General features: G+C 39.8%; 3 pseudogenes; 1 reads left to right on the top strand and 2 right to left on the bottom strand.

Annotated features, from left to right (window-relative positions):
- LOC127669236 (serine/arginine repetitive matrix protein 4-like) overlaps positions 1-10,377 on the bottom strand; it is a 13,283-nt pseudogene extending 2,906 nt beyond the window's left edge.
- A 30,346-nt stretch (positions 10,378-40,723) lies between these two features.
- LOC127669234 (vomeronasal type-1 receptor 4-like) lies at positions 40,724-86,307 on the bottom strand (annotated as a pseudogene).
- A 25,767-nt stretch (positions 86,308-112,074) lies between these two features.
- On the top strand, positions 112,075-112,985 carry LOC127669150 (vomeronasal type-1 receptor 4-like; annotated as a pseudogene).
- Positions 112,986-144,179: the final 31,194 nt, after the last annotated feature.

Genomic DNA, 144,179 nt, shown 5'->3' with positions numbered 1-144,179 from the left:
AAAGGAGAAGGCTCAGGAAGGGGAGGGGCGGGATCCGCCCTGGGGGTGGGGTGGGGTGATACCTGCTGGGGCTGTATCGGGAGTAGCTGGGACTTCGACTAGACCTGGAGCTTCTGCCAGGTGGGCTCCGCTTGCCAGACTTGGACGAATAGCTGGGGGAGCGGGAGTAGGACCTGGGGAAGACAGAAGAGCCCCTGAGGAGCCTGCAGCCTGTTAGGGCTGGGACAGCGGCTAAGGCTCTGTGTACCCGGTCCCCAGGTGGCGCTCTTTGTCTTTGCGCAAGTCTCATAAAGGAATCTGTCCCTTTACCAGAAGATGAAATCTCCTCCTTTTTGAGTGATTGATAATAATATGGACAATACCCTGTTATTTAGTGAACCCTTATTGTCCTGGCCACTTTTTGTCTGTATAATCTTGGGTAGGTAATTCCACTACTCTAGGCTTCTGTTTTCTCATCTGCAAAATGGAGTAATAGTATCAACCTTACAAAGTTGGTTGTAAATCTAAATTAGAATAAATCAGTTCTCTGTCTGTCTGTCTGTCTGTCTGTCTCTATCTATCTATCTATCTATCTATCTATCTATCTATCTATCTACCTACCTATCTAATTAGCCAATACATTGGAAATATTATGACTGTTATACATTTTATTATGTGCATGCCAGGCATTGAACTCACTTATTATTAATGAACTCATGCATGCATCTCACTTATTATTAACTTCATATTATGGATGGAGAAACAAAGGCAGGGAGAGGTGATGTAATTTGATCAGGGTCACACAGCTAGTCGACACATGAATCCAAGAGTTTCTGGCTGCAAAATGATTTGCCTTGGGCAAATTACAGTAGCCCCTCCTCTCTTGTCCACAGCCTTGCTTCTTCTGTGGCTTCATGAATGGTTTGGAAAAAAATAAAGAAGTGGAAAATTCTAGAAACATGTAATTCACAAGTTTTACATTTCAGATCATTCTGAGGTATATGGTTAGGAAATAGATTGTTTCCTTGTGCAGAGTATCCACAGTGTGTGGACTACTTGCCTGTTACTAAGTAGCCTTCTTGTGGTCAGATCTACCATCACTGCATTATTTGTGTGCCAGCAATAGCTACTTACTAATGGTTCACAAAAGTGAGCAGAGATGCTAATTACTCCTACATGTCAGAAAGATGCAGGGACATGCTTGCCCTAAGAAGAGAGGATAAGCATCCCCCATTCAGGAAAACAATTGGATGCAGAGGGTATTGAGACCGTGGTAAGAACTGAGGTCTCCAGGCAACTGAATAAGAGCAGAACTCAGGTTAATTTGGCTATGATAACCTTGAATTGAACACATTCCCATCATAGTGCAAGATAGGTACTTAGTTACAAAAGGAGATGGGTAATGCCATTATGGGGGTTGGCACTGATGCAGGAGTTGGCTATAGGCATCTGTCGGTCCATTGAGAATAAGGACTATATCTCCTGCGGACAGGAGAGAAAGAGCAATTCTTCATGATGCATCTCAGCTACTCATTCTGTGGTCCAAGCTCTACCTCTCTCACAACTGACGTCCCACTCTTAGGAAATATTACGGAGGAAGGAACGACTCATTCCTATCAAGTATGGTGGTGCCTCCACCTCCTGGAAAAGTGTCCTGCAGGTTTGCTCTTTGCACACACACATTGAGGAATCTTACAGAAAAAAAAAATGCAAGTGCTGGTTTTGAAATAACCAAGGAAGCAACTGCATTGTGATTATATAGTTGTCGAAGAGGAACAGCCAGCTTGCTGTCTGGGGGTTTCTGTTTAAAGAGGGAAGTTGGGACCAAGGAGGCATGGGGGTTGTATTTGATGGGGTGTTCCAGTTCCTGAGATCTTGTGTCTGACTGTTCCATGACATAGTTATTCCATATAAGGTAACCAAGCAATACCAATGACTGTTGAAATTGGGGGGTGAGAATATAAAACCAGCTGTAGTTCTCTCTCTCTCTCTCTCTCTCTCTCTCTCTCTCTCTCTCTCTCTCTCTCTCTCTCTCTTCCCTTGTCACTACCATGTGTACAAGCAGATAGACTTGCTGGTTGATAAGAGACAACAGAGTGCAGAGACAACTAATCACTGGATGACTTTCAATCCCCAGCCCCCCAGCCAACCCACCATCTGGTCAAAAAACACACGAGGGGAGGGGGCTGACAACTGAGCCAGCCTGCTGAGCCCAGCACAAATCGCTAATCCACAGAGTTACAGCAACTAAGTAAACTCATTTTTATTTGAAGGATGGTGTTGGTTACTTTTTCACACAGCATGAGTTAATTGATGCTTAACTCCTCCTCATGCCAAGGGAAACAATAACAAGGAAAGTTCCTTGTGTTCTAAGGGCTTCTGCCCCTGGGAGGAGCCATGGGGCTGAGCCAAGCATTCTTATTCTTTTTATTGCCACAGAAGGAAGCAGGATCTCAGAGACCTTGGCTTAACCAAGGCTGTCAGTAGTAATGGCTGGAGCAGCTATTCAAAGTCAAGTCCATGGTGTATGTGTGTGTGTGTGTGTGTGTGTGTGTGTGTGTGTGTCAGGGTTGGGCATCTCTAGTTACCAAAACTCCCTGCTGAAGAAGAAGATACAGTGGATCAAATGTCAAAGACACACCCACCTTTTTTCGGAGGAGGTGGACCCGCTCCGCACTCAGAGTGTAACTGGGGGGGAGGCTCTGGGGTTTGGGGACCTGGATGAGGGACTGGAGGATCGAGTGCTGGTGTAGGAGGAGTTATGAGAGCACTCTTTGATAGGGGAGCTCTGGGCTGTGGATGGGACCAAACTAGACTTCACCTCTGCACACTGGAGACATGGAGACTGAAGTCCTCTGCAGGAAGAAACACAGCTGTCATCACCCTGCTTACTCTGCCTTACTCCGACCTAATGCTCCCTCCCCCACATCTGCCCAGGCCACAGTTTCCTCTGTTCCTCTTTCCACCTTCCCTCCTTTCAGTGACTGATGGCCTGCCAGGTGTCTGAATTTAGAAGAGCAGAGGTAGAGAATCCCTCACAAGTAGATGGATGTTTAGTACAGTTCTGTCTCCCCCAGGTAAGGGAGACATATCATGACCTGGGGCTGATTCAGAGCATCCCAGGCAGCCTTCCTGGGCACAGTGTTAATTAAGTGACATCAAATGTGCGGTGAGAGATCCCCCACTCCCTTGCCCTTGTCCAGTCCTTCTGCTTGCATGAATGAGAAAGCCCTGGCTGGGTGCTCCTGGGTTTTTAGCACCTCTCTAACACTTTGTAATCTCCCCAAGATAAAGGAACAGGCCTTGGGGTCAGGGCCTCGAGAAGGGAACTGTAACTGACCAGAGTTAAAGACAGAGTTAGTGAGTTAATCATATCATCAGAGGTGCTTTCTATTTAGGAGCTTTTGTGTTTCAGAAAGGGATACACATTTCAATACAGAAAAGACATGATATGATTACAATAAATGAACCAGTGTGAATATAGTTGTTTTTTTTTTAATCAAGAAAGTGACCCGTGATTAGCTTAAGTTTGGGCAGCTTTGATGTAGCCCGTTTTGCAAATGGAGAGATTGAGAGCCCCGCCCCCCCAAACAGATAGAAGCTTGTTCATAATCAGACAAGGGGTAGGGGGCTTTGCCTTACAGTCTCTCTTGTCTCGGGATTTACTGGACTCCTTCCAAGGTCCTTACTCGGGCATGTTCATTTCAAGATGCACAAGAGTCAACTTCAGATTGCATTGATAGAGCTTTCTAGATTTGTGACGACCTCTGTTCACCTCTTGTCTTGGCTCTTGACCCTAACAGACTGTTCCCTCCTAAGCAAAATGTCCTCTTCTGTCCTTTATCTCCAGACCTTAGGACAGTGTTGTCACTGTCTTTGTCACCTAGCCATTCCTCTACACATGATTCTGGTTTGACCTGACCGTGTCTTCTCTGAAAAGCCTTTTAGGACATTCTCTCTACTGCCAGTCTGGGTTGAGGGTGCCCTTTGTGTTGCCATGGTTACTCCTGCCTAGACCTCGTCCCATTTCTATACGACTCCTCTGGTCAGTCATATAATTCCACGTGCCTTTTGCTCTGGATATTGAGCTCTTTGGAGAAGGACGTGTGCCCCTCTGTGATACCCTCCACACACAGCTTGTCAAGTGTCACCTTAAAGTCATCCTCTATGTCTTGGATTCGTCACAATCATCATTTTGTTTAATCCTCCCAAGAGCTGCAGAGCTGGCCCTCCTTTTATGTCTGATTTACTGAGGTGGCTCCGAAGGACTGGTGACTTGCTCAAGGTCACTCACAGTTCCAAACTTGGATCTGTCTGGCGGCACAGCCACACGCCCCTCACCACTACAATCCCTTTGCCTCTGTGTCTGTGCTGCCCTTGGTTTCCGCTCTTATCTCTTCCACTTAGCCCATATTTATTGAGCCCTTTGTCCAGAGCTGGCAGGGCATAAATACCCATAATTTCACCATCATTTACATTCCGCCGTGAAAGGCTGCTTCTAAATTATTTAATTGGGCTGTCCATGTATATCAAAATTAAGCAGGTAACGGCTATATATCTCTTGGACTTGGAATCTAGTTTTAAAGAGAGGGGTCTGCATTTGAATGCCGCTACTGTTGCTTATTAACTAAATTTAAGTCTGCGGGTCTGTGCCTCAATTTCACTACCACTTCACAGAAAGATTTTAATAGTGATATAGACATAAAGTTGTGGAGACACTAACAGGACCTGAGGAAGGCTGTTCATGGGAAGCATTTTTAACAGTGTCTAGCATGTTATCCAGCTCAATAAATGTTAATGGCTGTACTGGCTGGTTTTGTGTGCCAACTTGACACAGGCTAGAGTTATCACAGAGAAAGGAACTTCAGTTGGGGAAGCGCCTCCATGAGATCTAGCTGTAAGGCATTTTCTCAATTAGTGATCAAGGGGGGGAGGGCCCCTTGTGGGTGGTGCCATCCCTGGGCTGGTAGTCTTGGGTTCTGTAACAAACTAAGCTGAGCAAGCCAGGGGAAGCAAGCCAGTAAGGAACATCCCTCCATGGTCTCTGCACCAGCTCCTGTTGCCTGACCTGCTTGAGTTCTAGTCCTGACTTCCTTTGGTGATGAACAGCAATGTGGAAGTGTAAGTTGAATAAACCCTTTGCTCCCCTACTTGTTTCATGGTCATGATGTTTGTACAGGAATAGAAACCCAGACTAATCAATGGCTTTTAAATTAATCAATACTAATATCATTGTTATTGCTATTACCGCTTAAGTAGCATGTGGCCAACATTTAGAAGACTTGAATCACTTAGAACAAAGGTGGACTTGGAGCCCCAGCTGAAGGAGAGCCCCAGTGCTTCTCTGGGTAGAGTATGCTAGCAGACTTTCCCCACATGGGTATCTGCCTAGTAAATTATAAACCCGGGACAGGGGCCTGCCATTTTTACCAAGCCCAGTGCTGCCGTAAGGGTGTGCCTGGTAAGAAGTTGAGGCGTTGGCAACTGAACGGATGGTGCGGACTACACAATTACTCCTGTGAGAGCACATGGAGTCCTTAACGCTATGATTCACTTATTTTTTCCAGACTCTCTTCATGTGCCTGGGCATGTGTGCAACATGTGCACACGTGTATAATATGTGCACACGTGTGCATGGATATGGGTGTGTGTGCGTGCGTGCACACACGTGTATGCTAACTGATGCCAGGGATCATTCTCCATACTCCCCTCTTCTCTGAGGCAGGGTCTCTCGGTTAACTCCAGAGCTGGCTGACAGGACTCTGCTCACTAGGCTGCTTGCCCCAGGGAACCCTGGGCTCTGCCCCCTGAGGATACAAGACAGGCCTTCGAGCCCACCTGGCATTTACATCTGCTTGCTTGGCGAGCATTTTAATCATCGAACTATTGCCCCAGGTGCCATTTGCTGTGATTGCTTGGGCGACAGAGCAGTTGGTGAAGAAGGGATGGCCCTGCCGTTGGCTTCTGAACAAACACGAAGCTGCCTTTTCTGAAGGAAAAACACAGGCAGCAAGCACAGCACCCAACAAAAAGGCCCGAACTTCACAGTGGCAGGAGGTGTGTTGTCGTGAATAAACTATGTTGGAGCATGTTAAAATTCAGCCTTGCTTCCAGGGGCTCATCCCCTGTACCCAACATCCCTCCCCAAATGGGTCCACGTGTTAGGACTGAGGAGCCAGCATCTTACATCAGCATCCAAAGCCCACCCTGGCCCTTGGAGTTATACATCCTATGACTTAGGGTGAATCCCTGAACGGTAACTCATCATGACTATGTCATGTGTTATAGTTTCATGGCCCTAAAAATGTCATGTTCTAACAGTCATCTCCCACCCCCCAACCATGCACAACAATATTTCATATGAAAATTCAATATTTTCCACAATTTCTCATAACTGGAGTTGCATGCCTGTGTGCGTGTGTGCGTGCGTGTGTGCGTGTGTGCATGCACGTGCACCCATGTTTAAATGTTTCTTTTGTATACAATGTTAACATGTTCTTCTTCTTCTTCTTTTTTTTTTAGAGCCAAATAATATTCCAGAGTCCGAGGGGTTGGAGAGATGGTTTAGTATTTGAGGGCACTGACTGCTCTTCTGGAGGACTGGAGTTCAATTCTCAGCACTCACAGAACAGTTCACAACTGTCTGTGACTCCAGTTCCAGGGGATTTGATACCCTCTCCCAGATACATGTAGGCAAAAAACACTGATGCATATAAAATAAAAATAAATCAATTATTAAAAAAGAATTAAAACATATTCTAGAGCCTGGATATACCACAGCTTATTCACAAAGGACTTGGTTGCCTCTAACTTTTAGAAATATGAATATAACTATTATAATCATATATATATATATGCAAGGGCTTTTTGGTGTGAATATGTTTTTAATTTATTCTGGTCAGTATTATGGTATGTTTTTAACTGACAGTGTCTCAAATTTCACATAACTGGAGTGGCACGCCTGTGTGAGTGTGTGTGTGTGTGTATACAGGTGCACGTTTGTGCTATATACATATCACATACATGAATAGAATGTCCTGTCTCCTGCAAATAAAGGAAAGAAAAGGGCACCATACTAAGACAGCGAAATGTTGCCGCTAAGACCCGCCCACCCCAAATACACTGACCTTGACTCACTGCTTCTGCAGGTAGGAGAGCCTCCTTGTTCTGTGGGGAGGAGGTGGTGAAGGAGTTCCCTGAATCGGAGGTGTTGCCACTGTTGAGGTCCCGACTCTTGCTCAGATCCCCACCGGGACTCCCTTTCTCCTGGCCCGAGAGCCGAGCTGGTTTTCATGGAGGGCGGCGAGGACGTGTCCTTTCCCGAGTCGTACTCCTATGAGCGCCCTCGGGAGGCGGCGAGCGGGCTGGCCTATTTGCTAAAGAAGTCAGCAGTGGACCCCGACCCAGAGATCTGAAAGCAAAAAGACCCGTCGGACACTCCTGAGCTCCCGGGCTGTGTGTCAGTAGCCTAGAATGTTAACCATCATGAGTCATGAGTCACTGTATCGAAAGCAAAGAGAGAGGGGAGAGGAGAGACGCCAAAAAACAAAAGCACAAATTCCTGAAAGAATTCCACAGAAATAGGAGATCTCTAGATCTTTTTGTTTTGTTTTGATTTTTTTTTAAACCCCCTGCTAGAAGAACTGGAAGATTTAGGAATCATGCAGGGAAACGGCATGCGATTCAGAGTAAATGAAAGAAAAAAAGGAAATTATACAAAAATGTAGTCTTCATTAAACTCAAACAAAAGAGACAAATTAATAGAAAGGGGAGGGCTGTAGACACCCTTAACCTCAAACAATAAAGAAAGGGGAACGGGGAAGAAAAAGAAGGGGCTACAGGCCTCAAAAATTATAGCTTGGAAATTAAAAAATGCAAAAGGCCAAGGTTTATATTTTAACCAGAACCCTCAGCTAACACTCTCTCTCTCTCTCTCTCTCTCTCTCTCTCTCTCTCTCTCTCTCTCTCTCTCTCTCTCTCTCTCTGTCTCTTAAAAGTTGGCTGAATAAAATCCTGAAGAAATGTCACATGGGTCAAAGAAATAAAGATGAGGTCTCTTTCTTTCTTTCTTTCTTTCTTTCTTTCTTTCTTTCTTTCTTTCTTTCTTTCTTTCTTTCTTTCTTTCTTTCTTTCTTTCTTTCTTTCTTTCTTCTTTCTTTCTCTTTCTTTCCCTCGTTCTTTCTTTAAAAAAAAAGTCACGGTCACAAGCTGACAGTTCGGCAGTTTCCAACTAAAGGAGTCAAGAGGGAGGGGCAAAATAAATGTAAAGTCCTTATGGTCTGACAAAAAAAACAAACAAACCAAAAATAATAACAATAATAACCATTAAAAAAAAGAAAAGTCTCTACAGGCATTTGTGCGCGTCCTTCTCCCTCGTAGGAGGCAGCTAAGCACCCTCAGTGGCTTCTAATGAAGTCTCTCCTGTCTTCTTCGCGGATTACATCCACTCACCAAGCAAGGACTCCTCCTTTAGTAGGAAAGGTGTAAGAGAAAGGAAAGAGCGGGCAACGTGAGTCCATCCTCAGAGTCATAAATGACAAGAAAAAACACACACCTTCCTGCACAACGTCAACCTTCACCCTCACCTCCAGCTTTGGGGCACTCAGTGCTTTGAGCGAGTGGATAGCTGTACCTTGCCACTCCCTTCCTGCCCAGGTTAGATGGGGAAACTTTCGCTGCTTGGGTTCCGGAAGCTACTATAGAGACCTGCCCGTTATTTCTAGAGGACACCGGAAGGGAACTCAATCGTGATGGGGGATTTAGGGGTCGCTCGCTCCGAAGAGAGGCCTCGGAGTCCTGCTTGGGGCCTGGCCTAGGAAGACCGAGGCTTTAGGAGGCTGTGAGCAGTGAGCCCTTGGGAAGGGGATTCTATGCCGAGAATTTGTTTTTCTTCAACATTCAGGTTAGGCTGTGGCTGAGAGGACACGGTGGGTTTGCTTCTGGCTCCTGGCCGTTTAGTTGCTATGGGCAAGATGTATCCTTGGACTTGACTTTGCTAGTAATATATCTCTATGAGGAGAGAAATGTGTGGGCACTCCCTGGAAACCTCTCTCGGGCTCCTGGGATTCCAGAATTCTCTGTTTAAATGGCTCCCGAGCCTCCTTCTGAGGTTATGTCTCCTCCACAGTTCTGTCTTCCCAGAAGTTACTGTGCCTCAGGTGGATCAATCTGGGGCCAGAATCTGCATGATAATGCTAAGGTGTCCAAGTGCCCTTCTGGGGCCAGTCACACGGTTAGATAGTGACAAGATGGGAAGCCTGTGACCTTGGGATCAGATTCTCTCTCACTGCCATTCTAGTGCAGAGAGACCCTGAGACTCTGCATCCAAAGGTGACTTTCGTATCACCTTGAAGACATATTTGCTAACATACTTATTAGGGCATTGTTACTTTATTTATGAGCATTTAGACATCTTGACTAGTATAGATGTCCTATTGTCTGGCCCTGGTCCTTATGTAGTATTTTCCTATTTTAAAAATAGAAATTTACTTTCCCCCAACTTTATCCCTTGTTTCGAAGACCTGCTAGAGAAGGGCCACCTGAGCTTTCCTAAGAAACCATTTCTGCCTTCAGGGGAGATGTGCATACCTGGAACTGATAATCAAAGCGAGAACCCCAACAGTTTGAAATACTAGGTCCTGGGGCTAGGAGGTAGGACTTTCTTTACTGTTCCTCCCAGAAGGCTTTGCGGATGAGCAAGGTAATAGTCTAGCCTTAGTAAATCCTATAGGTACAGTGCAGCCCTGCCTTAAACACATCATATTCACCTGGCTAGTTTTGCCTTGAAGGTGAGACCTCAAAATCAGGTGGCCAGGTAGAATTTTCTGAAGCGAGACCTCTTTTTAATAGAATATACAGGCTCTGTTCCCATTCAGCTCCTGGTAGACTGGATGTCACTTCTTTCCCACCTCTGATGTCCAATGGTTCCACGACCTCTATCACCTCTACCGGGAATGGAAAACCACCATGACGGGGAGCCGGATCTGAGCTTTCTGGCTGGGGTTTGATTCAGGGAAAGGATCAAGGCATTTTTTTAACCTGAAGTGAATGGTGTGGTTACTAGCATATCAGAAAGGAAGTCAATCTTGGAGGGAACCAGGCTGGCAGAGTTCAACGGCGGTACCTGGGAGTTCAGTGCTGTCTGGTATCTTTTGGCTTGCTCCCTGGGCGCATCTAGACCATTTTTTCCCTCTTTCAGGAACTTTCTCATGGTATCAACTACAATCTAGAAGTGTTTTATTTTCCTGATGTGCTATGGTTCTCTGTGAGGTAAGATGTTGAGCACGTAAGTCTCTCTAGGCTGGTGCATGGATGGAGAAGGGACCTTACCTTCTGCGCATGCTCAGCCCCACAACCCGAGCCCACAGGGATGTTTGTAGAGTCTCTCTCCCTGACCATAACGTAATGCACATATGGCTTTTGTGTTTGACCTGACAGCATTACATAGATTAATGCTTTTCATCACCAGGAAGCAGAGATGAGTGCTTTCATTGGGCAAGAGCGCCAGGGTACACAGGCCCCTCCCACTTGTCGAACAGTCCCATTCCTTTGGTTGACATGAATTACAGCATTCTTTACAGATCTCCTTCACCTACTTCATAAACCAACCCAAAAAAAGTAAATTAAAGATCCTTTAAATCTTTGGTTAATAACTTCTGCATTCCTTACTGCATGTATATCACAGACCTTGTTGTATACACTCTCAAGGCATTGCATAGTTTCTTTGAGATCACAACTGCAAAGCATTAGTAGGAGCTGTCATCTGAGTTGAGGTATGATAGACATGTTTCTACCAATTATTATTTCCCTGAGGATGGGGGAATCAGAGGCCTGTATATACAAACAAAAGAAATGTGTATGGTGTTGGCTATCGCTTAAAGTTCAGTAACAAAAATTATCTTCTAGACAGGAATTTCTTCTCTCTCTCTCTCTCTCTCTCTCTCTCTCTCTCTCTCTCTCTCTCTCTCAACGAATGTGCTCCCTTCTAATGGTATACTTGAGAGAGGGTCTTCCATCTGCCATTGTTAGTGAGAATGTTTTCTCATCCAGGTTACAATTTCCATTGAAATCGTTGCATACAAGTATTCAGAAGTTAGTTTATTGACTCTTATTGCACTTCTGGGTATCTAATAAATAATTTATTAGCCTGATGGATATGTGGCTACCTAACTATGGAGCATGAAATATGCACTGTTTCTCTAATACACTGTAGGGAGACCTGTTTATAAAATATTTAGTATTGGTTTTATAATGCACTGTTGACAACAGGAGACCACGAAGCTCAAAGATCAATCTCATTTTGGCCCACAGTATTAATGCTACTTTATAAAGCTATATGACAGGTCACTTAGACAGCGGTCCTTACAGAAAGGACTCTGTTAGAAAGGCTGGTTGTAGTGGCTGCCAGCACAGCAGATAAATGTCTTTCTCCATGTCCCTGAGGTGTTTGTTCAGTGGTTGTTGATACTGGCCATGTGATGGAACTCATCATTTCCCTGGTCTCTAGAGGGATTCTGGACTAAAAGTGCTGAGTTCTCCTAATGCAATCCTCACTAATTGGGTAGAGAGTTGATGTGACTTTGGATCACATGGGCCTGGAGGTAGGAGTTAGCAGTAAGGGGTGGGGGGGGGGCTTACCTCCTCAGCTTTGTCTCATGTCTGCTAATGAAGCAATATTCTTAGACATCTCCTCTCTCCTTCATTCAAATCATATATGTGATATTGTTCAAAATATTTCCAGTTTTTATTTGCTTTGGGGAATTTCGTTAGCCAGGAGTAAACTTGCAGCCATTTTTTTTAAACGCTCTGTATATATTTAGAATTGGGTTTATGAATAAATAAAGATCACATAATTTGGTCTAAAATGTATTCTTGGCATTTTAATTCTTTTACATGAACTCCTCAGTGTGGGAATGTATGTGATCACTATAGTTCCCAAAGTTCTGTTTCTTTCCTGTGCTATATGTTCTGGAGCAAGGCATTACTCTCTGCATTCAGAACCCTTTATTGGTTTTCAGTATTTCAGATTTCAGTGTCAGTATTTCCAACTTATAACTATACTGCCTTTAAAAAAAACATTCTTTAAATTTTAAAAGATAAATAAATCTTAGAGAGAGAGAGAGAAAACGAATGCACCTATGTACATATGTATGTATGTATGTATGTATGTATGTATGTATGCATGCACCTGATTATCAAATCCCCTGGAGCTATAGTTACAGCAGGTGTGAGCCATCTCATGTAGGTACTGGGAACTGAACTTGGATCCCATGCAAAAAAAAAAAAATTGTGCATGTTCTTAACTACTAAGCCCAGTGCATGTCTTAAAGCCAACATTGTCTTGACTGGGAGGAGACTTCCTAAGTACTTTCAGGGGCAGCCCTCTCTGCAGTTGACCTGTCTTCTGGTCACCGCTCATGGATTCTGACCTTCATTGCCTTTTTAAGTAGACTGTTCCTTTTCTCTTCTCCAGTTGTTCTCTAGTTTGTGCTCTTAACTGGAGTCGTAATATCTGTGTTTCTTTTTAAAAACATTAAGTGTATTTATTATTGTTTTAAGTAAAATATAATTACATCATTTCTCTCCATTCCCTTTCCTTCCTCTAACAACTTCCATGGCCCCACCCTTGCTCCTTCTCAAGTTTCTGGCTTCATCTTCTTTAATTGTTACAATATGGCAGGGCCTGAACAACGACAATGAGGGGGAAAAAGTGGAAGAGGGAAATCCCGTGGGACCCCAACCTCAGACAAGAACTACAGGAAACTAAGGGATGCTGAGAGAGGTTGTCTTCCCTATGGAAGATGCCCTCTAATTGGTTATTCAGTGCCAAGTGTCTGGTCCTCAAAGCATGTATATGCAAGCAACTGAGTAGACTAAGTAGGTCCTATTTATACACACACACACACACACACACACACACACACACACACACCAATTCGTGAATTCTTTGTTTTTGTTGGGATGAGATAGGGTTTCTCTGGTAGCCGTAGCTGTCTAGAACTCACTCTGTAGACCAGACTAGCTTCAAATTCAGAGATCTACTTGCCTCTGCCTCCTGAGTGCTGGGGTTAAAGGGGTATTCATCACTGCCTGGCCTTAATGCCTGAATTTCTTACCAGGGAAAAATTTCTATATCATTCTTTTGTGTCTGAGGGATTTTTTTCCCCTCTCTTCAGAGAACCTTTTCATTTGTGTTCTTACCACATTCTCTCCTAGGACCCTTTATATCATTTTCCCTCTGGCTTAGATCTTCAATATCCTTCTCTCACCTGTCTTGGTGCCCTTTGCTCACTCTAGATTTTTCTTTTTAAACCTCCCATAGTGGAAAACAAGCTGTCTGTTCCTAGGGACACTTCTTTAAACCCTGCTAGCTTTTCAAGCCCCATTTCTTCTACTTTGTTTTCTTCCATTCATCCAAAGGTTATTTTACTGTTCCTGCCCAAATTACACATTCCTTTGCTCCTCAGACTGAGCGCAACTGTATTCTCCTTTCTCTAGAAGGTGCTGCCAGCCAGATCCCTAGTGTCACACTGGCTCTTGTGATCCACATGTTTAATCGTGTGTATGTATCTGCATCTTGGGAGGGGGACTTGTGTGTGCACATGCATGCAAGTGCCTACAGAGGCTGGAAGAAGACATTGGATCCCCTGGAGTTGGAATTACAAGATTACAGGCAGTTGTGAGCCACCCAACATGAATTAACGTGGGCTCTCCACAAGAGCAGCGTACTCTTAACCAGTGAGCTATCTGTCCCATGTGCTTACAAATGTCCTGTCTGTCATTCTTAGGGCTTTAATTTCATTCCCACAGTGTCTTTTGTGTTTTGCTTTTTTTTTTTTCATCAGCCTTATCTGCTTATTTTGCCTGTTTATTATAATAGTTCCCGGATTGATCTCTTAGCTTCCTTTTAGTTACATTTTAATGTGTTGTCATAGATGTACTTTCTTTAAAAATATTAATATTTACCCTGTGTTGAGGTTGTCTTTTTGTAGAGTTTGCTGATCGCTTGGTGGATAACAGAATAGCAACTGAGTGAACTGTGGGACTCTTACCCATAGTTGCATTACCCACGCATCTTCCCATTTATTACTGCTTTTTCCATCATCCTCCCTGCGCCCTAGTGAAACTAGATCACTTCTCTAGAGGAATATTGGTGGTCTCTCAGGGCCTAGAACAAAGGCAGCCTTTGCTTAGATGCTTCTTTCACATATCAGTGGGAAGGCATCCTTCCCTAAATCATAAGGATCTACTGTGCTTGCCTTAAAACTATCTCTATTTATGTAAGGTCGTTTTCGCGCATTGCTTTTATTCTGTAGTAGATTATAAACCTGTGAGCAGGGATCATGTCTTATTTTGGTGTTCCCCACAGCTTCTTGTACTTGGTATGTGAAGCTTGATAAATAATTCTTCAACAGTGAGTAAAAAGGTTTATAATGATTTTCTTGATGATTAGTAGAAGAAAATGGAGTAAGTTGGGGTATTGACTGGAGTGTGGCTCAGTGGTAGAACTTGTGTTTGGCAGCCCCGGTGTCAGATACCCACATGACTGTCCAGTTCCTCCTTAAAGAAAGAATCTTAAGTGCAATGCTGGTTTGGCTTCTTAGCACACAGGCTTGCACTCAAGAAGCCCTGAGTGGCTCCCCTGTCCTGTCACCCCTCAGTGAGCTATTCTGTTATTCCTCATTGTTGTTTTCTTATGCTTCATATATTTAACTGTTGGTTGTTATACACCTTAGTAATTAACTCTTTTTACAAGTGTTTGAGTGGTCAGAAGAGTATATTATATCTGTAGTTTTTAAGATAAAGTATCTTGATGCAACCATGATTTCTGTAAAATACTGCCTGCAGACTATATAAAATTTCCTCTTCTAATCTCTCAACAGGCACATTTTGTGCCCTCCCCGCCTCCAAATTGCCTCAGTTACAAATCAGAAGGCAGGCTTGGTGACCAGGAGGACTGGCAAGCACATTTTAAAGTCCCATGCTGTGGAGTTGATCCATCTCAACTTGAGGTATGTTGTTCTTTCTTATTTAAGTCACTTAAATATGCTCACATCCTCTGACTGTCCTATTGAGGTTTGTTCCCACATAATTATTCTTTGTTCCACCCTCTTACTGTCTTTCACACTCATGTGCACACTAGGAAATGAATGTGTTTACTTGCTTCTCAACAGTTTTTAACCTCTGAAGATACTGCATGAAGTAGTATTTTGTGGCAATAATTCGAATGATTTTGATTGTGGTAAAGTGTTTTCTTTTATTTCATCCCCTTTTTCCCCTTTTCATTTCTTACACATAGTTCTAGGGAAGATTTATTCTAATTGTCACTGTTTTTAAAATGGATGTGTTAGGGTAGTAATCTTTGAGAATTGAAATGTAACACATATGTAACACACACACAGACACACACACACACACACACACACACACACACACACGTGCAGACTAATGAGTTTCCCTAAGATGAGCATAACCAGGACATCAGCTGATGGACAGACAGTGCAGTTGTGTGTGAAAAGCTTCCTGCCTGCTTGCGTCCAGCCAAGGTCCTACACCAAAGGCCCCCACTCTGCCATTTAAATTTTTTTAATTTGAAAAAAAATCCAGAAATCATACAAATTTTCTTTGCATCAATGTTTTTCACTTAAATGTATGTTTGTGTGGGTGTATGCATGATTTTGTGTGTAAGCATGTTTTTGTGTCTAAGTAGTTTAGAAATCAATTTATGAAAATATAATGGCCATGAGATGAATCAAAAAGAAAACATCAGTGTTTAGGCCTAAATTAAAAATGTAATATCAAACTTGCTTTTAGGTATGATTTACAAAAATCTTATTTTTCAAGAGATGTGCTCAACAATAGGACATTCACGGAGTATCCAAACTACTCTTAAGGGCAAACCTTTTGCCCAGCATTAGATGGGAAACACCAAAAAAACTCAAAGACAATGTTGGCAGTTCTTTGTCTCACAATGCTTTTCCAGGAATTTTATATTTGTTTTATTTTTGTGTTTAATTGTTTTGCTGTGTATTGTTTTTGTTTTTACCTCAAAGTTTCTATTTAAGTATAGTGTGGTTTATACTTTTGTGGTTTTGCGTAAATGTTTTTTGTCAATTTGAGTTGGTGTATGTTGAGGTTTCTTAGAGGTTTTCTTTGTCTTTTTATCTGTTTATTTTTCATTTTTCCCTATTACAAGATTTGATTTTAATAATAATTAATAATAATAATAATAATTATGTTTAGGTGTTTGCTCTATCACCTGAAAAAGAAAGAAAGGTTATGGATTTGATAAAGTTGCATGGGGCAGGAAAATCTGGAAACAGTTGAGTAAGGAGAGAGTTAATCAGAATATAATATATGAAATAAATGATCAAAATAAATGAGAGATTAAAGAGAAGACCATCAATGTACATTGTACCATTCCATTCCTGTGATGAATCAAACAAAATGCTCTGTGACATTAAGGATGACATCCTACCTTGGCATCAGTCCCTTCAGGAAGTTCTCCAGGATGGCGTCCTGTATGTAGAAATCATTTACTAGAAACATAATGGCCACTAGATAAACGTAAAAAATAAAATGAGACATTAAGTTTCATGTCTAAATAATCAATGACTAAACAGACTTGCTTTCAGGTATGGTTCACAAGAATTTCTTTGTGATTGTAAATGTGTGTTTATGAACTACAAAAACAAAACAAAACAAAACAACAACAAAAAAAAGAACTAGCTCACAAGTTTGCTCAGGGTATCCACTCAGATTCACTCACTGATAAGGGGATTTTAGCCTAAAATCTCTGAATATCCAAGATACAATTCACAAACAACATGAAGCTGAAGAAGAAGGAAGACCAAAATGTGGGTGTATTGATCCGTTTTAGAAGGGGTAACAAAATACAGAGACAAAGGGTGGAGCAGACTTAAGCAAAGGCCATCCAGAGACTGCCCCACCTGGGGATGCATCTCATAAGCAGTCAACAAACTCAGGCCCTATTGTCAATGCCAAGAAGTGCACACTGACAGGAGCCTGGTATAGCTCTCTCCTGAGAGCCTCTTCCAGAGCCTGACATATGCAGAGGTGGATGCTGGCAGCCAATCATTGAACTGATCACAGCGTCCCCAGTGGAGGACTTAGAGAAAGGAGTGAAGGAGCAAATGGTGTTTGTAACCCCATAGGAAGAACAATATCAACCAACCAGAGCTCGCAGGGTTTAAATCACCAACCAAGAAGCACACATAGAGGGACCCAAGTCTCCAGCATTATATGTAGCAGAGGATGACCTTGGGCATCAATGGGAGGAGAGGCCCTTGTTTCCATCAAAGCTCAATGTCCCAGTGTAGGAGGATGCCAGGGCAAGGAGGCAGGAGGGCGGGGACACACCTCATAGAAGCAGGAGAAGGTGTGGGATACAGATTTTCTGTGGGGGATCAGGAAGGGGGATAACATTTGAAATGTAAATGCATAAAATATCCAATTAAAAAAAAAAGATACCACAAGGATTCTGGCATTTCTCTAAAAAGCCAATCAACTATCACAGATAATGAACCAAAATGGACACTGCATCCTTTTGGCAACCTCTGTGTTGTTTACTTTATTCAGTGGTGTGCATTGATTTGTCCATAGGCCATGTTCTTACTCTGCATGACTTTTCCTCTTTTCCTTTATTTTAGCCTCCCTACCTCTCAAACACCTCCTGCAGATGCAGTCACAATGAAGCATGAACTTAACCCTATTCATCTCAAAGCTCCCAGCAGTGTCTTCCATCATTTAAGATCCAATTGTTCTTGAGAAAGGGGTGTGACTCACTCATAAGTGGAAAATGTGGCTTTGACCTTTTGCACAGGCCTGCTCAGAAAACCACATCCTTGTTGCACAACAAATAGGGAGAGCAGGACTCATGTTGATGTTGTCGATGCTAAAATCAGTCAGAGTTATTAGAAGTCATTCAGCTTCTCTATATAAAAGGCAGTTCCTAACGATTAATTCATGACATATTTTTATATTCTGGGCCTTTCTATTTCACTGAAATATTAGGACAAAACCAAACAAAAACTTAAAGCCATCTATGTGTAACATAGAATGCAAGCTCTGAGCAGTCTGCAGATCAATAGAGCTGATGAAAACGAAACATAAGATTGGAATGAGGCAGTATGATTGCATTGTCCGAGCAGACAGAAACTTTCAAACGAGTGTCACATTAACAGCAATTAAATTGACCCAGCATATGTGGCTACTTAAGAATTGCACTGTTGCAATGACATTACATTAAAGTCACCTTGCAGACAGAGAGCAGCTGAGTGGAGGGTTTCTGAGTCCTGTAGTACCTTGGTGACATTTTCATCTTTTCAAACAATGTCTGCTGAGCTTATAGCTCAAGCCAGTGCTAAGCTAAAAAAAGGCTTCTGGGTAAACAACATGGGACTTGCCCTCACTTTTTTCTTTCTTTTTTTTCTTTTTTTTCTTTTTTTAATATTTGCTTTATTTACATCTCAAATATTTACATGTCCTCTTTCTGAATAAGTTATCCCTCTGAAAATCCCCCTATTACATCCTCCTCCCCCTGATGAAGCCCCTCTCTCAATTAGCTGACTTGCATTCCCCTATTCTGGGGAATTGAGCTTTCGCAGGACCACAGGCCTCTCTCACTAATGTGTAAAATGGTCATCTTCCGCTACATAGGTAGCTGGAGCCATGGGTCCCTCCATGTGTACTCTTTGACTGGTGATTCAGCCCCTGGGATGTTACAGACGGTGGGTCTGCTGTGGGATAACCAGGATTTTTAGGTCGAGGAAGACACAGGTCCCACAGGAGTTACAAACTGACATGACTACAGAGGTGGTTTGAACTCTGAATGTATTTTCAGGTATCTCCCAAAGTCCAGTCAAGTTAACATCTCAAATTAAGCATCATATACATCTGTAAAAGGCTAGCTTGGCTTTCTTGGGCAATACAGGGTGTTTACCCAAAGTCCAGGGCCCATGTGGCTAAAGTGCTTCTTCATCTGGGTCTCAATGCCTCACTGACCCAGGAGTTGAAGAAGGATGATTCTTGTGCCCAGCCTCCTGGCAAAAAATGGTGACATTGTAGAGCTTGGGAAGCTGTCTGTCTCACGCTGTCTTTCAAGAGTACTTCTGCCTAGTCTGCTGGTTTCATTCTTCTCTGTGTCATGCCTGGGGCCCTCGTAGGCCCAGGGCGATCAGCTCTAATGATTAGCTCTGGTAGCAGCCTCTAGCCTCTAGCCTGGTAAAACCAATTGGCTACAGCTTTTTGGGCCAGCCTGGTAAATTAATTGGCTGTTACCCATTAGGCCTAGCCTGAATGAACTAACTAATTCGTCCTCTGAGAGTTTCTCTGAGTAGAAAAAAGTATCTACTGTCTTTCTCCCAGACTCTAAAGTGAGCCTTTTTGAGTAATAAGTATAAACTGTTCCTGAATCACACTTGGATAAGCTAAGGTTGCCTTGTTCAAGGACTCCTTGGGTGGGGTCTGTAATAAACTCATCAACTTCCCTTGCTATTCAGGTGGGCCTGAGATAGCCTGTCTGCAAGCAAAATCAATAGTTAAAGGAGGAATTGGATTAACCTGTGGGGGAAGGTCCCTAGGAAACCAACTCAAATGTAAATTCTTTTTACCTTGCCCAATATTCATTTGTATGGCAGGGACCTCATAAGATTTTTCAGATGTAAATATCCTTAGTCTGGGCCCATTGTTGAGAATACACCTGCCCTGAAAGGCAGTGACTAGAAAACCAAAAAAAGAACTAGTGACTGGAGTTTCTGGAATACCTTTTCTACCATAATAACATAAATGGTTGGAGCAAAGCAAAGCAGACGTTTTTGCTTTAAGATGGAATCTTACATATCTATGTTTGCTTGGTTAGACCATGTCCTGGCCATCAGAATTGCCAAGTGAGATTTTTAGCTTCTAAATATATAGAGAGGCCTGCTATCCCCAGGAGACATTTTTTTTTCTTTCACCTCTGTCTGTAAAATATCATGTTTACAGACTTCACTGGACCACCTCGGCACTGGGAGTTCTGTGGGTACTGTTCCCACAGAACAAAATTATTGTTCCTCCTGCAGGACTCCAAATCTCTTCAGCTCCTTGGGTCCTTTCTCCAGCTGCTCCATTGGGACACCTATGCTCATTCTATTGGTTGGCTGTAAGCCATGGGTATTTTGATCCACTTTTCAGTAAGGATCAAAGTATTCACACTTTGTTCTTCCTTCTTCTTGAGCTTCTTGTGGTCTGTGAATTGTATCTTAGGTATTCAGAGCTTTTGGGCTAATACCCACTTATCAGTAATTGCATACCATGTGTGTTCTTTTGGGATTGGGTTATTTCACACAGGATGATAGTTTCTAGCTATTTCCATTTGCCTAAGAATTTAAGGAATTCATTGTTTTTAATAGCTGATTAGTAATCCATTGTGTAAATGTACCACATTTTCTGTATCCATTCCTCTGTTGAAGGAGATCTTTCTTTCCAGCTTCTAGATATTATAAATAAGGCCCCTGAACATAGTGGAGCATGTGTCCTTATTACATGTTGGAGCATCTTCTGGGTATATGCCCAGGAGTGGTAAAGCTGGTTCCTCAGGTAGTACTATGTCCAGTTTTCTGAGGAACCACCAGACTGATTTCCAGAGTGGTTTTTCCAGTTTTCAATCACACAAAAAATGGAGGAGTGTCCTTCTTTTTTCCACATCCTCTCCAGCATTTGCTGTCCTCTGAGTTTTTGATCTTCACCATTCTGACTGGTGTGAGGTGGAATCTCAGGGTTGTTTTGATTTAAATTTCCTGATGATTAAGGATACTGGACATTTCTTTAGGTGTTTCTCAACCATCCAGTATTCCTCAGTTGAGAATTCTTTATTTAGCTCTGTACCCCATTTTAATAGGGCTATTTGGATCTCAGGAGTTCCTCTAGAGCTGCTCTTTATGGAAGAAATTATGAAAGGCTGTCATTCTCTCAGTGAATCCAAGATGTATTACCTGAGTCCTCCAGTCTCTGTTGAATGTTCCAGGTGATGTGAATTAAAGAAAATTCAAAGGAAAACATGCTGGTCAGTATTTCTCTGTAGTGCATATATCTTTCCTATATACATTTTCTGAAAAATGAAGTTCAGAGAACAGAGTGTTAGCAATGATGCTCAAGTGTCTTCTTCACAATGACAGTTTTGTGCCTACTCTCTAGGCTGAAACAGATTATGTATTAATAGGGAAAATATCTCTTAAAATTTCAGGGCATACTGAAAGGAAAAAATGCAACCAATAGTCCAACCAAGTACAAAAATAGTATCTTAGAATCACACTGGATATAAACCATGCTTAAGTACTAGTACCCAGATCCTTGGCAGGCTGGACAGAACTCAGTTGGCCCTGGAGGGAAAGGGTGGGCTGCAGAGTGAGAGCTACTAACTTTCCAGGCATTGTCTTGTACAGGTGAAGTCTCATGAGAAAGGTCAGTGTTGACTCTCTGAGTTCCTGAACACTGTTTTACACAGCTGTTTACTTTTATTCTCCAAAAGTGCAGCAAGGCCTGTCAATCAGACCCATCCATCACTCAGTCTTCTAACACTCCCTTTCTCCTTCCTTCCTTCTTTCCTTCCTTCCTTCCTTCCTTCCTTTCTTGCTTCCTTCATTTGCTCCTCTCTCTATATATAAACCTATCTGTGCTAGAATTCTCTGTGTAAATCAGGCCAGACTGGGACTTGCAGGGATCCACCTGCCTGAGTGAACATGCCTACCTCAGATCCATTTCGTACTGAGAGATTAAACAGTGTGGAAGAGCAAGAGCTAAATGAAAGCTTTAAAAATGAGAAGTTCTTCCAAGACTGGAAGAACATGAAGGACACCATCTCAAGGCTGGATGGCTAGTTTTTCTGTGTCAAGACCAACACTGCCCTGATCTGCATACTTAGCCAGTCCTGCTTCTGCAAGTGCATTCCCTTGTGATGCAGATATTTGCTTTGGAAATCGCTAAAATTAGTAAAATTCTCCTGTACACAAATAGTAGCACAGACCACTCACCCCATAATAGAGAAGCAAGGCAAAGTGAATCTCTAATGCCAGCGAAGTAAAAAGATTTGCTAGCTAGAAGAGAGCAAGCAGGTAATGTGAAAACTTCTTCCTCTGTGTTCTTATATAGGCCCAAATTAAAGGCGTGTGTTCCAGATTCAATCTCTGGATTAAAGACTGTATTAAAGCCTCTGGATGAGTGTTTTCTGCTGAGGGTGGCAACCCATGCCTTTAATCCAAGCACTATGGGAGTGAATTATGCAAGTGGATCTCTGTGTGTAGTCTGGTCTACAAAGTAAGTTTCCATACAGCCAGTGGTATTGCAGAAAAACCCAGGCCCATAGCAACAACAACAATCACAATAACACAGTTCTATGGCTTTCTTGTTCCATAGCCAGATTAAAGGTCTGTGTCTTTCAAGATCAAATAGATCTGCATTTAATTGGAGCACTCCTACTTCAAAGACCCTGATTAACTTATACAAATACAACAACAAATCCCTTGAAGGTGTGTCCTTAAGTTTTGGATTTTGCATAATTTGAGATGTAATCAAATTGACAACACAGAATAGAGACCACAGATAGTATTTCTCTGTGTAACTGTGGCTGTTTTGAAAATGGATTTATAGACCAAAGTGGCTACTATTCAAAGATCTTCCTGTCTCTGCCTCCCTGGTTCTGAGATTAAAGGAACATGGCAACATGTCCAGCTTAGAAATCCTGTTAAGAGTTCTTGCTTTTAGCTGGCATCCTAAGCAGATGCTAATCCTGTGTTCCCAGCAGAATGATGGTTAGGGGGGAAGAGCTAAGTGTAGAAAAGAAGCTTCAGGACACAGAATCTCCTCTTCACCTGCCCACTCTCCAGCCCCTGTTTCTGTCTCATATTCTATGCCCTGTCTTTGAGATGAATACACCTAACATTTCCATCCTGTAGTCTCTGTGTCTGCACAGAAGGCAGTCAGGGATCTGCTGGGATAGTTTGGTTCCAGGCTTCCCAGGACTACAGTCATATGTACAAGGAAACAGACGGCAAGTCTCAAAAGCAGTTTCTTGAAGACCTGTCAAACCAGAGGTCTTCTAAGTCAGGGATATCATGGGGAGAAGGCCATGGCTCATGGAAGGACTGGAGGAGGCCAGGAGCCCCTGGTGCAGAATCCTTTGACAGGTTATTCACACACAAGAACCAAAAAGCCAGCTCTCCTTACCTAAGTCCAGGCACACAAGGACATCAGCAGTGTGTTTCCTGGGATGGAAGACACTGAGCCTTCTGCATTCCATCTGTGGGTGGTATCCACAATCATGAAAGAGGTGGGTGAGGCAAGCAAAGGACCACAACACCTGGTGCTTACAAATCCACAAAATAAACAAAGATGCGAAAAAGGCACAAGTAATTTTTAGATTACATAAAACAGAAAAAAACACACTCAAAGGAACTCAGGGACAAGAAGAGAAGTGTAGTCCTAGGGAAATGTTAGTGATCTCCAAAATAACAGAGAGGAAACAATCTGATGTAACTCAAGGTAGGGCCTTTATTTTATTTGAATTATCTTGATCAGCTCCAAGGAACCACTGTTACTCAGGATGGTTGTGGTGGTTGAGGGCAATGCAGGAGCCAGAGCCAAGTCCTGGCAAGAAGGCAAAAGTCTCCGTTTGCAGATCCACAGTTCAGTCAAGTTCTGCTATGCAGTCAGTAGGCTTGAACTGCAATCTGAAGATGATTTCAAAACACATATAGGATTTTGTTTCTATGTATTCTCATTATGCTGATGGGCTGTGGTCAGATTTCATTAGAAACCAAGAAGTGCTCCTAAATGCCGACAGAAATGCCAGGTGCCCAGGTGGGAGAATAAATGAGATGAGCTGCACAATCTGCGGTTTGAGGTTGTTTCATGTTCTCTATGCACCCTGTTGTTTCTAGATGCTGAAAATTCATCCACATTCTTTCCATTGTTGAATGCATGGTGAGGCAGTCTTGACAAAGCACCCTTTAGGCCCTGCATGTGTACAAAGTCAGCTGCCTTCCCCCATCGCCACCCACCTCTGGAGGTCTATAAACTGCTCTTTGCCAGAATCTCAAATGAAGCTGCATTTCTCTCTTTGTGAAGAGGCTTTTCCAGGATAGCATGGTCCAGAACACCAAAACTCTGCTCTCTGAGCTTTCTCGAGCTTGGCTTCCTTTTTGTAGTTGTTCCATGGCTATAGTCCTGTGTACACTTGTCCAGTGCCAAAAGATGCTAACTGATGGCTTCTCACTCACACATGCATGGTTTGGGGCCAGCTTTGCAATCCTGGTTAAGTCCATAATTAATCTGCCCACTCCTTTTTCTATAGTGCCAGGGAGACATTAGTGATCTCCAAAACACAGACAGGAACTGATTGATGCAACTCACAGCAGGGTATTTACTCAAGCTAGTTTGCAGTCATCCCTGCTTCGCACAACCTTCACTCACGAAAGTTTTTTGTGTGTTGGGAGGAGAACCCCAAATGTCTATCAGGACAAGGCCTTATAGAAAGTGTAAGCAGGGAGTCCATGTGTATGCTATTAATTGGAAAGCCTTTGTGGCCTTTACCATAGTTGTCTGGTGCTTAGAGTCATATCATAAACTTAATTTCTGTTCTCCTCTACATTGGTGGAGGTTAGGCAAGGGGTTGGTTTGTAACCTGTTGTGGGTTTGTTGGGGGAATGACCTGGAGTTGCAGGTCTTGTTGAAAGTCTAACCTGGAAATGCTGGTCTTGTTGGGGATTAGCCTGGAGACAGGGTTTTATTGGGGGGAGGGGCAATGTGGAAACTAATGCTAGGTACCAGCCTGTTACTTTACCTGTGTTTAAGCACAGGTCAGGTTCTCTAAATTGGATCTGAACTTAAATGATTTGGCATCTCATGGCCACACTGGTGGTAGTTAGAAAAAGAGCCTGGCCAATGAATAATTCTGGCCAGAAGCATGAATATGTTTTGGCCCCAAGCTCCAAGCCTGTGACTGCTTCCAGAAGGGGGCATGCAGGCGCTAGTACTGTGCACTGTCACAGTTCCCCCTGGTCATCTTTATCCATGAGTATTTGAGACTTGCTGACTATGAAATTTCTACTAGGTTGTCAATAACCTGAGTTAATAACCTGAAATCTGTTAGCTTTCAACTCTGAAGTTTTCAAACTTTATACATGATTTTGTTTCTAGGTGCTTTCGTTTTAATGACAGGATCAGACACTGCCAGGCAGGCCACAGTGGGATTGTGTGCGAACCCAAGATCTACACCCCATGTGCCTAGACACCAACCAAAATGCTTGGCATTAGAGTGTGAGTGTGCAGGAGATGTGATGCTGTGCTGTCAGCAGGCTGAGGCTAAATCATACCTTTGTTGCAAACACCATATTTGATTTTGTTTCTAGGTGCTTTAATTTTCAAAAGGAACCACACTTTTCCAGGCTGTAGTAGGATCCTTTGCAAAAGCCTAGAGTCCAGAAAGAGTGGAGCAAACACTGGACAGAACTCCTGGTGCCTATGTGCCAGTATATGAGAAATGAGATCCAGACCCAATTTCATTTTGTTTTCAGGTCCTCCCTGCTCACCATTGTTTCTAAGGGGTATGTTGAATCTCTACACTCTCAGTACAGTTGTCGTCCACATTGATTCAGCTCAGGGGTTTTTTAAAGTTCTCAAGGTTACTCCCTGTTTTCAGGTTATCTTATGGCCCAGCACACATGAGAACCAGGTATCTTAAGAAAGCCTGAGTACTTATTTAAAAAAACACCATTTATAGCTGTGACCTAGGCTCAAAAAACAAAACAAGAAAACAAAACAAAAGACTGAAAATTCTCAAAGTAAAATCCTCTGAGTCTGGATGCAGTTGTCTAGTGTTAAACATAATAGGAAACTGATTAGACAGGCAAAGGAAAATGGATAATGTGCCAACAAATCTATTTGGGGTGCCTGGTTGAGAGATCAGTGTATCCTGATCTGTATCCACACCACAGTTCATTTTTTCCCTAGGTCCGTATAAAGAAGAACACAAATTTCCAGCATTTCAACACTTTTATTAAAATAACAAACATGAAATATCTGGCTGCAAAGACATAGTTGCCTTGTGAGGGCCTTTGCTGTAATACAGGAGCTGACAGACGATCCCCTGATTGCAAGTCTTAGCAGGCATCAGGGTTCCTGGGCCCCAAACAGAGTTCTGAGTTAATTTTTTTCACTTCTTCTTCTTCTGGTCGAAAGCCCTTTGAAGCCATGCCCAGTAGCCTAGATTCCTGGAAATGTCAGAAGCAGGATCCTGGTCAGTGCAGCCTCCACCATCACAGGTCTCAAGTTCCAGGCATTTCTCCCTGAGCAAACTTGTCGAGGGTTGGTCTGGCTTTGCTATACCTTTGTTTTTCTTGTCCACATCTCTTGAGAACACGGGTGGCTCCCTTTGACTCTCACTCTTGAAGACCTCTGTGCCCTTCATGGCACAATTCAATCTGCTGCTCTATATCAGGTTGTCCAAACTCTCAAATACATAGTAAAAGGGGTATAGATCCCAATCAACAGTCCAGCCATCATCAAAGCTGTGGTTTGTATCTCCACAGAAAGAAAGATGCTGAGATGTGGAAGACCCTGTACTCATGGCTGGCAAGTCATGACCACTTAGCAGTCCATGCACTTTGTAATCTGCTGTATTTTTGACAAAACTGAGACAGTACTCCCTCAGATCCTTCAGATTATCCATGGAATGCTGAGGGTAAGTCCTTGACCTTCTCATATAAAGAAGTCTCCAGTTAGTTAATTATACCCTCCCAAGCATTGCACTCTGGTAAATTGGGTGTTAAATCCACAATACTAACATTTATTTGCATTGCCTAAGGAGGCAAGATTCTGCCCAGTCTGGTGGTGCAAGAATTTCATCTCAGCATCTATAGGAATGAAGCAGATTGGGGTTAGAAGCAGAGGCAGGTGGATCTATAATCTCAAGGCCAGCCTGGTAGTCAGACCTATTTCAAGATAGCTCGGGCTATACAGGATACCTAGGCTCAAAGAACAAAACATGCAAACACAAAAGGAGTGAAGCTTCTCAACATAAGATGCTATTACTCTCGATGCTGTAATGGTATTTAATTTAAAAATGAGCCAATACATTCCTCACCTACAATAACTGCAGGTGAAACAGCCAGTCTGCTCAGTGAGGTCCTTGGCAGAGGCAGCAATCTAACTTTTTGGTAGGGTCAAGCCTGGCTATCAAGAATCTGGTCACTGCCTCAGACTCTCTAGAGCAGTCTGGGCCAATTTGAGCATTTCTCTTTCCTCACAAGACACTTATCATGTCTCCACAAGGTCTCCTTCAGAGATGCTCTCACTATTGCCTTTGAGGCAATCTCTTCCAACTAGTTTTCTTAGCACCTCTGCTGAGTTCTCTCTCTGCAATATGCAGGGGATCCATATTTCACACATGTCACACTACCCGTGGGACACCAGCTTTGCTGTTCCACAATCAAGGTGCCTCAAATTACCCAGAAGAACAGACTGGCAACACTTAATTAATTTGCCAATTAGATTTAAATATATTTTTAAAAACTTCAAGATGTCAATAAGGTAATAACAAAGACATCTCTTATAGTAAAAGTTCTTTCCCAATAGTCTAACTTTTAGATATATTTACCTCTGATTCCATTTTAGTATGCTATGTCTCCCACTCATGGCTCCTGCATGCATCTCCCTGTGTCTCTCTCCCTAGCTCCTCCTCCTCACTCCCTTCTAATCACTAGCTTCTCACCACCTCAATGTAAATGGATAGGAAATATCTTTCAAGATCACACAATTGTCTAGAGTTAAACATTATAGGCAACTGATTAGACTGGCAATGGGGAAAGTTCTCGTAGGCCAGGGAGTCTATTTGGGGGTACCTGTTTTTGAGAGCAAAAGATCACATAAAACGATCTTTCACTCACACTCTCTTTTCTGATAGGGGGATATATTAAATTGACTTACAGGATGCAGTCTGTCTTATTCCATAAGAGCTGGATAGGATGCTAAGTCCAAGCCAGAAGATCTCACTACCCGAAGCTGGATGTCTCAGCTGGTCTTCAGTAGGAGATGGAATCACAGACAAGCAAGCTCTAATTCCAGCTAAGTAATATGACTTAGTAACTAGGAGAGAGCAAGCATGCATTGTGAAAACTTGCTTCCTCTGTGTTCTTATATAGGCCTCAAGATGAAGGTGTGGCAGAAATTAAAGGTGTGTGTTCCATAATCAATCTCTGGATTAAAGGTGAGTGTCTTCCCCTGGGTGTGGTGCATCATGCCTTTAATCCAAGCACAATGGGAATGTATCATGAAGCTGAATCTCTGTGAGTTGCCTGGTCTACAAAGTGTATTACTATACAGCCAGTGGTATTGCAGACAAACTCTGGCTCATAGAAACAATACCAATAACAATAATACAGTTATGTGGCTTTCTTGATCAATATCCAGATTAAAGGCCTGTGTCTTTCAAGCTCAAAGAGATATGCACTGAATTGGAGTGTTCCTACTTCAAAGAACCTGATTGCCTTGTACAAATTAAACAGCAAATCCCTTGAAGTTGGGTCCTTAAATTTTGGATTTTGCATAATTCGTGATGTATTCAAGTAAACGCGATTTTCAGAACAGCCATGGTTACACAGAGCAATACACTCTGTGGTCTCTATTCTTCTAGCCAGGAAATGAGTCTGGCCCAAAGGTTAAATGTTTCTTGGCTGTGAGCTGCAAGCCACTAACTACTTCAACTTGAGATTCGCAGCCTAGTTAAATTCCATTAGGCTGCCAACAACTACAAGCTGAAATTCCATAATGATTTCAAACCTCACAGGTGATTTTGTATCTAGGTGCTATCGTTTTGCCAATGAGATTAGATCCTGCCAGGAAGGCTGCAGTGGGATTCTGTGCAAACCCAAGATCTGGACCCCATGCACCAACACACTGACCAAAATGCTTGGTATCCGAGTGTGAGTGTACAGGAGATGTGATGCTGTGCTGTCAGCAGGCTGAGGCTAAATCAGACCTTGATTGCAAACAACATATTTGATTATGTTTCTACGTGCTTTACTCTTCAAATGGAACAAGACTTAGCTAGGGAGGCTGTAGTGAGATCCTTTGTAAACCCATTTCCAGAAGTTGTGGAGGAAATCCTGAATGAAACCCCTGGTGTCGATGTGCCAGTATAAAAGAAATGTGATCCAGACACAATTTCATTTTTTTTTTCAGGTCCTCTCTGTTTGCTATCATTTCTAAGTATCTCTGGGGTGTGTTGAATCTCTACACTCTCAGAACAGCTGCCATCCATGTTGACACAGCAGAGGGGTTTCTCAAAGTTCTCAAGGTTTCTTCCTGTGTGGTGGTTATCTTATGGCCCAGGACACATGAGAACCAGATTTCCTAAGACTGCCTGAAAACTTCTTTAAAAAAAAAACCACCATTTAGTCCTCTGACCTAGGCCCAAAAGACAAAAGAAGCAGCAATAAAACAGAGTGAAGCTTCTTAAACTAAGATCCTATCACTCTGGATGCAATTGTCAAGACTTAACCATTATAGGTGATTGATGAGACAGGCAAAGGATAAAGTGCTCATGGGTCAGCAACTCTCCTTGGGGATCCTAGGAGTAAAAGATCTTTTAAAGAGTATAAGATCACATAGAATGATCTCTCAATCACTCTATCATTCCTGAAAGGGGATATATTAGAATGACTTACAGGATGCAGTCTGCCTTATTCCACAACAGCCATATAGGAAGCAAAGTCCAAGAATACAGAAGTTCTCAGTTCCTGTGGCTGGAAGTCTCTGCTGCTCTTCAGTAGAAGATGGAATAACAGACAAGCAAGCTCTAAGCCAGCGAAGTAATAAGATTTACTATCTAGGAGAGAGCAAATGGACAATGTGAATGCTTTCTTACTCTGTGTTCTAATATAGGCCCCAGGATGAAGGTGTGGCCCAAATTAAAGGTGTGTGTTCCAGAATCAATCTCTGGATTAAAGCTGAGTGTCTTCTGCTGGGTGTGGTGATACATGCCTTTAATCCAAGCACTATCAGAGTGAATCATGCAGGTGGAAATCTATGAGTAGCCTGGTTCCATAGACATATTGGGTTCCAAGACAGCCATTAGTCTTACAGAGAAACCCTATTTCATGATAACAACATCACAAAGTCCTGTGGCTTTCTTCCACCATATCCAGATTAAAGGCCTGTGTCTTTCAAGCTCAAAAAATTCTGCATTAAAGTCCAGTCTTCCAACTTCAAAGACACTGAATACTTTCTACGAACTAAACAAAAATCCCCTGAAGGTGTGTCCTTAAGTTTTGGATTTTTGGTTAATTGGAGATTTAATCAAGTTGACAACAAAGAATAGTGACCACAGAGAGGGTTTCATGGAAAAATATAATATGAGCAGGGCCTTGCAGACCCAAGAATGACACCATGAGATTTGAAACAAGGAACAGCTGTAGTCCTATTTATCAGTCCATTTATCAGTGATAAATACCAGGCAATCTTGGAGCTCATTTCTCTCGCTGGATATCAGGTGAGTGGTCAGATTCTCCAATTTATTTTCTTACTTCTTGATAACAATTGTTTGGGGGAGGATATATGTGTCATACCCCAGCCTCTGCAGCTAGAGGAGCACAAGTAAACTCGCAAAGTGGGAAGGCATAGAGAATACACAGACCAGGCTGAGGACCAAAGAGAAAGAGAGCACACCTGGAATCCAGTGAGACAGAAAAGACTTTGGCACAGGCTTGAAATGCCTGCTCTGTGGATCTCAGCTCTCCCATCATTCTGTAGAGATTTGGATATCTAAGCAGACAGGCATTTTGGCTGCCTCCCAACGCATGTTTATGATGACCTCAAAGATGGCCTCCCCATGGTTTTTAGTAACTGCACAGGGTGCTACTTGGCTTCAGAGCCCCCAAATGGAAAGCTACAGAATCCAGAAAACATGGCAGAGTCCCCAAGCACCCATATGCAGTGTTCATAATCAGATGCGCTATCGTGGATTCTAGGCCCATGACTGTGGATTAAATAGTTGCATATGGCAAAACATTATCAAAAGACTGAACAATTCATCCAACAGAAAGACTAAAGCAATCTAGAGCTGGAAAAATATCTGGTTTCTGATTCTGAGAGTTGTGTGGCTGCATTAGAGATGTGTCTGACACCCAATCTGCTGATTCAGTAAGGTCAGGGGATCATTCTCAGGGCTAAGTTTGTCAGAGGAGGTCTGAGAATGTAAGGTCTCATAAGAATATTTTGCTCTGAGTTACTATAATCTCATATCTCCTGTTCCTATAAAAGCAAACTGGATGTAAAATGTTGAACTGATAGAGACTGGGAAATATTTCCTCCCTGACTCTTTATGGACTCCTCTTGAGCCCAGGTTACACCCCTGTCCATGGTCAGTAAGTGGAAAATATAAAAACTCACAATATAATAGCTTTGAAATAGCCAGTTTGTGTCTTTGGGGTGGACAAACTAATGTACTAGAATCCTCACCTTTCAGGAATTATAGTCAGGAAAGTTCATTAAATTCACTGTGTCAGCATTTCCTGTTACAAACTACTGGGAAGCCAGGCTCAAGTGTGCCTGCTTCAGGATTTTTCACATCACTGTTCCATGAGTCACTGTGCCTTTCCCATAACCACATCTTCCTTGCTGGTTTACAGTGAGATGGAAAGTGATCTTCCTTTGGCCTCTCTCTCATTTCTCTAAGCTCCCCATTCTCACTCTCAAGTACACTCCTCCTCCATCTTGGGCACATAAATATGGGTGAACTCTCTAGGGACTAATTGAAAGCCCTGAGAGCAGTGGGTGTTGTGGCATCACTGGAGACATCACAGGGGATGCCTAGAGCTCTCCAGGATACACTAGACTGTTCAGACAAGGGATTGTTTATGTCATGGGGAACAGGATTTTTCTTCCTGTTAATGCTCTCCCTTTACTGAACAGAAGCTGAGGCGCCCATCCCGGGAGACTCTCCTGGGACACAAATGTTGATCACCTCCATTTCAAAAGTCACAGGTCTCAGCCACTGAGATTTGTCAATGTCAGAACAATGGGAAAGTGCTGTTCTTTATTTCCAAATGTGTTAGCTGTGGAGACCTGGGTCAGGATGGAGAGAAGAGCCAGCCCATCACGTTGGCAGCAGAAGACTTGAGATGTACACTTTATTCCTAGGCTTTGGCTGCATGAACTTGTTAGAAGGCAGTTCCAGGGTCACCTTCAGCATGTGGAGATTCAGGACAGGAGGGACGTTCTCAGGATTATCTTGCTTGGAGATGATGGCTGTGGACAGGGATCAGGAAAACAAGATGACTCAGATCTGACACTGACTGAGAGATGAAAACAAAGGGTATAGTATAATCTCTGTGTTACATCCTCTGTCAGTCAGGCTGTGAGATACAGATGTCCCTTGACACTCCCCACCAGATGTGCGTCCACATCTGTCAATGAACGTCAAATTCTACATGTCCCAAGCAGCCCCGGTCTGTCTCTTAGCCTTAGAAATATATACAAAAATGTTTAAAATTGAATATTTTCATGGAAAATAATATATAAAATGGTACACATATTAAACATTTCTAAACTAACTGAAGTGTTAAGTAGAAATATTTTCTCATAAAATTGTAGATTTTCATTGAAAATATTTCTGAATAAAATTGAAGAAATATATAGAAAAAAATCCAACAAAGAAGGAGATCTACAGGCCAATATCCCTTATGATGCAAAATACTCAATAAAATTTATGCCAATCAAATCCAAGATGATCATTCACTATGAGCAAGTAGGCTTCATCCCAGGGATGCAGAAATGGTTCAATATACCGGAAATCCATCTATTCAATCCACTATTTAAAAACTCAAAGAAAAAATCCACATGGTTATTTCATTAGATGCTGAAAAAGCATTTGACAAAAGTCAGCAACCTTTCATTCTAAAAGTCTTGGAAAAAGCAGGAAATCAATGCTCATACCTAAACATAATAAAAGCAATATACAACAAACCGGTAGCCAACATCAAACTAAATGGAGAGAAACTTGAAGCAATCCCACTAAAATCAGGGACTAGACAAGGCTGCCCCCTCTCTCCATATCTTTTCAATATAGTTCTTGAGGTACTAGCTAGAGCAATTAGACAACATAAGGAGATCAAAGGGATACAAATTGGCAAGGAAGAAGTCAAACTATCACTATTTGCAGATGGTATGATAGTATACTTAACTAACCCAAAAGAACTCCACCAGAGAAATCCTACAGCTGATAAACAACTTCAGCAAAGTGGCAGGTTATACAGTCAACTCAAGCAAATCAGTAGCCTTCCTATACCCAAAGTATAAGCAGGCTGAGAAAGACATTAGGGAAATGACACCCTTCATAATAGCCGAAAGAACAATATAAATATCTTGGTGTGGCTCTAAGCAAAGAAGTGAAAGAACGTGTAACAAGAACATCAGGTCTCTGAAGAAGGATATTGAAGAAGACCTCAGAAAATGGAAAAACCTTCCATGCCTGTGGATGGGCAGGATTAATATAGTTAAAATAGCCATCTTGCCAAAAGCAATATACAGATTCAACACAATCCCCATCAGAATCCCAAATCAGTTCTTCAAAGAAATATAAAGAGTAATTCTAAAATTCATCCGGAATAATAAAAAAACCAGGATAGCTAAAATTATTCTCAACAGTAAAGTACTTCTGGGTTAATCAGTATCCTGGACCTTGATCAATACTACAGAGCAATAGTGTTAAAAAATGCATGGTATTGGTACAGTGACAGGCAGGTAGATCAATGGAATAGGATTGAAGACCCAGAAATGAACCCACACACCTATGGTCACTTGATCTTTGACAAAGGATCTGAAAACATCCAGTGGAGAAAAGATCGCCTTTTCAACAAATGGTGCTGGTTTAATTGGAGGTCAGCATGCAGAAGAATGCGAATTGATCTATCCTTATCTCCTTGTACTAAGCTCACCTCCAAGTGGATCAAAAACCTCCACATAAAACCAGACACTCTGAAACTAATAGAAAAGAAACTGGGGAAGACCCTTGAAACAGGCACAGGGGAAAAGTTCCTGAACAGAACACCAATAGCTTATGCTCTAAGATCATAAATTGACAAATGGGGCCTCATAAAATTACAAAGTTTCTGTAAGGAAAAGAACACCATCAAAAGGAAAAAACAGCAACCAACAAAATTACAAAGTTTCTGTAAGGCAAAAGACACTGTCAAAAGGACAAATCAGCAACCAACAAATTGGGAAAGGATATTCACCCACCCTACATCTGATAGAGGGCTAATATCCAATATATTCAAAGAACTCAAGAAGTTAGACCCCAGGGAACCAAATAACCCTATTTTAAAATGGGGTACAGATCTAAACAAAGAATTCTCACCTGAAGACATTCAGATGGCCGAGGGGCACCTTAAGAAGTGCTCAACATCATTAGTCATTAGGGAAATGCAGATCAAAACAACCCTGAGATTTCACCTTACACCAGTCAGAATGGCTAAGGTCAAAAATTCAAGAGACAGCAGGTGTTGGTGAGGATGCAAAGAAAGAGGAACACTCCTCCACTGCTGGTGGGGCTGTAAGATGGCACAACCACTGCGGAAATCAGTCTGGAGGTTCCTCAGAAAACTGGACATGACACTTCCAGAGGACCCTGATATACCTCTCCTGGGCATATACCCAAAGGATTCCCCGGCATGCAATAAAGACACATGCTCCATTATGTTCATAATAGCCTTATTTATAATAGCCAGAAGCTGGAAAGAACCCAGATTCCCCTCAAAGGAGGAATGGATACAGAAAATGTGGTATATTTACACAAAGGAATACTACTCAGCAATTAGAAACAATGAATTCACAAAATTTTTAGGCAAATGGTTTGATCTGGAAAATATCATCCTTAGTGAGGTAACCCAGTCACAAAAGAATACACATGGAATGCAATCTCTGATAAGTGGATATTAATTAGTTCAGAAGCCCTGAATACCTAAGGCACAAATCACATAACAAATGACTCCCATGAAGAAGTATGGAGAAGGTCCTGATCCTGGAAAGGATTGATCTAGCATTGGAGGGGAATATAAGGACAGAGAAGAAAAGGAGCGAGGTAATAGGAGAATGGATGGAGAGAAGACGGTTTATGGGACTTATGGGGAGGGGGGATCCGGGAAAGGAGAAATCATTTGGAATGTAAACAAAGAATATAGAAAATAAAAATATTAATAAAATGGCCATCTTGCCAAAAGCAATCTACAGATTCAATGCAATCCCCATCAAAATACCAACTCAGTTCTTCATAGAGCTAGAAAGAGCAATTCTCAAATTCATCTGGAATAACAAAAAACCCAGGATAGCTAAAACTATTCTTAACAGTAAAAGAACTTCTGGGGGAATCAAAATCCCAGACCTCAAACATTACTACAGAGCAATAGTGATAAAAACTGCATGGTATTGCTACAATGTCAGGCAAGTGGATCAATGGAATAAGATTGAAGACCCAGATATGAACCCACACACCTATGTTCACTTGACCTTCTACAATTGAGCTGAAAGCATCCAGTGGAAAAAAGATAGCCTTGTCAACAAATGGTGCTGGTTCAACTGGAGGTCAGCATGCAGAAGAATGCAAATTGATCCATTCTTGTCTCCTTGTATTAAGCTCAACTCCAAGTGGATCAAGGACCTCCACATAAAATCTGACACACTGAAACTAATAGAAAAGAAACTGGGGAAGACTCCTGAGGACATGGGCACAGGGAAAAGTTCCTGAACAGAACACCAAAAGCTTATGCTCTAAGATCAAGAATTGACAAATGGGACCTCAGAAAACTACAAAGTTTCTATAAGGCAAAGGACACTGTCAAAAGGACAAAATGTCAACCAACAGATTGGGAAAGGATCTTCACCAACCCTAAATCTGACAGAGGGCTAATATCTAATATATACAAAGAACTCAAGAAGGTAGAACCCAGAGAACCAAATAATCCTATTAAAAAGTGGGGTACAGAGCTGAATAAAGAATTTTCACATGAAGAACTTTGGATGGCTGAGAAGCACCTTAAGAAATGTTCAACATCTTTAGTCATTAGGGAAATGCAAATCAAAAATTGATCCATTCTTATCTCCTTGTACTAAGCTGAAGTCCAAGTGGATCAAGGACCTCCACATACAACCAGACACACTGAAACTCATAGAAAAGAAACTGAGGGAGAACCTTGAACACATAGGCACAGGGGAAAATTCCCTGAACAAAACATCTTATGCCTTAAGATCAAGAATTGTAAAATGGGACCTCAGAAAATTACAAAGTTTCTGTAAGACAAAGGACACTGTCAATAGGACAAAACAGCAACCAACAAATTTGGAAAAGATTTTTACCAACCCTACATCCCACAGAGGGCCAATATCCAATATATACAAAGGACTCAAGAAGTTAGACTCCAGAGACCCAAATAGCCATTTTAAAAAAGTGGTGTACAGAACTAAACAAAGAATTTTCACCTGAGCAATATCAATTGGCTGAGAAGCATGTAAAGAAATGTTCAACATCCTTAGTCATCAGGGAAATGCAAATCAAAACATCCCTGAGATTTTACCTCACTCCTGTCAGAATGACTAAGATAAAAAAACTCAGGAGACAGCAGGTGCTGGAGAGGATGTGGAGAAAGAGAAACACTCCTCCACTGTTGGTGGGATTGCAAGCTGATACAACCACTCTGGAAATCAGTTTTGCAGTTCCTCAGAAAACTGGGCATAATATTATCAGACGACCCTGCTATACCTCTCCTGGGCATATACCCAGAGGATTCCCCAGCAAGTAATAAGGACACATGCTCCACCCTGTTCACTGCAGCCCTATTTATAAAAGCCAGAAGATGGAAAGAACCCAGATGTCCCTCAACTGAGGAATGGATACAGAAAATGTGGTATACACACACACACACACACACACACACACACACACACACACACACACAATGAAGTACTATTTGGCCATTAAAAAACAATTCATAAAATTCTTAGTCAAATGGATGGAAGTGGAAAATATCATCCTGAGTGAGGTAACCCAATCAGAAAAGAACACTCATGGTATGCACTCACTGATAAGTGGGTATTAGCCCAGAAGCTTGGAATACACAAGGCACGTTTCACATATTAAATGATGCCCCAAAAGGAGGAAGAACAAAGTATGGCTAATAGGGTTCTTTGTAGCAAGGGGAAAAATACCCACAGAAGGAGATACAGAAACAAAATATGGAGCAGAGTCTGAGATAAAGACCACCGAGAGACTATCCCACCCACGGATCCATCCTATATACTGTTACAAAACCCAGACACTATTGTGGATGCCCACAAGTGCTGGCTTACAGGAGCTGGATATAGCTACCACCTGGGAGGCCCTCCAATGCATGACAAATACAGAGCGGAACACTCCCTGCCAGCCACTGAACTGAGCACAAGGTCTGCAATGGGGGAGCTAGAGAAAGGACTCAAGGAGCTGAAGGCATTTGCAGCACCATAGGAGGAACAATGATATGCATCACTCAGTACTTCCTGAGCTCCCAGGGACAAAACCATCAACCAAAGAGTACACACAGAGTTACCCATGGCTCCTGACACATCAGCAGCAGAGGATGGTCTTGTTAGACACCAATGGCAGGAGAGGCTTTTGGTTATGGAAAGACTTTATGCCATCATGTATAAGAATACCAAGACAGGGAAGCAGGGGAAGGTTAATTGGGGAAGAGGAGATGGCTTATGGGATTTTCAGGGGAGGGGGGAACCAGGAAAGGGGACAACATTTGAAATGTAAATAAAGAATATATCTAATTAAAAAAAAGAACAAATTATGGTTATTGGAGTACTTTAAAATGATCCTGAATTTTTTTAATGTCACACATGGATGCAATGCACTTAGATTGTATTCACCCATTTGGCAGTCTTCCTACCTTCTATAGATCTATCTCTACATTCATAACTTCTTCAAACTTCATACATTGCATTTTCTATTGCCCATCACAAGTTCTGGTATATGTATATTCAAAGATGTGTAAGGTTATTTGGTGCTTGGCTCATCTCCTAGGCTCAAACATTTATGAAACACTTCCTCTCTATTCCCAGAAGCCATGAGCTGTCAATGGCTCCTCAGTTAAGGCTGGAGTGTCATGAACCCCTCCCTCATAATAGAAAGTTGACTGGTCTACTGTTGTGTGTGTGTTCTATGTAAAGAACCACAAATGTTGTGAGTTTATGAGTGCAGCAGTCCTGACATATCCAGTAGATATAGTTTTTGTCTGATCCTCTCTCACATCTTGCTCCCTGAAAATTTCCACTGTATTTTCCATGATGTTACTGAGCCTTTCGGGAGAGGCATGATGTAGATTTCCCATGTATGACTGGACATTACAGAGTGACTCATTCTCTGCAAATTGGTCAGTGTGATAACCACCTTGACAGCACACTGAAATTTCTCTTATGAGTTCTGAGTGTTGCGCTAATTGATCTATAGTTATAAAAATTTGGAGTAGTGTGAAACTATGTCCATTTATGAAAATAGTGCAATTTATGATGCTTGGGGGGGTCCCCAACCATGAATTCCTGGCTGAATTTGTAACACTGGGTGTTGTGTAGAGCAATGATTCTCAATCTTTTGGCCACAAACATTTGTGAAGCTATATTTCATATCTTAGTAACCTGCACTCATAAATTTATTTTTGTTGCCACAATTCTAATTTTTCTATGGAGCAGTGACTCAGGTCCTAAGAGCATTGGAAATAAGTGTTTTCCAACAGTTACAAGTCACTAGTTGAAAACTGTTACTATAAAACAAGCACTATATCCAAACAGAAAGTGACTGCTTGTGCCATAATACTTGTGCTACCAATGTGACAACGAGAGTATTTTATTTACTAGGACAGCCAATATTGTAGGTCACAGTATTCATAGCTGACTAATACTATTAAGGAATTCCTTCTTCCAAAATGTTGAATGCATCTCATGTGGTATGGAATAAACCCAGCAAGGTTGAAACATCTGGCCAATATGAATTTGATTTGTCATATCTCATGTTCAAAGCATGTGTTGTCTTCAGCAAGAGGATCTTACCATAAATTTCTGGTTGGTAACTAAGAGCACAGGCAATAGTCTGTATTATTTGGGGTGTCTCCAAAAACTCAAGGGAGACATCTTACACACTGCTTATTAGGTGGCAAGTTCTGGCTTCTAAGATGAACATAATATTCCGTGTAGCATAACCCAAAAGAAACACTCATGCATTCACAGGCCTATCGTATGGCATTTTCATGGACTTTTAGTGTCAGTTATCCTTCCCCACATCCCCACCCCTGGTCCATCCTTAGCCATTTCCCTGATGATATAATGAAATTCAGTTTTCTGGAATGGTTAAAATGTATCATGATCATAAATGTTTGGGGGTTTCCATAAACAGAAATATATATGAGTATGTATGTATGTATGTATGTATGTATGTATGTATGCGTGTGTCTTTGTATATACATATGTATCCTTGTTGTTTCTTTATGGGAATTCTTCCACAAATTGTGGTATATATGAATTTATCTTCCTATGATTAATTATGCATTTTAAAGTTGGCATTATTGTGCCATTTTGACCTAAAAATATAGACTTTTATTAAAAGATTGATTTTATGGTTAAAAATCATATGTAGGAATGTCAAATTGACAATATGTACTTGGGATTGTTAGCCTTTATTGTCCTTATGACTATGAAGATATTCCAGTGAGGTTCAATTGACGGCAGAAGAGCCAATTTGAATCATGCCACTTCTGGTGTAGAGGATTAATAAATAACCTTACACCCATAAATGAGAAGTAACAGACAATGCCTTGGAGCTAGAGAGCTGGATCGCCTTTAAAAGCATGTGATGATCTTGCAAAAGAACTGAGTATAGTTCCCAGCAAATTCACTGTGGTTCACCACTTACTGTAGCTACATTTCCAAAGGATCCAACACACACTTCTTGCCTCTGTGTGAAGTAGGCGTGCATGTTGAATATATACATATATCATGCACACTGACATACACAACGTTTTAAACATTTAAAGTTTTAAAATTTTATTAAAATGTTTTGGAAATGGAGAGAATTCTTGGTACTTAAGAGCACTGACTGCCCAAGTGTTATTTCCACATCAATGGTGGTGCAAATCTATTGCTTACTAATATCTTAAGTGGTACAATGCCTGGATATTAACTCTTCAGTTATTTTTCACATGTTGTAAACAAACATACATGCAAGAAAAATAACCATTTATAAAAAAATAAAAATGATGTTGTACACAAGAAGACACACACACACGCACAACACACACAGAGACACACACCGCACATATCAAAACAAAACAAAGCAAGCATATATCTTTTCCTGAGCCATAAGATAATATCTAGTCTCCCCACAGTATTTAATTTTTCATGTTCACCTTACTTTGACAATTAACACATACCATTTTGTATAAAATAATAATCCTGTATATATATGTTCAAAAATTGCTCAACATTTGATAGTAAAACTTTGTGGAATGACCATGATAAAATAACTAATCTACATGATATAGACATCAGATATAGAAAGATTTATATTTTCAAAATGCTGTGCTAACATTGCACCACATACAAAATCTTATGCCAGTGTACAAAAAAAAAACCAGACAATGAAGTCTCATGCTTTTCTTTGAGAAAGCTAATTATTATGAAAGCAGGGTAGAAAGAGGCTGGAACTAGCCTTTATATTGCTGATGAGAACAAAAGGGCAAAATATAGGAAAGTTTATTTCTAGAAGTGTAAATACATTTACGCCCTGTAGCATCGGATATTTAGAGTAGGTTGTAATGGCAGCCACAACGGAGGAGAATGAATAAGAAAGGACAAAAGTGAACACCAGGATGAGGGTAGTTTTCATGTTTTCAAGAGAGATTTTTAAAAAATCTTGAGCATTGTAAACATGAATGACTTGTTTCTTAGGCCTGTAGAGCATACTCACCATGGAGACACTTGAACAGATCAGGAAACCCAGACACAGTCCATCACAGAAGCACAAGAAGAGCACATACAGTGCAGTTTCAAAATTACCTGAAGCAAACCATAAAGAGTAACCATAACTCATCCTGTGAGTCGTATTTTTGTTGTAACTTGGACCTGACACTTTTGTAGGAGTCAAGATGTTTAGAAATAAATGCACATTCCAGCTAAGTGAGCAGGAGGGACTGAGGTACTTGGAGCTCTGTGTTTAAGCATCATTCTTCTGGAGTTGCTGGGGCTGATTGTGATTGCTTAGAGCAACTCAATAGACACATTGTATAAAGGGACATCCCCCTGGTTATTTGGTAAATATGCATTATCAATTTACATCCAAAAAATCAGGAAATCTTTTAGTTCATAATCTAACAGTGTCTGTGGAGTGTCTTGAGATGATAAACAGGCAATTAACAAGAGTCAAGTGCTCTATGATCAGGTCCTTGGGCATTAAATGTTTTCCAGTGAATTTCAAAATGACAAAATAGTATTGAGGAATTGCTAAGCGTTCTCACCATAATCTGGGAGAAGAGGAAAATTCCCAGTGCAATCTTTTCTTTTTTTTTTTAAATTCCCATTTATTTTTTATTTTATTTTTTTAAGTTACATTTTGTTTTTATTAATTAATTTTTTACACTCCATATTTTATTCCCCCCACCCCATCCACCTGTACCTCCTCCCCACGCCCCTGACTCCACATGGATGTCTCCACCCCTCACCCCACTGGCCTCTAAACTCCCTGGGGCCCCCAGTCTCTTGAGGGTTAGGTGCATCACCTCTGAATGAATACAGACCCAGCAGTCCTCTACTGTATGTGTGTTGGGGACCTCATATCAGCACCAGCTGTATGTTGCCTGTTTGGTGGTCCAGTGTTTGAGAGATCTCAGGGGTCGTGATTAAACGAGACTGCTGGTCCTCCTAAAGGATTGCCCTTCTCCTCAGCTTGCTTCTTTCAGCCTTTCCTAATCCAACAATGAGGGTCAGCTGCTTCTGTCCATTGGTTGAGTGAACATATCTGCATCTGGATCTTTCATCTGCTTGTGGAGTCTTCTGGAGTGCTGTCATGCTTGGTTCCTATTTGTGAGTGCTCCATAGCCTCAGTAATTGTGTCTTGGGACCACCCCTTGAGGTTCCCTCTCCCTACTGTCAGTCATTTCATCTAAGGTCCCTCCTTTTGAGTCCTAAGAGTTTCTCACCTCCCTGGTCATTGGTACATTCTGGAGGGTCTCCCCAACCTCCTATCTCCCGAGATTGCCTGTTTCCACTCTTTCTGCTGTCCCTCAGGGCTTCAGTCCTTTTCCCTCACCCAATACCAGATCATGTTCCCCTCTCCCTCCACTCACTCCCCCCCACCCCCATCTACTTTCCTTCCAGATCCTTTCCAGATCCCTCCCTCCATCCCCATTTGTGATTGGCTTATTCTCCCTCCCAAGTAGGACTGAGGCGTCCTCACCTGGGCACTTCAGCTTGAAGTGAGTACTTTATGAGTAATGTGGACTATATCTCAGGAACTCTCTACTTTTTAACGTCCACTTATTAGTGATCACATACCATGCTTGTCATTTTGGGTCTGAGTTACCTCACTCAGCATGATATTTTCTAGTTTCATCTATTTGCCTGCAAAATTCAAGATGTCCTCATTCTTAATAGCTGAGTGATATTCCATTGTGTAAATGAACCACATTTTCTGTATCTATTCTTCTGTCGTGGGACATCTGGGTTGTTTCCAGCTTCTGGCTATCACAAATAATGCCACTATGAACATAGTGGAGCATGTGCCCCTGTGGCATGGTGGGGCATCTTTTTGGTATATTCCCAAGAGTGGTATTGCTGAGTAGATCTATTTCCAATTTTCTGAGGGACCTCCACATTGATTTCCAGAGTGGTTGTACCAGTTTGCAATCTCACCAGCAGTGGCTCCTCTTTCTCTACATCCTCTCCAACATGCATTGTCACCTGTAGTTTTGATCTTAGCCATTCTGATTGGTGTAAGGTGGAATCTTAGAGTCATTCTGATTTGCATTTCTCTGATCACTAAGGACTTTGTACATTTCTTTAGGTGCTTCTAGCCATTTGAGATTCTTCAGTTGTGAAATCTTGGTTTAGCTCAATTCCCAATTTTTGATTGGGTTGTTAGGTGTTTTGGTGATTAGTTTCTTGAGTTCTTTATATATTTTGGAAATTAGCCCTCTATTGGATGTGGGGTTAGTGAAGATTTTTCCCAATCTGTAGGTCACAGATTTGTCTTATTTTCAAATGCAATTTTCATTCTAATAAAGAAGAAAATAAATTTATTATTGATATGAGATCCTAGAAATACATTAAAGATTGCATTATTGTATGATGTTAGCTAAAATAATACATTTATTACTTCATTGTATTTATATAGCTTTCCCATTGAATAATATTTAAAGCTTTACTCCTTATCAAAGTAAATATTCTCTATTTTTAAATGGAAAGTTTGGGATATATTTACTGAAGAAAAATGTTTTCACTGCCCAAGTTGTTGAATGACTTTTAACATAGCAATCAAGAGGTAGAAGCAGACAAACATATAAATTTGAGGCTAGCCTACTCTATAGCATTATTTCCAGGACAGCAAATGAATTATAAAGCAAAACCCTGTCTCTAATAACGTGCCTCCCAAATGATTAACATTTTCATTTCTTTTGACCAAACACAATGATTTGGCGTCTATTTTCAAAGAAAGAATTTTTTAAGACATGCTATTATTTCATAAATTTAGAAGAAACAGAATTCAAATTTCACCAAAATAAAACCCAACAGAAAATATTTGAAAGTTGGACTTAGAAAGATGTATTAAATCCTCAGAATTTATAAAACATATTTCATTTTAATATTTATTTTGTTTTAAATTATGTGTGTGTGCTGGGGTTGGTTGTATGTGAGTGTGAGAGCTAGTAGGGCCCAGAATATTGCAGTCTACTGTATCTGGATTTGAAGATGGTTGTGAGTCATTGATTGAAAGTAAGAACTGAACTCAAATCCAAGGTAATAGCAATATGCACTCATAAACACTGGTTTATCCCTCTACCTAACAAAAATATTTGAAACTGTATTTGAAGAAAACTAAGTGATGTAACCCAATCACAAAAGAATACACATGGAATGCAGTCACTGAGAGATGGATATTAATTTGCCCAGAAGCTCTGAATACTCAAGACACAATTAACATATCAAATGATTCCCAAGAAGAAGGAATTAGAAGACCCTGATCCTGGAAAGACTTGATCCAGCATTGTAGGGGAGTACCAGGACAGAGAAATGGGAGGGGGTGATTGGGGAATGGGAGAAGGGAAGAGGGCTTATGGGACTTATTGGGAGGGGGGAACTAGGAAAGGGGAAATTATTTGGAATGTAAACAAAGAATATAGAAAATTTAAAAAATAATAAGAAGAAAACTAAAACAAAAGATAAGAAAGATGAATTCTACAATTGGAAAATTTTCCTATAAATTTATATTTATATTTTGGAAAATTTACATTTTCCAAAATGTATGCAAAATCAGGCTCAACATCACAAATTAAGGTAACACTATGAGTGCATGTAAATCAAAGTTGTGGTGAGAGATCATCACATACTGTATAAACAGATATTAATCAAAGCAAATTCAAATGAATAAAACAGGGGTTAAAGCCCAGGAGTCCTTATTTTGCCACATGCCTAGCAACTATTCAAGTTAGTATTGATTTTCTTTAAAAATAATGGGTAAATTATAACCCAGTTCCAATTATAATGATACAAACATAAGCAGATATGAAAGAATCCAACGAAAGCCAAGAAAGGACGAGTTTTTCGTAAAATAGATACATTAGGAGTCTGAGTTTCCCTGTCATTTGCTCTGTTGAACTTCAGCAGTTCTCAGGACAATTTGAGAACACACGATCATGTTTACTTGAATGTTTAGTTGGATTTGGTGGTCAGAACTTCTGATCCTGAATAACTTTTTGTAAAATGGATAATCACTTGCAGAAAACAGTATTATGTTTATATTCCCTCACATTGCACAAAAATTAATAATTTTTTTAAGAATTACATTTTTCAAAAGATGAAATACTAAAACTCTCAGAGGAAAATATTAGCAAAACAAGATACAGGTTGAGGCAACTGCACTCAGGAGAATAGGGAATGCACCAAGAATTAACTAGTACAACTTTGTAAAATTAAAAGCTTTCTGCATTTTATGGGACAGTAAGTGTGGAATGAAAATATAACCTGCAGAGTAGGAGGAAAACATTGACTTTTGCACTCTAATCACGAGCTTAATACTTAGAATTGATAGGGGAAAATAAAGATTAAACAGTAATCAGTCAATTAATGAAATTCCAGTCATCAAAATATTTGATGAAATGGGCAGAGATTCCACTATAAAGAAACCCAGAAGTACAGTAAAAGCATTTGAGAAGTGTTCAACATAAATACCTTTCCAGGAAATGCAAATTATAAACACTTTGACAATACATAGCACACCTTAGAATGATTATCACCAAGAGAATAGATGAGAACAAATGCTGACAATGGTGTGGGGGAAAAGTAATCCTCATTCTATACTGGTGGGATGACAAAGTGCTACATTCCTTATAGAAATAAAACAAAGATTTCTCAAGAAATTAAATATAGAATTACCATATAATGCAGCCATATAATTTCTGGGCATGCACCCAAAGGACTCTATGTCCTACCACTGAGATGCTTGCACATCCATGTAAGCTGCTGCCTTATACACAATAACAAATAAGTGATGCCCCTCCTAGGTGTTCATCAGCAGATAATGGATGTATGGTATCTTTACTTTCAGGAACTAGATCACTTGCAAACAATTCAGCAAGGTAACAGACTCAGGAAAAACCAAGGTCACATGTTGTTTGTTAAATAGGGACATGGTCATATGAATGTACATGGAGACAAAAAAGTTATGGGCTAAAGGGAGACCAAAAGATAGAGACAAAAGACATGTTGAGGAATCAAAGGGAGAGTAATAAACAGAGCATATGTGTCAATGAAGTGAATAGTATTATACAGGATACACAGAGGTGCAAAAAGGTGTTGAAGGGACTGCTGAAGAAATTTGCAAGAGGAGAGTCAAAAATAAATTTGTTTGAAAATGTCAGAATGAAACCTAATACTATGTATGCTAGTTAGAAAAACCCACACCAATAAAGGATTATAGTTTTATAGTAAATATTGCCATGGAATAATGACTGTTCTTACAGTTGGTGCAATATTACCAATTTACACTCTATACTTATATTGCCATGGTCATTCTTGTGTTGTATGGTTTCTTCTATGGAATAAATGTATATTCCTCCTCGATGTGTAGAATATATTTTAATAATTTCATTCCTATAAGAAATGAATCTTCTAAGACATTTCTTTTTTGTAATCTAAGACATTTCTTATGCTTTATTAATTTTTTGCTATTATAAATACCTTTCTGGAGATGTTCTTATAGTGTATTGTCCTATGTATATAAAATACGTTTTCATGTGGAAGAGAAAGTGCTGTTTCATCCGCCAATTCCACTTCTTAGCATAATTAAAAAGTAATTGAAAAGCCAGGCAATGGTGGTGCACGCCTGTAATCCCAGCACTTTGGGAGGCAGAGGCAGGCGGACTTGAGTTTGAGGCCAGCCTGGTCTACAGAGTGAGTTCCAGGACAGCCAGGGCTACACAGAGAAACACTGTCTCAAAAAAAAAAACAAATTTTAAAAAAGTAATTAAAATTAGGGTCTTGAATTGATACTTCCTTAGACACTTCCATAGCAGAACTTTCCAAAACAGCTGAAAGATTAAATCATTCCAAATGTCTAGCAACAAACAATTCCAAGCAGACAGCATGATGCATACATACAGAGGTATAGCATTTATCCTTTGCAAAGAAGGTTGATGCATGCTAAATGAAGAAAGTATATAAGACAGTGAGGTGGTATCAGTAAAAAGAGAGACTCAGTAGTAGCTTACAGGAGGAACAGTGTTCACATGAGACAGTTCCCACTTCCTGAGCCATGTGTGTGTCCCTTTTGCCCACCTAATCTAGGCCTTGAACTGTTTTCCCTCCACAAGGGTCTAAAGTAACTTATAGTAATCTTCCTGTCAGAAACAATACAAAACTTAGCAAAACAAGAAGTTAAAATTAAACGAGCTATCCAAGGAATCAATTAGGAATCAGGGCTGAACTTTTATGTCAGTACTTGGAGCAGAGAAGTTATGTCAGATAGACATGCAGAAGGAACTTCAGTGCTAGTAAAGTATAAGCAAGTTGCACGGCCTTGCCCCTGGAGCGCCATTCCTATCACCCAAGCATTCCAGACTGTTTCAGCACATCAAACTCCTTTGTTCCCAAAGACACTCAGGACAAATGGCTAACTAAAATGCCTATTGATAAACCAAAGCAGATTCTGGCTGCCAGACTCTCACAGCATTGCAAGTCACTCTTAGAGTTCTCATCCCAGTTCCCTACCCTAAACCTCTGTAGTCCATAGGCCTCATTCATTTTCCCTTGCTTCTCTTTCCTATAAAGCCAGATACGTTCACCATGTGCTCATGCTCTATTCTTCTCTTCCTCTCCTTCTCTTGGTCATTCTCTTGGCACTTTGTCTTCTTGCTTCTGTTAGTTGGCCTCTCTCCTCCTTCTTCTCTGCTTCTCTCACTCTACCTCCTCTCTCTTCTCATGGCCCATTCAGTCCACTGGCCATGTACTACCTTCTAGACCTGCTCAAGATGCTTCCTGATGTATCTGGATGTTTTACACCACATATGTACAATAATTCTTTCTCCTTGATTATCCCTTGGAATGGTTAGGTTCACATTTTCAATACAAAATGTCCAAGCACTAAGAGGTATGAGAGAAGGACGAGACATAGATCTACGTTCACCACATCTCTCAGGTCGAGATTTCAAAATGATTTGTCCAGGTGTGTGTCCTGGCAAGTGTGGGGTATTTAAATCAGATAATGCTTTTTTTTATTTGATACATTTTTATTTACATTTCAAAATATTTCTACTTTTCTAGACCCCCATTCCCAAAAGTTCCATCAGCCCACTTCACTCCCCCTGTTCTCCCACCCACCCCTTCTCACTTCCCTGTTCTGGTTTTGCCCTATACTGCTTCACTGAGTCTTTCCAGAACAAGGGGCCACTCCTCCTTTCTTCTTGTACCTCATTTGATGTGTGGATTATGTTTTGGGTATTCCAGTTTTCTAGGCTAATATCCACTTATTAGTGAGTGCATACCATGATTCATCTTTTGAGTCTGGGTTACCTCACTTAGTATGATGTTCTCCAGCTCCATCCATTTGCCTAAGAGTTTCATGAATTCATTGTTTCTAATGGCTGAATATACCACATTTTTTGCATCCACTCTTCTGCTGAGGGATACCTAGGTACTTTCCAGCATCTGGCAATTATAAATAGGGCTGCTATGAACATAGTGAAACATGTATTCTTATTACATGCTGGGGAATCTTCTGGGTATATGCCCAGGAGTGGTATAGCAGAATCTTCTGGAAGTGAGGTGCCCAGTTTTCAGAGGAACCACCAGACTGATTTCCAGAGTGGTTGTACCAATTTGCAACCCCACCAGCAGTGGAGGAGTGTTCCTTTTCAGAGAATGTTTTTCATCCTGTGCCATATTCTCAGGGAGAAGAAGATGAATGTGCCTAAAAACTTACTCTGCTAATCACTGAAGGAAATACTCCATTAAGAACACTTTACATAGAATTTCATGAAGAATTAAAAAAGAATAAAGCCTGCACTCAGTAGCTCAGCAGCACCACAGCCAGCTGGGCACCTACCCTACCAGGAGTCATCTGCCCTGTAGGGAGGCAGTTAGGAGTTCCACGTTTAGAGATGAGGCACCTCCATTTTTGATCTTGTGACTATGTAGGGAGCAGACAGGTGTGCAGGGATTACCAGAATAGAAGACTTCTTAGGACACAGCCCACCAGGGTCCCACCTATTCCCAGGAGCTGGACAGCACCACCACAGCTAGTGGATATATCTGCTCTGCATTGATTCCCACAATTAGAGGTGAGGCCAACATCTTCTCTCCTACGACTGAGTGGGTTGTTGAAGCCAGGAATGCAGAGAACACCTGGGGGTAAGATCACTTGGGTCTTGGTCTGCCAGTGCCCAACCTGCACCCACGAGGCAGACAGCCCCACAGCAATCTGCACCAGGGGAAAGCTGGTCACCCAGGATTGCTGAGATAGGCTTGCAGGCACACAGGAGGGATAAGCACCAGCCAGAAACAGCAGGACCAAGTAACACCAGAGATAACCAGATGTCAAAAGGCAAATGTAGGAATGTTACTAACAGAAATCAAGGCAACATGGCATGATCCGAACCCAACTCTGCAACAACAGCAAGTCTTGGATACCCTAACACACCAGAAACCCAAGATTTAGATTTAAAATCACAGCTCATGAGGCTGATGGAGGGCTTCAAGAAGCATATAAATAACTCCCTTAAAGAAATACACTAGAACACAAGAAGCCCTTGAAAAACTAATGGAAAACACAACAAAACAAGTGAAGGAATTAAACAAAGTCATCCAAGATCTAAAGATGGAGGATGAAACAATAAAGAAATCACAAAGGGAAACAATTCAGGACATAGAAAACCTAGGAAAGATGTCAGGAGTCATGGATACAAGCATCAACGACAGAATACAAGAGATATAAGAGAGAATCTCAGATGCAAATGATACCATAGAAAGCATTCATACAACAGTCAAAGAAAATGCAAAAAGCTCCTGACCCAAAACATCCAGGATATCCAGGACCAAAATGAGAAGACCAAACCTAAGCATTATAGGTATAGAAGAGAGTGAAGGTTTCCAAATTAAAGGGCCAGTAAATGTTGTCAACAAACTTATAGAAGAAAACTTCCCTAACCTAAAGAAAGAGATGCCCATGAACATACAAGAAGCCTACAGAACTCCAAATAGATTTGTCCAGAAAAGAAATTGCTCCCATCACATAATAACTAAAACACCAAATATACTAAAGAAAGAAATAATATTAAAAGCAGTAAGGGAAAAAGGTCAAGTAACATATAAAGGTAGACCTATCAGAATTACACCAGACTTCTTACCAGAGACTATGAAAGCTAGAGGAGCCTGGGCAGATGTCATGCAGACACTAAGGGAACACAAATGACAACACAAACTGCTATATCCAGCAAATCTTTCAATTACCATAGATAGAGACATCAAGGTATTTCATGACAAAAACAAATTTACACAGTATCTTTCCACAAATCTAGCCCTTCAAAGGATAATGAATGGAAAATACCAACAAAACGAGGGAAACTGCACATGAGAAACAGCAAGAAAGTAATCTTCTTTCAACAAACCAAATGAAAATAACCACACAAACATAAAACATTATATCAAAAATAGCAGGATGCAACAATCACTATTCCTTAATATCTCTTAACATTAATGGACTCAATTCCCCAATAAAAAGACATAGACTAACAGACTGGATACATAACCAAGACCCAACATTTTGCTGCATACAGGAAATGAATCCCAGTGTCAAAGACAAACACTACCTCAGAGTATAAGGCTGGAAAACAGTTTTCCAAGCAAATGGTCCCAGGAGACAAGCTGGAGTAGCTATTCTAATAAAGAATAATATAGAATAAAATAGACTTTCAACCAAAAGTCATCAAAAAAGACACAGAAGGATATTTTATGCTCATGGAAGGAAAAATCGACCAGGAAAAACTCTCAATTCTGAACATCTATGCTCCAAATACGAGGGCACCCTCAAGCATAAAAGAAACTTTACCAAAACTTAAGGTTTCACATCACACCCCACTCTTCTCAGTAGACCGATCAGGGAAACAGAAATGAAACAGAGACAGGATGAAATTAACAGACGTTTTGGACCAAATGCATTTAATAGATACCTGTAGAACATTTCATCCTAAATCAAAAGAATATACCTTCTTCCAAGCACCTCATGGTATCTTCTCCAAAATTGACCATGTAATTGGTCACAAAACAGACCTCAACAGATATAAGAAGATCGAACTAATCTCATGCCTACTATCAGAGCACTACGGAGTAAAGGTGGTCTTCACTAGCAACAAAAACCACAGAAAGCCCACATACACATGGAAGCTGAACAATGTTCTACTCAATGATAACTTGGTCAAGGAAGAAATAAAGGAAGAAGGCAAAACCAATTTAGAATTTAATGAAAATGAAGGCAAAACATACCCAAATTTCTGGGACACAATGAAAGCAGTGCTAAGAGGAAAACTCATAGCTCTGAGTGCCTACAAAAAGAAGCTGGAGAGAGCATACACTAGCAGCTTAACAGCACACCTGAGAAGTTTAGAACAGAAAGCAGTCAATACACCCAAGAGGAGTAGGAAGCAGGAAATCATCAAACTCAAGGCTGAAATCAACCAAGTAGAAACAAAAATAACTATACAAAGAATCAACAAAATCAGGAGCTGGTTCTTTAAGAAAATCAACAAGATAGATAAATCTCTAGCCAGACTAACCAAAGGGCACAGAGACAGTATCCAAATTAACAAAATCAGAAATGAAAAGGGAGAAATAACAGAAACTGAGGAAATTTAAAAAAATATCAGATACTACCACAAAAGCCTATACTCAACACAACTGGAAAATGGGGATGATATGGACAATTTCCTAGACAAATACCAACTACCAAAGTTTAATCAGGATCAGATAGACCATCCAAATGGTCCCATGACCCCTAAAGAAATAGAAGTGGTCATTGACAGTCTCCCTACCAAAAAAAAGCACAGAACCAGATGGTTTTAGTGCAGAATTCTATCAGACCTTCACAGTAGACATAACACCAATTCTATTCAAACTATTCCACAAAATAGAAACAGAAGGAACACTACCCAACTCATTTTACGAAGCCACAGTTTCGCTGATTTCCAAACCACACAAAGATCCAACAAAGAAAGAGTACTTTAGACCATATGAATATTGGTGAAAAAATACTCAATAAAATTCTTGCCAACTGAATCCAAGAACACATAAAAATGATCATTCACCATGATCAAGGAGGCTTCTTCCCAGGGATGCAGGTATGATTCAATATACTGAAATCCATCAATGTAATCGACTACATAAACAAACTCAAAGAAAAGAACCACATGGTCATTTCATTAGATGTTGAAAAGACATTTGACAAAATTCAGTATCCTTTTATGTTAAAGGCCTTATAAAGAACAGGAATTCAAGGCCCATAACTACACATAGTAAAAGCAATATACAGCAAACCGGTAGCCAATATCAAACTAAATGGAGAAAAACTTGAAGTAATCCCACTAAAATCAGGGACTAGACAAGGCTGCCCTCTCTCTCCATATATATTCAATATAGTACTTGAAATTCTAGATCGAGCAATTAGACAACAAAAGGAGGTCAAAGGGATACAAATTGGAAAGGAAGAAGTCAAATTATCACTATTTGCAGATGCTATGATAGTATACTTAAGTGACCCCAAAACCTCTACCAGAGAACTCCTACAGCTGATAAACAACTTCAGTTGCCTTCCTATACTCAAAGGATAAACAGACTGAGAAAGAAATTAGGGAAATGACACTCTTCACAATAGTCATAGACAATATGAGGTATCTTGTTGTGATGCTAACCAAACAAGTGAAAGATCTGCATGACAGGAACTTCAAGTCTTTGAAAAAAGAAATCTAAGAAGACTTCAGAAGATGGAAAAATATTCCGTTCTTGGATTGGCAGGATTAATATAGTAAAGTGGCCATCTTGCCAAAAGCAATCTACAGATTCAATGCAACCCCCATCAAAATCCCATCTCAATTCTTTAGAGAATTAGAAAGAGCAATTTTCAAATTCATCTGGAATAACAAAAAACCCAGGGCTGCTAAATCTATTCTCAAAGAACACCCAGGGGAATCAGTGTCCCAGACCTCAAGCAATACTACAGAACAATAGTGTTAAAAGCTGCATGGTATTGTACAGTGACAGGCAGGTAGATCAATGCAATAGAATTGAAGACCCAGAAATGAACCAAGACACCTATGGTCACTTGATCTTTTACAAAGGACCTAAATCCATCCAATGGAAACAAAGATAGCCTTTTCAACAAATGGTGCTGGTTCAACTGGAGGTCAGCATACAGAAGAATGCAAATCGATCCATTCTTACCTCCTTGAATTAAGTTCAAGTCCAAGTGGATCAAGGACCTCCACATAAAACCAGACACACTCAAACTAATAGAAAAGAAACTGGGGAAGAGCCTTGAGCACATGGGCACAGGGGAAAATTTCCTGAACAGAACACCAATAGCTTATGCTGGAAGATCAAGAATTGACAAATGGGACCTAATAAAATTACAAAGTTTCTGTAAGGCAAAGGACACTCTCAAAAGGACAAAACAGCAACCAACAAATTGGGAAAAGATCTTTACCAACACTACATCCAACACAGGGCTTATATCCAAGTTATACAAAGAACTCAAGAAGGTAGACTCCAGAGAGCCAAATTTCCCACTTAAAAAACAGCGTACAGAGCTAAACAAAGAATTTTCACCTGAGGAATATCGAATGGCTGAGAAGCACCTAAAGAAATGTTCAACATCCTTCGTCATCAGGGAAATGCAAATAATAACAACCCTGGGATTTCCCCTCACACCAGTCAGAATGGCTAAGGTTAAAAACTCAGGAGACAGCAGGTGTTGGCGAAGATGTGGAGAAAGAGGAAAACTCCTCCACTGTTGGTGGGGTTGTAAGATGGTAAAAGCACTCTGGAAATCAGTCTGGTGATTCCTCAGAAAACTGGGCATGACACTTCCGGAGGACCCTGCTATACCTCTCCTGGGCATATACCCAGAGGATTCCCTGACATGAAATAAGGACACATGCTCCACTATGTTCAGAGCAGCCTTATTTATAATAGCCAGAAGGTGGAAAAAACCCAGATGTCCCTCAATGGAAGAATGGATAAAGAAAATGTGGTATATTTACACAATGAAATACTATTCAGCAATTAAAAACAATGATTTCATGAAATTTTAAGCAAATGGTTGGAACTGGAAAATATCATCCTAAGTGAGGTAACCCAATCATAAAGAACACACATGGAATGCAATCACTGATAAGTGGATATTAATTAGCCCAGAGCTCTGATACTCAAGACACAATTAGCATATCAAATGATTTCCAAGAAGGAGTAGGGATAGAGCCCTGGTCCTAGAAAGGTTTGATGCAGCAATGTAGGGGAGTACCAGGACAGAGAAATGGGAGAGGGCATGATTGGGGAATGGGTGGAGAGAAGAGGGCTTATGGAACATATGGGGAGGGGGGAACTGGGAAAGAGAAAAGCATTTGGAATGTAAACAAAGAATTTAGAAAAAAATGAATGAATGCTGCCCGGATTTACAGCGAACAGATTACCTGGAAAGGGAGCTGAGGATGGATGGAAAGGCATTGAGAAAAGAATGAAATCAACACAATGGTTGCTGATCAAGGCCCCAAATTTAGTGGCTGACACAGAATATAAAGTTGGGGGCAAAACCCTCCCCCAAGTTTCCAGTGTCTGTTCTGGAGAACTGGTTTGGTTTGGCTGCTCAGCGGGTATTGGTTGTTGGCTCCCACTGCTCAGAAGGTTGCCTGCTTAGTTTAGGAAGTTGTAGATCTGGAAGAACAATGGACTTCTCCTTGGTCCAAACACCGCCCTAGGTGGGGGGGGGGGTTGTGGCTAGCACTGAGGTTTGGAATTCCTGCTTAAAGGCTGTGGTGGGGGAGGGCACAAGAAAAGATGGTTCACAATGGAGTACTACTCAGTTATTAAATGGAGGACATCATGAATTTTGGAGGCCAATGAATGGAACTAGAATATATCATTCTTCATGAGGTAGCCCATACCCCAAAGGGCATACATAGTATGTACTCACTGACAAGTGGATATTAGCCAAGGAGTTCCAAATACCCATAAAACAATTCAGCAACAGGGAGTGCCAAGTTTTGGACACTTCCATCCCACTTAGAATCACAAGAGTCAGCAGGACTTTGAGGCTTATGCGGAAGAAAGGAGGTTGAGGAAAAAGGAGGACAGGATCAGGTAGTGAAGAGATAGGAGAGAAGCCCAGAGGCTCAGGAGAATGAATATGCAGCAGTGTGGGGTGGGGAGTGGGGGAACCTCTAGAAAGTCCCAGAAACCAGGGATATGAGAGGCTCCCAGGATCCAATGAAGATAGTCTTAGCTGAAATGCCCAACAGTGGCAAGATAGACAATGAAGCCACACTTCCAATAGATAGGCATGGCTCTCATTTGAGGCATGGGTTCACCCACCCATCTTCAACATTCTAGATCAAGAATTGTTCATGTCCAAAGGATATGCAGGGACAAAAATGGAGCAGAGACTGAAAAGAAAGGGCATCCAGAGACCTGTTCAACTTAGGTTCCAACCCATGCACAGACACCAAACCTCACACTATTACTGATACCATGTTGTACTTAGAGACAGGAGCCTAGCATGGTTGTCCTCTAGGAGGCTCTGCCAGCAACTGAGTGAGACAGATCCAGATACTCACAGCCAAACTATTGTATTGAGCTTAGGACCCCTATGTAAGCGTAAAGGAAAGGGCTGAGGAGAAGAAGGGGGTTGCAACCCCAATAGGAAGAACAACAATATCAACTAGCTTGGAGCCCTGAGATCCAAGAGGCTAAGCAACAAACCAAAGAGCACACTGATCCATGGCCCCTGTTATCTATGTAGCAGAGGATTGCCTTGTCTGAGCTCAGCATAAGAGATTGAGCTTAACCTGTAGAAAATTGATGCCTTAGGGGAGTGGGATGCTGGTGGTGGGTGAGGTGGAGGTGGGTATGCCAGTGGGGGAGCACCCTCTCAGGGAAGGGGAGAGAGGGGATGGGTGAAGACTGTGGGTAGAGGGGCCTGGAAGGGGGCCAAGTTTGAAATATAAGTAAATAAAATAATTTAATAACAAATCCAGAGAAACAAAAAGCAAACAAGTAGAAAATGTATAAATCTCTAAAGGAAAACAAAACAAAAACAGGAAAACACAAAAAAAATAACTGGGGGATGGATAAATCATTTAAAAAACACGAAGGATGTAGGGGGAATCAGTTTAAAAGAACAAACAAAACTGTTCAAGATCTGAAAATAGAAGCAATAAAGAAATCACAAACTGAGGGAACTGTGGAAATACGCAGGCAAGCATCAATAACAGAATACAAGAGATGAAAGACAAAGGCTTAGTCATTGATAAAGTAGGAGAAATGAATACATTGGATACATTGGTCAAAGATAATGTTAAATCTAAAAAAAATTCTGACACAAAACATCCACCAAATCTGGGACACTTTGAAAAGAAGAAACTGAAGAATAATAGGAATAGAAGAATAGGAAGAATTCCAGCTCAGATGCCCAGAAATTATCTTCAACAAGATCGTAGAAGAAAATTTTCTAACCTAAATAAGATGCCTATGAAGGTACAAGAAGCATACAGAATTCCATATAGATTGGACCAGAAAAGAAAGTCCTCTTGCTATGTAATAATCAAGCACTAAATATACAGAACAAAAATAGAATATTAAAAGCTTCAAAGGAAATGTAAAAAATAAGCCAGACCTATTAAAATTACACCTGACTTTTCAGTGGTGACTCTAATAGTCACAAGGGACTGAACAGATATACTACAGACTCAAAGACACCACATATGCCAGCCCAGACAAGTGTACCCAGCAAAACTTTCAATCACCATAGATACAGAAAATATCATATTAGATGATAAAGTCAAGTTAAATAATATTTGTCTACAAATACGGCCCTATAGAAGTTACTTAAAAAAAAAAAAGCCTAAGGAAGTTAACTATACAATAAAAACACAGGAGATAAATAGCAGTAACAAAACCCAAAAAAGGAAGGGCACCCTCTCTCCCCGCTCACCCCCACTATCACCATGATCAGCAGTAACAACAAAAATGGTAGAAATCAACAAGCATTTATTATCAGTATCTCCCAATCTTATTGGTCTCAATTCCACAAAAAGAAGACACAAAGTGACAGAATAAAATGAAAGAACAGGATCAATCCTTCTGCTGTATGCAGGAAATGCACATCAACATCAAGGAAAGACATTACCCGAGGGAAAAAGATTATAAAAATATTTTCTAAGCAAATGGACCTAAAAAACAAGCTGGTATCTTAATATCTATCAACATAGCCTTTAAACCAAAACAAATCGAAAGAGATGGGAAAGGACACATCTGACTCATCAACGATAAAGTTCAAGATGACATTTCACTTCTTAGTATCTATGGCCCAAATAGAAGGATACCCACTTTTCTAAAAGAAACATTGTCACAGTTCAAATCACATATTGATCATCATATACTGATAGTCAGAGACTCCCCAGTTAAGAGGTCATTCAAATTAAACAACCAAATAAAAATACTGGAGCTTACAAATGTTATAAATCAAATGGAATGAACAGATTTTTACAGCTGGGCGGTGGTGGCACACGCCTTTAATCCCAGCACTTGGGAGGCAGGGGCAGGCAGATTTCTGAGTTTGAGGCCAGCATGGTCTACAGAGTGAGTTTCAGTGCTATACAGAGAAATCCTGTCTCGGGACAACAACAACAACAACAACAAAAACAAAGAACAGATTTTTGCAAAACAATTCATCCAAACACAAAACAGCATTCCCTCTTTTTATAACATTAAGGAATTTTCTCCAAAATTGACCACATCGTTATACTCAAAACAAGTTTCAGTAGACACAGGAAAATTGCATCCTATCAGACTGATAAAAGCTGGGTGTAAATTAAAAGTAGAAACAATAGAAAGCTTAAATATTGAACAACTATCTACTCAATGACAACTGGGCCAAAACAGAAAATAAGAACTTATTTAAAGACTTTCTAATAGATACAGAAAATGTCATACATTTACAGAATGGAGTACTACCCAGCTATTAAAAACAATGCCTCATAGGAAGAACAACAATATCAACCAACCAGACTCCCCGCCCCCAGAGCTCCCAGAGACTAAGCCATCAACAAAGGACTACACATGGCTCCAGCTGCATTTGTAGCAGAGGATTGCCTTGTCAGGCATCAATGGGAGGAGAGGTCCTTGGTCCTATGAAGGCTCCGTAGATGTCCCAGAGTATGGGAATTAAGGGCAAGGAGGTGGGAATGGAGGAACATCCTCATAGAAGTAGGGGGAGAGAGGACAGGATAGGGGTTTTCTGGAATTGGAGGAAACTGGGAATGGGGATAACATTTGAAATGTAAACAAATATATCCAATAATATAAAACAATGCCTTCTTGAACTTCATAGGCAAATGAAAGTAGAAAAGTTCGTCATGAGTGAAGTAACTTAGTAACAAAAGAGCACATATGATATGTATTCACTGATAAGTCAATACTAGCCAAAAAGTTTGGATAGCCCAGGATACAACTCACAGAGCATGTGAAGCTCAAGAAGGAAGATCAACATGTGGATGCTTCAGTCCTACTTATAAGGGGGAACAAAATAATCATGGGGCCGGCAGTGGTGGCACACGCCTTTAATCCCAGCACTTGGAAGGCAGAGGCAGGTGGATTTCTGAGTTCGAGGCCAGCCTGGTCTACAGAGTGAGTTCCAGGACAGCCAGGGCTACACAGAGAAACCCTGTCTCGAAAAACCAAAAATAATAATAATCATCATCATCATAATCATCATCATGGGAAGTAGAGGAAGGAGGGAGGAGGTGACTTAGGAGGGAGAGAAGAAGGGGAAGGAAAAGGGGGTTAGTCCAAAAACCCAACAAAGGGGAGATAGAATCTGTAGGGACCATGCCCAATGGTTATACACAGCCACCAGTTGAGAGATGGGGCCAACCACCCATCTCAAAAATACTAACCCAGAATTGTTCCTATCTAAAAGAAATGCAGGGAAAAAGAGTGCAGCAGAGACTGAAGGAAAGGCCTACCAGGGACTACCATTCTATCTGTAGACACCAAACCCAGACACTATTGCTGATGCCAAGAAGCACTTGCTGACAGAAACCTGGTATAATTGTCGCCCTGGTATAATGAGGTTCTCCCACAGCCTGACCAACACATATGTGGGTGCTCACAACCAAACATCAGACCGAGCACAGGCATAGGAATTAGGGGAAGGATTGAAGGAGCTGAAGTGATTGCAACTCCATAAGAAGAACAACAATATCAAACACCCAGACCACCACCACCAGCACCACCCCGCGAGGTCCCAGGGACTAAACCACCAACCAAAGAGTACACATGGAGGGACCATGGCTCCAGCTGCATGTGTAACTGAGAACTGCTTTATCTGGAATCAGTTATAGGGGAGGCCCTTGGTCCTGTGCAAGCTGGATGTCCCAGCATGGGGGAATGGGTGGGTGGAGCACCATCATAGAAGCAGCTGGGAAAGGGCATGGGATAGGGACTTTAAGGAGGGGAAATCTGAAAGGGGGATAACCTTTGAAATGTAAATAAATAAAATAACCAATAAAAAAAAGCCTTTTTTATTTCAAAGAAAATGATTATACAGTGTACCAAAAGTTATGGGACACAATGAAAATAGCGGTAAGAAGAAAGTTCATAATACTAAGTACCTTTATAAAGAAGTGAAGCTGGGTATATTGCCATACACCTTTAATCCCAACACTATGGTGGCTGAGGCAGTTGAGTCTGTCAGATAAGGTCCGATCTACAAAGAGAGATCCAAGTAGCTCAGACCTTTACTCAGAAACCACATCTTGGAAAAGAAAACAAAACAAGCAAATAAGAAAAAGGAGGATGGCAGATCTCATACTAGCAACTTAACATCACTTCTGAATACTCTAGATTTGAAAAGAAACTGGAGGCATAAATCCACACATCTATGCACACCTTATTTTAGATGGAAAAGGGAAAAAATACACAGGGGAAAAGGATAGATTCAGCAAATGGTACTTGTAACACCAGATATCTGCTTGGAGAAAAAAGCAAATAGATCCATGTTGATTACCTAGCACAAACTTCAGTTCTAAGTGGATCAAAGTCCTCAACAAGAAACCAGATATGTTGACCCTGATAAAACAGAAAGCATAGGACTTTTTAATCACAAGGTAAGTTTTTCTGAAGAGAATGCTGATAGTGTAGGTACTAAGACCGACAATTAATAAACCTTATAAAACTGTAAAGCTTTTGTAAGGCAAAGGACACCAATAGCCAGACAAAGCACTCTACAGAAATTTGAAAAGATTTTTTTAACAACACCACATGTGAAAGGAGATCTCTCTCTCTCTCTCTCTCTCTCTCTCTCTCTCTCTCTCTCTCTCTCTCTCTCTCTCTCTCCATGTATGTGTGTGTATGTACACACACATATATGTACATATGTATATCTCCTCTAGAAATTAGAAATAAAAAACAAAATAATCAAAATTTAAAAATAGGAAACAAATCCAATCAGACATTTCAATAGAGGAGTCTCAAATGGCTGATAAACCCTTAAAGAAATGTTCAACATCCTTAGATATCATAGAAATCAAATTAAAACAACTTTCAAATTTCATCTTAGGCCTGTGAGAATAGCTAAGAGCAATAACAATTGTGACAGCTCATGGTGGCATGGATACAAGTGGTACACTTCTGCATTGCTGGTGGGAGTACAAACTTGTATAGCCACTATGGAAATCAATATGGAGATCCTCAGAAAACTGGGAAATAATCAGACTTCTCTTGGCATATTTTACATCATTTATTTTTTGTTTGTTTGTTTGTTATTCTTAAATATTTCATCACACTGGATGCTCTATCACAGTCTTGACCAATGTTTCCACACAGCATGTGTGTCTCTGTGCTATGACGTTTCATAAGAGTTTTAATTTAGTATGATTTAAGTTGTCACTTGGACCATCATTTAAATAAGTTTTGTGTTCTAATAGTTTTTTCGTATCTACTGCAATTGTAGGCAGAGTTCAAAAGACCATTAAGCATAATCAAAGTTCCAATAGAGTCTTAATTAGACTATTTCCTGAAGAGAAACACTTCTCATTGGAATTCATTTTACAAAGAACATTTTAAGGCAAAGATCTCTCTCTCTCTCTCTCTCTCTCTCTCTCTCTCTCTCTCTCTCTCTCTCTCTCTCTCTCTCTCTCTCTCTCTCACACACACACACACACACACACACACACACACACACACACTATCTTGGTTAGCAGCTGTCAGGGTGAAGTAAAGCAAACAATCTATTTCACAGAAGCCAGAATCAAGCAGCTAACAAGGAGGCATTTTGACCCCAAGTTTCTAGAAGAGGCTTAGGAACTTTTCCAAGCCTCAAGCATGAAAGAAGCATGACCCCTTCAATCCTGGGCCATGAACTGCTTCGTAACCTGTACCTTTACCAATGGCCTTTTCTGTCCTCTCACAGTGCCAAGCCTTGGCTGCTTTCCATGACCCTTTCATGACTTCAAAACTACTACTATCTGGGATGGTCCATCAAGCGCCACTTAAAGCATCACAGTGCTTTCCAAACCCAAAGTCTCAAAAATCTATATTCCTCCAAACAAAAACATGGCCAGGCCTATTACAACAATACCCCAGTCCCTGGGACCAATTTCTGTCTTAAATAGGTTTTCCACTGCTGTAAAGAGACACCATAACCAAGGTGACTCTTATAAAGGCAAGCATTTAATTGGGGCTGGCTTACAGTTTCATAGGTTTAGTCCTTTATCATCATGTCAGGAAGCATGGCAGCCTATAAGCAAGCATGGTTCTGGAGAAGGAGCTGAGAGTTCTACATCTTGATTGGAATGCGGAGAGACTGTCTTCTAAAGGCAACCAGGATGATGGTCTTTTCTGCACTGGGCAGAGTTTCAAATTCCACTCCCACAGTGATGCATTTCCTTCAACAAGGCCACACCTACTCAAACAAGGTAACATCTCCTAATAGTGCTACTTGCAATAGGCCAAGATTATTCAAACCACCACAGAAAAGAAGGAAGAAAGGAATGACAGAAGGATAGAAGGAAGGAAGGAAGGAAGGAAAGAAGAGAGGAAGGAAGGAATAGAGGGAAGGAGGAAGAGGGGGAGGGAGGAAGAGAGGGAGGGAGGAAGAGAGGGAGGGAGGAAGGACAGAAGGAAAAATAGATAGATAGATAGATAGATAGATAGATAGATAGATAGATAGATAGATAGATAGATAGAAATTAGAAGAAAACCAAAAAAGGCTGCAAGAAAGAAAAGAAACTGGAGGAGAGGGAGGGAGGAAGGGAGGGAATGAAATGAATGATAGCTGGTATCTCTATATGAAACTCATAAAATCATGGTTTGTGACTATAATCTCAACAAACATCACCCAATATTTGTCAACACTGATGCTGACTGAGGTGTGATTCAGTGAAATGCCATCACAAACTTATCTCAAACCTGTTCTTTATATTTTTGCTTCCCAATCTGAAAATCATACACACAGGAAATATGATTAATATTGTTTAATTATCTAAGATACTCATTTTCAAACAAAGACCTGGGGAAACTTTAGTGTCCTTGGAAGCCTCGCTAGTTTGTTTAGTTGGCAGATTTCCTTTGGTACAGGTTCAGTTTGCTTAGTTTTACTGTTGTTTGTTTGAGACATGATATTTCAGTGCAGTACTAGAACTTGCTATGTATACCCAGCTGAGTTCAAACTCCAGATATCCTCTGGTATCTGCCTCCAGAGTGGTGGGACTAAAGGCATGGACCACCACAACAGGTAGCTTCAGATCTAAAGTTCTCCATATGATGATCACAGGTATATGATATATGACATCATTAGCATACACAGTGTTCAACAGTGGACTGGTGAAATGCAACATTTCAGGAAAGTTTTTTAAAGTTCTACGTACTTGGAGTTGTGTTCAATGAGAGTTCATACACTTTCCCAGGAAGATGATACCAGTGGATCCATCCCACTGTATCTGTCAGGATGGGAAAAAATTACAGTTGACAAGGTACTTCATCCTAAGAGATACTGTGACATTTAAGACTCTTTGAATGACAATGACTAAGAAGTATGTGTATGATGTGCTTAAGAATTGAGTATTTGGTTATCCAAATGCATGCAATATATTCCAAAACTACGCAATGTTAAAGGCAGAAACAGCAACAAGTGTCTATAGCAGTGTGAGACCATTCCTGTGCTCATGTCTGTGAGGTTATTATTCCCAAGTAGGGAAATTGATTGTCTTCAGAGCCGTGGCATTTTGAACATTGTGGCAATGGGGTCGTACTTGTTGCATCCGCTAAAATCCCATTCTCACTGGTAAATATTCACCTCATTCTATTTTGTTAAGAGTTAAATGTATAATGACAAACATTTTTAAAAAGATTCATATGTGTTAATTGTATATGTGTACTGTTCTGTATCTTTCAAGTCCCACAGCCTTTCTTACATCTTTGTGTCTCTTGGAGTGGATCCGCACAAGACTTAAAGATAACACCAGTGCTGAGGTTTCACTGATCTGACTCATTCTTAACTCAACAGTGGACTCAGTCTTATGCCACCCAGAGAACTGGATAATAGTAGCTGTCTTTCCTGTGTCCAGCTCTCTTAATTGTGCCTGACTATCTTCTATCTTCTTTCTGTCCCCTTATATTCACTGATGTATCAGCCAGATATGATAAAGTGTCCCTAGTAACTCCTTGTTATAGTTTCTATATGCTTGGCCTAGGGAGTGGCACTATCAGAAGGTGTGGCCTTGAAGTAGGCGTGGTCTTGTTGGAGTCAATGTTTCACTGTAGACATGGGGGTTAATACCCTCGTCCTCGGGGCCTGGAAGCCAATCTTCTCTTTGCCTTTGGAACAAGAGGTGGAACTCTGAGCTCCTCCTCCTCCATGTCTGTCATGCTCACACCTTGTTGATAATGGACTGAACATCTGAACCTCTAAGCCAGTCCTGATTAAATGTTTTCCTTTCAAAGAGTTGCCTTAGTCAGTGTCTGTTTCAAAGCAGTAAAACCCTAATTAAGACCCCCCTCAAAGCCAGGCAAATAGGGGCATATTTATCTTGTACTGATTCATATGTGTACATTTCCTATCAATTTTTCTGCTTCCAAAGTTCTCACTTCAGACTGATTTTCAGTGACCTCATTAGACAGGTTAAGAGGGATGCCTTCCATCTGTGTTCTTAAAAGGCCCCCAGGTAGGCATCTCAGTTAAGGTCTTCTCTAATTTTCACAGTACTGGGTCATAACAAAGATGCCACGTCACACTCCATCCTTTCCTCTGTATGGAGGAGACGCTAGATCTTATGGTTGTTTTCTACTGCATTGTGCACTCATCTTCTTGAATTCTGGAAGATATATGAAATGGCAGACATGTCTTTTTATTAACAGTGATAACAATTTATGAGTTATTGCTATATTGTTACCTTGACACCTTCTTTGATTTTTATAACTATATGATGTAGAGAATAACATTATTTTCACTGTCAAGACCAGATCTTAGAAGCACAAGAGTAAGCTGACTCTGTATTTGCAAAAGCTCTTTAGAGGCAGAGTGGAGACAGCCAAATCTTGAACATGAGTAAATGTGGTCCAAACACAGTCACCTCAGTCTGTGCTTGCAAAGCCATTAGAGATGTTCTCAAACATATTCTAGCCTTCAATGCACTTTTTGCTCTGCATTTTGGTTGCCTTGTTGATACTTATTGTGTGCTTTAATTATAGAAAATTTTCAGTTGAGGGATCTTGAAAGGTGGTGCTGTAGAGAGACAGAACACTTAGTGGTGATGCAGAGGACATGACTTTAGTTCGCCAGGCCCACATGGTAGTGTAGATCTGCCTGGTACTCCAATTACAAGGCATTTACCCACCCTTTCCTGTCCTCTGCAGGCACTGGATTCACACAGCGAGCATTACATATGTGGAGCTAAAACAATTCATGCCCCCCAAAATAAAAAAGAAATAATATGTAAATCTTTTCAAAATAAAATTTCATTTTGATATAACAGCATATTTCACAGGCAAATGACAAATACAAAGAAGGCTTTCAAGATTTTAGTAAAATGCATTGTTATAAGAATGGTGAGACCTGACTAAAGGCTGTCCCATCTCCTAGTTTAATTTTACAAGTATAAGAGATATATGCTGTTTATGATATTTCTGGAAATATGCATTGTTTTCATCGAGGAGTGAATGCTATAGTGTTTAAAAACCGCAAAGAACACCCCTGTGTGAGACAAACATCTACCAATTGGGGAAAAAAAGTCATTCACAAGGCAAACACCTTTAATTCCAACACTTGGGAGGTAGAGGAAAGTGTGTGTCAATTTCAGATCAACCTGATCCCCATAGTAGGACCACTATGAGAGACAAGATCTTAGATTCTTAATCCACATTAGAGATCCTGACCTAAGGTTGAACTGGAGTTAACCAATGAGCAGGCACCTAGCACCAGTTTCCAAGTTACTCCCCAACAAATCTGCACTTCCAGTTTTCAAGCCTGCCCCTGGTACTTCACTTCCTAACAACCACCAATCAGGAGAAAGGCAAAAGTTAAGTTTATGGTTTGACTCCCAGCACTAACCAATTGTGTTAAAGGGCAACAAGTTGCCATAATGGCACCCCAACCACGTGTGTGCCAATCTAGTAACCTCCTTGCTTGCTTATGATTTCCAATAAAACTATGTCCTGCTGAGAATGCTGGGCTGCATGTGGCTTGTAAATAGAGTGTGTGTGATTGCAATGGAGTTGGCTTTTTAGTGGTCTTGTGGGTTTGGCAACAGGCACAACTATTATAGCGAGGCATGCACAGGCAGGCAACATCTCAAAAGGAAACAGAACAAAACCAAGACAGGATCCCGGAAATAGTGAAGTTCTGGGACCTCAGCACTGAGGAGTGGGAAACCATTGGATTGTAGTACATGATTGTTCTGAAGAACTTAGTGAGGTTGTGAGGAGACGAGGCTACCACACAGCCGTTTGAAAAACCAAGCAAACAAGTGATGGGGGAGGAGGAAAGGAGCAAATAGGAGAAGGAAAAGGAGACCAAAGGGAGAGGGAGAAAATTACAAAGACTACCTGATTTTGTCACACATTTTGATTTCTCCCTAGACTACAGTGCTCACTTAAGGTCCATATTTTCCAAAAATTACATATATGCCCCTACCAACTGAAAGTGATAAGCTCCTCTTAGCCTCCATCTTTACTGTATTTTACTACAGACAACTTCTGGGTTTTCCCTGCCTTCTTTCTGATTCCACTGTGAAGGATTCTACAGAGTTCACTGAAGAGTACCAAATATATCAGGAAGTCAAGAATATTTTTCTTTTTTTTATCGGATATTTTTTTTTATTTGCACTTCAAATGTCATCCCCTTTCCCTGTTTCTCCCCCTCCTGGAAACCCCCTATCCCATCCTCCCTCCTCCTGCTTCTATGAGGGTGTTCCTCCACACACCCCACTCCCACCTCCCCATTCTCAATCCCCCTACTCTGGGGCAACTATCAAGTCTTCACAGGACTAAGGACCTCACTTCCCATTGATGCCTAACAAGGCACTCCTCTGCTACATATCATACGCAGCTGGAGTCATGTGTCCTCCTGGGTTGATGGAAGCCAAGAACTTTTAATGAGTTTTGAATGAGTACTATGTGAGTAGACTGGATCAGAAGTCAGGGGAGATAAATGCCAGTCTTGGTATTCATTTCAAATGTAGCACTTTCACTGAAGCAACTTACAATGCATCCCTAGGATGTATTTTCCTTCCAGGGAATCTTCAAGCATTGCATTAAACATGCAGAGCTAGGGCTGTGTTAAGATTTCCTCTATGATTCAGTCAGCAGGAAAAGATCTCCCCTATTTGATGCTCTTATTAGGTATTATCTCTTCTCTTAGGCCAGACTGACCTTGGACTTCTTAGGCTACTGGGTACTGGGACTGGAGACCCTCCTGACCCTTCTTCTATGACTTTGAGAACAAATGAGAAAGTGGTACACTGCTGCCCCCAGGCACAGGAGGTCTGACATAATCCCAACCTTCTTTGTGGTCTTGAGTGTGGGAGTGGAAGTGAGTCTGTGTGTGTGTGTGTGTGTGTGTGTGTGTGTGTGTGTGTGTCTGTATTGTCTGTTTTGTAAGCTTGAGAGACTCCTCATCACAATTATGGGGTGAATTATATGTGGTGCTTAATGGTTAAATATTTTCTTTGAGCAGCAATTCTGTTCAAGTGGTTGATATTGTAAACTCTAAATGAAACAGTAGCTTGGGTACTATCTATGTGTGTTTATGAATATATATATATACATATATATATATATATATATATATGTATATATATATATATTTGATTTGCTGTGAATTTAATATTGCTGGTCATTCACTTTAAATATTTTTTATTATGAAAGTATTATTCTCTGATACTTTAGAATGATACTCAAGTATGAACTAAATTTTGAAAAACACTAAAAATAACTATCACTCAAGGATGAATTAAAATTTGAGAAGCATTAAAATAACTTCACCTTTTCCAAGAGAGGCCTAGATAACCTCGCGGATAGGCCCACCCATCCTTGGTTCAGAATTTCCTCCCTATTGAGTCAAGAATCTTTCTATTTTGTATCTGCTGTTCTGTCCATTTTTTTCTTCCTTGGAAACATTTTTCTTTGTTTTTATTGAATATATTCTTTATTTACATTTCAAATGTTATCCCTTTTTCCAGCCCTCCGCCATAGCACCTATCCCATGCTCCTCCCACTACTTCTATGAGGGTGCTCCTCTACCCACCCTTCCCACCTCCTCAGCCTCAAGTCCCCTACACTGGAGCATCTATCAAGCCTTCATAACAAGAAGCATTTGTATAGGAGTACAATGAAATAATAGCTGTCAGGAAACCTGACCAAGCCAGCTAGCTCAGTCAGTCAACCGGTTCTCTAGAGAAAGAGCAAGGATTAAAAAGAATAAAAAAACTATTAGATAACACTGCAGCATGACTCCAGCCAGTCCTGAAGCTAAAAGTCACTTTATTTTTTTTCCAGTCTGCTTTTATATCATTCCAGGTACATACAAAGACTACAGGAACAAACAAAGCATAAACAAAGTAGTCATGTAACAAAAAGGACAAAAGCAAAGTAATAAAGCAAGGTAGGAAACAACATCCCATGGTCAGTATGTTTAGTGGTTTATCAGGATGTTCCAGATAAATACAATACATTCCCCTGTGGTAATTCCTTGAATCTACTTCATTGTCCCAGCCCAATATCAAATTCCTGCAAAATTCATAGAATCAGGCCCAAAACCTTTCCATAGAAACAATAAAACTGTGAAAAACATAAAACCATAAATCTGTGACAAAAATCTTAGTTGACTTTTTACTTTAATCAGGTTCTTCTTCTTCTTCTTCTTCTTCTTCTTCTTCTTCTTCTTCTTCTTCTTCTTCTTCTTCTTCTTCTTCTTCTTCTTCTCCTCCTCCTCCTGCTCCTCCTCCTCCTCCTCCTCCTCCTCCTCCTCCTCCTCCTCCTCCTCTTTCTCCTCCTCCTGCTTCTTCTCCTTCTTATCCTCTTCTTCATCTAATTCTTCTTAAGTCATAACTATATAGTACATCAACCCATTGTTTGTACTGGTCCTCAAGTTGCAAAACAGATACTGCCATACTTGAATCTTTCTAAATATTGTCAGCAAAATGGCATCCCAATTTATAGACTCCTGGGCTTAAGCCCAAGTCAACATCCAAAAACTTTCATATAGACAATCTAGAGTTTATTCCAACTCATGGTTTTGCTCTAGAGTGAGAAGACATCTATAACTCACCATTGCTAAGTTCATCTTGTCTCCAATTAACAATGACTGCTGGGCAAAGCAGGAGCTGCAAACTCTATGGAGATGTTTACCTCATGGTCTCAGCCAGAAAAGCAGAGCAAGGATCAGATGATTTCTCAGTTGGTCTTGAAGCAGTTTCTCATCACTAGGCACGACAAGGTCATGTTTGCCATGATGGAGAAGTAGAAATCTAGTGGCAGAAACATGAGGAGATTCATGTATAGTCTGACTAATTTGTGCTCACTTATCATGGTGATTACCTGGGATAATCGATGGCTTAGTTAGGAGGAAAGGCAGCAATCATCTGGGTTTGGGTAAAAGTAGGGGTTTTTGTTTTGTTTCGGTTTCTGGCTTATGCTGTTTTATATCAATGAGATTGTATTCCTGAAGTGAAACTATTTATAATGAATAAGAAATATGGCTCCAAATAAATGTGAGTACAGTAGAGAGGAGCCCATTAATTGGGTTTGAGGAGCATAATTAAATCTAGTCCATTTACATGTTAGGAAAGAGATTGAGGAATTGACATATGGCAAAGTCTTTAAGGTTTACAGAAGATACCTTAGGTCTGAGATATGTCTTGGTCAGGGAGTTGCTTAGATTGTAATCATGAGAACTGTGTTACATCCTCTCCTACACATTTCAAAACAGGGTTCACAGCACTCTCTTATGATACAGGACCTGTGTGTCAGAAACTGGGGATGATGTTGACTACATGGGTTACCAAATTGACTACTACATGTCATGATTCTATGTCTAGAATACTGAGTAGTCATAATGGTAGGGTAAGGTTTTGATGTTTCAGTATGGCTGGTAGATGTCTACACACAGTATTATACACATAGAATTTCCTTGGTGAATAATGGTGCTTCAGTCAAAATTTTCGAATTTAGATAGACTTAATGTAGATAATTCATTGGATCTGTTTTCCAAATTTGATTGGCATAATTCAGTCATAGACAGAATTAGCCAAGGAGCTGAAAAATTTCAAACACACCTCCTAGACATCAAGTAAAAACATTACTTCCTTTTATTTAAGATTTTTTTGTTTGGGTTATCATTTGTTTCCTTGTTCAGTTACTGGGTTGGTTGGTGTCTTGTATTTGTCACATGCAACATGGTTTCCTAATGTAGTCCTGGTTGGCCTTGGAATAAGATGAATTTTTCTCCCTCTGTTTCTCTAGTGCTAGGGTAAATGTGTTGACCAAGACACACTGAGAGTTAAGTATCATGTTCCATGAAACCTTTCATGATTAAAACTGCATTCCAAGTATACTGCTCCCATAATATCATGTCATGAGCATAAGAGCAGAGACCTTGTGCTTCTTTGAGACAATGTACTTGAAGGACCATCAGGTAATGTTAGGGCTATCTGGAAACATAAGCTGGCCCATTTAAGAAAAGCTAATGCTCCTTCAATGAATTTAGCAGCTGACAAAAATACAGTGTGCAGAGCTCACAGGAACATATCTTTGTGCTTCTCTAAGAACAGTGACTCAATATTTGAAAACACAGCATTTCTTATTGACTTTAGGGAACAGAACTAGTGTAAGGCAGGAAAAGATCATTAGACATAAGGCCTAGACAAATGAGCTAACCCGTAGACCAAAAATCTTCAGAAGCAGGTTGAGGGCAGGAATCAGCATCCACAGATTCACTGACAACAGTAACCTTGTGTTGTTTGCAGGTCTGTGCCTCCATGCAGGGGCAGGAAGGCCCCTTTTCAGTAAGCATGCCCTTAAAAGATTTCATTAAGCTTTTGAAACAAGAGAAATCAGCAGCTAGTCAGATAAAGAAGAATTCAAGGACTCAGTGCATATCCCACAAGATATACTACTGGCCACAGGTAAGTAGGGAACCTGAGCAGAAGAAGCATGTTGTGTGGGGTTCCATTTTGGGGCATATTATCATAGATTGTCTTCTTTCCACTAGACAAAAAAAGTGAAAATAGCTGCAATACTTCCTTGGATGCTCTACTGAAGTAAACATTGGTGACAATTGTACTGGAAATGAGATGCATCCCCTTTTTACCTAGAAAGAGTAGCATGCTGAGCATGAAGGGGGAGGAATTTCCTTTGGATTTTATGGGGGTAACAGAACAAGAATTCAAAGCAACTCCAGTTATCAAGTAGAGTTCCTGAGGGATCATTACATCATGTTCAAATAAGAATATAGCTACTAAATAGTACTTAGCCAATAAAGATGTAACATGTAACTTCCGGATTTCCAATTTTGGATATGTTGAGTAGTGATTGTGTGGGTGATATTTTTTTCTGTATTTCATTATTATTTCTACAGCATGCATTGATAGTATAATTCTTAGAAGTCATTTCTTGAGTGATGGCTTGCTTTGAGACATGATCTTTTTCATTGGCAGCTTTATACACCAGTCTTTCTGACCCTAGAGATTCCAAACATTGTCTGGTCTTCAGTTCCCATCTATGTGTAGAGGTCCCTTTCAGTAAAATGCCATTCTCTCTGAATTTTTCTACACCATTGTGGATTCAACTCAAGTCTTAAGCTAATTAGGTAAGTGGATCTTCCTCTCATACATCTCCCATCTCTTGTGTACTGCTTACACTTCAAGAATATTTCTCTGTATTAGTAGAAAAACTTCCAAAGTAAAAGGAATGCTACAGTTATCCACAGTGCTTCAGAGGAGCCTCCCCTACCTGGTCCATTATGGTCCTACCATGCTCTGCATAGATCTGGTTTTAGGTTATATAAAAACTAGCAGAGTAGAGGTGATTATATGGAAGATTGCTTTACATGATGAAAAATATTTGACAAAAGCAAATCTTTTTCCATGAATAACAGCAAAAAGAAATAATGTCAAGAATGTTAAATGGAATAAGAGTCATGTTTGAAACAGGATTCTATGCAGATCGGCAATAAGAGGGCATAGGCTGATTGAGTTGTTGGGATCTATGTATGTGCTCATGATTTCCCTGAGTTACTTAAGTTCCCATATCATGTAGAAGCTTTGAGGATATATTCTGACTTTGCCCTGATGTACCTGGTGCAGCCTTTCAGCAGGCAATCAGACAGTTCCAGTTTCCATTATATAGAATTTCCTCAGCTGAATACCGACATGAATACCAACACCAGTTATGCATTTCCACACTGAGGATTTTATTTCTAGCATATCCTGTTATGGACCCAGTCCTCAGTAGTTAGCTTTCTAATCCCATTGCTTATGTTATGTGTTCTGATCTTTCTTTTCTTAGTGATGTTGGGTGATTTAGGTTCTCATGGTTTTAACATTAAAGCTTCCTGTATTGGAGTTTGGGGAATATTTTAGACTTTTATCTTTTGAGATTCTAGCCTTTGAAACATTCCAGAGTTTTAAATTAGAATCAGTGCCTTTTTCAGAGAAATTTACAACCTAACATTGGTGGTTAAGCCCTGTACCGGTGAGAAGCAGAAGATAACAGCTGATAATGGTGTAGTACCAGAATGTATGCAACATTCTGGAAACCACTGCACCTGGGATATGTGAACAGGACAAATGGAAGTTCAAGCATTCCCTTTTACAAGGAGTTTTCAATGTTACCTTAGCCAAAAAGAGAGTTTTCCTAAAGTCAGTAGATTAAAACACAACAAAGCAAGAATAAAAAAGACTCACAGAAATCCCAGGATATGGAGGGGAAAATCTTTAATCCTAGCACTCAAAAGGCAATGGCAAAGGTAGGGGCCTGGGCAGGGGCCTTTGTGGGTGCTTGGCAGAGGCAGGAGCAGGGCAGGTGAAGAAGCAGGGGCAGGGCAGGGCAGGGAAGGGGTAGGGGCAGGGCAGGGGCAGGGCAGGGCAGGGCAGGGCAGGGGCAGGGCAGGGCAGGGCAGGGCAGGGCAGGGGCAATTCTCTGACACTGACACTGTCTTTCAAGACCAGGCTTCTGTACCTGGGGGTTGCAACCCCATTGGGGCTGGATGACACTTTCATAGAGCTGTATGTCTGACATTTGTATTATATTTCATAAAAGTTGCACAATTATAATCATAAAGTAGCAACAAAAATAATTTTATGGGTAGGGGCCACATGAGGAACTGAATTAAAGGTCTGCAGTATTAGGAAGATTAAAAACCATCATTCAAGAGGTTGAGGGAGAAGGATCCAAATTATCATGCTAGTGAGGACCATGCCCTAATCCTGTCTAAACAAACCAATAATTATGTTTATCAAGTAATACAGGTGAGGTAATTTGCATAGCTCAGAAAAGGCTTTCCACAGCTGACAAATTACAGTCAAATTAATCTGGTATTAATCATATATATATATATATATATATATATATATAAATACCTCTAATCATAAGAACATTGAAATGTATATACATGTAAAACTTTATGAGGGCAAATCACACGGCAACTTGTTTGTAACATACAGACTTTCAGTATATACAGATGAATTCCACAAACAGAGACTCTGAAGGAAGGCTTACTCCTACATTCTGTAAAAAAAAAAAAAAAATGTTAATTCTCTGAGACTGGAAGTATCCAGTGAGTTACATTTTGACTGGATCTCACACAGCATAATGTTGTTTATAGCTCCAAGCTGTTGTTTATTCCTTCTCAAATGAAAACAATACAGTTCTTCCAGTGTCATTACTGGGCTGAAATGGTTGTAGAAATATAAACTATTAAGAAGAAATATTTGTGATAATGAATGGTAAATGTGACAAGTACGTAACACAGAAATATGAAATTTCACAGTGCAATCATCTCTTATGTATCACTAATATCCTCTTTCAAATAAAATGTATTTAAAACCTGTCATCACAGGCCTGTGGCCCAGTTGCTTCATTTTCTTTGCATGATGATCTCCCCTACTCTAGCTCCTCCATGCCATTTTCTATAACATCCAGTTTTCAGAAGATTCATTAAAATACTTTAATTTGTACAATTATGTTCTTTGCATATATTTATAAGAATATCTCTGGATTCCTCATTTTCCTGAGGAGTTACATGTCTATCACACGTAATTTATAGCAATTTTTCTTAAGAATAAATTCTCTTTTTCTACAAAGATGAAAATGTTCTTGGCTGAGTGCCTTTTGTTCCTCAGAGGATACACACATTGATAATATAAGTATTAACAGTCTAGGTGTGAACAGTGACACTATCTCCATGGTGAGAGGAAACATTAACAAATAGGCATTCTTCAAATTCTGCCATTAGCAACATCCTTTCTGGCCTTAAAAAAAAAACCCTCTTTTCTCATATATTACATCAGCTTCCTGTTCCCAACCCTCCCCAAGTATATCCTTACCACCTGTCCTGTCACACAGATCTGCCAACAACAAGGTCCACTGCCCCTGCTGCCTTCCCTCAGAAAGATCTAGCCTCCCATGGACAACAAACTAAGAGTGCATAACAAGTTACAATAAGAATAGACACCTTTGATGGCATCAGACTGGACAAAGGCAATCCAGTATGAGGAGAAAGTTCCCGTGAGTAGGCTAAAGAGTCATGCTGAACAGAATTAGAAAATAAAAATCACTGTGATTGAGGAAAACCAGAGCATGAAAATCAAACATGATATGTACTCACTTATAAATGAGAATATCCACTTATAAGCTGTAAAATAAAAAATAATCATGCTACAATCCACAGATTCAGAGAGGCTGGGTAACGAGGTGGGATGATGTCAGGAAGTAAGTATGGGACAGTGAAAGGCAGCATGGTCCCCAGTAGAACTAAGGAAAGAAGCCCCAGAGACCCTGAAGGGACAGTAGGAGCTCTGCCTGATCCTGGATCCAGGCACCTGTCACTAGCTGCAGCCCATTGCCCCATTTGTGGTCATCACTCATGTACTGACAACACCCTAAGCCCTCCACATGTAGATGAGGAAAAGGATGTGACCACAGGTCATGTCTGCTCAAGACAGATTGCCATGCTAATGAGCTACATAGAGGCCTGGAGGGTGCAGCCAATAAGCTTCCCTTCCCAGACACTCCTTCCTGCAAAAGGTGACTGATCTCAGGCCCATTCTGTGAAGTGGGGTGTGGTTCTACATATCCAACTTCTGCCATGACAATAAATGCCTTAGAGCCGTGCATCTTTTCATTGGGATCTTTTCTTGGGGAGCCATGGAGAAGTCCTTCACCTATAGACACAGCTGTCCAACCTCCCGTAGAAGGCATCTGCACTCGCAGTCATGGCTACCACCAAGTTCAAGCCAAGTCTATCACCATCAAGCCAAAGACTCTATCGTGGGACCATCTTGAGCTCCCCCTTGCCCCTACCCCAGGCTAGATCCAGCCCACAGGACCCCCTCTTCTCTAGGCTCTTCCATGGCTCACAGCATCACTTGGGTGTCCCATAGTGAGAGAACCAGATTGCCCCAACCTCTTTGTAAGCCTGACTACCCTGAGCCAGCCCCAGCTGTCCAGCACCTCAGACTTCTCTTCCCCATGCCTGAGCAGGGTCCCAGGGCTTCCCTACTGCCCAACAGGCACCCAGCATTGGCTTGGAGTAATCTCACTCAATTCCTGTGTCCTGCTTCTCTGAGCAGCAGTGCCCTGGGGTGGAGCTGATGCAGGCCTCACAATCCTACATGCAAGGATCTACCTAGCAAGGGAACAGACATTATTTTCTTTTTCTTTCTTCCTTTTAAAAAGATTTTATTGGTTATTTTATTATTTACATTTTTCTTTTTTATTAGATATTTTCTTTATTTACATTTCAAATGCTATCCCCTTTCCTATTTTTCTCCTCCAAAACCCCCCTAACCCAGCTCCCATTCCCAAGCTCACCAACTCACCCACTCCCACTTCCCTCTCCTAGAATTCCCCTATACTGGGGCTTTGAGCCTTCTTAAGACCAAGGGCCTCTCCTCCCTTTGATGTCCAACAAGGCCATCCTCTTCTACATATGCAGCTGGAGCCATGGTTCCCTCCATGTGTACTCATTGGTTGGTGGTTTAGTCCCTGGGACCTCTGGGGTACTGGTTGGTTCCTATGGGGCTGCAAGCCCCTTCAGCAACTTGGGTCCTTTCTCCAGCTCCTCCATTGGGGACCCTGTGTTCAGTTTAATGGTTGGCTGAGAGCATCCCTTACTCTGTTTATCATGCACTGGCAGAGCCTCTCAGGAGACAGTTGTATCAGGCTCTTGCCAGCAAGCACTTCTTGGCCTACACAATAGTGTCTGGATTCTGTAACTGTATATGGAATGGATCCCCATGTGGGGCACTCTCTGGATGGATTTTCCTTCAGTCTTGCTCCACACTCTGTCTCTGTATCACCTCCTGTGGTTATTTTGTTCCCCCTTCTAAGAAGGACAAGAGTCTCCATACTTTGGTCATTCTTCTTCAGCTTGGTTTGGTCTGTGAATTGTATCTTGGGTATTCCTAGCTTCGGGGCTAATATCCACTTATCCGGGAGTGCATACCATGTGTGTTCTTTTGTGATTGGGTTACCTCACTCAGGATGATATTTTCTAGTTCCATCCATTTGCATAAGAATTTCATGAATTCATTGCTTTTAATAGCTGAATAATATTCCATTGTGTCTATTTCTTTACTCTGATAGGCTTCCTACAGTAACATCACGCTATGAAACCATTAAAAAATATGCAAAGGACCTAGGTCACATCTCTACAAGCACATTGATCTCTGTGATTCCCTATAAGTCCCAGCTATTTGATTTTCTAGCCCATGTTCTGATGGTGTCCATAACCCTCCAGTTCCTACGATTCCTCCCTATCCAAGCTGAATGACTTTCAGAGCTCTGGCTATGTTTGTGTGTAGAACTCTGCTTCTGTTATCATCAGTTGCATAGATAAAATCTCTCTGGTCTCTTTGATGTTAATTATGACAGATTCCAGTCCCAGAACACTTTGCAAGCAAAGCAAACTGGAGGTTGAAGATTTGTAGCTCTGTCCATTTCCCTCTAGGAAGCTGCCAGTGACGGATTCTGTGCTGCTGTCATAGATTCCATGAAGTTTCTATTGACTAGGTTTCTATCTCATCCACAAAATTCTGTCCTTAATTTCTGTCAGTTCTCAAAGTATTTTCACCATTCCCCAACTTGCTCACTTTTATGATCAAGCACTATCTCCCACAGTCCACCTGAAAAATTAATTCTAGTTCACCTTAACAGGGACATCCTTAAGTTTCCTCCTATAGTCCTCATTTGTACCTAGCCTCTCTGGCCCTGTTGATGATAGTATTATCATCTTTTCCTTTTCAACTAATATCAATTATAAGCAAGCTCCATATTTTTCATGGGTCAAGATTACCTCACTCAGGTAGCTCTTTTCTAGTTCCATCCATTTGTCTGCAAACTTCCTGAAGGCATTGTTTTTAATAGGTGATGAATATTCCATTTCTGAAATAAGACAGATTTTCTTTATCCATTCTCAATTCTCCTGTTGAGGAACATCTCAGTTGTTTCTAGTTACAGGCTATAATGTATTAAGTGGCTATGAACCTAGCTTTGTAAGTGCTTTTGATGTGATAGGGCATATTTTGGATATGTGCCCAAATTTGTTATAGCTGAGCTTTTAAGTAGACTGACTCCCAATTTTCTGTGAAATTGCCATGTTGATATCCAAGAAGCTGTGCAAGACTTTACTACCACCAGCATGGGAAGAGCGTTCCCATTGCTGAGTGTCCTTGTCAGCATTATCTGTCACTTGTGGCTTTCATCATGGCCATTCTGACAGAAGCAAAGGAAACTGCAAAGTTATTGTTTATTGCATTTTACAGATGGCTATGTTTAAGGATCTAACAATATTGAACATTACATTAAATGCTTCTTTTGAGATACCTGTGTGGAGAGTTCTGTGTTTAGATTTGTACCCCAGTTTTAATTGGGTTATATGTTTTATTGGTATCTAATTACTTGAGTTCTTTATATGTTTTGGATATTAGTGCACTGTCAGATGGAGGGTTGGTAAAAGTCTTTTCCCATTAGGTTAACAGCCATTTTGTCCTATTGATGGTATCCTTTGCCTTAAAGATATTTCGGTTCCATAAATTCCAATTTATTAATTGATGATATTAGTGCCCATCCCATTGTGTCCTGTTCAAGAAATTGTTCCCTGTGCCAGTGGTTCAGATTGTTCCCCACATCTCTCCTATCAGATTCAGTTTATCTGGTTTATATTGAGGTCTTTGATTCACTTGGACTTAAGTTTTATTCAGGGATGTAATTGTAGATCGATTTGCATTCTTCTACATAATGACATTTATTTAGACCAGCACCAGTTGTTAAACATGCCCCTCCCCCAAATTGTGTATTTGTTGAGTCTTTCTCAAAATTCTGTTATCCTGGGGTTGGTGGATTTAATTCTTGGTCTTAATCCAATTCCATTGATCAGCATTTCTGTACTTAATAAGTGATATTATTATAGCTCTGTAGTACACCTAGCAATTCTTTTCCTTTCTTTGCTTTAATTTGTTATATTTTTGGTGATAGTCTATTTATGTATGTTGAAAATCCTAGAAGTCATTCTATAGACTAGGTTGGCTTTGAACTCACATAAGTCTACCTGCCTCTGTCTCCAAAGTACTGGGATTAAAGGCATGTTCCACCATCACCCAGCATGCCGTTCTTAAGAAGCATTGATATTTTGTTTGTTAAATATCTGTGACATTGCTAAGACATGAGCATCAGCATGGGAGTTTTTTGTTATGCGATTTGTACCTTGGGTATTCAGGGCTTCTGGGCTAATTAATATCCACGTATCAGAGATTGCATTCCATGTGTATTCTTTTGTGACTGTATTACCTCACTTAGGATGATATTTTCCAGATCAAACCATTTGCCTAAAAATTTTGAGAATTCATTGTTTCTAATTGCTGAGTAGTATTCCATTGTGTAAATATACCACGTTTTCTGTATCCATTCCTCCTTTGAGGGGCATCTGGATTCTTTCCAGCTTCTGGCTATTATAAATAAGGCTGGTATGAACATAATGGAACTTGTGTCTTATTGCATGCTAGGGAATCCTTGGGTATATGCCCAGGAGAGGTATAGCGGGGTCCTCCGGAAGTGTCATGTCCAGTTTTCTGAGGAACCGCCAGACTGATTTCCAAAGTGGTTGTACCATCTTACAGCCCCACCAGCAGTGGAGGAGTGTTCCTCTTTCTCCACATCCTGGCCAATACCCGCTGTCTCCTGAGTTTTTAACCTTAGCTATTTTGACTGGTGTAAGGTGAAATCTCATGGTTGTTTGGGTTTGCATTTCCCTAATGACTAATGATGTTGAGCACTTCTTTTTTTTTTTTTATGGATAACTTTGTTTTGGATTGTTTAATTTTTTTTAAATTTTTTTTATTCTATAAAACTTATTTACATTTCAAATGATTTCCCCTTTTCTAGCCCCCCCCCACTCCCCGAAAGTCCCGTAAGCCCCCTTCTCTTCCCCTGTCCTCCCGCCCACCCCTTCCCAGTTCCCCGTTCTGGTTTTGCCAAATTCTGTTTCACTGAGTCTTTCCAGAACCAGGGACCACTCCTCCTTTCTTCTTGTATCTCATTTGATGTGTGGATTATGTTTTGGGTATTCCAGTTTTCTAGGTTAATAACCACTTATTAGTGAGTGCATACCATGATTCACCTTTTGAGTCTGGGTTACCTCACTTAGTATGATGTTCTCTAGCTCCATCCATTTGCCTAAGAATTTCATGAATTCATTGTTTCTAATGGCTGAATAGTACTCCATTGTGTAGATATACGACATTTTTTGCATCCACTCTTCTGTTGAGGGATACCTGGGTTCTTTCCAGCATCTGGCAATTATAAATAGGGCTGCTATGAACATAGTAGAGCATGTATCCTTATTACATGGTGGGGAATCCTCTGGGTATATGCCCAGGAGTGGTATAGCAGGATCTTCTGGAAGTGAGGTGCCCAGTTTTCGGAGGAACCGCCAGACTGATTTCCAGAGTGGTTGCACCAATTTGCAACCCCACCAGCAGTGGAGGAGTGTTCCTCTTTCTCCACACCCTCTCCAACACCTGCTGTCTCCTGAATTTTTAATCTTAGCCATTCTGACTGGTGTAAGATGAAATCTTAGGGTTGTTTTGATTTGCATTTCCCTAATGACTAATGAAGTTGAGCATTTTTTAAGATGCTTCTCCGCCATCCGAAGTTCTTCAGGTGAGAATTCTTTGTTTAAAACTATTCTCAGCAACAAAAGAAAATCTGGGGGAATCAGTATCCCTGACCTCAAGCAATACTACAGAGCAATAGTGTTAAAAACTGCATGGTATTGGTACAGTGACAGGCAGGAGGATCAATGGAACAGGATTGAAGATCCAGAAATGAACCCGCACACCTATGGCCACTTGATCCTCGACAAAGAGGCTGAAAACATCCAATGGAAAAAAGATAGCCTTTTCAACAAATGGTGCTGGTTCAACTGGAGGTCAGCATGCAGAAGAATGCGAATTGATTCATCCTTGTCTCCTTGTACTAAGCTCAAATCCAAATGGATCAAGGACTTCCACATAAAGCCAGACACTGTGAAGCTAATAGAAAAGAAACTGGGGAAGACCCTTGAGGACATCGGTACAGGGAGAAAGTTTCTGAACAGAACACCAATAGCGTATGCTCTAAGAGCAAGAATTGACAAATGGGACCTCATAAGGTTACAGAGTTTCTGTAAGGCAAAGGACACCATCAAGAGGACAGATCGGCAACCAACAAATTGGGAAAAGATCTTCACCAATCCTACATCAGATAGAGGGCTAATATCCAATATATATAAAGAACTCAAGAAGTTAGACTCCAGAAAACCGAACAACCCTATTAAAAAATGGAGCACTTCTTAAGGTGCCTCTCGACCATCCGAATTACTTCAGGTGAAAATTCTTTGTTTAGATCTGTACCCCATTTTTAATAGGGTTATTTGGTTCCCTGGGGTCTAACTTCTTGAGTTCTTTGTATATATTGGATATTAGCCTTCTATCAGATGTATGGTTGGTGAATATCCTTTCCCAATTTGATGGTTGCCATTTTGTCCTTTTAACAGTGTCCTTTGCTTATCCATACTTTTAAGATTGATCTGTTCAGATATCTCATTTTCAGTTTTACTTTCATTTGCCCAATTCATAAAAGGACAATTATCTTTATTTTTATCTGTATGAAGCTTAACACAGTTTTAAATCTTTTCTGATTTAATGTTAGCCCTCTTGTCTAATAGAGTATTTGTGAGCTTTCTCTACATATTACAGAAATTATCACTTGTTGACCAGCTCCAAAATATTTGAGGAATTTAAACTCATTCTGCAGTTACTCTGGCAGAAGTTTCTCATCTCTTATTAAGGATTTTTTATTTGACAAAATACAATTTAGACATGAACATTAAGAGGCTTCCTAAATGCTGCATTTAATACTTGATCAGATCTTTATTTTCTTTCTTTTTCATTTTTAAACCATTTTTTTCTTTTTTTATTAAGTTATTTTATTTATTTACATTCCAAAAGTTGCCCCATTTCCTGGTTCTTACTCCCCTAGATCTTCTGCTTCTTCCTCCTTGAGTCCTGCCTCTGAGAGACCAGTACCCCATGCACCTACCCATTTCTACCCCTGCCCCAGCATCCTTCTTCCCTGGAGCATCAAGTTTCCACATGATTAAAGGAAGCCTCTTCCCCTGAGGTTATACAAGGCAGTCCTATGCTACATGTGTGCCTAGGGCCACAAAATAGGTCGTGTATGTTCCTTAGTTTTTGGCTTAGTCTCTGGGAGCTCAGGGGCTAAACAGGATTTTTTTCTTTCTATATTCCTTGTTTATATTTTAAAAGCCTTCCCGTTTCCCAGTCCCCCCTCCCCATATGTCACATAAGTCCTCTTCTCTCCATCCATTCTCCTATCTTCTACCCCCCACCCCCCACCCTGCCTTTTCTCTGTCCTGGTACTCCCCTACAATGCTGGATCAAGCCTTTCCAGGATTAGGACCCTCTTCTTCCCTCTTCATGGGAATCATTTGATATGCTAATTGTATCTTCAGTATTCAGAGCTTCAGGGTTAATTAATATCCACTTATCAATGATTGCATTCCATGTGTATTCTTTTGTGATTGCGTTACTTCGCTTAGGATGATATTTTCCAGTTCCATCCATTTGCCTAAAAATTTCATGAATTCGTTGGGTTTTTTTGTTTTTTTTATTCAATATATTTTTTATTTACATTTCAAATGATTTCCCCTTTTCTAGCCCCCCACTCCCCGAAAGTCCCATAAGCCCCTTTCTCTCCCCCTGTCCTCCCACCTGAATGGTACTCCATTGTGTATATATACCACATTTTCTGTATCCATTCCTCCATTGAGGGATATCTGGGCTCTTTCCAGCTTCTGGCTATTATAAATAAAGCAGCTATGAACATAGTGGACCATGTGTCCTTATTGCATGCTGGGGAATCCTCTGGGTATATGCCCAGGAGAGGTATAGCAGGGTGCTCCGGAAGTGTCATGTCCAGTTTTCTTTCTTTCTTTCTTTTTTTTGTGTGTGAAGAGAAGAGGTTTATTTTGGCTCATAGTTTAGAGGCTAGGTCACAAGACTGCCCATCTGGTGACAACCTTCTTTCTGTCACAGTAAATGGTATCACAAACTAGAAATGTTATGGCTCACACTGGCATAGAGGAAGCCAGAGATGGAGAGGGGCCAGGCTTTGGGGAACTAGTCCATCCCTTCCTATCACCATCAATCCTTTACCAATGACCTCGCAATAGGCTCCACCTCTTACAGTTTCCACGCTACCACCCTGAGAGGCTAGCTTCTAGCACACACCTTTGGAGACAGGCTGTTTTTTGAACCTGTCTCCAGTTCCACATCCCGATTCCCTGAGCACTTACTGCTTGATCTTGTGATAGACAGCATCTATACCACAGGAAGTGGCAGGAATTGGAAAGTGTGTTTTCCAGGTGTGTTGGTTTTGGGAGACTCCAGCCTATAGAGAGTTTTGGATAGACAGTTCTGTTGGGTTTCAAGCATAGCTGCTTGAAACAAAGCACAAGGAGGCCCTCCTAAGATACCCCAGGTTAGCCAGGTTTAAAAACTCACGATGCATATTTTCAGGACGATGAAAACTAAATCAGAATTTCCAGTTATAAGTTTTGTCACACAATTTTGTAAAAATCTGTATATTAACATGTAATCACACAATTACCTAATCACAGAGAATAACGAAAATCAGTAAAATCATGTTTGATAAATTCTAGTCAACCCATATGCGGCTCTGGTTTGGGACTACTTTGAATCAGATGTATGACCTTTCTTTATTTTTTTTTTAATTTTTTTTATTCGATATAATTTATTTACATTTCAAATGATTTCCCCTTTTCTAGCCCCCCACTCCCCGAAAGTCCCGTAAGCCCCCTTCTCTTCCCCTTTCCTCCCTCCCACCCCGTCCCACTTCCCCGTTCTTGTTTTGCCTAATACTGCTTCACTGAGTCTTTCCAGAACCAGGGGCCACTCCTCCTTTCTTCTTGTACCTCATTTGATGTGTGGATTATGTTTTGGGTATTCCAGTTTTCTAGGTTAATATCCACTTATTAGTGAGTGCATACCATGATTCACCTTTTGAGTCTGGGTTACCTCACTTAGTATGATGTTCTCTAGCTCCATCCATTTGCCTAAGAATTTCATGAATTCATTGTTTCTAATGGCTGAATAGTACTCCATTGTGTAGATATACGACATTTTTTGCATCCACTCTTCTGTTGAGGGAAGAATGCGAATTGATCCATCCTTGTCTCCTTGTACTAAGCTCAAATCCAAATGGATCAAGGACCTCCAAATAAAGCCAGACACTCTGAAGCTAATAGAAAAGAAACTGGGGAAGACCCTTGAGGAAATCGGTACAGGGAGAAAGTTTCTGAACAGAACACCAATAGCGTATGCTCTAAGAGCAAGAATTGACAAATGGGACCTCATAAAATTACAAAGTTTCTGTAAGGCAAAGGACACCATCAAGAGAACAGATCGGCAACCAACAAATTGGGAAAAGATCTTCACCAATCCTACATCAGACAGAGGGCTAATATCCAATATATATAAAGAACTCAAGAAGTTAGACTCCAGAAAACCAAACAACCCTATTAAAAAATGGGGTACAGAGTTAAACAAAGAATTCTCACCTGAAGAACTTCGGATGGCGGAGAAGCATCTTAAAAAATGCTCAACTTCATTAGTCATTAGGGAAATGCAAATCAAAACAACCCTAAAATTTCATCTTACACCAGTCAGAATGACTAAAATTAAAAATTCAGGAGACAGCAGGTGTTGGAGAGGGTGTGGAGAAAGAGGAACACTCCTCCACTGCTGGTGGGGTTGCAAATTGGTACAACCACTCTGGAAATCAGTCTGGCGGTTCCTCCGAAAACTGGGCACCTCAATTCCAGAAAATCCTACTATACCACTCCTGGGCATATACCCAGAAGACTCCCCACCATGTAATAAGGATACATGCTCTACTATGTTCATAGCAGCCCTATTTATAATTGCCAGATGCTGGAAAGAACCCAGGTATCCCTCAACAGAAGAGTAGATGCAAAAAATGTGGTATATCTACACAATGGAGTACTATTCAGCCATTAGAAACAATGAATTCATGAAATTCTTAGGCAAATGGATGGAGCTAGAGAATATCATACTAAGTGAGGTAACCCAGACTCAAAAGGTGAATCATGGTATGCACTCACTAATAAGTGGATATTAACCTAGAAAACTGGAATACCCAAAACATAATCCACACATCAAATGAGGTACAAGAAGAAAGGAGGAGTGGCCCCTGGTTCTGGAAAGACTCAGTGAAACAGTATTTGGCAAAACCAGAACGGGGAAGTGGGAAGGGGTGGGCGGGAGGACAGGGGAAGAGAAGGGGGCTTACGGGACTTTCGGGGAGTGGGGGGGCTAGAAAAGGGAAATCATTTGATATATAAATAAATTATATCGAATAAAAAAATTAAAAAAAAAACTGAGGAACCCCTGAACATTCCAGCCTCACCAAATCCCTTGGATGAGTAGATGGCTATGGGATTTCGAGAGCGCACCAGAGTGATGTAGAACTCCTCTGGTATCTCAGTAACAGTGAGGATTTTGTAGTCATTGGGACCCCGAGAATAGAGCACACCTTTTGGGGAGTATTTCAGCTTCTCTGTGGTGTAGAATCCCATGCCTTGGATAAAGGCTCCCTCAATCTGCCCGATATCCAGGGCGGGGTTAATGCTGAAGACAGCATCCACGAAGATGTCGGTCCTCAGGAGCTTGTGAGCCCCAGTCAGACAGTCCACTTCAACCTCAGAGCAGGCTGTGCTACAGCATGTCCGGTTTTCTGAGGAACCGCCAGACTGATTTCCAGAGTGGTTGTACCCTCTTACAGACCCACCAGCAGTGGAGGAGTGTTCCTCTTTCTCCACATCCTCACCAACACCTGCTGTCTCCTGAGTTTTAAACCTTAGCCATTCTGACTGTGTGAGGTGAAATCTCAGGGTTGTTTTGATTTGCATTTCCCTAATGGCTAATGATGTTGAGCATTTCTTAAGGTGCTTCTGGGCCATCCGAATTTCTTCAGGTGAAAATTCTTTGTTTAGGTTCGTACCCCATTTTTTAATAGGGTTATTTGGTTCCCTGGGGTCTAACTTCTTGAGTTCTTTGTATATATTGGATATTAGACCTCTATCGGATGTAGGGTTGGTGAAGATCTTTTCCCAATTTGTTGGTTGGCATTTTGTCCTTTTGACGGTGTCCTTTGCCTTACAGAAACTTTGTTATTTTATGAGATCCCATTCGTCAATTCTTGATCTTAGAGCATAAGCTAAAACCAGACACACTGAAACTAATAGAAAAAAAAAACCTGGGGAAAATCCTTGAGGACATAGGCACAGGGGAAGAGTACCTGAACAGAATGCTAAACAGCATTAACGTACAAGGTTGGGGTGAGAATTGTGGAGAGTATCCAAGACTCTGTAGAGGAACTTGAAAGGCTCTGAGAGCATGGCAGCTGGGATCTGTTTTTAGGGTGTTAATAGGCACCTAATTTAGCAAGTTGACCTGTGTGTCTGTATACCAATTTTTTTTTTTTAATTTGGAAACTTTCTGAGAAGCTGGGTGGTAGGGGAAGCCCCTTGAGGGAAAAGTCCATAAAACTTTCCTATACTTTAATTGCTCTGAAGTTTAGTTTCTGTTCCACATTACAATAAGTTTTCTGCTCCAAAGACTGACAAAAAATGTTCCTGTTCAGATTTCTATTTGCTTCCTTGGGGTAGGTAGCTCCTGTAATTTACACATCTTGGGTTAATAGGTTATATATATATTTTTATGAGAGGAAAGTGATAAAAGTTACAGAAGATTCTTGTGGAGATGCTGTTATCAGGGGTCCAGAACTGGGTTAAAAATCCCCAACCCTCTGGGAAAGAACACCAGGAGAACATTACTCCTTTCAGTGATGGGGAGCATTTCACTATGGTTTCAGCAGAGACTCACCTCTCAAGGTTACAGGCATAACCATGGTGTCATCAAGCACTGAGATAAGTGAGCACAGCACAGGAATAGTAAACGTAAAACACATTAGAAAGTAATTCTTGAAGAAAGCAGACATGTGCTCTTAACTTCTTCCTGAGTATCTCTCTAAATCTTAGTTGTACTTAAAATATGTATTAAGAATATATTTCAAAATCTCTGCTGCAAACAAGAATGATGGAAGAAAGAATAAAGGGAAGAAGGAAGAAATTTTAAAAAAAGAAAGAAAAAAGAAAGGGCAGTGTGCTGGCAGTGTTTGTGTGTCAACTTGACACAAGCTGGAGTTGTCACAGACAAAGGAGCTTCAGTTGGGGAAGTGCCTCCATGAGATCCAGCTGTAAGGCATTTTCTCAATTAGTGATCAAGTGGGGAGGGCCCCTTGTGGGTGGTGCCATCTTTGGGCTGGTGGTCTTGGTTTCTATAAGAGAGCAGGCTGAGCAAGCCAGGGGAAGCAAGCCAGTAAGGAACATCCCTCCATGGCCTCTGCATGAGCTCCTGCTTCCTGACCTGCTTGAGTTCCAGTCCTGACTTGCTTTGGTGATGAACTGCAATGTGGAAGTGTAAGCTGCATAAACCCTTTCCTCCCCAACTTGCTTCTTGGTCATGATGTTTGTGCAGGAATAGAAACCCTGACTAAGACAGGAAGGAATGAAGGTGGAAGAAAGACAGGAAGGAAATAAGTAAAGAAGGGAGAGATAAAGGCAGAAAGGAAGAAGGAAGGGACGAAGGGAAAGAGAGAGGGAGAGAAACTCAAGACATAGGCAGGTTAAGGGAAAGGCACTCAGGTACTGTTTAGAAAGTGGGAACTTACATGTACTTTTGGGTGAAACTGCAGCTCTTGCCATCTCGGGTCAGAGTAGACTGTTTCAGATCCTCCCTCAGCAGAGTGACTCCTGTTCCTCCAATAAGCTGCTGCTGAGTCTCTCTACCGCTGATAGCACCTCATTTTCTTCCTCATTTTCTTCCTCATTTTCTCCCTTCTCGTCTGTATGTAGCCTCTCTCTTTGTCTCTTCTCTGTGTTGTTGTCTTTATCTTCTTCTTTCTTGCTGCATCTATATATTTGCATGTTTCTTCCTTCTTTTGGCTTTTAGAAGAAAGATTTCTTTGGATTCCTCATTTTTCTTTAACAGTGGCACTAGGGTTGAGGCCTGGGGACTTTCAAGGCTAGATAGACAAGCTGTTATTTACATCCCCATGTTATGCTAAATAGATTGAAGTGTTTTATTCTTTTTTAAAATATTTTTTATTTTCTTTTGTTACATGAAATTCAAAATTTTTGATATCTTTGAAAGTCAAGTGTATTTTAATAAAAGCAGAAAAACTAGCCAGAAATAAATAGATTGTAGTTCTCTAAGATGCAAATGTTTCCAAAGGTGGTGACAGACAGGACCTGATTACCTGTCTGTTGTATCAGAAAAGTCAGTCTTTTCCAGAGTCTCATCTTCTACTTCATCTTCTTCTTCCTCACTGGGTAAGATTACCTGTTCAAGCCAGAGAACCGAAGTTTAATTCCCAGAACCTACATAAAAAGCCAGATCTATCTGTATGATGTCTATAATCCTAGCATTGCTATGTAGAGCATGGCAATAGAAGAATCCATGGCGCCTTCTGCGGTCTCTGCCACGATGTCCACCTGCACATTGCTTTTTGTGCTCTCGTGTTCAGCAAAATTACAGAGATTTAATTTGAAGCTTTGGGATCAAACTTACGATGCACTAACTGAATCTTCTCTCCATTTGTTTTGCTTCAGTAAAAGTGTTGCAATTCTCTTGGTCAGTTACACTATTTACAGGATCAAATGTTCTGGCATCCTTTACAGCTTGAAGGAAAAGGTTCATCTTCAGGTTAACTGTCCCTCATTAATTATAATTGAGATCAGTTGCTTTCTACATTGCCCAGGAAGGCACTTGCATAAAAACTCATCAGAATCTCTGAACATTCTCTGGAACATGATTTATTTTCATTAAAGAAAGAATTCCAAATTTACAGAGTGAGGGAGGGCAGTGTAGAGCCCTCTGTAGGAGACTTTGGAGCATTTTCTTTTAACTTCTTCCCTATTCTGCCCGCAACTCACTGAATGATTAGGGCTCTCACTGCCTGTGAACCTGTGAATGATATCAACTAAGGAAGAGAAGGAAGCTAGGCAGTAATGTGGGGGCACTCATAAGAGAGTAGTAGGGCAGAAAGGTGTAGCGTCCTAAGTCTTAATGTTGCTGTCCCAGTTTTAATTTCTGATTAAAGATAAGTATCAACAGGAGATCTGCTTCCCTTTTACACTGTGTTTCTACTTTATATCTACTGTCTTCGTCATCATCAAACCATTCGCATGTTGCTGAGATAAAACAGTTATAGAGTAATGTCCTTGGAACTCTCCCCATATCAAAGGCTGAAATGCATGTGAATGATTATAGTATACAACCACATAAAGAATATCTTACTTATTTCCTTTGTGTTGCTTGTCAGTGAGATGCTCACTATTGATCTGAAGTAAGGTTGAGTAATGGCTTTGTCTTATTTCTGAGTCAAAATATCTTTAATTCCAATAATTGACAAGCAGAGCCCGGTAGATCTCTGAGTTCAAGTCTAGCATGGCCAACATAGTGAGTTCCAGGACAGCCTGTGCTACATAAAGAAACCTGTCTTGAAAGAAAAACAGGTTAAAGAAAAGAAAAACAGCTTAAAAAAAGAAAACCTCACCTTTAAAATGGAACATCCACAAACAATAACAGGCACAAATCAGTATATTCATTTTCAACTTTATTCCTGACAAACAGGAGTAGGATAAACATAGCATTTCTCTAATGAAAGCCAACTCTCTCTCATGGCTGTTACACAGAGTCAAGGGAAAATCATATTCTTGATCCTAGTTAGCTGTATTGCCCCACCATTTACAGGTTGCAGTGCCTTGCTCCTTTTGTTTCCTAAAAAAACATTTAAAAATTTTTATGAAAATTCCAAACTAAATAATTCAGTGCATATTGATCATGTTGAACCCTGATTCCTTCAGTCTGACTTTCCCAGACTGTCTCTGATACATTGATATTTCTCATATTCATATCCTTTGTTTCTTTGTTTGTTTTTGTTTTGGTAACACTCTGAGTCCAATTTGTCCCTTCCCATGTCCTCTCTGCTACTCCCCCTCAGAGTCATGCCCTCCTTTTTCATTATTACACACACAAACACATACACACACACACACACACACACACGCACACGCACACGCACACGCACACACACATGCACATGCGCGCACGCACACACACACACACACACACACACAATTTGTTCAGTATGTTTAGTGTTACTTGTATGTGATTTCAAGGTTGAGTAATGGCACTGATGGAGCCCCATAAAATTTTCCCTTTCCAAGTTAACACAAGAATTGATGCTGTACTTGTTCAGGTCTGCTTTAGTCAGTCACACTGTTGAGGTACTACAAGTTCAGCTTCTCTATCATTTCTAAGAGATACAATCTTACAGCAGGTTTCCATTCTGGAGATGTACCCTGAGCCTTTGATGGAGTTGTGTTGAACTTTCTATGCAAGCATCCGAAGGAGGGAAGCAACCAATGATCCTACTTTATAATAACACCTTTGATACACAATGAAGACAAGGGTGGTAGGACAGACCTACGAATGCAATAGTGGTACTGTTATCTTGGCACTAACCAAGAGCTGTCTAATTGTACTTAAGGTCTACGCAACAAGATAGAAATCAGGCTAGGCACCTTACCCAAATTCAAAGGACTAGTGAGGTCCTGTGTCTTAGAGGTGAACTATTTACTGGCATTTTACTAAACATTTTTACTTCCTAAAATGTAATTTTGACTACTCAGACTCATAAATTAGAAATATTTTTTTTCTTAGCATCTGAAGATAACATTATGTTGGTTCTTTAAATACCCACTTCAATAATTTTTCTACTTGTATAATTTTCTATAAATTTTCCAATTAATTAGCAATAGTTATTTCTTTCAAGTTTTATATTTTGATATTTAAAATAGTATTTTCCCATGGATATTTCCAAAATAAAAAAGGAGGTGTTAGTATTTAAAAGTTTTTCTTTTTTAATTAGATATTCGCTTTATTTACACTTCAAATTGTATCCCCTTTCAGCATTATCCCTCCAAAAATCCTCACTCCCATCCCCCTCTGCTGACTCTCTGCCCCAATTCTGACGTTCATTCCCCTATTCTGGGGAATTGAGCCTTCACAACACCCCTAGTCTCTCCTCTCATTGATTTCTGAAATGGTCATCTTCTGCTACATATGTAGCTGAAGCCATGTGTACTCTTTGGTTGATGGTTTAGATCCTGGGAGCTCTGCCTGTACTGGTTAGTACATATTATTGTTCCCTCTGCAAGTCTGTAAACTCTTTAGCTCCTTGGGTCCTTTCTCCAGCTGCTCCATTAGGGACCCTATGTTCATTCTATTAGGTGGCTGTGAGACATGGGTATTTTGATCCACGTTCTAATAAGGATCAAAGTATCCACACTTTGGTCTTCCTTCTTCTTGAACTTTATGTGGTCTGTGAGTTGAATTTTGGGTGTTCTGAGCTTTTAGGCTAATATGCACTTCTCAGTGAGTACCTTCCTTTTGTGTTGTTTTGTGATTGCATTTCCTCACTCAGAATGATATTTTCTAGCTCCATCCATTTGCCTAAGAATTTCATTAATTCATTATTATTAATAGCTGAGTAGTATTCCATTGTGTAAATGTACCACATTTTCTGTATTCATTCCTCTGTTGAGGGACATCTGGGATCTTTCCAGCTTCTAGCTATGATAAATAAGGTTGCTATGAACATGGTGGAGCATCTGTCCTTATTAAATGTTGGAGCATCTTCTGGGTATATGCCCAGGAGTGGTATAACTGGGTCCTCAGGTAGTGCTATGCCCAGTTTTCTGAGGAACTGCCAAACTAATTTCCAGAGTGGTTTTACCAGGTTGTAATCCCACCAGCAATGAAGGGGTGTTCCTCTTTCTCCACATCCTCTCCAGCATTTGCTCTCCCCTGAGTTTTTGATCCTGGTCATTCTGGTGGAATGGTGAGGTGTGAGATGAAATCTCAGGGTTGTTTTGATTTGCATTTCCCTGATGATTAAAGATGTTGAGCATTTTTTATTTGATATATTCTTTATTTACATTTCAAATGATATCTCCTTTCCTGGGCCCCCTCTCCCCGAAAGTCCCATAAGCCCTCTTCCCGTGTTTCTCAGCCATCCGGTATTCCTCAGTTGAGAATTCTTTGTTTAGTTCTGTACCCCATTTTTTAATAGGATTATTTGATTCTCTAGAGTCTAACTTCTTGAGTTCTTTGTATATATTGGATATTAGCCCTCTATCAGATGTAGGATTGGTAAAGATCTTTTCCCAATTTGTTGGTTGCTGTTTTGTCCTATTGACAGTGTCCTTTGCCTTACAGAAACTTTGTAATTTTATGAGGTCCCATTTGTCAATTCTTGATCTTAGAGCGTAAGCTATTGGTGTTCTATTCAGGAACTTTTCTCCTGTGCCCATGTGCTACAGCTTCTTCTTCACTTTCTCCTCTCTGGTTTTATCCACTTGGTCTTGAGCTTTGTACAGGGAGATAAGAATGGATCAATTTGCATCCTTCTACATGTTGACTGCCATTTGACCCAGCACCATTTGTGGAACATGCTGTCTTTTTTCCCACTGGGTGATTTTAGCTCCTTTGTCAAAGATCAAGTGACCATAGGTCACTTAAGTATAGTATCATATCATCTGCAAATAGTGATACTTTGAGTTCTTCCTTTCCATTTTTTTTCCAATTTGAATCCCTTTGACCTACTTTTGTTGTCTAATTGTTGTGACTAGGACTTCGAGTACTATATTGAATAGGTAAGGAGAAAGTAGACAGCCTTGTCTAGCCCTGATTTCAATAGGATTACTTCAATTTTCTCTCCATTTAGTTTGATTTTGGCTTCTGGTTTGCTGTATATTGCTTTTACTATATTTAGATATGGGTTTGAATTCCTGATCTTTCCAAGACTTTATATTATGAATAGGTGTTGGATTATGTCAAATGCTTTTTCAGCATCTAATGAAATGATCATGTAGTTTTTATCTTTCAGTTTTTTAAATACTGGATTACAATGACAGATTTCCATATATTGAACCATCCCTGCATCTCTGGGATGAACCCCACTTGATCATGGTGGATGATTGTTTTGATGTGTTCTTGGATTTGGTTGGCAAGGACTTTATTGCACATTTTTGCATCAATATTCATATGGGGAATTGGTCTAAAGCTCTCTTTCTTACTTGGGTCTTTGTGTGGTTTAGGTATCAGAATAATTGTTGCTTCATAAAATGAGTTAGGTAGTGTTCCTTCTGTTTATATTTTGTGGAATAATTTGCAAAATATTGGTGTTAAATCTTCTTTGAAGGTCTGGTAGAACTTGGCATTGAACCCATCTGGTCCTGGGCTTTCATTGTTTGGGAGACTATTAATGACTGCTTCTATTTCTTTAGGAATTATCAGATTGTTTAAATCACTTATCTGATCCTGATTTAACTTTGGTACCTGGTATCAGTCTATAAAAATTGTCCATTTCATCTAGATTTTCCAGTATTGTTGAGTATAGGCTTTTGTAATGGGATCTGATGACTTTTTGGATTTCCTCAGTTTCTGTTGTTATGTCTCTCTTTTCATTTCTGAGTTTGCTGATTTGGATACTGTCTCTGTGACCTCTGGTTAGTCTGGCTAAGGGTTTATCTATCTTGTAGGTTTTTTCAAAGAACCAGCTCCTGCTTTTGTTGATTGTTTGTATAGTTTTTTTTTGGTCCTCCTTGGATGATTTCAGCCCTGAGTTTGATGATTTCCTGCACTCTGCTCCTCTTGGCTGTATTTGCATCTTTTTGTTCTGGAGCCTTCAGATGTTCTGTTAAGCTTTTAGGTATGTTCTTTCTGTTTTCTTTTTGGAGACATTCAGACCTATGAGTTTTCCTCTTAGCACTACTTTCAGTGTGTCCCATAAATTTTGGTATGTTGTGCCCTTGTTTTCATTAAATTCTAAAAAGTCTTTGATTTCTTTCTTTATTTCTTCCTTGACCAAGTTATTGTTGAGTAAAGAATTGATCAGTTTCCATGTGTATGTGGGATTTCTGTTGTTTTTGTTGTTATTGAAGACTAGCTTTATTCCATAGTGATCTGAGAGGGTGCATGGAATTATCTCAATCTTCTTATATATGCTGAGGTCTATTTTGTGACCGAGTATATGGTCAATTTTGGCGAAGATACCATGAGGTGCTGAGAAGTAGTTATATTCTTTTGTTTCAGGGTAAAATGTTCAATAGATAGCTGTTAAATCCATTTAGTTCATAATTTCTGTTAGAACTCTGTCTGTTTATTTTGTGTTTTTCTGATCTGTCCATTGATGAGAATGGGTTGTTGAAGTCTCCCACTATTATTGTGTGGGGTACAATGTGTGCTTTGAGCTTTATTAAAGTTTCTTTTTTGAATATTGGTGCCTTTGTGTTTGAAGCACATACATTCAGAATTGAGAGTTCATCTTGGTAAATTTTTCCTTTGATGAGAATAAAGTGCCCTCCCTTATCTTTTTTAATTTCTTCAGGTTGAAAGTGGATTTTATTTAATATTAGGATGGACACACCTGCTTATTTCTTGGCACCATTTACTTGGAAAATTGTTCTCCAGCCTTTTACTCTGAGTAAAAATCTCAGTGTGCCTAAGGTGGTTTTTCTGTATGCAGCAAAATACTGCATCCTGCTTATGCATCCAGTCCGTTAGTGTATGTATTTTTATTGGAGAATTGAGTCCATTGATATTAAGAGATATTAAGGAGAAGTGATTGTTGCTTCATGTTATTTTTATTATTAGAGGTGGAATTATGTTTGTGTTGCTCTCTTCTTTTTGGTTTGTTAAAAGAAGATTAAGTTCTTGCTTTTTCCTGTGTGTATTTTCCCTTCTTTTGTTGGTGTTTTCCATTCATTATCCTTTGAAGGTCCGGGTTTGTGGAAAGATATTGTGTAAATTTGTTTTTGTCATGGAATACCTTGGTTTCTCCATCTATAGTAATTGAGAGTTTTGCTGGGTATAGTAGCCTGGGTTGGCATTTGCGTTCCCTGAGGGTTTGTATGACACCTGCCCAGGCTCTCTGGCTTTCATGGTCTCTGGTAAGAAGTCTGGTGTAATTAGGATAGGTCTGCCTTTATATGTTACTTGACCTTTTTCCCTTACTGCTTTTAATATTCTTTCTTTGTTTAGTACATTTGGCATTTTAATTATTATGTAATGAGAGGAATTTCTTTTCTGGTCAAATCTATTTGGAGTTCTTGTATGTTCATGTGTATCTCTTTCTTTTGGTTAGGGAAGTTTTCTTTTATAATTTTGTTGAAGTCATTTACTGGCTCTTTAAGTTGGAAATCTTCACTCTCTTCTATACCTATAATCCTTAGGTTTGGTCTTCTCATTTTGTGCTGGATTTCCTGGATGTTTTGGGTCAGGATCTTTTTGCATTTTGCATTTTCTTTAACTGTTGTGTCAATGCTTTCTATGGTATCTTCTGCATCTGAAATTCTATCATCTGTCTCTTGTATTCTGTTGTTGATGCTTGCATCCATGACTTCTGACTTCTTTTCTAGGTTTTCTATGTCCAGAGTTGTTTCCCTTTGTGATTTCTTTATTGTTTCTACCTCTATTTTTAGATCCTTCATGGTTTTGTTCAATTCCTTCACCTGTTTGGTTGTGCTTTCCTGTAATTCTTTAAGGGCTTCTACCTGTTTACTTGTGTTCTCCTGTATTTCCTTAAGGGAGTTATTTATGTCTTTCTTGAAACCGTCTATCAGCATCATGAGCTGTGATTTTAAATTCAAATCTTGCTTTTCTGGTGTGTTGGGGTATCCAAGACTTCTTATTGTGGGAAAATTGTGTTTGGATGGTGCCATGTTGCTTTGATTTCTGTTGGTAAAGTTCCTACATTTGCCTTTCACCATCCAGTTATTTCTGGTGTTTGTTGGTCCTGCTGTCTCTGGTTAGTGCTTGTCCTTCCTGTGTGCCTGCACACCTGTGTCAGCACCCCTGGTTCATGGGATCTCCCCTGGCACAGATTTCTGTGGTACTGCCCAGATCCTGGGTGCAGATGGAGCCCTGGCGGACCCTGTCCCAGCTGTTCTGGAGCACAGGTGCTCCTGGCTGTAGATCAGTCACAGTAGTGGAAGATGTTGGGCTTACCTCTAAATGCAGGGCAAAACTGTTTTTCTTAATCTCCAACTTATCTACAAGATAGTGTTTCTCTGTGTAGTCCTGCATGTTCTGGAACTTGCATTGTACAGAAGGCTGGTTTCAACTCAGAGATCTTCCTGCTTCTGCCTTCTCTGCTGAGCTTAAAGGCATATCACCACAGTCTAGCCAAAATCCTGTTGTTCATTTTTTTAAAAGTATTTTATTTATTTACATTCCAGTCATTGCCTCTCCCATGCCCCTCCACAGTTCCTTTACCCATTCTCCCTCCTCCTTGCTTCCAAGAGGGGGTTTCTCCCTTCTCAGGTATCTCTCTTTACTGGGGCCTCAGATCTCTCCAGGATTAGGTGCATCCTCTCCCACTGGGGCCAGATCACTCAATCCTCTGTTATATATGTGTCATATGGAGGCACTGAGGGAGGGGTCAAGGGCTTGGTCCAGCCAGTGTATGCTGTCTGGTTGGTGGCTCAGTCACAGAGATCTCCCAGAGGTCTGTTTAGTTGAGACTGATGGTCTTCCTATGGGGTCACCCTCCCCTTCAACTCCTTCAGTCCTCCCCTAATTCCTCCATGGCTTCCCCAACTTCAGTCCAATGACTGGGTGTAGGTCTCTGCATCTGTCTCAGTCAGCTGCTGGTTGGGCCAGCTACTACAGCCTCCTATATGTAAGCACATAATAGCATCAGTAATAGTGTCAGGTCTTTGTGCTGGCTCCATCCCCAATGAGAAGGGTCCCGAGTTGGGCCAGTCACTGGGCAGCCTTTCCTTCAGTCTCCTCCATTTTTGGCCCAGCAATTGTTTCAGATATAAACAATCTTGCTCAGAAATTTGACTGTGATTATTTCAAACTCTTTGTACCTGTTGAGGCTTGTTTTGTGCCTGATTATATGGTCAGTTTGGAGTTGTTTCCATCCAGTGCTGGGAAGAAGACATATTCTCTTGTTTGGGGGATGAAATGTTCTGTATATACCTGTTAAATCCATTTGGTTCAAACTTCTGTTAGTCTCACTGTGTCTTGTTTTAGTTTCTGTTTTAATGACCTGATGATTGGTGAGGGTGTGGTGTTGAGGTCTCTCAATATGAATATGCAACGTTGAATGTGTGTTTTGAGGTTTATTAAAGTTTTTTTTTTTCAAATGTGAGTGTCCTTGAATTTGGGCCATAGATGTTCTGGATTGAAATTCCTCTTGGTGGATTTTTCCTTTGATGAATATAAAGTGTCCTTACCCATATCATTGGTAACTTTTGGTTGAAAGTCTATGGTTTTTTGCAAGTTCAAGTAATTCACACTTTAATGAACATTTCAGAAATTATTAACCATTTGAAAAAACACAAATAAAACTCTAGACTACCTAACCTCAAAAAAGTTTAGTAATATCATAAACAATGAAACTGTCCATGATCTGTTGAAACCCTACAATAGATCTTTGATATCCAATAGTTGATGATTATTTTTTCTTTCTCTTTTCCTCTTTCTTCTGGTCCTTCTTGCTACTTTTGCTACTTAATCAGAATTCTCTCCTTCTACCACTTCTTGAGGCAGAATATTTGGTAGTACAAATTCATTTCTTGATCATCTTGCCTCTGATTCCTATACCTAAATAAATATTTTGAAAATTCTATACTTAATATATAGTCATGATTTCTTGGATTTTATATTTAACTTCAGATTTTTTTTATTTTTTCTAATTATAAAGGAATATGTCTTTGAAAGAAAGCATTTTGTACAATGAGGCAGCACAAATATACTGTGAAGATAGTCAGAAAATTCAAGTAACTAAGTTAATCTATGCAGCATGGGACTTCATAGAGTTCTAGACTTCAGTTTCACAGTTTCTAGCATTAATTATAAACAATCACTGTCAAATGTTTATCTTCAAAGGATAATGTGAACTGTAAGGTGTTTGAATTACATACAGACAAATGCCTCAACTACAAACATTTTACAACTTAACATGCATCAGTGATTTAAAAAAATGTTGTGTTGGAATTCTTTGTATTCTTCTGTGACTTATTAATTTGTTTTAATTCACTATATATTTTCAATAATTATAAGACAGAGAATAAATCTTTTTTTAAAAAAGAAGGCAGACAGAGATCAGTCTCCTTAGCACAAGAGTTAAATGATTGGTAAGTGTCCAAGGCTTTTATAGAGACCATCAGGGTGACTGGAGATACACTGAAAAAATTAGCATGTAATTACATGTCCCCAAATCACAGTTTCATGGACATATGCTGACTTGTCCATTAAGAGCAAAGCACATTTGAGAAGGTGAAACCTGCTCTATGTTTAATGTCATTCCTTCCGGCCACTTCTCTTACATGTCCCCTGCATCTTTCTCCTTCATGCTTTCCATTGTCGTATGTAAATCAGCCACAAATACAAGGGGATTCTCTATGAACTATAGCACATCTTTGGAACTGTTGGATTTAGGAGGAGGACACTGTGGGAGTTGATCCAGTTGGTTATTTTATCTGAAACTATTAGAGAAAGACTTTGTAAGCTTCTGAAGTCTACTGTGGAAAGACTGCATAAAACAGCCTCTGTCACAGAGAAAAGTGAACCACTGTCTCTGGAAAGTAGAATTTATCTCTTAATTCACCAGGTCTTCAGCTAAAAGCCATTTCATTTGTCCTGGCTCCTTGAAGATAATTCTTCAGTAAAGCTCAGTGGCTTGTCCTATTTCCTTAGGAAGAAAAAGTTTACTTTGCCAGGAAGATTCATTATCTGGAAGGAGAAAGACAGACAGACAGACAGACAGACAGACAGACACACACACACACACACACACACACACACACACGGAGAGAGAGAGAGAGAGAGAGAGAGAGAGAGAGAGAGAGAGAGAGAGAGAGAGAGAGAGAGAGGTGTTCACCATATAGGCTATTGGGATGTGTCAAGGAGCTAGTTCATATTTACTTTTTTTCTCATCCTCATCCTATTTTTAAAACTCCCAGAATCCTAGGTTAATGATGCCTAAAATTATCTCACTGCTATGGGACATTCTCTTAATTGGGAATTCATAGCCCTCCCCTTACTGATTTCTTATGCAAGCTTCATGATTTTCATTCTTATCTACTGCTTTTCAATATACACTATCTCTACTTTCTTCCAACTCCTGTCTTGCCTACTGCTGAATATTTTTTTAAAGATTTATTTATTATTATATCTAAGTACACTGTAGCTGTCTTCAGACACACCAGAAGAGGGCATCAGATCTCTTTACAGATGGTTGTGAGCCACCTTGTGGTTACTGGGATTTGAACTCATGACCTCTGGAAGAGCAGTCAGTGCTCTTAACCACTGAGCCATCTCTCCAGCCCAACTGCTGGATATTTTAAGGGAAAAAAAAACCTAACAAATTTTGTCTCTGATTCAGATTTACTTTTTTTTATTCGGTATATTCTTTATTTACATTTCAAATGATATCCCCTTTCATGGATCCCCCCGTCCCAAAAGTCCCATGAGCCCTCTTCCTTCCCCGTGTTCCCCAATCACCCCCTTCCCATTCCCCTATCCTGGTGTTCCCCTACACTGCTGCACTGAGTCTTTTCAGGATGAGGGTCCTTTCCTTCCTTCTTCTTGGGCATTCTTTGATATGTGAATTGTTTCTTGGGTATTCTGAGCTTCTGGGTTAATATCTGCTTATCAGTGAGTGCATACCATGTGTGTTCTTTTGTGATAGGGTCACTTCACTCAGGATGACATTCTCCAGTTCCACCCATTTGCCTAAGAATTTAATGAATTTATTGTTTTTAATAGCTGAGTAGTATCCCATAGTGTAAATATCCCACATTTTCTGTATCCATTCCTCCATTGAGGGACATCTGGGTTCTTTCCAGCTTCTGGCTATTATACGTAGGGATGCTATGAACATAGTAGAGCATGTGTCTTTATTACAAAGTATCTTGGTGTGATTGTAACCAAACAAGTGAAAGATCTGTATGACAAGAACTTCAAGCCTTTGAAGAAATAAACCGAAGAAGACCTCAGAAGATGGAAGAATATTCCAGTTTCTTGGATTGGCAGGATTAATATAGTAAACAATGGCCATCTTGCCAAAAGCAATATACAGATTCAATGCAATCCCCATCAAAATCCCAACTCAATTCTTTATAGAATTAGAAAGAGCAGTTCTCAAAGTCATCTGGAATAACAAAAAACCCAGGATAGCTAAAACTATTCTCACCAGTAAAAGAACTTCTGGGGGAATCAGTATCCCAGACCTCAAGCAGTACTACAGAGCAATAGTGTTAAAAACTGCATGGTATTGGTACAGTGACAGGCAGGCGGATCAATGGACTAGACTTGAAGACCCAGAAAGGAACCCACACAATTATGGTCACTTGATCTTTGACAAAGGAGCTGAAACCATCCAATGGAAAAAAGATAGCCTTTTCAGCAAATGGTGCTGGTTCATCTGGAGTTCAGCATGCAGAAGAATGCAAAACGATCCATTCTTATCTCCACTTACTAAGCTCAGTCTTTCTTAAAGCCAGTCTGCATCCCATTCAGACTGCTGTATGTCTGTACAGAAACATAATTTTGTTTAGATTCTCTAAGTCACCTGAAGAACATGCAATCAACTCCTGAGAAAGCCCTTCTTCAAAGAGGGTTTCATGTGGGAGACAGAAGGTACAGTCCTGATCTGATTTAACCCCAATGGTTTGTGACTGGTGTGGTGAAGATTTCAGTAAATAGTCATGGCTCTTTGGCTTTTTCATCAGCTTTGAAATCCTACGTACACTGCTCATGATGTTACTCTTTGAACTTTGGTGTCTACTCTTGAGATTCAGAGTTAGAGTCTACATATTGTGAAATTTATTGCTATATTTTTCTATATGGATATTTACTTTCTTCCTTTCTCCAGTGAACTATTATGTAAGTGCTTTCCTGTCTTTTCATCAGTTCTTGCACAGTCTATTAAATCAATAAGAAGTAGAGCTGAAAGATTTGTAGGGGAATCAAAATAGGGCTTAATCCACTTTTTATTGGATATTCAATATATTTACATTTCAAATGTTATCCTCATTCCCAATTTTCCCTCCAGAAGCCCCATATTCTATCCCTCCTCCCCCTGCTTTTATAAGGGTGTGTCTCCACCAACTCACCCACTCCCACCTCCTTGCCTTCACAGTCCCCAAAACTTGGGCATCGAGCCTTCACAGGACCAAGAACCTCTTCTCCCATTGATGCTCCACAAGGCCATCTTCTGCTACATATACAGCTGGAGCCATGGATCCCTCTATGTGTACCCCTTGCTTGGTGGTTTAGACCCTGAGAGCTCTGACTAGTTGATAATGTTGTTCTTCCTGTGGGGTTGCAAACCCCTTCAGCTACTTCAGTCCTTTTTCTAACTACTCCATTCAGGACCCTGTGATCAGTTCAATGGTTGGCTGTGAGTATCCATTTCTGTATTTGTCAGGCTCTGGCAGAGCCTCTCAGGAGACAACTATATCAGGCTCCTGTCAGCATAGGCTCCTTGGCATCCCCAATAGTGTCTGTGTTTGGTGACTGCATATGGGCTGGATCCCCAGGGCAGGCAGTCTCTGGATGGCTTTTCCTTCAGTCTCTGCTCCACATTTTGTCTCCTTATTTGCATACATGAGAATTTTGTTAACCATTCTAAGAAGGATAACAGCACCCACTCTTTGGTCTTTTTTCTTCTTAAGCTTCATGTGGTCTGTGAATTGAATCTTGGGTATTCTGAGCTCTTAGGCTCCGTACTGGCTGGTTTTGTGTGTCAACCTGACACAGGCTGGAGTTATCACAGAGAAAGGAGCTTCAGTTGGGGAAGTGCCTCCATGAGATCCAGCTGTGGGGCATTTTTTCTATTAGTGATCAAGTGGGGAGGACCCCTTGTAGGTGGTACCATCTTTGGGCTGGTGCTCTTGGGTTCTATAAGAGAGCAGGCTGAGCAAGCCAGGGGAAGCAAGCCAGTAAGAAACATCCCTCCATGGCTTCTGCATCAACTCCTGCTTCATGACCTGCTTGAGTTCCAGTACTGACTTCCTTTAGTGATGAACTGCAATGTGGAAGTGTAAGCTCAATAAACCCTTTCCTCCCCAACTTGCTTCTTGGTGATGATGTTTGTGCAAGAATAGAAACCCTGACTAAGATAGGCTAATATCCACATACTAGTGAAGGAATACCATGTGAGTTCTTTTGTGATTGGGTTACCTCACTCAGGATGATATTTTCTAAATCGAACCATTTGCCTAAATTTCATGAATTCATTGTTTTTAATAGCTGAGTAGTAGTCTGTTGTGCAAATGTACCATGTTTTCTGTATCCATTTTTCTGCTGAAGGACATCTAGATTCTTTCAAGCTTCTGGCTATTATAAATAAGGCTGTTATAGACATAGTGGAGAATGTGTTCTTGTTATATGATGGAGCATCTTTTTAGGTTTATTCTCAGGAGTGATATAGCCGGGTCCTCAGGTAATACTATGTCCAGTTTTCTGAGGAAATGTCAGACTGATTTACAGAGTGGATGTATGAGCTTCCAATCCCAGCAGCAATGGAGGAGTATTCCTCTTTCTCCACATTCTTGTGAGCATCTGCTTTCCCCTGAGTTTTAGAACTTAGCCATTCTGAATGGTATGAGGTGTAATCTCAGGACTGTTTTGATTTGGATTTCCCTGATGACTGAGGATATTGAACATTTCTTTAGATGTTTCTGACAATTCCAGTTTCCACAGTTGAGAATTCTTTGTTTAGCTCTGTACCCCATTTTTAATAGGGTTATTTGATTATCTGGAGTCTAATCTCTTTTGTACTTTGTATATATTGGATAATCACCCTATGTTGAATGAACAGTTGGCAAAGATATTTGCCCAATCTGTTGGTTATTATTTTGTTCTATTGAGAGTGTCCATTATCTTACAGAAGCTTTGTAGTTTTATGAGGTCCCATTTGTCAATTCTTGAACTTAGAGCATAAGCCATTGGTGTTCTGTTAAGGAAAATTTCCACCATGCCCATGTACTTAGAGTTCTTCCCCACTTTCTCTTCTATTAGTTTCAGTGTATCTGGCTTTATGTGGAAGTCCTTGATCCACTTAGACTTGAGCTTTGTACAAGGAGATAAGAATGGATAGATTTGCATTCTTCTACATGCTGATCACCAGTTGAACCAGCACCATTTGTTGAAAATGCTGTCTTCTACCTACTGGATGATTTTAGCTCCTTTGTCAAAGTTCAAGTGACCATAGGTGTGTGGGCTCATTTCTGGGTCTTCAATTCTATTCCATTGATTTCCCTGCCAGTCAATGTACTAATACCATGCAGTTTGTATCACAACTGCTCTGTAGTACAGCTTCAGGTCAGAAATGGTGATTCCCCCAGATGTTCTTTTATTGTTGAGAATAGTTTTCATTATACTGAGATTTTGTTATTCCAAATGAACTTGCATTTTGCTCTTTCTAAGTACATGAAAAATTGAATTGGAATATTGATGGGGATTGCATCGACCCTGTAGATTGCTTTCGGCAAGATGACCCATTTTACTATATTAATTCTACCAATCCATGAGCATGGAGGATCTTTCCATCTTCTGAGATCTTCTTCAATTTCTTTCTTCAGAGACTTGAAGTTCTTGTCATACAGATGGTTCACTTGCTTGGTTAGAGTCAAACCAAAGTATGTTATATTATTTGTGACTATTTGGAAGGGTGTCATTTCCCTAATTTCTTTCTCAGTCTGTCAATTGTTTGCGTAGAGGAAGGCTACTAATTTGTTTGAGTGTATTTTATATCTGCCACTTTGCTGAAGTTGTTTATCAGCTTTAGGAGTTCTCTGGTGGAATTTTTGGGGTCACTTAAGTATACTATCATATCATCTACAAATAGTGATATTTTGACTTTTTTCACATCAATTTTTACCCTTTGACTTTCTTTTATTTTCTAATTGCTCTGGCTAGGACTTTGACTACTATATTGAATATGTAGGGAGAGAGTAGACTGCCTTATCTTGTCCCTGATTTTAGTGGGATTGCTTCAAGTGTCTTTCTGTTTAGCTTGCTGTTGGCTACTGGTTTGCTGTATATTGCTTTTGCTATGTTTAGGTATGGGTTCTGAATTCCTGATCTTTTCAAGACTTTTACCATGAAGGTATGTTGAATTTTGACAAATGCTTTCTTTGCATCTAGTGAGATGATCATGAGGATTTTTCCTTTGAGTTTGTTTTTTAAGTGGATTAGACTGATAGATTTCTATATATTGAACCATCCCTGAATTCCTGGGATGAAGCCTACTTGTTCATGATGGATGATTATTTTGATGTTTTCTTGTATTCAGTTTGAGATAATTTTATTGAGTATTTTTATTTTTTGCACCGATATTCACAAGGGAAATTGGTCTGATGTTCTCTTTCTTTTTTGGGTCTTTGTGTTGTTTAGGATAAGTGTAATTGTGGTTTCATAGAAGGAAATGGGCAATGTCCCTTCTGTTTCTATTTGGTGGAATACTTCAAAGAGAATTGGAATTAGGTCTTCTTTGAAGGTCTGAGAGGACTCTGCAATAAAACCATGTGGTCCTTGGCCTTATTTGGTTGTGAGGCTTTTAATGACTGATGCTATTTTTTTAGTGGTTATGCAAGTGCTTTATCTGATACTCCTTTAACTTTGGTACCTAATATCTGTATAGAAAATTGTCCATTTCACCCAGATTTTTCAGTTTATTCCAGATTTTCCATATATTTTTTGTATGCAGCAAAATGCTGGGTTCTGTTTACTTATCCAGTCTGTTAGTCTATGTCTTTTTATTAGGGAATTGAGTCCATTGATGTTAAGATATACTAAGGAGCCAGACATGGTGCTGCACGCCTATAATCCCAGCACTTGGAAGACAGAGGCAGGCAGATTTCTGAGTTGGAGGCCAGCCTGGTCTACAGAGTGAGTTCCAGGACAGCCAGGACTATACAGAGAAACCATGTCTCAAAAAGAAAAAAAAAGAGATATTAATGACAACTGATTATTGCTTCATGTTATTTTTGTTATTAGAGGTGGAATTATGTTTGTGTGACTATCTTCTTTGGGGTTTCTTAGAAGATTACTTTCTTGCTTTTTCTAGGTTGTAGTTTCCCTCCTTGTGTTCAACTTTTTCAGTTATTTTCCCCTGTAGGGCTGGAGTTGTAGAAAGATATTGTATAAATTTGATTTTATCATGGAATATCTTTCTTTTTCCATCTATGTTAATTGAACATTTTGCTGGGTATAGGAGCCTGGGCTGGCATTTTTGTTCTCAAAGTCTCTGTATGACATCTATCCAGGATCTTTTGGCTTTTTTAGTCTCTGGTGAGAAGTCTGGCATAATTCTGATGGGTCTGCCTTTGCATGTTACTTTACCTTGTACCCTTACTGCTTTTAATATCTTTATATTCTTTCTTTGTTTTGTGTATTTTGTGTTTTGACTATTATGTGATGGGAAGAATTTCTTTTCTGGTCTAATCTACTTGGAGTTCTGTAGACTTCTGGTATGTTCAGGTGCATCTCTTTCTTTTTCTATAGTTCAGGGAAGTTTTTAAACTCTTTTTTAAGTTGTCAGTCTTCACTCTCTTCTACACCTATTTTCCTTAGGTTTGGTCTTGTCATTGTGTGCTCAAATTCCTGAATGTTTTAGGTTAGGACCTTTTTGCATTTTTGTATTTTCTTTGACTGCTGTGACAATATTTTCTATGGTATCTTCTACACCTAAGATTCTCTCTTCTATTTCTTGTATTCTGTTGGTCGTGCTTGCATCTATGACTCCTGATCTCTTTCCTGGGTTTTCTATCTCCAGTGTTATCTCCCTTTGTGATTTCTTTATTGTTTTTATTTCCTTTTTTAAAGACTCTGAATGGTTTTGTTTAGTTCCTTCACCTGTTTGGTTGTATTTTCCTATAATTCTTTAAGGGATATTTGTGTTTCCTCTTGAAGGGCTTCTACCTGTTTACCTGTGTTCTCCTTGATTTCCTTAAGGTAATTATGTCCTTCGTAAAGTCATCTATCATCATCATGAGATGTGACTTTTAAGAGTCTTGCTCTTTGGGGGCTTTGGGGTATTCAGGACCTGCTATTGTGGGAGAACTGTGTTCAGATGATTTCAAGTATCCTTGGTTTCTGTTGCTTATGTTCCTGTGCTTGCTTCTCTTTTTCTGGTTATTGCTAATGCTACCTGCACTCAGTGTCTCTAACTGGAGCCTGTCCCTCCTCTTATCTTGGTTATGTTAGAACTCCTCAGAGTCCGGCTGTCTCTGTGATCCTCTAATCCTGACATCTTGGGTATAAGAGCTCCTGCAAGTCAAGCCACCTCTGGGATCCTGAAATCTTGGTGTGACCAAGCTCCCGAGATCCTGTGGTTCTCTGATCTTATGATGCTGGGCATGTAATAGCACCCTGCAGTCACAATTCTGCTGCATGTTTTGGGAGTAAATGTGGATCTTGTACCCACCATCTGCTCAGGGCACTGCTCAGACTGGAAGGAACCTGTGCCACTGGTCAGTCATGGTTTTCTGTGTCCCTGGAACCTCAGAGAGTCCCAGTTCCTCCCAGTTTGGGATGAATCTTGTAGTCTTCTCACCCATGATCCTGAGCATCAGAGCTCCTTGGAGTCTAGCTTCCTCGGGGTGTTGTGGGCTTGAGTGCAGAATTAGTTTCCAAGGTCTGCTCAGGGCACCAGCTCAGAACAGAAGGTCAATGTCTATTTTCTTGGATATTAGAATGCCTACTCCAGCTTGTTTTTTGGGACCATTAGCTTGGAAAACTTTTTCTACCCCTTTAGTCTGAGATAGTATCTGTCTTTGTCACTGAGGTGTGTTTCTTGTATACAGCAAATTTCTACATTCAGCTTGCATATCCAGTCTGTTAGTCTGTGTCGTTTTATTGTGGAAACTAATCCCTTTCTGTTGAGAGATATTAAGTACAAATGATTGTACATTCTTGTTATTTTTGTTATTAGAAGTGGCATTTTGTGCATGTCATTCTCTTCCTTTGGGTTTGTTGTGAGTTGTTTAATTTCTTATATTTTCTGGGTTACAGTTAACCTCCTTGTGTTGGAATTTTCCTTCCAGTATGCTCTGTATGGATGGATTAGTAGAAAGATATTGTTTAAAGTTAGTTTTATCTGTGACATATATCAGTTTATCTGAGGTATTGAGAGTTTTGCTGGGCATAGTAACCTGGGCTAGCATTTGTAATCTCCTAGGGTATGTCTGACTACTGACTAGGATATTCTGGATTTTAGAGTCTTTGTAGGGATGTCTGGTATAATTGTGATTTGTCCTCCTTTTTCCCTGTATAACTTTTAATATTCTTTCTTTGTTCTGTGCATTATTACATGATGGGATGACTTTCTTTTCTGGCCCAATCTATTCTGTGTTCTATAGGTTTCTTGTACATTCATGGCCATCTCTATCTCTAGGTTATGGAAGGTTCCCCCCCCCCACTTGTGATTTTATGGAAAATGTTTTCTGGCCTTTTAGGCTGGGAATCTTCTCACTCTGCTTTTCCTATTTTTCTTGGGTTTGATCTTGCTATTGTGTCCTGAATTTCCTTGTTCTTTGAGTTGTGAGTTTTTTGCACTTCCTATTTTTTTTAACTAATGTGTCAATACCTTCTGTGACATCTTCTGTGCTCGAGGTTCTCTCTTCTGTACCTCGTGGCATATTGGTTATGTTCCTGTTGCCCCTGATCTCTTTCTTTATTGATTTTATTTCCATTTTTAGGTTTTGGACCATTTTTCTCAATTCCTTCACCTGCTTCATTGTGTTATCCTGTATTTCCTTAAGGGATTTAGTTATTTCCTTTTAAGGAATTCTACATCCCCCCCCCGTGTTTTCCTGTATTTCCTTAAGACATTTATTTATATACTATGTAAATGTCGATAGCACGTTTTGACATGGTATTTTAGCTCAGAATCTTAATTTTCAGGTGTGTTAGGGTCTCCTGGGCTTTCTATGGTTGAAGACCTTGGTTGTGATGGTGCCAAATTGCATCAGCTTCTCTTGCCTATGTTCATGGGTTTGCAACTCAACAGTCTGGTTATCTCCAGTAATAACTAGCCTGGGTATCTCTAACATTATCTTGCCTCTTTGGACCTGGGTTATCACTAGCCTCTTGGAGGCAGACAGTGCCTTCTTTGGTTAGGGGGACTTCCTATTTCCATTGTTGGGGCAGGTCCTCTGTGTCCCTGTTTAGAGCAATCCTCCTATGTGTGTTCCTGATTAGGGAAGATAGCCTGTGTTCCTGGTAAGGGTGAACTTTCTATGACACAAGCAGGCTTTGAGGTCCTCAGGCAGGACCTTCCCCATTTGCAGATGGAGGTGAAAACTGGAATGACTGTGTCCCTCATTACAGAAGATCTCTTGTGTCACTGGTAATGGCATAACTTCTTGGACAGAGGCAGCCTGTGGCGTTGGGTCAGGGAGGAGGCCTGCCACTCTGGCCCATGTAAAGGAACAGATGAGCACAGGGGGGAAGTCCTGTGTCTGCTAGACTCAGTGTTTTACTATTGTAATTTCTTCTACTTACCTAGTAATTTGCTTCTGGAAATTGATACATTATAATTTTATTTTTCAGCAGTTAGGGAATGTTTAGTATTGAATATTGATGTTAGTAATTAAAATTGTATCATAACTGGTAGAATTACAGGTGAATTTCTATGAGGAAAACATGAATTTTAGAGAAAATTGAGATTTGGAATCAAATGTTCAATGTTTTATAAGAAAATTGTGCATGCATACTCGTAATGTGTTTAATTTCTTTTGAATTCTCTTATTCTGACTGTGTCAGATGTTTTTCTGATTCTGTTTCTATGTTTTACTAAAGAACTCTTAAATTGGTTAATATAGCATCCTAGCTTCCTTGTTTTTTTAGAAATAACTTGCACACTCCAAGTTCTTTTTATATGAACAGTTAGGATTGTCTACTTGTTGAAATTCTACACAAGTGTTTGGCTTTCTATATTCCAATGTTATAGTCACTGTTGAGAATTTCAGGAGCTATCATGTAGCTGCCTGATGCCAGGGATTAATGTTACTAACCTAAAATAACAACAGCAAAACTATGCCATATTATACGCTTATCTAATACAGTTATAAATTGTCCTTACACACAAAAATGACGACCCATCATTGTGACCCTCTGTTTTATATCAGAAAGCTATGAGCACAAGTCAGTATACTGTTCAGTTGGCTGCCATCACTATAGCCACAACACCTCAAAACATAAGAGGAACTTGTCACATATTACTCACAATGCCCTCATTTGTGAAAGTAAAAACCAAAGTCAAACTACAAATATTTATGTTGTAAATAATTCTGAGTACATAGTTCACAAATGAGAAACACAACCCTCTTGTTCTGCAGGTGATCTCAAGAACATTTCATGACAGATACGAAACATTTTGCCCATAAGCAAAGATACATCACCTTCACCTCATATTCCTGTCAATCATTATTGTATGCTCCTTTAAATTTTTATTAGGGAAGTCATTTATTTTTGAGGAAGGACATGTGCACCTAGGGCAGTATATTAGTGTGGAGCTAAGAAGATATGTTTGGGGAGCAGTTTTTCTCTTTTCACCATGTGGTCCCCTTGTTGCTCTCTGGACAATGTACATTGTAGAAAGCATATATTATATTATATAATATACATTTACAATATTATACTTTAAATTGTACTCTCTAAAGCAAAGGGGGATGTACATTTATGTCATGTCCTTCAAGCAAAAATTCTGGAACAAAAAACAAGATAGGTTTAATCAAAAATTTCTATGCACAAATGACAGTATAGCCAACATATCACCAAGATATAAAGACTTCAAATTTTATTCTTCTAAAACATGATGTACTGATCTAAAATTTATATAGAAAGAATAGGACTGTAGCACCATGACAGACTGCTCATCTTCTATACACGAAATCTGGGTTTAATCCGCAGTCCTTCAAATATAAGAAAATTTCCATAGAAGAGACATAACGCAAGAATTACCAGGGAAATTTAATTTTATATTAAGTATAGGGTGCTAGTTGTAAGACTGCATTGACTACAAGAATTGTTGTGATCATTGGCAAAAATTTACCACAAAACAATAATATTGTCAGGAGAGGTTTTTGAAAATTAATGTACTATACATAATGTTGGATTTCATGACATTTTCAAAAAAATTAGTTTTGTTTATCTTCTAGGTTTCCTCTCAAACCCCTCAACATCATGCACCTTGGTATATCCTTTATAATGCTATTTGGTATATCCTTTTAAATGCCATTTTTGCTATATATACTATGTTTACTACCCCAGTCTTGGTTCCTCAATATCTCTTTTATCTCAATGTTTTGAACTCTTGTGCTTTTATAGTCCATAATGACTTTTTGCCCACATACATTCATCTGGACATGTCCATGTTCTACAACCAACTTGAGTTGTTTTTCTTAACTTGTTACCTTGCTGAATTCTTTTCCAATCTGTCTTCTTACTGAATATTTCATGATTTTATTTTCAAATAAAGTTGACCAAAATTCCACTGTAAATTTCCATTGTCTGATGATGAATATCATTATTCATCATGTTGTCCATCAGGATGCACATCATGTCTTTACTATTGTGAAAAAACCAGCAGCTGACATGGATGCACATGCCTGCTGTGATAGGATATAGAGTCCTTTGGTTATATGCCTCAAAATTTTATAGCTGTGTTATATAGTATTCTATTTTTAATTTATCAAAGAATGTTTATATTCACTTCTCTAATGAATGTATTACTTTGCTCTTCCACCAATTTAGAATGATGATTACTTATCACTACAACATCTTCAGTACATGTTATTGTTTATTCTCTTGATGCTAATTGTTCTAAGGTCTTCAAAGTAGTTTCAACAAAACTGTAATTTTCATTTCACAGGAATGCTAAATATGTTAATTTCATATAAAAAGCATTTCCTGCACTTCTATGCTTCATCTTTAAAGAATTTCTGTCACTTTCATTACTCTGCTTATAAAATGTTTGTGAAGATATCTTTTATCTTTATTTTCCTTTATACATGGTAGGTATAAAGCTCCTGATTCAAGTTCAAAAGTCAAGGCTTTCTACAACACTGTAGGGTTTCACCTCGCTGGCTTTTACTTTCCTTTAATGTGCAGAATGCTTTTCATTTCAAGCAACTCTACTTCTAAATACTTTGTGCAATGTCTCTATTATAGAGTCTTGTGTCTACCTACATCTGTGTATTAGCAATTTCCTCTTATGGTTGTAGCATTTCAGCATTTCAATGAGTTGACAATTTTAGGACAAAGTGAGGTGATATAATCACAATCCAGTTTTTATGCACACTGATATCAATTTTATGAAAAATTATTCAGGGTCAGAAATTTTGACTACAAAACATTACAGTATGAAATTACTTTTTAAATTCTACCTGAGAACTGCTGAGTCTCAGTTGGGCAATTTGACAAAAACAAAGAGCATTCATTTATACTTTTTACTCAAAACTAGTCATTTCCTGCATGGATTTGGATCCTTTCAGGACTGCAGATTCTTGTAACATGGCAATTGGAATTTGATAATGATTTATCAGTTTACTGAAGAAAAACAATACTAGAGTTGTTGCTAAAATATTTTATTTTCCAATAGAGTATGAACATGGATTCTTATCACATGGATATTTTTTGCACATTTTGATATCTGAACAGTTTATATGTAACTTATCTAAGTCATGAACCCATCTTTCATTTGCTTAATATTTTATGCTTTTTCAAATGTAGATTCAAATATTTTTATAGGATGGAGGTATAAGCCAGTTCTTTAAAGTGCATATTGCCAATAATTTCTATATTAGTTCTGTTTGAAGTTTCTATTTATCCTGGCTTGTCCCTGTCTGCATATCCAAAGTTGGCAGGTCCAAAAACTCTGGTCCCTGTTAGCACTTACACTCTCATGAAACCACCCCCATAATTAAAATCACATAATGAAAAACTATATAAATACTAAAATTAACTACACTTTATATGTTGTGAATATTTAACCACTTTTAAAATAAGATTTTCAAATATTATCTATTGTTCTTCTTAAGGAATTGTGAATTGTATTTCTTGTGAATTTTAGAATTAATGAGTCTTAAAATTTTTCCTTGAAAATTGACTCCAAATAAATCATATTTTTCAAAAGCAATAAAAACATTTATCATTCTTGGGGATTAACATAGAGTTATGTATTTTGTATACCCTAGAAATAATTCTCTAGTCCAGGTTACTCTCAAATTCATTTGTCTGTGTACTTCAATCTCTTGATGGCTATATTGAAGGTCATGCAGCACCTTGTCCAGTGAAAACATTATTCTTAATAAAAGATATTCAAACTTTTCATATACACAATAGAGAGTATTTACTCTAACAATGAACAAACCTTTGAATGTTCTTCAATGGGAAAGTTATACAAGTGGAATAAAGTTATAACTACATTCCTTTAGATAACATCATGAAATAATACACATTGATATTATATTTCTAGGGACTCACAACCATACTAAATCTGTTTACTATTTTAATAGAAAATAAAATGCCTTCTGAAAACATTGCAATGGGAATTTTTCTCTTCTCCCAGATTACTGTGGGAATGCTTGGAAATTCTTCAATACTAATTTATTATATCATTTTGATATCTACTGGGAAGTCCTTAATGCCTAAAGACCAGATTATAGAACACTTGACTTTGGCCAACTGCTTGTCTGTCATCTCAAAAGCCATTCCACAGACACTGTCAAATTATGAATTTAAAGATTTCCTGAATGGTATTGGATGTAAATTAATAAACTATATTTACCGAATAACAAGGGGAATGTCCCTGTATGCCATGTGCCTACTGAGTTGCTTCCAAGCAATCACAATCAGCCCCAGCAACTCCAGGTGGATGATAATTAAACACAGAGCGACCAAGTACATTGGACCCTCGTGCTCACTAGGCTGACTTGTGAATCTCTTTCTAAACATCATGATGCCAGTAACAGTGTCAGGTCCCAGGTACAATGAAAATGTGACTAAATGGAAGATTAATAAATACTGCTCATGGTTTGCTTATGGAAATGTGGGAACTGCACTATGCTCATACTGTGCTTCTCTGATGGACTGTGCCTGGGTCTCATGGCCTGCTCCAGTGTCTCCATGGTGAGTAGACTCTACAGACACAAGAGGCAAGTCCAGCATATCCATAGTTCTCAGCACCTACTAAATGCCTCAGCTGAAAACAGAGCCACTCAATCTCTCCTCATCCTGGTGTGCACTTTTGTCCTCTCCTATCTGCTCTCCTCCATTATGGTTACCCTTATGGCCTCCTCCAAATATCCAATGTTACTGTGAGTAACTGTATTTACAGTTCTCGAAACCTGCTTTCCCATTGTTTGCCCCTTTGTTCTCATGAACAATATCAAGCATAGTATTAGCCTGTTTTTTTTCTGCTTTTGTAAGAGATAGCTTCATCTAGATACAATCTGAGCCCTGGTCATCTGTCCTATCATATACTTTCTCTTATTGTGTTGTACAATGCTATGATTTCAGTTTGAAAATATCATCAGAAGTCAGTTATCAGTCATTAGAACTTCATTTTTATATAATATACTATTCAATAGTGACAAAAATTTCTAATATATAAGATTACCATTTTAATATAAATTGTTACATGATATTAAGCAAAGTATAGTGAACATGGGATAATATAATTGGGAGGCTAGGAATTATCTGATGGCCCGGGAAAATATATCTTTGATTGACAGTGTGTGTGTGTGTGTGTGTGTGTGTGTGTGTATGTGTGTGTGTGTATGTGTGCCTAATGTCTAATATTCCTTCTATTTTATATGAATTTGTATAATCCTTTGATTTCTATCTGTATACCTCCTATACAAAACACCCGGAGAGCTCAGAAGATGTTTTGTACCCATTAGAACTGGAGTCACTGATGGTTTTGAGCAAACATTGGGTGATAAGAATAAAACACCGGCATCTGTGAGTCAACCCGCCCAGGGGATTGTTAGCACAGCAGACTCTCCCGGCGCTTTCAGGGAGCGCGGGCGCGCACACCCGCCATCCTAGTCAACTGGTGGACCCAATTAACAGTCATAGCCCTAGGGGAACTTTGCTCAGACCTTGGCCTCCCAGGCTTTTGCATGGACTCAGGGACTGGGCGGCCAGGCTAACCTTGTGTGTGACAGCCCGGTTGGCAGATCGGCTGCCCAGCGGAGTGAGCGGAACACAGGGGAGATCACAGCAGCATACACCATCGGCACTCCCTGGGGGTGCACACTGGCTCCATCTGCTCCACAGGCACAATCTGGGGCAAGGCCTCAGGCGGAAGCCCTCAGCTATGCTCCCTCCGCTTCCGGATCCAGATCAGCCTGGGCGGCAGCACCACATCTCCAAGTCCTGCAAGTGGCTAGCTGGGCTTCCGGGAGGCCAGCTGGGAGAAGTCAGTGTGCTCCAGTGAATCCAGCGGGCCCCAGCGGGAGCCTTCAGGTGCCTGCTTTGGGATCTGAACAGCCTGGGCAGCAGCACCCTGTCTACAAGCAGTGCAGGAGATAAGCTGTGCACCAGAGGCCAACTGGGAAGGGGCAGCTTGCACTGGTGAGTCCAGCACTGACAAGACAAACTAACACCAGTGAGAACTAGATGGCAAAAGGCAAATGCAGGAACGTCACTAACAGAAATCAAGGCAATATGGCAACATATGAACCCAATTCTCCTCTACCAACATGTCCTGGATACCCCATCACACCAGTAAAACAAGATTTGGATTTAAAATCATTGGTCATGATGCTGGTACAGGAACACATGAAGGACATACTTAAAGAAATTCAGGAGAAAATGGATCAAAAGTTAGAAGCCCTTGCAAGGGAAACACAAAAATCATTGAAAGAAATCCAGGAGAATACAAAAGCCAACAAGGAGGAAATGCAAAAAACACTTAAAGAAATACAGGAGAACTTTGGTCAACAGGCTGAGGTCATGAAAAACGAAACACAAAAATCTCTTAAAGAAATACAGGAGAACTTTGGTCAACAGGCTGAGGTCATGAAAAAGGAAACACAAAAATCTCATAAAGAATTACAGGAAAACACAAACATGCAAGTGAAGGAGCTAAGCAAAACCATCCAGGATCTAAAATCAGAAGTAGAAACAACTAAGAAAACTCAAAGGGAGACAACTTTGGAGATAGAATGCCTTGGGAAGAAATCGGGGGACAGAGATGCAAACATCAACAACAGAATACAAGAGATAGAAGAAAGAATCTCAGATGCTGAAGATTCCATAGAAACCATGGACTCAACAGTTAAAGAAAATGCAAAATGCAAAAAGCTTGTAACCCAAAATATCCAGGAAATCCAGGACACAATGAGAAGACCAAACCTAAGGATTATAGGCATAGATGAGAGTGAAGATTTACAACTTAAAGGGCCAGCAAATATCTTCAATAAAATTATGGAAGAAAACTTCCCTAACCTAAAGAGAGAGATGCCCATGAATATACAAGAAGCCTACAGAACTCCAAACAGACTGGACCAGAACAGAAATACTTCCCGTCACATAATAATCAAAACACCAAATATTCTAAACAAAGAAAGAATACTAAAGGCAGTAAGAGAAAAAGGCCAAGTAACATATAAAGGAAGACCTATCAGAATCACAGCAGACTTCTCACCTGAGGCTATGAAGGCTAGAAGGTCCTGGGCAGATCTCATGCAGACTCTAAGAGAACACAAATGCCAACCAAAACTACTATATCCAGCAAAACTCTCAATCACCATAGATGGAGAAACTAAGATATTTCATGACAAAACCAAGTTTACACAATATCTATCCACAAACCCGGCCCTAAAAAAGATAATAGGAGGACAACACCAATGCAAGGAGGGAAACTTCACCCTGGAAAAAGCAAGATAGTAACCTTTCATCAAACCCAAAAGAAGATAAGCATTCAAATTTAAAAAATAACGTCAAAAATGACAGGAAGTAACAATCACTATTCCTTAATATCTCTTAGCATCAATGGACTTAATGCCCCAATAAAAAGACACAGACTAACTGACTGGATACGTAAACAGGACCCTACATTTTGCTGCTTACAGGAAACACACCTCAGGGTCAAAGACAAACACTACCTTAGAGTAAAAGGCTGGAAGACAATTTTACAAGCAAATGGTCTCAGCAAACAAGCTGGAGTAGCCATTTTAATATCAGATAAAATTGACTTTCAACCCAAAGTCATCAAAAGGGACCCTGAGGGACACTTCTTGATGGTCAAAGGAAAAATACAAAAAGAAGAACTGTCAATCCTGAACATCTATGCCCCAAATGCAAGGGCACCCTCTTTCGTAAAAGAAACTTTATTAAAACTAAAAGCACACATTGCACCTAACACAATAATTGTGGGTGACTTCAACACTGCACTTTCCTCAATGGACCGATCAGGAAAACAGAAACTAAACAGGGACACAATGAAACTAATTGAAGCTTTGGACCAATTAGATTTAACAGATATATATAGAACATTCTATCCTAAAACAAAAGAGTATACATTTTTCTCAGCACCTCATGGTACCTTCTCCAAAATCGACCATATAATTGGTCACAAGACACACCTAAACAAATATAAGAAGATAGAACTAATCCCATGCCTCCTATCTGATCACTATGGAGTAAAAGTGATCTTCAATAGCAACAGAAACAATAGAAAACCCACATACACATGGAAATTGAACAATACTCTACTCAATGATACCTAGGTCAAGGAAGAAATAAAGAAAGAAATTAAAGACTTTTTAGAACATAATGAAAATGAAAACACACCATACCCAAATCTATGGGACACAATGAAAGCAGTGCTAAGAGGAAAACTCATAGCCCTGAGTGCCTCCAAAAAGAAAATGGAGAGAGCATACATTACCAGCTTAATGACATACCTGAAAGCCCTAGAACAAAAAGAAGCTGTTTTGCCCAGGAGGAGTAGAAGGCAAGAAATCATCAAACTCAGGGCCGAAATCAATCAAGTAGAAACAAAGAGAACCATACAAAAAATCAACAAAACCAGGAGCTGGTTCTTTGAGAAAATCAACAAGATAGATAAACCCTTAGCCAGACTGACCAAAGGGCACAGAGAAAGTATCCAAATTAACAAACTTAGAAATGAAAAGGGAGATATAACAACGGAAACTGAGGAAATCCAAAGAATCATCAGATCCTACTACAAGAGCCTGTACTCAACACAACTGGAGAATCTGGAGGAAATGGACAATTTCCTTGACAGATACCAAATATCAAAATTAAATCAGGACCAACTAGACCATCTAAACAGTCCCATAATGACTAAAGAAATAGAAGGAGTCATAGAAAGTCTTCCAACCAAAAAAAGCACAGGACCAGATGGCTTCAGTGCAGAATTCTACCAGACCTTCAAAGAAGAGTTAACACCAATACTCTTCAAAATATTCCACAAAATAGAAACAGAAGGAACACTACCCAATTCCTTCTCCGAAGCCACAATTACGCTGATACCAAAGCCACAAAAAGATCCAACAAAGAAAGAGAACTTCAGACCAATTTCCCTTATGAACATCGATGCAAAAATACTCAATAAAATTCTTGCCAACCGAATCCAAGAACACATCAAAACGATCATCCACCATGATCAAGTAGGCTTTATCCCGGGAATGCAGGGTTGGTTCAATATACGGAAATCCATCAATACAATCCACTACATAAACAAACTCAAAGAATAAAACCACATGGTCATTTCATTGGATGCTGAAAAAGCATTTGACAAAATTCAGCATCCCTTCATGCTTAGTCTTGGAGAGAACAGGAATTCAAGGCCCATACCTAAACATAGTAAAAGCAATAGACAGCAAACTGGTAGCCAGCATCAAACTAAATGGAGAGAAACATGAAGCAATCCCACTGAAATCAGGGACCAGACAAGGCTGCCCCCTTTCTCCTTATCTTTTCAATATTGTACTTGAGGTACTAGCTCGGGCAATTCGACAACATAAGGAGGTCAAAGGGATACAAATTGGAAAGGAAGAAGTCAAACTATCATTATTTGCAGACGACATGGTCGTCTACCTAAGTGACCCAAAGAACTCCACTAGAGAGCTCCTACAGCTGATAAACAACTTCAGCAAAGTAGCAGGTAATAAAATCAACTCCAGCAAATCAGTGGCCTTCCTATACTCAAAGGATAAGCAGGCTGAGAAAGAAATTAGGGAAATGACCCCGTTCACAATAGCCACAAACAGTATAAAGTATCTTGGGGTGACTCTTACCAAACATGTGAAAGACCTGTATGACAAGAACTTCAAGACTCTGAAGAAGGAAATGGAAGAAGACCTCAAAAAATGGGAAAACCTCCCATGCTCATGGATCGGTAGAATCAATATAGTTAAAATGGCCATTTTGCCTAAAGCACTATACAGATTCAATGCAATACCCATCAAAATCCCAACTCAATTCTTCACAGAGTTAGAAAGAGCAATTATCAAATTCATCTGGAACAACAAAAAACCCAGGATAGCTAAAACTATTCTCAGCAACAAAAGAAAATCTGGGGGAATCTGTATCCCTGACCTCAAGCAATACTACAGAGCAATAGTGTTAAAAACTGCATGGTATTGGTACAGTGACAGGCAGGAGGATCAATGGAACAGGATTGAAGATCCAGAAATGAACCCACACACCTATGGCCACTTGATCCTCGACAAAGAGGCTGAAAACATCCAATGGAAAAAAGATAGCCTTTTCAACAAATGGTGCTGGTTCAACTGGAGGTCAGCATGCAGAAGAATGTGAATTGATCCATCCTTGTCTCCTTGTACTAAGCTCAAATCCAAATGGATCAAGGACCTCCACATAAAGCCAGACACTGTGAAGCTAATAGAAAAGAAACTGGGGAAGACCCTTGAGGACATCGGTACAGGGAGAAAGTTTCTGAACAGAACACCAATAGCGTATGCTCTAAGAGCAAGAATTGACAAATGGGACCTCATAAGGTTACAGAGTTTCTGTAAGGCAAAGGACACCATCAAGAGGACAGATCGGCAACCAACAAATTGGGAAAAGATCTTCACCAATCCTACATCAGATAGAGGGCTAATATCCAATATATATAAAGAACTCAAGAAGTTAGACTCCAGAAAACCGAACAACCCTATTAAAAAATGGGGTACAGAGTTAAACAAAGAATTCTCACCTGAAGAACTTCGGATGGCAGAGAAGCATCTTAAAAAATGCTCAACTTCATTAGTCATTAGGGAAATGCAAATCAAAACAACCCTAAGATTTCATCTTACACCAGTCAGAATGGCTAAGATTAAAAATTCAGGAGACAGCAGGTGTTGGAGAGGATGTGGAGAAAGAGGAACACTCCTCCACTGCTGGTGGGGTTGCAAATTGGTACAACCACTCTGGAAATCAGTCTGGCGGTTCCTCTGAAAACTGGGCACCTCACTTCCAGAAGATCCTGCTATACCACTCCTGGGCATATATCCAGAGGATTCCCCACCATGTAATAAGGATACATGCTCTACTATGTTCACAGCAGCCCTATTTATAATTGCCAGATGCTGGAAAGAACCCAGGTATCCCTCAACAGAAGAGTGGATACAAAAAATGTGGTACATCTACACAATGGAGTACTATACAGCCATTAGAAACAATGAATTCATGAAATTCTTAGGCAAATGGATGGAGCTAGAGAACATCATACTAAGTGAGGTAACCCAGACTCAAAAGGTGAATCATGGTATGCACTCACTAATAAGTGGTTATTAACCTAGAAAACTGGAATACCCAAAACATAATCCACACATCAAATGAGATACAAGAAGAAAGGAGGAGTGGCCCCTGGTTCTGGAAAGACTCACTGAAACAGTATTCGGCAAAACCAGAACGGGGAAGTGGGAAGGGGTGGGAGGTAGGACAGGGGAAGAGAAGGGGGCTTACGGGACTTTCGGGGGAGTGGGGGGGCTAGAAAAGGGGAAATCATTTGAAATGCAAATAAATTATATCTAATAAAAAATAATTAAAAAAAAAAGAATAAAACACCGGATCTCTGGAAGAGCAGTCATTGCTGATACGTGCCAAGCCATCTGTCCAGAACTGAAATCTATCGATAATATTTTAATATTTTAATGTTGTGCATGTGTATGTGATTAAGTGTGTATATGTCCACACTATACAGATCTGCTGCCCACAGAGGCAGGAACAGTCCTTTGAATCCTGTGGAACTATAGCTATAGGCAGTGACATATCGGTCAATATGGTTACTTAGAGCAGAACTCAGTTTATTTGCAAGATGACTGCATGCTTTCAAATACAGAGCCAGCTCCCAAGCTCCAAGATCTTGTTTATTGTTTCTAATATGTAGAAATTACAATGTTCCAAGTGTTAGCTCTGCTAGGAATACCTTATAGAAATGGGTATTCAAACAGAGAGAAGCTTAAGAAAATTAGTTGTTCTGGCAAAGGCAAACAATCTTTTCTTTCATGTGAAATCATAGAACAATGAGAAACCAAAGTCAAATATGAATTACAGCTGAAAAGATCCATAGATCAAGAAAGGGAGATAGAGATGAGATGAAGAAGGGTTGCTAGGACACAAGCTCATATTTTGCATATATTTAAGTGTCACAATACAATCCCTTAATATGGATAATTATCATATGCTTTAATATAGAAAGAAATTGAAACCTCTCACCACAGACCTGGGGCCCATTTGGTTCATTTTGCTTCCATGACCGTCTCTGTGCCTCTTCCTTCTCTCCTACATGCCATGTGCTGCAACTTGAACTCTCTAGGAAGTTCATCAAAATACTTCAATTGCGTGAAATTATGGTGTTTGCACAGATTCATTTTCTCAAGAACATATACCTCTGGTCTCCTGCTCATTCCTGAGGTGTTACATGAATAACATGTTTTGTTTATACCAACTTTTCCTAGGAGAAATTTTCTTATTTTCTGCAAAGATTAAATGTGTCAAGTCTGCAGTTTCCTAGTGTGTGCACACCCCAATAACCCAAGTGCTTTTTATCAAGTAGTTAAAAGCTTCAACTTCTCCAAGTGGGAAGAAACATGTTAACAGATTGTGCTTGGTACAAAGACCTTCAAATTTAGACTTTAGTACCCTTCTTAAGATGCATTGATATATTATTTTCTACATAACCAGGATATCACCAAACCCTAAGTACCATTCTCAGGTCAGTTTAGAGGACTTACATCTACAATTTTAATTTGATTGATTCAGGTACCTCAACTTTATTTTTATTTCCATCTGAAAATTTCATGAAACAGAACAATTTTCCATATTTGTGATAAAACTGAATATTTTAAGTCTTCTGTGATTCAACTCTTTCTTCTAGTATAATGCATTATCTGTGAGCAATTTGTGCATATTACAGACATTATCACTTGGCTCCTAAACAACTGAAAATAGGATTTCACATTTTCTCATTTCTCCTAGACAATAGGTTTCCTAATCTTATGTCCATATATGATTTGGATGTAAGCATTCTGTAGAGAAGGAAGGTTAGTAAATGCTATATTTAATCCTGGCTTACATTTTTCAGAGGAACACTTTGTTTTCTTCTTACACAATGCACCATTGTGATTATTGGGAAATGGGAAAGGTACTAGCTAATGAGATAATATTGCTAAATAGATAGGAACACTCTGGATGTTCGATCTCAATGAGGATTTTGCTGTGATGCTGTTTCTGCTAGGAAATGTATACTAAGTTCTGTGCAAAGTATGCTTTAAACAGATATCTATACAAACTTCCTAGGGCAACGCATTTGTCAGGAAATCATTCTGCCACTGTATTTTCCACACACAGAAAACAGTAAGGCATGGGAATCTGAGTAAAGTTAGATGGAAAAGGGTTTTGTAGCTTTTGCAATTTTTCTATGAGCTTGAATTTTTCTCATAACATAAATTTTCAAAAATTCAACTATTAGCAGAAATGCAAAAAACTTCTCACATTTTGTTCCATCAAAATATTGAAGTAATACTACAAATTTAGTGAAATCATTTTCAAAATGTAGAATTAGATAGTTACTTATAAAACACATACATACACATATACACACACTAGCATACACACACATGCACACACATGTGTATGTACACACATATGTACACACATACACACACACTTCACATCATAGGAATAAGAAAAGCAGGATCTTAGGACATACTACAAGCCACCTGTTAGATCTGATATTTATTTTCTTGTATGTTAGACAAAATACCTGACAAAGCCAATTCAAAGAAGGTTTCTTTCACTCCAAAGTCTGAAGGTAAAGTCCATCATGGAAAGCTAGAAGCAGTGGGGGTGATGGGTTTGTGGTGATAGTTGCATGAGTTTTGTGTTCACAGTCATAAAGAAGAGACATGAATTGTAGTGTTAGGTTCTTTGGGGGGGATGCTTTTTTATAGATTCTATATCAGTCTACGAGATGGTATTACACATATTGAGAGTTGGTCTTCTCCCCTCAGAGAAACCTCTCTGAAACACCTTCACTGCCATGTAGACAATGAAAGGTGACTACCACAAGTCTATATTGTCAACTTGACATATGATTCTTAATTATAAAAATAATGTTTTAATAAAAGTCTATATTTTTTGAGTTAAAATGCACAGGATTCCAAACTTTAAAATGCATGATTAATCGTGAAGAGGTAAATACACATATGCTGTAATTGATGTAAATATCCCAACACAGAATCAAAGAATATGAAGATGCACACACACACACACACACACACACTTAAGTACAAATGTGCATATGTAAACCCTCAAATATTTATGCTCATGATATACTTTAATCATTTCAAAAAACTACTCTCCATTATATCACTGTGAAAATGGATGCAGGTGGAGTGTTGGGAGTGGATGACTAACACTATATATAATGAAAAAAGGCATATGGGTGGTCTGTATATTTTTGTTTGTAGATGTATTTATTTGGGGTTATGTACAGAGTGTTACAATAATATTGCACACAATGCATAGGGTGTCCCCAAAAAGGGCACTTGTGAGAGGCATGCACTTGAGTGGTCCGAGTGTCTGGAGACCCCTGAAACAATGGAGACTGTTATCACTGAAGTTGGTTCAAAACCAGTAATATATAACAAGACCCTCTTGCCAAAGATACCATACACTTTTAAGATGGAGCATATGAAATTAAGTTCATATTGACCAATGTGTTTTCTCCCAGCTTGATACACTCCATTGCATCTGAGATGCTTGAGTTTATTTGATAAGCCATAGTCTTACCCACCTGTGAACACTGTGAGCCACAACAAACACTGGCCTAGTAAGATACTGCCATTACTTCATTGGTGGCATAAGTTTTATTGGGGTGACCAATCACTTTATACTTGCATTTGGGGCTTGCTCTACAGTAATGGTTCTCAACCTGTAGATCCTGACTATTAGAAAACATATTTTGAGTATCTGTAACAATTATCATTAGAAAAATTTCAGTCATGAAGTATCAACAAAAATAAATTTATGGTTTTGGGGGTCATAAGAATAGAATAACTGTGTCTTTTTCTCTGGTTTTGAGCTACAGATTGAGAATCACTGCATTCCAGGAAGCCTGGCATTGTTAACTGGACCAGGAACATATGGTAGGGGGCCTTGCAGGCTCCATGAACACAATGAATTCCCTTATTATACTAAATGGACATAGTATCAAATTATCCTTTAAATTCATATATCCACAGCTTTAGGTTAATGCAACATTCAGAGCCCATCAGAGAAATTTCTGTGTGCTATCACATTGACCAAAATGCAAAGAATGAGTAAGTCTAATTCCCTGTCATAAATGGAATGTCTATATCATTCTCCAAATTAAAGTTTCAGATAACATCATGGTAAATAGAATGGAAAAATTCAAAGGGCATTATGTGAAGGAGCACCACAAATAGTAGTAGTAGTAGTAATAGTAGTAGAAGTAGTAGTAGTAGTAGTAGTAGTAGTAGTAGTAGTAGTAGTAGTAATAGTAGTAGCAATATCACTGGTTCTGTCTGAAACACTGCACTCATAAAGTCACAATAGGTGGGGATTTTGCAGCCTGTTGGATCACTGTGGTTTTGGGTATAAATGTTGCATCTTGGCCAGTTGACATCTTAACGTGAAGGAGGTGTTTATGAAAAGCTCGCCCTAGGTGAGGAATTTTTGACAATTTGAGGCTTCTGGGCAGGGAGAGGCATTATTCACTAAGGGTAAAACAGTAGGTTGACCAAGCACCAGTAGATAAACTCACATGTCTATGTATATATGAATAGCAGAAATTGACATGATCAGTTTGTTATTATAAAAAAAAAAGAGTTTATGACATTGGGAGAATTTGGTAATGTAAAGGCACATCTACAGGACTTCACAGGACAAGCAAAAAGGTCAACATGATCAAATGCCTCTTTATGCAAATATTCTCAAATAGTTAATGAAGATACTATATTTTAAAAATAATCCAATAGATTTTCCAGCTCACACTCCAGATCCTTCACTGGAGACCAGGGCCATTCAAGGCTCTTTCCTCTTCAACAACCTCCACCTGCGCAGTCTCCTATAGTCTCCATATTCTGCCCTACCACTTCACCAAAGCCCCAGCAAAGACATCCTACTAGAACTGAAGACATGTTTGTCACAAAACCTCAGGCCGCTCAGGCCAGACGACCAAGAGGAAGCCAAACCAAGAGCAGAAACATACAAAAAGCATCCACCTAACAAACACAAACTAGAAATAAATCAGCACCTGTACTTATCATAACCTTACAGCCAGATGAGTAGACGCCAGCGTGATAAGAATCAACAAAGCCAGGGCAACATGGCTGGTCTACTACTATCATTTATCATTAAGATCTCTCAAAACAGATGGACTCAACACCTCAATAAAAAGGTGCAATCTAAAGGAATTGATGTAAAAACAGGATACATTCTTCTGCTTCATACACAAATAAAAAAGAGACATTGCCTCAGAGTTGGGGGTTAAATAAAAGGTTTTTGAAGCAAATGGGCAAAAGTGTAAAGGGATGGAGCCATTCTATTTTGTAACAAAACGGAGCATGCAAGCCCAGTATAGAGAAAGAGACCGAGAAGACACTTGTTATACATCAAATGAAATCATAATGTCTCAATTATGAACATTTATGCCCCAAACAAATAGGCGCTTGCATTTGTAAAAGAATAATTATTAAATCTTAAATTGTGCATTGAACTCCACATAGTAACAGTGGGAGACTTCAACATCCCACCTTTACTAGTGGGCAGCTCATCTACACAGAAATTAACACAGAAATATTGGTCCTGCTATACAGTATGGCTCAAATGGATAGATATAAGAATATAGTTTCTTCTCAGGACCACCCAGAAAACTCTTCAAAAGTGAGCTCATAAAGCAAGAGGCAAGGGATAGAAGAAAATTGAGTAGTCCCCTGTATGTTATTAGACCTAAAACAACAGAAAGCCTATAAACTTATGGAAAGTGAAAAATTCTACTGAATGAACACTGGGTGAAAGGAGAAATAAAGAAATTAAGTACTACTCAGCTATTAAAACCAATTACTTCATGAATTTCACAGGAAAATGGATGGAACTTGAAAATATCATCTTGAGTGAGGTAACCCAGTCACAAAAGAACACAAATGGTATGTACTCATTGATAGGTAGATATTAGTCAAAAAGAAGTTCGGAACACCCACGATACAACTCACCAATGATATGAAAACCAAGAAAGATGATCACACCAAAGTGTGGATACTACCATCCTACTCAGAGTGAGGAAGAAAATAAACTCCGTGAAGTAGAGGGAGTGAGGGATCTGGGAGGAAGAGAGGAGGAGGAGAGCAAGGGACAGGGGCAGTTCAAATATTGGAGGAAATTGGGGAGAAGAACAGAGGCTCAGAATCTGAAAGGAGTTATGTAGCAGTTGGGAACTTGGAGTGGCCACTAGAAAATTCCTCAAACCAGGTACTCCAAATGTTCCCAGGACCCAATAGGGAGGAAAATAGCAGAAATACTCAACAAACAGGAGATAGAACCTGTAGAGACCATATACAGTAGATAGGCACAGGCCTATCTACTGCAGGGTGGGGCTACCCACCCACCTCAAAAATATTAATACAGAATTCCTTATGTCAAAAGGAAATGCAGGGACAAAGAGTGCATCAGAGCCTAAAGGAATGGCCATCCAGAGACTGCCCCATCTAGGGATCCATCCCTTCTGCAGACAGGAAACTCGGACATTACTGCTGATGCCAATAAGTGTTTACTGACAGGAACCTAGTATAGCTGTCCCCTAAGAGGCTCTGCCAGAGCCTGACCAGTACAGATGCAGATATACTCAGCCAACAGCAGATGAGCTGAGCAGAGAAGACATTAGGGCAATGGAGAAGTTAGGGCAAGGACTCTAGGAGCTGAGGAAGTTTGCAACCCCATAGGAAGAAGAACAATACCAACCAACCAGATCCTCAAAGCTCCCAGGGATTAAACCATGAACCCAAGAATGTACATGGGGCGGGGACATGGCTCCAGCTGGATATGTAGCAGAGGACGGCCTTTTCAGGCATCACTGGGAGGGGAACCCTTTGATCCTGTGGAGGCTTGATGACCCAGGGTAGGGAAATGCTAGGGCGCTGAGGCAGGAGTGGGTGACTGGGTAGGGGAACACCCTCATAGAGAAAGGGGGAGGGGAAGAAAATAGGGAGTTTGTGGAGGGGAAACTGGGAAGAGGGATAACATTTGAAATGTAAACAAATGACCAATAAATAATGGAAAGAAAAATACCTTCTCTATTTCAAAGAAATTGATTGCAAAACAAACCCTGTCTTATGTGACACAATGGAAGTGGTGCAAGGAGGAAGGGTCCTAGCAACTACGAACTTTTATAACGAAATTAGAAGGATCTCATATTAGGGACTTAACAGCACACCTAGAAGCTCTACTACTGAAATAATGAAACACACACACACAAGAGGAATAGAAGACTGGAAATAATCCTTCCAATATGAAGGTATGAAATCAATAAAATAGAAACAAATAGAATAATATAAAGAATCAATGAAACAAAGATTTTGTTCTTTGAGAAAATTAACAAGATTGACAAACCCTTGCCTAAACTAAGTAAATGACAAACAGAATATTCAGAGTAACAAAACTAGAAGTAGAAAGAGAGACATGATAACAGACACTAAGGAAATCCAAAGAATCATTAAGTATTACTTCAAAAACATGTACTCCACAAAATTGGAAAATTTAAATGAGATGGACAATATTCTAGCCAGATGCCACTTAAGAAAATTACACAAAGATCAGATAACAATTAAAATAGATCTACCACTTTGAAAGAAGTACTGCAGTCATTGAATCTTGCAGAAAACAAAAAAGCCAAAGGTCAACATATTTGGCAGAGAATTCTGTGAGTCTTTCAAAAATTAATACCAATTCTCCTCAAATTATTTCAAAACTTAGAAACAAGGAATATTACTGAATTCATTTTATGACTCATGGTCACTCTGCTATTCAAACTACACAGTTTCAACAAAGAAATATGGCTATAGACTATATTTCTTCATGAATACTGAGGCAAAAATACTCAATGAAATGCTCACAAATGAAACCCCAAAACAGGATAAAACAAAACAAAACAAACAAAACACCAAACACCATAATAGGGTTTGGTTCATTAGGGCTCACCTCAGAGATGCAGGAACAATTCAATGTAGGAAAATTTGCCCACATAGTCCACCATAGGAAAAAAACTGAAAAACAAATAAACACACACACACACACACACACACACACACACACACACAAAATCATCTCATTAGATGCAAAAAAGAAAAAGAAAAAAAGCCTTTGACATAATCTAACACCACTTCATGATAAAACTCTTGATGAGATAGGGATACAAGGGACATACTTAAGCATATTAAAGACGATTAAAAGCAAGGTGAGAAGCAACATCAAATTAAATGGAGAGATATATATAAGGAATTTTACTGGAATGAGGAACAGACCAGGCTGTCCACTCCTTCCATACCTATTCAAAACAGTTCTTGATATGTTAGCGGACTTAGAAAACTAAAATAGATCAAGGAGATACAAATTGAAAAAGAAAGAAGGAAAACCATCGCTATTGGTAGATGACACAATACTACACATAAATGACTCCCAAGTTCTACCATAGAACTCCTACAGCAACTAAATGTCTTCAGTGAAGTGGCTGGACATAAAATTAATTCAACACAAAACAAAATAATACAGGTTTTGGACCTGAGGTTCGCTGTATTCTAAGATCCAGACTCAGGTTATTGAAATTCCAAGTCAAGTACTCTTATTCACTGAAATATCTTTTTATCTCATATATGATTAAAATTCAAGAATGTAGCTCAAGTGAGAGGACAGGGAGTTCCAACTTGGAAGAAACCAGCACCAGAAGCTTACAGTCTTCCACAGAGGAGTCCCTGACACACTCCACCGGTTTTCTTCTTTCAACTTATTGGAATCCCCAGAGAGAATTCAGATCTTCATATTGGAAAGTAAGGCATGTTTATGCTCTGAGTCAATCTACTGGCCACTTTCGGATGTTTGAAATGTACTCCAAGTACTAGTAAGTAGGCATTAGTTGAAAAAGCCTGGTGATGCTGTGCAATGGAATGTTATTCATGGAGAGAGACCAAAAGGGCAATTGCCTTCCAAAAACTGATTCCACAATGACTGTAAAGAGGAAATGAAGTTAAATTGTGTATCCAGGCACACAAGTATAGAACCGGTATTCTGTCCAGATGGAGGTGATAGACTTAGACTTCTTGATGGATTCACTATCAGTTCACACTGACAGGTAAATGTCTACTAAACAGGCAGGGAAGGTTGTCCATGTAGAAAGGCTTAATAAGAGAAGAGGGGTAAACCGGATGTCTGCCGGATGACTCCTTGAAACCTTCAAACCTTTCTTTTTTTTTTATTTATTCTGGGTTGCCTCACTTAGGATAATATTTTCCAGTTCCAACCATTTGCCTAAGAACTTCATGAATTCATTGTTTTTAATTGCTGAGTAGTATTCCATTGTGTATATAAACCACATTCCTCCTTTGAGGGCCATCTGGGTTCTTTCCAGCTTCTGGCTATTATAAATAGGGCTGCTATGAACATAGTGGAGCATGTGTCCTTATTGCATGCCAAGGAGTCCTCTGGGTATGGTATGCACTCACTGATAAATGAATACTAGCCTAGAAACTTGGAATTCCCAAGACACAATGCACATATCAAATGATGCCCAAGAAGAAGAAAGGAGTGGCCCCTGGTCCTGGAAAAGCTCAGAGCAGCAGTGTCGGGAATACCAGCACAGGGAGGTGGGAAGGGGTTGATTGAGGAACAGGGAGAGCGAAGAGATCTTATGGGACTTTTGGGGAGGGGGGTCCAGGAAAGGGGAAATCACTTGAAATGTAAATAAAGAATATATAGCTCTGCAGTATGCTACCCTAACTACCAGAAGAAGCTTGCTTCTGGACAAGTGCTTTTCAACCTGTGTGCCATGGTTCCATGAGGGCCATACATTAGATATTCTGCATATCAGGTACTTACACTTGATAACTAACAGGTGATGATTACAGTTATGAAGGAGCAATTAATATAATTTCATGGTTTGGTCAGCACAATATGAGGAACCATAGTAAATGGTCTTGCCTTAGGAATGTTGAAAAGCACTGATCCAGATTATCCTCATGTGTTTTAGGTTTTCACAGTTTTATGCAAGTACCTTGTCAAACTAGATGGATAATTGTTTCTTTTGTAAATTTTTTGTTGTGTTTTGTTTTTTTGTAGGGTATGAATGAATGTTTTGCCTCCACATATGTATATAATTTTTAATAGGTTGGTTATGTAGAATTACTACAACACAAGTCAACTGAATAAAACAAAGAATTGAATTTCCACGTCTCCTCCAATACTGGATAGAATATGGTTTAGCACTGAACCTTTGTCTCCTCAATGCTTCTTCCTGAAGTACATAGAATAATCCAGGAATTATGGAAAAAAGTTCCTCACAAATATTCTTAACAGTTTTCTTTTTAAATTTATTTTCTATATTCTTTGTTTACATTCAAAATGATTTCCCCTTTCCCGGTTCCCCCTCCCCATAAGTCCCTTAAGCCCTCTTCACTCTGCCCATTGCGCAATCAACCCCCTCCCATTTCTCTGTCCTGATACTCCCCTGCAATGCTGCATCAAGCCTTTCCAGGACCAGGGCCCTCTCCTTCCTTCTTCTTGGGAATCATTTGATATGTTAATTGTGTCTTGAGTATTCAGAGCTTCTAAGCTAATTAATATCCACTTATCAGTGACTGCATTCCATGTATATTCTTTTGTGATTGGGTTACCTCACTTAGGATGATATTTTTTTCACTTCCATCCATATGCCTAAAAATTTCATGAATTCATTGTTTTTAATTGCTGAGTAGTATTCCATTGTGTAAATATACCACATTTTTTGTATCCATTCCTCCCTTGAGGGACATCTGGATTTTTTCCAGCTTCTGGCTATTATAAATAAGGCTGCTATGAACATAGTGGAGCATGTGTCCTTATTACATCCTGGGGAATCCTCTAGGTATATGCCCAGGTGTGGTATAACAGGGTCCTCCGGAAGTGTCATGCCCAGTTTTCTGAGGAACCACTAAACTGATTTCCAGAGTGGTTGTACCATCTTACAATCTGACCGGCAGTGGAGGAGTGTTCTTCTTTCCCCACATCCTTGCCAACACCTGCTGTTTCCTGAGTTTTTGATCTTAGCCATTCTGACTGGTGTGAGGTGAAATCTCAGGGTTATTTTGATTTGCATTTCCCTAATGACTAAATGATGTTGAACATTTGTTAAGGTGCTTCTCAGCCATTAGAAATTCTTCAGGTAAAAAATCTTTGTTTAGCTCTGTACCCCATTTTTAAATAGGGTTATTGGGTTCTCTGGAGTCTACCTTCTTGAGTTCTTTGTATATCTTGGATATAAGCCCTCTGTCGGATATAGGGTTGATGAAGATCTGTTCCCAATTTGTTGGTTGCTGCTTTGTCTTTTTGACAGTGTCCTTTGCCTTACAGAAACTTTATAATTTTATGAGATCCCACTTGTCAATTCTTGATCTTAGAGCATAAGCTATTGGTGTTCTGTTCAGAAACTTTCCTCGGTGCCCATGTCCTCAAGGCTTTTCCCCAGTTACTTTTCTATTTGTTTCAGTGTGTCTGGTTTTACATGGAGGTCCTTGATCCACTTGGGCTTGAGCTTAGTACAAGGAAATAAGAATGGATCAATTTGCATTCTTCTGCATGCTGACCTCCAGTTGAACCAGCACTATGTGTCGAAAAGGCTATCTTTTTTTCCACTGGATGTTTTCCACTCCTTTGTCAAAGGTCAAGTGACCATAGGTCTGTGAGTTCATTTCTGGGTCTTCAATTCTATTCTATTGGTCCACTTGTCTGTTACTGTGCCAATACCATGCAGTTTTTAATACTGTTGCTCTGTAGTACTGGTTGAAGTCCAGGATACTGATTCTCCCAGAAATTCCTTTACCATTGAGAATAGTTTTAGCTCTCCTGGAATTTTTGTTATTCCAGACGAATTTGAGACATGCTCTTCCTAAATCTATGAAGAACTGAGTTGGGATTTTGATGGGGATTGCATTGAATCTGTATATTGCTTTTGGTAAGGTGGCCATTTTTACTATATTAATTCTGCCAATCTATGAGCATAGAAGATTTTTCCATTTTCTGAGGTCTTCTTCAATTTCCTTCTTCAGAGACCTAAAGTTCTTGTCATACAGATCTTTCACTTGTTTGGTTAGAGTCACACCAAGATACTTTATATTGTTTGTGGCTATTGTGAATGGTGTCATTTCTCTAATTTCTTTCTCAGCCTGCTTATCCTTTGAGTATAGGAAGGCTACTCACTTGTGTGAGTTGATTTTAAAACCAGCCTCTTTGTTGAAGTTGTTTATCAGCTGTAAAAATAGAAACAGAAGGAATACTACCCAACTTGTTCTATGAAGCCACAATTACACTGATACCAAGACCACACAATGATCCAGCAAAGAAAGAGAATTTCAGACCAATTTCCCCAATGAATATAGATACAAAAATACTCAATAAAATTCTTGCCAATCAAATCCAAGAACACATCAAAACGATCATTCACCATGATCAAGTATGCTTCATCCCAGGGATGCAGGGATGGTTCAATATAAGTAAATCCATCAATGCAATCCATTACATAAACAAACTCAAAAAAAAACACATGGTGATTTCATTAGATGTTGAAAAAGCTTTTGACAAAATTCAGCATCCTTTTATGCTAAAAGTCTTGGAAAGAACAGGAATTCAAGGCCCATACCTAAACATAGGAAAAAGTAAGATACAGTAAACCGGTAGCCAACATTAAACTAAATGGAGAGAAGCTTAAAGCAATCCCACTAAAGTCAGGGACTAGACAAGGCTGCCCCCTCTCTCCATAGCTTTTCAGCATAGTACTTGAGCTAGGGCAATTATACAATATAAGGAGGTCAAAGGGATACAAATTGGAAAGGAAGAAGTCAAACTATCACTATTTGTAGGTGATATGATAGTAGACTTAAGTGACCCAAAAAACTCCAAGTTGATCCATTCTTATCTCCTTGTTCTAACTTCAAGTCCAAGTGGATCAAGGACCTCAACAGAAAACCTGACACACTGAAACTAATAGAAAAGGAACTGGGGAAGAGCCTTGAGCACATGGGCACAGGGGAAATTTTCCTGAACAGAACACCAATAGTTTAAGCTCTAAGATCAAGAACTGACAAATGGGACCTTATAAAATTAAGTTTCTGTAAGGCAAAGGACACTGTAAACAGGACAAAATGGCAACCAACAAATTGGGAAAAGATCTTGACCAACTCTATATCCAATAGAGGGCTAATATCCAATATATACAAAGAACTGAAGAAGTTAGACCCCAGAGAACCAAATAACCCTATTAAAAATGGGGTACAGAGCTAAACAAAGAATTTTCACCTGAGGAATATTGAATGGCTGAGAAGCACCTAAAGAAATGTTCAACATCCTTAATCATCAGGGAAATGCAAATCAAAACAACCTTGAGATTTTACCTTACACCAGTCAGAATGGTTAAGATAAAAAACTCAGGAGATAACAGATGCTGGCAAGGATGCGGAGAAAGAGGAACACTCCTCCACTGTTGGTGGGAGTGCAAGCTGGTACAATCACTCTGGAAATCAGTCTGGTAGTTCCTCAGAAAACTAGGCATAATCCTACCTACCAAAGGACCCTGTTATACCACTCCTGAGCATATACCCAGAGGATTCTCCAGCATGTAATAAGGACACATGCTCCACTATTTTCAGAGAAGCCTTTTTTATAGCAGCCAAAAGCTGAAAATAACCCAGATGTTTCTCAATGGAGGAATGGATACAGAAAATGTGGTATATTTATATAATTGAATACTACTCAACTACTAAAAATAACTCATGAAATTCTTAGGCAAATGGATTGAACTGGAAAATATTATCCTGAGTGAGGTATCCCAATCACAAAAGGACACAGTGCTTACTGATAAGTGGATATTAGCCCAAAAGCTTGGAATACTCAAGACACATTTCATATATTAAATGATGCCCATGAAGGAGAAAAATCAAAGTATGGATACTCTGGCCATTCTTAGAAGGAGGAACTAAATACCCACAGAAGCAGATACAGAGACAAAGGGTAGAGCAGAGTCTGAGGGAAGGACCATACAGAGACTGCCCCACCTAGGAATCCATCCCATATACAGTTACAAACCCCAGACACTATTATTGATGCCTACAAGTACTTGCTGACCCATGCCAAATATAGCTGTTACCTGGGAGACTCTGCTAGTGCATGACAAATACAGAGGGGGACACTCTCAGTCAGCCATGGAACTGAGCACAGGGTCCCCAATGGGGGAGCTAAAGAGAGGAACCAAGATCTGAAGGGGTTTGCAGAGCTATCACAGGAACAATATGAGCCACCCAGTACTCCCAGAGTTCCCAGGAACAAAACCATCAAGAAAAGAGTACACATGGAATTAACCATGGCTCCAGATGCATAGGCAGCAGAAGATGACCTTGTTAGACACCAAAGGGAGGAGTGGCCCTTGGTCCTGGAAAGGCTCCCTGCTGCAGTGTAGAGGAATACTAGGACAGGGAAGCAAATGAGGGTGGATTGGGGAACAGGGGGAGGGGAGATGCTTATGCAATTTTAGGGGGGGGGTACCAGAAAAGGGGACATTTGAAATGTAAATAATCTATCTAATAATAAAAAATAACTTCTTGCCAAACATGACTGATTTTGTTGTGTTTTTTGCTTTGTTTTACTTTTCTTATAAAAACCCTTTTCACTGTTATGTTTTTCTTTGAAGCATATGAAAATGATTTGTTTGAAGGTTTGTATGTTGTTAATGGGTTTTTCTTTAGATTTAGCCAAGAAAACACATTTAGCAACAAAGTCTTGAATGTCCAGGTCATCTCCAACACTGACTAGGATACTGCTTAGCATTGAGCCTTTGTGTCATGTATGCTTCTTCAAGAAAAACACTGTGCACTCCAACAACACACAGAAAAAGGGTTCTTCCAACTCTTCCCAATTGCTTTCTTGAATATATCTGTGTAATTTCTTCTTGTTTATACTTCAAGATAATATTATGCAAAAGTGATTGGAAAATAATTTTCAATATTGCAGATAGGTTATGGATACACAGTTGTTATGAAAATAATAATTAGTCTGTTTGGAAAGAGGCTAGAATACAATAAATTTTAAGTTGGAAACACATATCTGATCATAATCACAAGACAAAGTAAACCATTCCCCATATAATTTCGGGTGAACAACATTAGAGTATCTTTTCTTTCATATCAAGAGAGTGGAAACAACATACTTTAGAAAAAGATAAAGTAGGGCACTTGTATCTGTTTCTAGTTTTTTTAAGTGAGATTTCAAAATTGGTCATGTGTAATGGGTTCACACCCTGCTATGTGAAGGCTTCTTCCTGCTAGGATAGACTGCTTTCTTCCTTGTAGAGTCTGCTTCTTTCTACAGAAAATATCCTCATGTAATATGGAGTCTGCTTTCTACTATATGACAGCAATACAATGAATGTGGGAGTTGCTTCCTTCTAGATAAAGTGTCTCCCTTTTTTAGGAAAGGTGCAAGTATAATTCATTAGGAAGCAAGAGCTTCCTTTTGATAGTTTCCATTTTCAGGCTGTAATATCTTTTTCTGTTGCTTTTCTTTTGCCACTTACCTTCATTATACACGTAGGTTAAAAATCCTATGTTCAAAACTAGACATTTAAAGACTTCTTAAGATAATTTAACTAATTAAATAACACAAGTCTGTCTAAAGAAAATTTAGCAGTGTATATAATTTTTTTCCTAATAAAAGGAAATAAACATGTACGCTTATTATTTTTATAATTCTGCAGAAGAATTCATGTGGAGTATTCTTCAAGGAAGATTTTTTTCAATGGTAAGCACAACAGAGTATTAGCCACACTCATCATAAGCTCCATGAATGGATATCACTGGAAGAAAACATTTCTTTAATTTCAGCACCTCAAAATTGTCAGGATCCTGAATATAATTGCTGATGAAACTCAAAAGGAGGAAGTTGTCTAGTGGTGAGTTAGCCATCTTTTATTAAATATTTACTTTTATGTGAATATATATTTGTCCATATATATGTATATGTACCACATGTGAGACTAATGTCCATGGATGTCAGGAAAAGATTTAGGAACCAAATCGGTTGTTTGCTGTGCTGCAAGTGCCTCCTGGGAACTTCTCTGCAAAAGCAACAATTACTCATGTCTCCTGATCTAACTCAACAATCACAGAATAGTTATTTAGGGAAAAGTATTTTTTATTCATTGACAAAAATCCTACATGATAGCTCACACTAGAAAGATTTTTCCAGTCACTAACAATATAAGTTCTTCAATGCACATGCAGTGGAGTTCTCTATAGCATGAAGCCAACAAAGAATGGCACACACAGCATAGATGAATCATTTCAAAACCTTGCTCTGGAGCACGGAAGACATACAGAGTGACTATGTTTCTACTCTCCCATACTTCGTAACACTTGGAAATTTTTGAGTGAAATGTGGGCATGCCATAACAAGATATGGTTAAGGAGAACGCTTTATTTTAGATACAAAAAGAAAACATCCGGGGGGGGGGTGCGGGGAATAGCGAAAGAAGATCTGAAGACAGTGGGAAGAAGACCAAGGGAATCAAGACGACACTGTCTCATGAGAAGAACCAAGAGGAGGAACCTGAGAATAAGAGGGCAACAGCCGATGAATAAAGTTTATGACAAATTATTTTAAAATGTCGAATTACTTTATAAAAGTTTATAAATATTTTATAACATGAAATGACAAATTTTATAGGAAAGAGAAGTTGGAGGGAAAGTAAAACTCAGTATATGCAGAGGTTTAAAACTAGATGGCAGGCATAGTGCAGAAAGGAGGCGATGGTATGCGTAATGCTGTAACACTCTACTCTCAACAGTGGTCAAATCATAGAAACAGAAACTAAACAGAGATACAGTGAAACTAACAAAAGTTATGGACCAAATGGATCTGACAGATATTTATAGGACATTCCATCCTCAAGCAAAAGAATATACCTTCTCAGCACCTCATGGTACCTTCTCCAAAATTAACCATGTAACTGGTCACAAAACAGGCCTCAACAGATACAGAAATATTGAAAATATTCCATGCACCTTATCAGATCACCACGGCCTAAGGCTGGTCTTAAGCTCAAACAAAAACAATTGAAAACACACATACATGTGGACTTGGAACAATGGTCTTCTCAACAATAGCTTGGTCAAGGAAGAAACAAAGAAAGAAATTAAAGACTTTTTAGAATTTAATGAAAATGAAGACATATCATACCAAAACTTATGGGACACAATGAAAGCAGTGCTAAGAGGAAAACTCATACCTCAGATTGCCTCCAAAAAGAGAATGGAGAGACCTTGCACTACAGCTTGACAGTGCACTTGAAGGCTCTAGAACAAAAGGAAGCAAATACCCCAAAAAGGAGTAGACGGCAGGAAATAATCAAACTTAGATCAGAAATCAACCAAGCAGAAGCAAAAAGAGCTATACAAAGAATCAACAAAACAAGGAGCTGGTTCTTTGAGAAAAATAAAGATAGATAAATCCTTAGCCAGACTAACCAGAGGGCACGGAGACAGTATCCAAATTAATAAAATCAGAAATGAAAAGGGAGACAAAACAACAGGAACTGGAAATTCAAAAAAAATCATCAGATTCTACTACAAGAGTTTATACTCAACAAAGTTTGAAAATCTGGATGAAATGGACAACTTTCTAGATACATACCATGTGCCAGTGTTAAAAAAGCATCAGATAAACCATCTAAATAGTCCCATATGCCCTGAGGAAATAGAGGCAGTCATGAAAAGTCTCCCGTCAAAAAAAAAAAAAAAAAAAAAAAAGAAAGCCCAGGACCAGATGGATTTAGCGGGGAATTCTATCAGATCTTCAAAGAAGAGTTAATACTGATACTCTTCAAACTTTTCCACAAAATAGAAACTCAAGGAACACTACCCAACTCATTCTATGAAGCCACAATAACGCTTATACCGAAACCAAACAAAAACCAAACAAGGAAGGAGAACTTTAGACCAATCTCCCTCATGAACATAAATGCAAAAATACTGAACAAAATCCTGGCTAACCGAATCCAAGAATGCATCAAAACTATACTTCACCACAATCAGGTAGGCTTCATCTCAGGGATGCAGATGGTTCAATATATGGAAATCCGTCAATGTAATTCACTACATAAACAAACTAAAGAAAAAAAACCACATGGTTATTTCATTAGATGCTGAAAAGGCTTTTGTCAAAATCCAGCATCCCTTCATGATAAAAGTCTTGGAGAGATCGGTAATCCAAGGCCCATACCTAAACATAGTGAAAGCAATATACTGCAAACTAGTAGCAAACATCAAACTAAATGGAGAGAAACTTGAAGCAATCCCACTAAAATTGGGGACCAGACAAGGCTGTTCACTCTCTTCCTATCTATTCAATATAGTACATGAAGTTCTAGCTAGAGCAATCAGGCAGCAAAAGGAAGTAAAAGGTATACAAATTGGAAAATAAGAAGTCGAAATATTACTATTTGCAGATGATATGATAGTATACTTAAGTGACCCCAAGACTTCCACCAGAGAACTCCTAAAGCTGATAAACGACTTCAGCACAGTGGCTGGATATAAACTTAACTCAAACAAATCAGTGGCCTTCCTCTATTCAAAGTATAAACAAGATGAGAAAGAAATTATTTCTGTTGCCCATACACTCATAGGTTTGTGAGGCCACCTCTGGGATTTTGGTTGACTTACTAGAGGGCACATTCTTACAGAAAACTGATTCTCCTTGCCTGAAAGTCAGGAACTGTCCATAGCTACTCTGTTAGTATTGGGGTGTCATGAACCCCTTTCTCAGGCAAGGAAACTGCTTGTCCTATCTAGTATTGTGCCTGTCTTATGCAGTCAAACACAGCAGCTGAGAATTCATGACTGCGGTGGTCCTGTCATAGCCAGTAGGTACTGTTTGCCTCTAATTATCCACAACATTTGACTCATAAGTTCTTTCCATGCTATTGTCCATGATGTTATCTGAACCTTCAGTGATGGGTATGATATAGAGATCTAATTTTTGACTGGGCATGACCGAGTCACTCATTCTCTGCACTTTAGTAATTGTGATAACCATGTTCACAGCACACAGATGCTTCAATGATGATATCTGAGTGTTGCACTAATTTATGGCTATGGATATAAGAATTTAGAGGGTAGTTTAACAATGTGTCCATTTAGGGAAAGAATGGAGTTTGTTGAGTCCATGGGGCCTGGGAGTTCCCCTAGCATGGTTTCTGGTATAATTTGTAGCATCAGGCTTCCTAAAGAAAAGTGGTTTTCATCCCATATGTCACAACTATCAGAAAACTCTTATTTTTGGCTATCTTAACATTTCTCGACCATAAACTAACTTTCTTTTTTTGGGGGGGGGCAGTTTTTTTTTAATTTTTTTATTCGATATAATTTATTTACATTTCAAATGATTTCCCCTTTTCTAGCCCCCCACTCCCCGAAAGTCCCGTAAGCCCCCTTCTCTTCCCCTGTCCTCCCTCCCACCCCTTTCCAGTACCCCGTTCTGGTTTTGCCGAATACTGTTTCACTGAGTCTTTCCAGAACCAGGGACCGCTCCTCCTTTCTTCTTGTATCTCATTTGATGTGTGGATTATGTTTTGGGTATTCCAGTTTTCTAGGTTAATAACCACTTATTAGTGAGTGCATACCATGATTCACCTTTTGAGTCTGGGTTACCTCACTTAGTATGATGTTCTCTAGCTCCATCCATTTGCCTAAGAATTTCATGAATTCGTTGTTTCTAATGGCTGAATAGTACTCCATTGTGTAGATATACGACATTTTTTGCATCCACTCTTCTGTTGAGGGATACCTGGGTTCTTTCCAGCATCTGGCAATTATAAATAGGGCTGCTATGAACATAGTAGAGCATGTATCCTTATTACATGGTGGGGAATCCTCTGGGTATATGCCCAGGAGTGGTATAGCAGGATCTTCTGGAAGTGAGGTGCCCAGTTTTCGGAGGAACCGCCAGACTGATTTCCAGAGTGGTTGTACCAATTTGCAGCCCCACCAGCAGTGGAGGAGTGTTCCTCTTTCTCCACACCCTCTCCAACACCTGCTGTCTCCTGAATTTTTAATCTTAGCCATTCTGACTGGTGTAAGATGAAATCTTAGTGTTGTTTTGATTTGCATTTCCCTAATGACTAATGAAGTTGAGCATTTTTTAAGATGCATCTCCGCCATCCGAAGTTCTTCAGGTGAGAATTCTTTGTTTAACTCTGTACCCCATTTTTAATAGGGTTGTTTGGTTTTCTGGAGTCTAACTTCTTGAGTTCTTTATATATATTGGATATTAGCCCTCTATCTGATGTAGGATTGGTGAAGATCTTTTCCCAATTTGTTGGTTGCCGATCTGTCCTCTTGATGGTGTCCTTTGCCTTACAGAAACTCTGTAACCTTATGAGGTCCCATTTGTCAATTCTTGCTCTTAGAGCATACCTATTGGTGTTCTGTTCAGAAACTTTCTCCCTGTACCGATGTCCTCAAGGGTCTTCCCCAGTTTCTTTTCTATTAGCTTCAGAGTGTCTGGCTTTATGTGGAGGTCCTTGATCCATTTGGATTTGAGCTTAGTACAAGGAGACAAGGATGGATCAATTCGCATTCTTCTGCATGCTGACCTCCAGTTGAACCAGCACCATTTGTTGAAAAGGCTATCTTTTTTCCATTGGATGTTTTCAGCCTCTTTGTCGAGGATCAAGTGGCCATAGGTGTGTGGGTTCATTTCTGGATCTTCAATCCTGTTCCATTGATCCTCCTGCCTGTCACTGTACCAATACCATGCAGTTTTTAACACTATTGCTCTGTAGTATTGCTTGAGGTCAGGGATACTGATTCCCCCAGATTTTCTTTTGTTGCTGAGAATAGTTTTAGCTATCCTGGGTTTTTTGTTGTTCCAGATGAATTTGATAATTGCTCTTTCTAACTCTGTGAAGAATTGAGTTGGGATTTTGATGGGTATTGCATTGAATCTGTATATTGCTTTTGGCAAAATGGCCATTTTAACTATATTGATTCTACCGATCCATGAGCATGGGAGGTTTTCCCATTTTTTGAGGTCTTCTTCCATTTCCTTCTTCAGAGTCTTGAAGTTCTTGTCATACAGATCTTTCACAAGTTTGGTAAGAGTCACCCCAAGATACTTTATACTGTTTGTGGCTATTGTGAAGGGGGTCATTTCCCTAATTTCTTTCTCAGCCTGCTTATCCTTTGAGTATAGGAAGGCCACTGATTTGCTTGAGTTGATTTTATAACCTGCCACTTTGCTGAAGTTGTTTATCAGCTGTAGGAGCTCTCTAGTGGAGTTTTTTGGGTCACTTATGTAGACTATCATGTCGTCTGCAAATAATGATAGTTTGACTTCCTCCTTTCTAATTTGTATCCTTATGTTGTCGAATTGCCCGAGCTAGTACCTCAAGTACAATATTGAAAAGAGAAAGGAGAAAGGGGGCAGCCTTGTCTGGTCCCTGATTTCAGTGGGATTGCTTCAAGTTTCTCTCCATTTAGTTTGATGCTGGCTACCGGTTTGCTGTATATTGCTTTTACTATGTTTAGGTATGGGCCTTGAATTCCTGTTCTCTCCAAGACTTTAAGCATGAAGGGATGCTGAATTTTGTCAAATGCTTTTTCAGCATCCAATGAAATGACCATGTGGTTTTGTTCTTTGAGTTTGTATATGTAGTGGATTGTATTGATGGATTTCCATATATTGAACCAACCCTGCATTCCCGGGATAAAGCCTACTTGATCATGGTGGATGATCATTTTGATGTGCTCTTGGATTCGGTTGGCAAGAATTTTATTGAGTATTTTTGCATCGATGTTCATAAGGGAAATTGGTCTGAAGTTCTCTTTCTTTGTTGGATCTTTGTGTGGCTTTGGTATCAGCATAATTGTGGCCTCATAGAAGGAATTGGGTAGTGTTCCTTCTGTTTCTATTCTGTGGAATAGTTTGAAGAGTATTGGTGTTAACTCTTCTTTGAAGGTCTGGTAGAATTCTGCACTGAAACCATCTGGTCCTGTGCTTTTTTTGGTTGGAAGACTTTCTATGACTCCTATTTCTTTAGGCTTTATGGGACTGTTTAGATGGTCTAGTTGGTCCTGATTTAATTTTGGTATTTGGTATCTGTCAAGGAAATTGTCCATTTCCTCCAGATTCTCCAGTTGTGTTGAGTACAGGCTCTTGCAGTGGGATGTGATGATTTTTTGGATTTCCTCAGTTTCCGTTGTTATATCTCCCTTTTCATTTCTAAGTTTGTTAATTTGGATACTTTCTCTGTGCCCTTTGGTCAGTCTGGCTAAGGGTTTATCTATCTTGTTGATTTTCTCAAAGAACTAGCTCCTGGTTTTGTTGATTTTTTGTATGGTTCTCTTTGTTTCTACTTGATTGATTTTGGCCCTGAGTTTGATGATTTCCTGCCTTCTACTCCTCCTGGGTGAAATAGCTTCTTTTTGTTTTAGGGCTTTCAGGTGTGTCATTAAGCTGGTAATGTATGCTCTCTCCGTTTTCTTTTTGGAGGCACTCAGGGCTATGAGTTTTCCTCTTAGCACTGCTTTCATTGTGTCCCATAAATTTGGGTATGTTGTGTTTTCATTTTCATTGTGTTCTAAAAAGTCTTTAATTTCTTTCTTTATTTCTTCCTTGACCAAGGTATCATTGAGTAGAGTATTGCTCAATTTCCATGTGTATGTGGGTTTTCTATTGTTTCTGTTGCTATTGAAGACCACTTTTACTCCATAGTGATCAGATAGGAGGCATGGGATTAGTTCGATCTTCTTATATTTGTTGAGGTCTGTCTTGTGACCAATTATATGGTCGATTTTGGAGAAGGTACCATGAGGTGCTGAAAAAAAGGTATATTCTTTTGTTTTAGGATAGAATGTTCTATATATATCTGTTAAATCTAATTGGTCCAAAGCTTCAATTAGTTTCATTGTGTCCTTGTTTAGTTTCTGTTTTCCTGATCGGTCCATTGAGGAAAGTGCAGTGTTGAAGTCACCCACAATTATTGTGTTAGGTGCAATGTGTGCTTTGAGTTTTAATAAAGTTTCTTTTATGAAAGAGGGTGCCCTTGCATTTGGAGCATAGATCTTCAGGATTGAGAGTTCTTCTTGTTGTATTTTTCCTTTGACCAGCAAGAAGTGTCCCTCAGAGTCTCTTTTGATGACTTTGGGTTGAAAGTCAATTTTATCTGATATTAAAATGGCTACTCCAGCTTGTTTCCTGAGACCATTTGCTTGTAAAATTGTCTTCCAGCCTTTTACTCTAAGGTAGTGTTTGTCTTTGACCCTGAGGTGTGTTTCCTGTAAGCAGCAAAATGTAGGGTCCTGTTTATGTATCCAGTCAGTTAGTCTGTGTCTTTTTATTGAGGCATTGAGTCCATTGATGTTAAGAGATATTAAGGAATAGTGATTGTTACTTCCTATCATTTTTGACGTTATTTTTTAAATTTGATTGCTTAACTTCTTTTGGGTTTGATGAAAGGTTACTATCTTGCTTTTTCCAGGGTGAAGTTTCCCTCCTTGTATTGGTGTTGTCCTCCTATTATCCTTTTTAGGGCTGGGTTTGTGGATAGATATTGGGTAAACTTGGTTTTGTCGTGAAATATCTTAGTTTCTCCATCTATGGTGATTGAGAGTTTTGCTGGATATAGTAGTCTTGATTGGCATTTGTGTTCTCTTAGAGTCTGCATGAGATCTGCCCAGGACCTTCTAGCCTTCATAGTCTCAGGTGAGAAGTCTGCTGTGATTCTGATAGGTCTTCCTTTATATGTTACTTGGCCTTTTTCTTTTACTGCCTTTAATATTCTTTCTTTGTTTAGAACATTTGGTGTTTTGATTATTATGTGACGGGAAGTATTTCTGTTCTGGTCCAGTCTGTTTGGAGTTCTGTAGGCTTCTTGTATATTCATGGGCATCTCTCTCTTTAGGTTAGGGAAGTTTTCTTCCATAATTTTATTGAAGATATTTGCTGGCCCTTTAAGTTGTAAATCTTCACTCTCATCTATGCCTATAATCCTTAGGTTTGGTCTTCTCATTGTGTCCTGGATTTCCTGGATATTTTGGGTTACAAGCTTTTTGCATTTTGCATTTTCTTTAACTGTTGAGTCCATGGTTTCTATGGAATCTTCAGCATCTGAGATTCTTTCTTCTATTTCTTGTATTCTGTTGTTGATATTTGCATCTCTGTCCCCTGATTTCTTGCCAAGGCTTTCTATCTCCAAAGTTGTCTCCCTTTGAGTTTTCTTAGTTGTTTCTACTTCTGATTTTAGATCCTGGATGGTTTTGCTTAGCTCCTTCACTTGCTTGTTTGTGCTTTCCTGTAATTCTTTAAGAGATTTTTGTGTTTCCTCTTTCATGACCTCAGCCTGTTGACCAAAGTTCTCCTGTATTTCTTTAAGAGATTTTTGTGTTTTGTCTTTCATGACCTCAGCCTGTTGATCATAGTTCTCCTGTATTTCTTTAAGTGTTTTTTCCATTTCCTCCTTGTTGGCTTTTGTATTCTCCTGGATTTCTTTCAATGATTTTTGTGTTTCCCTTGCAAGGGCTTCTAACTTTTGATCCATTTTCTCCTGAATTTCTTCAAGTATGTCCTTCATGTGTTCCTGTACCAGCATCATGACCAGTGATTTTAAATCCAAATCTTGTTTTACTGGTGTGATGGGGTATCCAGGACATGCTGGTAGAGGAGAATTGGGTTCAGATGTTGCCATATTGCCTTGATTTCTGTTAGTGACGTTCCTGCGTTTGCCTTTTGCCATCTAGCTCTCACTGGTGTTACTTGGTCTTGTCAGTGCTGGACTCACCAGTGCAAGCTGCCCCTTCCCCGTTGGCCTCTGGTGCACAGCTTACACCCTGCACT

This window comes from Apodemus sylvaticus, chromosome 19 (genome assembly GCF_947179515.1).
Source record: "Apodemus sylvaticus chromosome 19, mApoSyl1.1, whole genome shotgun sequence".
NCBI lineage: Eukaryota > Metazoa > Chordata > Mammalia > Rodentia > Muridae > Apodemus > Apodemus sylvaticus.
This window is presented reverse-complemented; position numbering and strand designations above follow the sequence as displayed.